The 144,179-nt window shown below is 38.2% G+C and overlaps 6 protein-coding genes, 1 long non-coding RNA gene and 3 gene segments (V, D, J or C); 5 read left to right on the forward strand and 5 right to left on the reverse strand.

Annotated features, from left to right (window-relative positions):
• Positions 1-3,162: 3,162 nt before the first annotated feature.
• Positions 3,163-8,567, reverse strand: LOC109201785 (BTB/POZ domain-containing adapter for CUL3-mediated RhoA degradation protein 1; the record flags this gene model as incomplete). The annotated part of the gene is made up of 4 exons (XM_019357439.1): positions 3,163-4,659; positions 4,997-5,192; positions 5,274-5,326; positions 8,532-8,567. Coding segments are annotated over 4 exons (534 nt in total), but the record flags the coding sequence as incomplete, so codon positions are not given.
• Positions 8,568-16,163: 7,596 nt separating this feature from the next.
• On the reverse strand, positions 16,164-22,079 carry LOC109201979 (BTB/POZ domain-containing adapter for CUL3-mediated RhoA degradation protein 1). The gene is made up of 6 exons (XM_025906647.1): positions 21,959-22,079; positions 21,008-21,085; positions 20,825-20,862; positions 18,277-18,329; positions 18,000-18,195; positions 16,164-17,662 (listed from the first exon to the last, which is right to left on the reverse strand). The coding sequence occupies exons 1-6, from the start codon at positions 22,077-22,079 to the stop codon at positions 17,414-17,416; spliced, it is 735 nt and encodes a 244-aa protein (XP_025762432.1). The 3' UTR covers positions 16,164-17,413.
• Positions 22,080-28,686: 6,607 nt separating this feature from the next.
• kctd13 (potassium channel tetramerization domain containing 13) lies at positions 28,687-36,117 on the reverse strand. Its single transcript, XM_019358099.1, is given in 8 exon segments — positions 28,687-30,180; positions 30,518-30,621; positions 30,624-30,712; positions 30,794-30,846; positions 31,988-32,077; positions 32,164-32,333; positions 34,145-34,405; positions 35,715-36,117. Coding segments are annotated over 7 exon segments (993 nt in total). The 5' UTR covers positions 34,383-34,405; positions 35,715-36,117; the 3' UTR covers positions 28,687-29,931.
• Positions 36,118-37,264: 1,147 nt separating this feature from the next.
• On the reverse strand, positions 37,265-54,683 carry sez6l2 (seizure related 6 homolog (mouse)-like 2). Of its 2 annotated transcripts, none has more exons than XM_005465611.4 (19): positions 54,540-54,683; positions 53,727-53,794; positions 53,406-53,534; positions 53,092-53,307; positions 49,168-49,301; positions 48,674-48,866; positions 47,562-47,747; positions 47,259-47,442; positions 45,968-46,131; positions 45,239-45,433; positions 43,730-43,868; positions 41,730-41,926; positions 41,199-41,393; positions 40,094-40,288; positions 39,784-39,975; positions 39,560-39,598; positions 39,216-39,333; positions 38,980-39,091; positions 37,265-38,562 (listed from the first exon to the last, which is right to left on the reverse strand). In XM_005465611.4, the coding sequence occupies exons 2-19, from the start codon at positions 53,779-53,781 to the stop codon at positions 38,533-38,535; spliced, it is 2,673 nt and encodes an 890-aa protein (XP_005465668.1). In that variant the 5' UTR covers positions 53,782-53,794; positions 54,540-54,683; the 3' UTR covers positions 37,265-38,532. The 2 variants fall into 2 exon arrangements, with proteins under 2 accessions (XP_005465668.1, XP_013122905.1); XM_013267451.3 differs by having other exon boundaries at positions 39,560-39,601.
• Positions 53,838-60,105, forward strand: asphd1 (aspartate beta-hydroxylase domain containing 1). 4 transcript variants are annotated; one of them, XM_003459827.5, is made up of 6 exons: positions 53,838-54,135; positions 55,943-56,414; positions 56,606-56,812; positions 57,774-57,981; positions 58,647-58,760; positions 59,007-60,105. In XM_003459827.5, the coding sequence occupies exons 2-6, from the start codon at positions 55,962-55,964 to the stop codon at positions 59,114-59,116; spliced, it is 1,092 nt and encodes a 363-aa protein (XP_003459875.2). In that variant the 5' UTR covers positions 53,838-54,135; positions 55,943-55,961; the 3' UTR covers positions 59,117-60,105. The 4 variants fall into 4 exon arrangements, with proteins under 4 accessions (XP_003459875.2, XP_005465665.1, XP_005465667.1 ...); XM_005465608.3 differs by lacking the exon at positions 53,838-54,135 and adding an exon at positions 54,708-54,846; XM_005465610.3 differs by lacking the exon at positions 53,838-54,135 and adding an exon at positions 54,772-54,877.
• Positions 60,106-61,639: 1,534 nt separating this feature from the next.
• Positions 61,640-65,806, reverse strand: cabp5b (calcium binding protein 5b). Its single transcript, XM_003459828.4, has 6 exons — positions 65,592-65,806; positions 64,591-64,621; positions 64,356-64,499; positions 63,747-63,856; positions 63,448-63,595; positions 61,640-62,990 (listed from the first exon to the last, which is right to left on the reverse strand). Exons 1-6 carry the CDS (start codon positions 65,640-65,642, stop codon positions 62,962-62,964), a joined length of 513 nt encoding a protein of 170 aa, XP_003459876.1. The 5' UTR covers positions 65,643-65,806; the 3' UTR covers positions 61,640-62,961.
• A 35,541-nt stretch (positions 65,807-101,347) lies between these two features.
• On the forward strand, positions 101,348-101,750 carry LOC109201980 (immunoglobulin heavy variable 4-34-like). The segment is given in 2 exon segments: positions 101,348-101,384; positions 101,466-101,750. Coding segments are annotated over 2 exon segments (282 nt in total).
• A 14,445-nt stretch (positions 101,751-116,195) lies between these two features.
• Positions 116,196-116,664, forward strand: LOC112846677 (immunoglobulin heavy variable 3-43-like). The segment is given in 2 exon segments: positions 116,196-116,263; positions 116,339-116,664. Coding segments are annotated over 2 exon segments (378 nt in total).
• A 22,478-nt stretch (positions 116,665-139,142) lies between these two features.
• On the forward strand, positions 139,143-139,562 carry LOC112846726 (immunoglobulin heavy variable 4-34-like). The segment is given in 2 exon segments: positions 139,143-139,179; positions 139,261-139,562. Coding segments are annotated over 2 exon segments (339 nt in total).
• Positions 139,563-140,521: 959 nt separating this feature from the next.
• On the forward strand, positions 140,522-140,811 carry LOC112846699 (uncharacterized). The gene is made up of 2 exons (XR_003219817.1): positions 140,522-140,602; positions 140,678-140,811. It is a non-coding gene; the product is annotated as an uncharacterized LOC112846699 (long non-coding RNA).
• The last annotated feature ends 3,368 nt before the right edge of the window (positions 140,812-144,179 follow it).

A 144,179-nucleotide genomic window follows, 5' to 3' on the forward strand; every position in this document is an offset into this window, starting at 1 on the left:
ACAACGCAACACAAACAACACAACACAGTATAATAACTTAGTAATACAAAAGAAGAATAAGTGTATTGTATTGCACACTGTTATTATTGCACATTAATTATTATTGCACTTTGTTATAAATATAAATATTATTATTGTTACTGTTTTTACCGTTGTTACCTCCCCTCCCAAAAAGTCCAGGCAGGTAGCCAGTCAGGTCAGCTATTTGCATTGATTAGGGCTATTGCCTTGTAGTAAAAGCTGTCCTTTAGTCTATTTGTTCGGGACCTCAGCAGCCTGAACCTCCTGCCAGACGGCAGCAGCTTAAACACCCGGTGTCCTGGGTGTGTACAGTCCCGTAGGATGCTGCGGCCCTCTTGAGACAGCGAGTGCTGTACAGGTCCTTCAGGGAGGGAAGAGGATGTCCAATGATTTTTTGGGCCATATTGATGACCCTCTGGAGTGCCTTTCTGTGTGCTGTGGTGCAGCTGGAGAACCAAACGCCGATGCAATATGTCAGCACACTTTCAATGGAGCAGTGGTAGAAGATGGTCAGCAGCTCCTTCTTCAGGTCCATTTTTCTGAGGATTCTCAGAAAGTGGAGACGCTGTTGGGCCTTCTTTAAAACCGCAGAGATGTTAGAGCTCCATTGGAGGTCTGTGTCTATGCTCACACCCAGAAACTTGAAACTGGAGACCCTTTCCACACACTATATGTGATGAATGAGCTACAGTGCTATCTTAATGTAATATAAAAAACAAAACAGCTGTAATAAGGTATACAATCCTTACTTTGTTGACTGAATATATTATATAAATAATACCCTGGCAATATGAAATGTATATGTAACCAATTTTGTTGAATCATGTCTTTCAGTTTTTATTCAGTTAGATTTTTCTGTTTTTTTTGTGTTAGTTATCGTCTCTCTTTTCTTGTCTATGCGTGGAGCTGTTTGCACATTGTTGGGAAGGATAATACTAAATACTGGGGGCTGCTAATACAGGGAGTGCAGAATTATTAGGCAAGTTGTATTTTTGAGGAATAATTTTATTATTGAACACCAACCATGTTCTCAATGAACCCAAAAAACTCATTAATAGCAAAGCTGAATGTTTTGGAAGTAGTTTTTAGTTTGTGTTTAGTTTTAGCTATTTTAGGGGGATATCTGTGTGTGCAGGTGACTATTACTGTGCATAATTATTAGGCAACTTAACAAAAACAAATATATACCCATTTCAATTATTTATTTTTACCAGTGAAACCAATATAACATCTCCACATTCACAAATATACATTTCTGACATTCAAAAACAAAAACAAATCAGCGACCAATATAGCCACCTTTCTTTGCAAGGACACTCAAAAGCCTGCCATCCATGGATTCTGTCAGTGTTTTGATCTGTTCACCATCAACATTGCGTGCAGCAGCAACCACAGCCTCCCAGACACTGTTCAGAGAGGTGTACTGTTTTCCCTCCTTGTAAATCTCACATTTGATGATGGACCACAGGTTCTCAATGGGGTTCAGATCAGGTGAACAAGGAGGCCATGTCATTAGTTTTTCTTCTTTTATACCCTTTCTTGCCAGCCACGCTGTGGAGTACTTGGACGCGTGTGATGGAGCATTGTCCTGCATGAAAATCATGTTTTTCTTGAAGGATGCAGACTTCTTCCTGTACCACTGCTTGAAGAAGGTGTCTTCCAGAAACTGGCAGTAGGACTGGGAGTTGAGCTTGACTCCATCCTCAACCCGAAAAGGCCCACAAGCTCATCTTTGATGATACCAGCCCAAACCAGTACTCCACCTCCACCTTGCTGGCGTCTGAGTCGGACTGGAGCTCTCTGCCCTTTACCAATCCAGCCACGGGCCCATCCATCCGGCCCATCAAGACTCACTCTCATTTCATCAGTCCATAAAACCTTAGAAAAATCAGTCTTGAGATATTTCTTGGCCCAGTCTTGACCTTTCAGCTTGTGTGTCTTGTTCAGTGGTGGTCGTCTTTCAGCCTTTCTTACCTTGGCCATGTCTCTGAGTATTGCACACCTTGTGCTTTTGGGCACTCCAGTGATGTTGCAGCTCTGAAATATGGCCAAACTGGTGGCAAGTGGCATCTTGGCAGCTGCACGCTTGACTTTTCTCAGTTCATGGGCAGTTATTTTGCGCCTTGGTTTTTCCACACGCTTCTTGCGACCCTGTTGACTATTTTGAATGAAACGCTTGATTGTTCGATGATCACGCTTCAGAAGCTTTGCAATTTTAAGACTGCTGCATCCCTCTGCAAGATATCTCACTATTTTTGACTTTTCTGAGCCTGTCAAGTCCTTCTTTTGACCCATTTTGCCAAAGGAAAGGAAGTTGCCTAATAATTATGCACACCTGATATAGGGTGTTGATGTCATTAGACCACACCCCTTCTCATTACAGAGATGCACATCACCTAATATGCTTAATTGGTAGTAGGCTTTCGAGCCTATACAGCTTGGAGTAAGACAACATGCATGAAGAGGATGATGTGGACAAAATACTCATTTGCCTAATAATTCTGCACTCCCTGTAGTTAATAAAACTTGAACTTTCCATTATAATTTCACTTTATTCTAATATATATATATTAGAATAATATATCCCAAATACTTAGCAATAGAAGGTACTAGATAATAAGATAATTCATTATTATTTGCTTTTATAAATTAAAATTATCTAAAAGATTTTTTCCCCCTTTTTAATTTTATGTCTTTATATGAGAGTTGACTGGAGCTGTTTTTGCAGTGTTTTCAATACAGTAATGACCAGTCAGACTGTACTGGTGTTTTTTAAACTAGAAATAGAAAACCTTAGAGATGTTCCAGAGATGTAGTAAAGGAGGACATAAAGAGGGGACATGAGTATGTGACACTGGAAGTGAGCAGCCCAAAGAAGATGATGACCACCCACCCAAGGCTAGAAGGGTAGTGGTCATTGCTGAGGCCATTGCCCAAGTGAGAGAAAGCAATTCACTCCGAATCTAATGGGTTCTGCTTTTGCACATACTTCCCCTATGTTTAATTAATTTCAGCATGGTAGGTTTTATGTAATATTGCAGAAAGAAAAAGCACATCACCAAAAATTGTAAGGCCGTCTGTTTTGTAAAGTATAATAGAAATAAAGGGGAAAAAACCAAAAAACCCCAAAACAGTCCAAGCTAGATTTCAGTCATTTATTCAAAATATTTCCATGACAACTATTGGACAGAAATTACATTAGTGCATATTCAAGGTTATTTTATAAAGGATCTCAGATACATATTGCTCTCATTCAGATTTTTCCAGTATTCAGAGTGATTAGGGTTACACACTAGTGAAGATTAGAAAGAAAATCCTCTCCCTGAGAGAACTAAAAATACAACCCAGTACACACACCACTTTTGTCATCATCATATGGCCAAAGAAAAACAACATAAAACAAAACAACCCCCCCCCCCCAAAAAAAAAAAAATTCTGTAGTTTAGTTTAAGACAGAGAAGAAGTGAAAGTCTATGGCTCAGAACAAAATGCAAAATCCAAGAAATGGTTTCGGTTCCTCTTGAAAAATTAAACTGAAATGTAAGCTTACAATTTATTCATTTACAGGGGTAAATTCAAATTTTGAGTGCAGAGAGAGTGCAACGTACCTTTTCTGAAATTAAAACTCCTTTAAGCACGAGTGAACACAAAGACTCAATACAAAAGTTAAATACCAAACAATAAATTAGGTTCATAAATTAATAAAAACATCTTGAAGCAACAGCTGTAATAACATAAATAAAGAAAACTGAGCTGCTCATCATTCACAAAGACCCCCCGGGCCCCCCGGGAAAAAAAAATGGCTACTGTGTTTTATTCCAGTGTTGCAATATCTAGGCTCAACTTCACCGTCCTCTGTCCATCAATGTTCGGCAGCATCTCACTCCAGAAGAGAAAGGGGAATAAAGTTTCACAGCCTGCATAACCTGACACAGTGTTTCCTACAAGTCACACACAGAAAAGGCTGCCTGTGCGTGTCATTAAAACCCACATGGACATTAGGTTGTCTGCTCTAAGATAAAGATGTGTGGACGTTGGGTTTTGAGGACCATTCAGTAGCTTGCAGGAGGTTCATTAACCTCTGAAAAGTAATGTCAATGCCAGTATCACTACCAGTATTTCCCATCTAAAGACTGTACACACATTGTTTTCATGTAAACAGATGCATTTTCCTTTCCACACACACTCAGACCTAATTTACAAATCAGTCATCAACCAACATTTCTGAAAAGTCTGAGGACATTTAATGAAATTACGTACCAAACTATTGCTGTCATCGAAGACGTGTTTTTCATTCCCTTAGCATTCAAAAAACAAAAAACAACAAACAAAAAAAACTATGTTGGGATTTTTTTTTAAGTCCCTTTCCCCTGCCTTGTTTTCACATTATTAGTCCTTATACACAGTTTGCTGACCGTGGCCTCTTTCATCATGCATTATGTGTCTCCTTACGTGGATCCGTCGTACTCGTCTATCCCCTCCCACGGCACCCTCTTCCTCTGACTGACCAGTTCCCAGCGATGAACCGGAGCCTCTTGAATCTAAAAGGTGCAAGCCTCCTGGTCCAGATCCTCTGTTGTTCTCATAGATGAGGATATTGAGGGTTTCTTTGAATATTCGGGCTTCGGGAAACTCAACCTAGAAGCACAGGTGTTTGGGAAAGGGAAAGGTCGCTGAATATTTATTTGCTGTGTACAGCAACCTGAAAATGTGCTTATTTGTAATAAGTATATGTTCAGGGCATAAGCCCAATACTGGTACAGGAATAAGTTTAAAAATCATAATTGCACATCACTTTCAATTAGCCACATGCTTCCTGCCTCTTAATGTAGAAAGCTCAATAAATGACTCCAGTGGGAGGGTTTTCTCTTTGGATTTACTGTAGGTTAATTAAAAGGCTGCCATCATTACCAGTGTAAGTGTATTTCTCAAAAATGTTGAACAAATGCTTTAATATTTATTAAACAATGCTTACTTTGGTCTGCTTCTTCTCTGTAGCATAGACAATGGAAGTGCAGCACACTTCAGCAATCTTGCGGCCTTCGCCATAAAAAGACCAGCAGCAGATCTCATCCCCCAGCACGTCTTTGACAAACAGGACGCGGCCATTAAATCGCAGGACGAGTTTGTCAAACAGTTCAATGTTCTTCAGCAGGTTATCGTCAGAGTTGCTGGTCACAGTAGAGCAAGAAAAAGTAAGCATCTATGAACTTTGTGGATTCATTATCATTTTACAAATCCAAAGATCTTACCTGGTGTATGAGTATTTGTTGTTTCCTCTGTTGTTCTGCAACTTTACTACTGGCTGTAAGAGCAAGAAAGAGCAACATTAATAAGAGGGTACGTTTAATATAACCTAAAACGAGACAAACACTTAAACTGTTTCTTTCCAGTTAACAGTAAGTGAGGAGCCTTAAACCAAATGGGTCAGTTAAGTAGAAAACACACTGCTGGTGAACAACACAATAAAAACAAAAATAAAATTGCAAGCATCTAGTGCTACACTATTAATTTCCTACAAACGTGTTGAGAAAGTTTCTGGACACAGAAAAGCTTTAGGGCTTTTATTTTGAAATGCACAAGGGAAATGCTGAGTTTCTGTTGACAGGGTAATGCTGTAATTTGTGAAATGGGAACCACACTCTTTACACAGATGTTTTAAGAAAAAACAGGTCTGTCTGTAATATACAGGGAGTGCAGAATTATTAGGCAAGTTGTATTTTTGAGGAATAATTTTATTATTGAACAACAACCATTTTCTCAATGAACCCAAAAAACTCATTAATAGCAAAGCTGAATGTTTTTGGAAGTAGTTTTTAGTTTGTTTTTAGTTTTAGCTATTTTAGGGGGGGATATCTGTGTGTGCAGGTGACTATTACTGTGCATAATTATTAGGCAACTTAACAAAAACAAATATATACCCATTTCAATTATTTATTTTTACCAGTGAAACCAATATAACATCTCCACATTCACAAATATACATTTCTGACATTCAAAAACAAAACAAAAACAAATCAGCGACCAATATAGCCACCTTTCATTGCAAGGACACTCAAAAGCCTGCCATCCATGGATCCTGTCAGTGTTTTGATCTGTTCACCATCAACATTGCGTGCAGCAGCAACCACAGCCTCCCAGACACTGTTCAGAGAGGTGTACTGTTTTCCCTCCTTGTAAATCTCACATTTGATGATGGACCACAGGTTCTCAATGGGGTTCAGATCAGGTGAACAAGGAGGCCATGTCATTAGTTTTTCACCACCATGGTTAATTATTGGCGTTGATCGACTTGGTAGGAATGATGGGACTGACCTACAAACAGGTCAGTGTTTTGGAAGGTTACTAGAACATAACAAATTAAATTCATGTTCAGTTTTGGGTCCATTGTACTCACTGAATTTTGTCCGATTTCTTCCATATTTAGATAAATTCAATTCAATTCAATTCAATTTTATTTATATAGCGCCAAATCACAACAAAAGTCGCCTCAAGGCGCTTTATATTGTACAATAGATCGCACAATAATAAATACAGAGAAAACCCCAACAATCATATCATATGACCCCCTATGAGCAAGCACTTTGGCGACAGTGGGAAGGAAAAACTCCCTTTTAACAGGAAGAAACCTCCGGCAGAACCAGGCTCAGGGAGGGGCGGCCATCTGCTGCGACCGGTTGGGGTGAAGAAGGAAAACAGGATGAAAGACATGCTGTGGAAGAGAGACAGAAATTAATAACAGATATGATTCGATGCAGAGAGGTCTATTAACACATAGTGAGTGGCTGGAAAGGAAAAACTCAATGCATCATGGGAATCCCCGGCAGCCTACGTCTATTGCAGCATAACTAAGGGAGGATTCAGGGTCACCTGGTCCAGCCCTAACTATATGCTTTAGCAAAAAGGAAAGTTTTAAGCCTAATCTTGAAAGTAGAGATAGTGTCTGTCTCCCGAATCCAAACTGGAAGCTGGTTCCACAGAAGAGGGGCCTGAAAACTGAAGGCTCTCCCTCCCATTCTACTTTTAAATACTCTAGGAACAACAAGTAGGCCTGCAGAGCGAGAGCGAAGTGCTCTAATAGGGTGATATGGTACCACAAGGTCATTAAGATAAGATGGGGCCTGATTATTTAAGACCTTGGATTGTTTTAAAAAGAGACGGCAGGTTTTGGAGGAGTTCACATCCATGGCACCTGATTAGGGGCGTCCCACGTCTAAGTATCTCCTATTATTAAACAGAATTGATCTGATCTGGGAAGTTGATTGTATTTGATGAAATGTAGTGCCTATAATTTAAAACTCTGTATTGTGGTTTTACTTACAGTCCACCTTTTTGTGATGAAGTTTCAGGCAGAGGGACAGCCCCAGCTCACTACAACTAGCATGTGGAGACAAACTTTATGAAAATGTACAATCAGACCCTCTATTTGCATAAATCACATTTGACATTCCCCAACTCCCCCCAGATGTTTGGCTGGTCCATGCCACCAAACAGCAGCCATCATGAATTCAACTCTAGTCTTCAGCGCTGCTTTCAATGTAAACAACCCCAGATTTCACAGTGCAACTTTTGACAGAAAGTGGAGAGCCTTGCTAACTCCTAATGCTCCTTTAATCACAGATATTGTCAATGCTACCATCTATTGACCAATAATGGATCTGACAGCAATATTGTGTTTTAGCCAAGACACCATAAAAATGGCTGTATCTACTGTTACATCCCCCATTTCTGAAGTATCATTCTGAAGCCTGAAAATGAGGATTTCTGCCATTTTGGTTTCAAAAACAAAGATGTCAGTAATATGAGCACGGGTGGGTCTGACTGTCAAACCACATGTTCGTGGCTTTCAGGTAGATTTAAATCATCTGCGTTTTTACAGCATGAAAGCTGCATGCATGTTTAATACCATCCCATTTTTTTCTGGAAATGTTAGAATGAAAAAGTCCCCTTTTTTAAATATATATGTGTATTGTAAATGTTTCACAGTCTGTGCAATCAATGATTTTTCTGCCTCCATGTTTTCTTCTGCTTTCATTGAGTCTCTAACATAATAATCTGCAATATTTGATAGTATGTTAAAAAGTACATGCATTTTTCAGAAGTCGTGAAATCTTCTTTAGCACATCACAGGTGGGTGTGTGCTTACTCCTGCAGACATCAGCCAGAGATTGTAAATTCTAGCTAGTATCAATAATTGGCTGAAGGCATATCAGGATTCTGTGCATTTTTAATACTAAATTCTAATTTTCTTCTCCTCTGTAAGAATAGGTGAACTAATATTCTAATCTACAATATTTGATCATGTTGATGAAAATCAGATTTGCTCTCTCTTAGTAAAGGAAAAACATGGGGTGAATTTTAGGCCTAATCTTAAAACCTGTGGATTTTAGAAATATTAGAATTTATTCAGATCTGGAGATACTGTAAATTAGATTCTATTAAGAACTCATGCTTGGAAATGAGAACATATCACACATTTTGTGTCACAGATTATTAGGCAGAGGACTCACTCGCAGGACTCTGAAGTTTAGAGAGAAGGTGAAGGTTCATTTACGATGTGGCACCAAGTGAGAATATATACATATATACAGTGAGACCGATAACACAGAGTTCCAGGGAGTGGAGGGGGGTCCGAAGGGAAGGTCCAAGGCGGGGGGTACACACGCTCCTCTTCAACTTAATCCACAACTCACTCTGAATGTCCACTCCAAAATACTCACGCTCACTCACACACATCCACAGAACTCCAGATGGCAGGGAATCTAGAAGGCCTGTACACAGAGAAAAACAATGTTAGGAGGAAACTCTAGGGGATCACAAGGAATACTTTGAAAGGCTAGGCTACACTGACGCTAGGCAGTGTGACAATCAGCGAGGAAGCAGCCTCTCTTGCCATCTTAAGTAGTCTGCCAGGATCAGTGTGAATGAGCCACAGGTGTGTGTTCAGGGCGGGTTCAGAGGCGGGGAATCAAGGTCCAGTTCCGCCCTGGTGGGAGAGGCGAAGACGAAAAACACACACCACGACCTCTCCAGATCTTGAGAACCATGACATTTTCTATATAATATTAAGAGAAACTTTAAGAAAATAAAATAACTTTGTAATTGGTACGTATCACACTGAAGTGATGTAAATGTGTTTTGGTTTTTTTTGGTTTTTTCTAGTGCTGTCAGCGTTAATCTCGTTAAAATGACGTTAACACCATAACTGCATCAGCAAATCTCCGTTAGCGAGTTAATGCGGATCGCCCCCGTGCGAGGGCTGCACGGCGTCAACGTGTTAGCGCCGTGCAGCCCCATGCACGGGGCGATCCGCGTCGTCGTCATAGTATGAAATGGTTCATCTAAAGGACCTGACCTTTTCAAATAGCCCTCAACGGTAATCCTAGAAAAACCTCAAAGAATAACCTTACCTTCATCCTTTGAAGCCTTTCGTGAGAAAATAGTTCTGCAGCCCAAAACATTCAGTCCTGACTCATCATGATACAAGCAGATTTCTTCGGAGTTAGACAGCACAGTAGTTGAACATACCATTTTGCTGTAACATTTAGATGATAAACTCAAAGTATTTAAGCAGGCATGAATGACTTCCTGCCTGTCGTAGTTTCAGATATAGTGTTAGATTGGGTGGGCCACCTCTGGTGTATTATCATCACCTAATAGCTGAATGTACAATATCAATCCACGTTCACTCAGTTAATAATTTATTCATTAATCTCCACCTAAACGAGGTGCTACGTTTGTAGCATGGGCATGGTTTCGTTTTGAAAAGTCTGACATGGACCTTTTGTTTAATTTGAATTATGAAATATCTAAATGTTATTTTTACTTGATTCTAATCTGCTGCTGAGTCTCTTACACTGATGGGAATGCAAATAACAGAAAACATTTATGTTCCTCACATTGTTCAGTTGGGAAGCAGACATTGAATGCTTTCCACATATTGGCAGAAGTGTTGCTAATAATATAATCTAGTTTATCTTTGATGTTGTATTCGTCACATATAGCTTCAAATTTCTCACAGATTCTGTAACCAGTGTGTAATCTTTTGAAGTGGTCAAAGGCCAGCAGTTTGAATTTCAGCTGTATCCTCTCTGTCTCTTTAATTTTAAAACTAGCCAATTTAAAGTCTACAATTTGTTTTCTAGAAGCTTTTTCATACGATTTATCTTGGGGGTGCCTTATATGCATCCACAGGTGTGCCACCAATTTACTCAAATGGACTCTACTAACCTAGCAGAAGCTTCTTAAGCTCAGAATGGAATCGTCTGGAGTTTTCTTATTAATTAAAGACAGAATAAACTTAGTGTATATGTACTATATGATGAAAGTGATCAAAAATAGACAGTGCTTTCTCTCTTTATTGTGACATTTAACTAATTCAAAAGATACCAACAGCCTTCCATTTCGGTTTCTGGACACTTGTGCCGGGCAGTACAGCATGAATTGTCCACAGCAGAAAGCCATCACAAATGCATTATTAAGTGACTTGATTATTGGTTGCAACCTGCTCCTGTCTGTTGTGGAAAACAAGAGCAAATACAGCCCAGTATGTCTCAGAACAGTTACATCAAAAACAGAGAACCTGTTAAAAACTCAGTTGAGTGAGGCTGATCGTGTTTCAGTCACTGTGGACATTTGGTTGGACCAAAAGATGAAGGGTTTCCTTGGTATCACTGTGCACTGGATACAGAAAGAGACAGAGAGAATACAATAATTTTAATAATAATAATTTTATAGCCTATACGTTATCTTTAAAGTTCCAACCTTTCTAATGCCATTACAGTATAACTTTATGTTGTGGTCACATGACGGTACAGCATTGTCTCTGCATTTTCTACCCACAGTTTGAACTAAATAACAAATAACACGTGTATTTATTCAACTTACAGACAATGAAAACAAACAGAAATCAGAGTGTAAAATTTGAAGGCTTTTATTGATGTTAACTTTTTTTTAAAGTTATTAAAAAGGAAACCCAAACAGACAAACCCCTCTGAGCAAGCACTAGGCGACAGTGGGGAAGAAAAACTCCCTTTTAAGAGGGAGAAACTTCCGGCAGAACCAGGCTCAGTGAGGGGACAGCCATCTGCCGCGACTGGTGAATGGGTTCCCAAAAGTCCATCAATTAAAAAGAGCCATTATAATTTTAAAACTAGCCAATTTAAAGTCTACAATTTGTTTTCTGGAAACATTTTCAGTCGATATCATGATGTTTCTTCTACATTACATCAACCTTGTTTTGTCTCCTGGTGCAACAAAACAGTCGGCCTATAAATGAGAAAAAACGACGTATGCAACCTGGTTTCTTCGATAGTTTGGCTGCCTCCTCTATGAAAATGTCAACAATTTTATCGTCGAATCTTGGGATATCTGATTCCATGATTTCCAGAATTAATTCTGGATCTTTCCACCTTTTACACAGGGCTTTGAAAATGACCTTGTGGAAGTTTTTTAACTTCTTTAAGGGGATTTTATCAATGTCACCCCTTATTTCAGCCCAAATTTTGTTGGTAAGCCTGTTGTAGATGGCAAAAATCCTTTCCGGACTGATGACTATGCCTGATTTTTTTACAAACTTTTCAACCAGCTGTTCCAAACAGATTTCCAGTGAAAATCTGTATTTTTCCTCATCCTCGGAGTGTTCAGAGGCGCTTTGCGTGGAGTCACAGTTTTTTTCGTGTTCTTCCTCCACAGAAAGCACCTCTGAGTTTTCAGAGGTGCTTTGCGTGGAGTCACAGTCTTTTTCGTGTTCTTCCTGATCCTCTAAATTTTCACAGTCTTTTTCGTGTTCTTCCTGATTCTCTAAATTTTCACAGTCTTTTTCGTGTTCTTCCTGATCCTCTAAATTTTCACAGTCTTTTTTGTTTTTTTTAATTTTCGTTTCTTCCTGATCCTCTAAATTTTCACAGTCTTTTTCGTGTTCTTCCTGATCCTTTAAATTTTCACAGTCTTTTTCGTGTTCTTCCTGATCCTCTAAATTTTCACAGTCTTTTTCGTGTTCTTCCTGATCCTCTAAATTTTCAGTGCTGCTTTGCGTGGAGTCACAGTCTTTATTGTCTATTGCAGTTCTGGGCTTGTCAGTTATTGTTTCGTGATTTCGTATGAAAGGGAATTGCCGGTTATTAATCAAGTCAAACTGATTATTCCTGACATCAATCATACCATTAGTGATATTGAGTGTTAAATTACCCACGTTGTGCATTGTTATGTGACTTCGAGAGTTATTGCAAAACGTTTTTTTCTGTGAAAAGAAATAAGGCGCATAGTTTAGTTCTTCCATGACAACTGTGTTGGAAGTCTGCGACCAACATTCAAATTCATGAGCTGCCTCTGTTTTCTCTGGGGCCTCTGTTTTTGTGCTAGTGTACTTTTTCTTGGAGCTTTTTCTTTCTGGATTGTCCTTAATTTTTTTACTGCCCATTGTAAAAAGATTAATGTGTATTTATGTGCTGACAATTTGTTGTCCCTTTGTTAAAGCTGGCTTTCGAAAATCCATTGGTACAGGGGGTATTTATACCCTCGGTTTTAAACTGAAATCCTTTTAAGTCAGTGACGTACTTGATGTCTTTGAACTTAGCTCCGCCCACTTCGGGTAAAAACGGAAGCGTTGCTTAGCAACCGGTGCACGCGCCTCTGGCTGAATCCGTTCGGAGCAATGACTGTAAAAAACATGGACGACGCGACAGCTCCCCAAAAAGGAAGCCAAAACGTCTCTATCGCCCCCTGGTGTCTGGCTGCAGTATAGGTCATAAACCCCGCCTCCTCCATGTTATCGGATGGGACTGGTGTCAGACTAAAATAAATTTATTCTCCTCAGGTAATTTTTTTCCAAAGATTCTTTCTTTTGTTTTCAATAGTTCTCATCATGCTGATTGATGTCCAAGGGGTCTCCTCTCCCATATGATGTTAAATTGGGGTGAAACGTCATCATAACAGCTTTGACTGGCAGCTGCAGTCACGGAGAAACTTGCGTATCTCTGTTCGGGAATAGCAGATAGAGCATAGGCTCTGAGAACGTTTACGTTACGAAAACACGACGGACTGTAACCTGACAGCCTGAGGTGCTCTTCAGTAAACTGGACTACCCGACAGAAGGACCCGAGGCCCCGCTGCACTTTTTCGGTAAATTAAACGTGTTTGTAAGCTAATCCGTAACTACCGTCCTTAGCTAGGTCCTGAGACCTAGCTAGCTAAAATGAGCACTCGGCTGTCGGGGTTCGTTTAGCTAATCTGTGCAGGTGAATGAATTTACCCTGACTAAAGAAATCAAGAGAAACGCCCCGGGCTACTCAGTCACTAATTACTGTTACTGTACTTTTATGACAAGTATTATACTGTAAAAGCAACAGGCTGCACCCTGCTTCAGCTCCTGTGCAGAGCTGAATATTAAATATGTGCAAACAGCACATGTTTTCAGTCTCTTGCCACATCTGTAAAGACAGTAACATTTTTTTTTTTTTTTAAAAAAGCTTGTACTTCAGTAACTCCTCATTAATCAGTAACTATGGATTAAAGTACTGTAGTGTACTGTAATACTGAAAAAAATGTGAGAACAGAGAAAGATCAGCTTTATTTCAGTTTTGAGGAATACAATTTATATTTGAGTTTGATGGTTCTGTTCTCTTTGTGATTACAGGAGCTGCCCTCAGATTCAGACCTCAGCACCACCCAGTGACAGCAGACAGATCATCCAACATGTTAACTGCAAAATGAACTGATGAAAACAGTACAAAGGTTAAAGTACCACATGTGCTGTAGTGAAAGCTGCAGCTGTTTTATTGATAAAGACAAAAAAGGAGTAATCACCCATGTAACTGTGTCACTATATATCAGCATTAACAGGACCACAGTTTGGTGTTTCACAAAGCTGCTGATCTCAGACCTGCACAGCTTCTGTTTTAAACACTTGATGTACTCAGCTGCATGAAGAGCATATGAGATTTTCTCTAACACAATTAAATAAAACCTGATGAAGGTCAAAGGTCGTCACTTGTATGTTGAACTACAAACTTATGATCTGGAATTCTTTCACAGTTTTTTGCAGATAGTGTGTTATTTACCATAAAATGATTCAGAGTTATTCATACCAAGTAAACAGAGAGGATCATATTTTTTAAATATATAACTTTCTACAGACTGAATATAATATCTTATATAAAAGTCCGGAGCCTCTGGGGAGTATCCGAGTATTTATAACATTACACAAACCTAAGGTCTCCATCACAGTGTTCATGAACTGCTGGGTTTATCCATCTCCTGGATCGGGCCTTCGGAGGAGTGCTGAAGATTTCCCTGTGAGGGAGCTGCTGGTGAAGATCATGAGTCCTGCTTGATCAATGCGATGAGCTTCAGTCTTCCTGGTGTTTCTTAAATGATGCCTCTTTCAGTGGGTCAACAGAACTTATCCTTATCCTTGTTTCCTATATAAGATAACTCTTTATTGTCATTGCACAGTCATACATAGTACAATAGTACAATGAAATTGGAAAACTGTCCTACGTGGCACTACATATAACACAACACGACATGATACGACACATCACAACGCAACACAAACAACACAACACAGTATAATAACTTAGTAATACAAAAAGAATAAGTGTATTGTATTGCACACTGTTATTATTGCACATTAATTATTATTGCACTTTGTTATAAATATAAATATTATTATTGTTACTGTTTTTACCGTTGTTACCTCCCCTCCCAAAAAGTCCAGGCAGGTAGCCAGTCAGGTCAGCTATTTGCATTGATTAGGGCTATTGCCTTGTTGTAAAAGCTGTCCTTTAGTCTATTTGTTCGGGACCTCAGCAGCCTGAACCTCCTGCCAGACGGCAGCAGCTTAAACACCCGGTGTCCTGGGTGTGTACAGTCCCGTAGGATGCTGCGGCCCTCTTGAGACAGCGAGTGCTGTACAGGTCCTTCAGGGAGGGAAGAGGATGTCCAATGATTTTTTGGGCCATATTGATGACCCTCTGGAGTGCCTTTCTGTGTGCTGTGGTGCAGCTGGAGAACCAAACGCCGATGCAATATGTCAGCACACTTTCAATGGAGCAGTGGTAGAAGATGGTCAGCAGCTCCTTCTTCAGGTCCATTTTTCTGAGGATTCTCAGAAAGTGGAGACGCTGTTGGGCCTTCTTTAAAACCGCAGAGATGTTAGAGCTCCATTGGAGGTCTGTGTCTATGCTCACACCCAGAAACTTGAAACTGGAGACCCTTTCCACACACTATATGTGATGAATGAGCTACAGTGCTATCTTAATGTAATATAAAAACAAAACAGCTGTAATAAGGTATACAATCCTTACTTTGTTGACTGAATATATTATATAAATAATACCCTGGCAATATGAAATGTATATGTAACCAATTTTGTTGAATCATGTCTTTCAGTTTTTATTCAGTTAGATTTTTCTGGGTTTTTTGTGTTAGTTATCGTCTCTCTTTTCTTGTCTATGCGTGGAGCTGTTTGCACATTGTTGGGAAGGATAATACTAAATACTGGGGGCTGCTAATAGTTAATAAAACTTGAACTTTCCATTATAATTTCACTTTATTCTAATATATATATTAGAATAATATATCCCAAATACTTAGCAATAGAAGATACTAGATAATAAGATAATTCATTATTATTTGCTTTTATAATTAAAATTATCTAAAAGATTTTTTCCCCCTTTTTAATTTTATCTCTTTATATGAGAGTTGACTGGAGCTGTTTTTGCAGTGTTTTCAATACAGTAATGACCAGTCAGACTGTACTGGTGTTTTTTAAACTAGAAATAGAAAACCTTAGAGATGTTCCAGAGATGTAGTAAAGGAGGACATAAAGAGGGGACATGAGTATGTGACACTGGAAGTGAGCAGCCCAAAGAAGATGATGACCACCCACCCAAGGCTAGAAGGGTAGTGGTCATTGCTGAGGCCATTGCCCAAGTGAGAGAAAGCAATTCACTCCGAATCTAATGGGTTCTGCTTTTGCACATACTTCCCCTATGTTTAATTAATTTCAGCATGGTAGGTTTTATGTAATATTGCAGAAAGAAAAAGCACATCACCAAAAATTGTAAGGCCGTCTGTTTTGTAAAGTATAATAGAAATAAAGGGGAAAAACACCAAAAAACCCCCAAAACAGTCCAAGCTAGATTTCAGTCATTTATTCAAAATATTTCCATGACAACTATTGGACAGAAATTACATTAGTGCATATTCAAGGTTATTTTATAAAGGATCTCAGATACATATTGCTCTCATTCAGATTTTTCCAGTATTCAGAGTGATTAGGGTTACACACTAGTGAAGATTAGAAAGAAAATCCTCTCCCTGAGAGAACTAAAAATACAACCCAGTACACACACCACTTTTGTCATCATCATATGGCCAAAGAAAAACAACATAAAACAAAACAACCCCCCCCCCCAAAAAAAAAAAAAAAATTCTGTAGTTTAGTTTAAGACAGAGAAGAAGTGAAAGTCTATGGCTCAGAACAAAATGCAAAATCCAAGAAATGGTTTCGGTTCCTCTTGAAAAATTAAACTGAAATGTAAGCTTACAATTTATTCATTTACAGGGGTAAATTCAAATTTTGAGTGCAGAGAGAGTGCAACGTACCTTTTCTGAAATTAAAACTCCTTTAAGCACGAGTGAACACAAAGACTCAATACAAAAGTTAAATACCAAACAATAAATTAGGTTCATAAATTAATAAAAACATCTTGAAGCAACAGCTGTAATAACATAAATAAAGAAAACTGAGCTGCTCATCATTCACAAAGACCCCCCGGGCCCCCCGGGAAAAAAAAATGGCTACTGTGTTTTATTCCAGTGTTGCAATATCTAGGCTCAACTTCACCGTCCTCTGTCCATCAATGTTCGGCAGCATCTCACTCCAGAAGAGAAAGGGGAATAAAGTTTCACAGCCTGCATAACCTGACACAGTGTTTCCTACAAGTCACACACAGAAAAGGCTGCCTGTGCGTGTCATTAAAACCCACATGGACATTAGGTTGTCTGCTCTAAGATAAAGATGTGTGGACGTTGGGTTTTGAGGACCATTCAGTAGCTTGCAGGAGGTTCATTAACCTCTGAAAAGTAATGTCAATGCCAGTATCACTACCAGTATTTCCCATCTAAAGACTGTACACACATTGTTTTCATGTAAACAGATGCATTTTCCTTTCCACACACACTCAGACCTAATTTACAAATCAGTCATCAACCAACATTTCTGAAAAGTCTGAGGACATTTAATGAAATTACGTACCAAACTATTGCTGTCATCGAAGACGTGTTTTTCATTCCCTTAGCATTCAAAAAACAATAAAACAACAAACAAAAAAAACTATGTTGGGATTTTTTTTAAGTCCCTTTCCCCTGCCTTGTTTTCACATTATTAGTCCTTATACACAGTTTGCTGACCGTGGCCTCTTTCATCATGCATTATGTGTCTCCTTACGTGGATCCGTCGTACTCGTCTATCCCCTCCCACGGCACCCTCTTCCTCTGACTGACCAGTTCCCAGCGATGAACCGGAGCCTCTTGAATCTAAAAGGTGCAAGCCTCCTGGTCCAGATCCTCTGTTGTTCTCATAGATGAGGATATTGAGGGTTTCTTTGAATATTCGGGCTTCGGGAAACTCAACCTAGAAGCACAGGTGTTTGGGAAAGGGAAAGGTCGCTGAATATTTATTTGCTGTGTACAGCAACCTGAAAATGTGCTTATTTGTAATAAGTATATGTTCAGGGCATAAGCCCAATACTGGTACAGGAATAAGTTTAAAAATCATAATTGCACATCACTTTCAATTAGCCACATGCTTCCTGCCTCTTAATGTAGAAAGCTCAATAAATGACTCCAGTGGGAGGGTTTTCTCTTTGGATTTACTGTAGGTTAATTAAAAGGCTGCCATCATTACCAGTGTAAGTGCATTTCTCAAAAATGTTGAACAAATGCTTTAATATTTATTAAACAATGCTTACTTTGGTCTGCTTCTTCTCTGTAGCATAGACAATGGAAGTGCAGCACACTTCAGCAATCTTGCGGCCTTCGCCATAAAAAGACCAGCAGCAGATCTCATCCCCCAGCACGTCTTTGACAAACAGGACGCGGCCATTAAATCGCAGGACGAGTTTGTCAAACAGTTCAATGTTCTTCAGCAGGTTATCGTCAGAGTTGCTGGTCACAGTAGAGCAAGAAAAAGTAAGCATCTATGAACTTTGTGGATTCATTATCATTTTACAAATCCAAAGCTCTTACCTGGTGTATGAGTATTTGTTGTTTCCTCTGTTGTTCTGCAACTTTACTACTGGCTGTAAGAGCAAGAAAGAGCAACATTAATAAGAGGGTACGTTTAATATAACCTAAAACGAGACAAACACTTAAACTGTTTCTTTCCAGTTAACAGTAAGTGAGGAGCCTTAAACCAAATGGGTCAGTTAAGTAGAAAACACACTGCTGGTGAACAACACAATAAAAACAAAAATAAAATTGCAAGCATCTAGTGCTACACTATTAATTTCCTACAAACGTGTTGAGAAAGTTTCTGGACACAGAAAAGCTTTAGGGCTTTTATTTTGAAATGCACAAGGGAAATGCTGAGTTTCTGTTGACAGGGTAATGCTGTAATTTGTGAAATGGGAACCACACTCTTTACACAGATGTTTTAAGAAAAAACAGGTCTGTCTGTAATATACAGGGAGTGCAGAATTATTAGGCAAGTTGTATTTTTGAGGAATAATTTTCTTATTGAACAACAACCATTTTCTCAATGAACCCAAAAAACTCATTAATATCAAAGCTGAATGTTTTTGGAAGTAGTTTTTAGTTTGTTTTTAGTTTTAGCTATTTTAGGGGGGGATATCTGTGTGTGCAGGTGACTATTACTGTGCATAATTATTAGGCAACTTAACAAAAAACAAATATATACCCATTTCAATTATTTACTTTTACCAGTGAAACCAATATAACATCTCCACATTCACAAATATACATTTCTGACATTCAAAAACAAAACAAAAACAAATCAGCGACCAATATAGCCACCTTTCATTGCAAGGACACTCAAAAGCCTGCCATCCATGGATCCTGTCAGTGTTTTGATCTGTTCACCATCAACATTGCGTGCAGCAGCAACCACAGCCTCCCAGACACTGTTCAGAGAGGTGTACTGTTTTCCCTCCTTGTAAATCTCACATTTGATGATGGACCACAGGTTCTCAATGGGGTTCAGATCAGGTGAACAAGGAGGCCATGTCATTAGTTTTTCACCACCATGGTTAATTATTGGCGTTGATCGACTTGGTAGGAATGATGGGACTGACCTACAAACAGGTCAGTGTTTTGGAAGGTTACTAGAACATAACAAATTAAATTCATGTTCAGTTTTGGGTCCATTGTACTCACTGAATTTTGTCCGATTTCTTCCATATTTAGATAAAGGATTGTTTTAAAAAGAGACGGCAGGTTTTGGAGGAGTTCACATCCATGGCACGTGATTAGGGGCGTCCCACGTCTAAGTATCTCCTATTATTAAACAGAATTGATCTGATCTGGGAAGTTGATTGTATTTGATGAAATGTAGTGCCTATAATTTAAAACTCTGTATTGTGGTTTTACTTACAGTCCACCTTTTTGTGATGAAGTTTCAGGCAGAGGGACAGCCCCAGCTCACTACAACTAGCATGTGGAGACAAACTTTATGAAAATGTACAATCAGACCCTCTATTTGCATAAATCACATTTGACATTCCCCAACTCCCCCCAGATGTTTGGCTGGTCCATGCCACCAAACAGCAGCCATCATGAATTCAACTCTAGTCTTCAGCGCTGCTTTCAATGTAAACAACCCCAGATTTCACAGTGCAACTTTTGACAGAAAGTGGAGAGCCTTGCTAACTCCTAATGCTCCTTTAATCACAGATATTGTCAATGCTGCCATCTATTGACCAATAATGGATCTGACAGCAATATTGTGTTTTAGCCAAGACACCATAAAAATGGCTGTATCTACTGTTACATCCCCCATTTCTGAAGTATCATTCTGAAGCCTGAAAATGAGGATTTCTGCCATTTTGGTTTCAAAAACAAAGATGTCAGTAATATGAGCACGGGTGGGTCTGACTGTCAAACCACATGTTCGTGGCTTTCAGGTAGATTTAAATCATCTGCGTTTTTACAGCATGAAAGCTGCATGCATGTTTAATACCGTCCCATTTTTTTCTGTAAATGTTAGAATGAAAAAGTCCCCTTTTTTAAATATATATATGTATTGTAAATGTTTCACAGTCTGTGCAATCAATGATTTTTCTGCCTCCATGTTTTCTTCTGCTTTCATTGAGTCTCTAACATAATAATCTGCAATATTTGATAGTATGTTAAAAAGTACATGCATTTTTCAGAAGTCGTGAAATCTTCTTTAGCACATCACAGGTGGGTGTGTGCTTACTCCTGCAGACATCAGCCAGAGATTGTAAATTCTAGCTAGTATCAATAATTGGCTGAAGGCATATCAGGATTCTGTGCATTTTTAATACTAAATTCTAATTTTCTTCTCCTCTGTAAGAATAGGTGAACTAATATTCTAATCTACAATATTTGATCATGTTGATGAAAATCAGATTTGCTCTCTCTTAGTAAAGGAAAAACATGGGGTGAATTTTAGGCCTAATCTTAAAACCTGTGGATTTTAGAAATATTAGAATTTATTCAGATCTGGAGATACTGTAAATTAGATTCTATTAAGAACTCATGGAAATGAGAACATATCACACATTTTGTGTCACAGATTATTAGGCAGAGGACTCACTCGCAGGACTCTGAAGTTTAGAGAGAAGGTGAAGGTTCATTTACGATGTGGCACCAAGTGAGAATATATACATATATACAGTGAGACCGATAACACAGAGTTCCAGGGAGTGGAGGGGGGTCCGAAGGGAAGGTCCAAAGCGGGGGGTACACACGCTCCTCTTCAACTTAATCCACAACTCACTCTGAATGTCCACTCCAAAATACTCACGCTCACTCACACACATCCACAGAACTCCAGATGGCAGGGAATCTAGAAGGCCTGTACACAGAGAAAAACAATGTTAGGAGGAAACTCTAGGGCAGGGGTCCCCAATCCCAGTCCACGAGGGCCGGTGTCCCTGCAGGTTTTAGATGTGTCCTTGATCCATCACAACTGATTTAAATGGATAAATTACCTTCTCAACATGTCTTGAAGTTCTCCAGTGGCCTGGTAATGAACTAATCGTGATTCAGGTGTGTTGACCCAGGGTGAGATCTAAAACCTGAAGGGACACCGGCCCTTGTGGACTGGGATTGGGGACCCCTGCTCTAGGGGATCACAAGGAATACTTTGAAAGGCTAGGCTACACTGACGCTAGGCAGTGTGACAATCAGCGAGGAAGCAGCCTCTCTTGCCATCTTAAGTAGTCTGCCAGGATCAGTGTGAATGAGCCACAGGTGTGTGTTCAGGGCGGGTTCAGAGGCGGGGAATCAAGGTCCAGTTCCGCCCTGGTGGGAGAGGCGAAGACGAAAAACACACACCACGACCTCTCCAGATCTTGAGAACCATGACATTTTCTATATAATATTAAGAGAAACTTTAAGAAAATAAAATAACTTTGTAATTGGTACGTATCACACTGAAGTGATGTAAATGTGTTTTGGTTTTTTTTGGTTTTTTCTAGTGCTGTCAGCGTTAATCTCGTTAAAATGACGTTAACACCATAACTGCATCAGCAAATCTCCGTTAGCGAGTTAATGCGGATCGCCCCCGTGCGAGGGCTGCACGGCGTCAACGTGTTAGCGCTGTGCAGCCCCATGCACGGGGCGATCCGCGTCGTCGTCATAGTATGAAATGGTTCATCTAAAGGACCTGACCTTTTCAAATAGCCCTCAACGGTAATCCTAGAAAAACCTCAAAGAATAACCTTACCTTCATCCTTTGAAGCCTTTCGTGAGAAAATAGTTCTGCAGCCCAAAACATTCAGTCCTGACTCATCATGATACAAGCAGATTTCTTCGGAGTTAGACAGCACAGTAGTTGAACATACCATTTTGCTGTAACATTTAGATGATAAACTCAAAGTATTTAAGCAGGCATGAATGACTTCCTGCCTGTCGTAGTTTCAGATATAGTGTTAGATTGGGTGGGCCACCTCTGGTGTATTATCATCACCTAATAGCTGAATGTACAATATCAATCCACGTTCACTCAGTTAATAATTTATTCATTAATCTCCACCTAAACGAGGTGCTACGTTTGTAGCATGGGCATGGTTTCGTTTTGAAAAGTCTGACATGGACCTTTTGTTTAATTTGAATTATGAAATATCTAAATGTTATTTTTACTTGATTCTAATCTGCTGCTGAGTCTCTTACACTGATGGGAATGCAAATAACAGAAAACATTTATGTTCCTCACATTGTTCAGTTGGGAAGCAGACATTGAATGCTTTCCACATATTGGCAGAAGTGTTGCTAATAATATAATCTAGTTTATCTTTGATGTTGTATTCGTCACATATAGCTTCAAATTTCTCACAGATTCTGTAAACAGTGTGTAATCTTTTGAAGTGGTCAAAGGCCAGCAGTTTGAATTTCAGCTGTATCCTCTCTGTCTCTTTAATTTTAAAACTAGCCAATTTAAAGTCTACAATTTGTTTTCTAGAAGCTTTTTCATACGATTTATCTTGGGGGTGCCTTATATGCATCCACAGGTGTGCCACCAATTTACTCAAATGGACTCTACTAACCTAGCAGAAGCTTCTTAAGCTCAGAATGGAATCGTCTGGAGTTTTCTTATTAATTAAAGACAGAATAAACTTAGTGTATATGTACTATATGATGAAAGTGATCAAAAATAGACAGTGCTTTCTCTCTTTATTGTGACATTTAACTAATTCAAAAGATACCAACAGCCTTCCATTTCGGTTTCTGGACACTTGTGCCGGGCAGTACAGCATGAATTGTCCACAGCAGAAAGCCATCACAAATGCATTATTAAGTGACTTGATTATTGGTTGCAACCTGCTCCTGTCTGTTGTGGAAAACAAGAGCAAATACAGCCCAGTATGTCTCAGAACAGTTACATCAAAAACAGAGAACCTGTTAAAAACTCAGTTGAGTGAGGCTGATCGTGTTTCAGTCACTGTGGACATTTGGTTGGACCAAAAGATGAGGGGTTTCCTTGGTATCACTGTGCACTGGATACAGAAAGAGACAGAGAGAATACAATAATTTTAATAATAATAATTTTATAGCCTATACGTTATCTTTAAAGTTCCAACCTTTCTAATGCCATTACAGTATAACTTTATGTTGTGGTCACATGACGGTACAGCATTGTCTCTGCATTTTCTACCCACAGTTTGAACTAAATAACAAATAACACGTGTATTTATTCAACTTACAGACAATGAAAACAAACAGAAATCAGAGTGTAAAATTTGAAGGCTTTTATTGATGTTAACTTTTTTTTAAAGTTATTAAAAAGGAAACCCAAACAGACAAACCCCTCTGAGCAAGCACTAGGCGACAGTGGGGAAGAAAAACTCCCTTTTAAGAGGGAGAAACTTCCGGCAGAACCAGGCTCAGTGAGGGGACAGCCATCTGCCGCGACTGGTGAATGGGTTCCCAAAAGTCCATCAATTAAAAAGAGCCATTATAATTTTAAAACTAGCCAATTTAAAGTCTACAATTTGTTTTCTGGAAACATTTTCAGTCGATATCATGATGTTTCTTCTACATTACATCAACCTTGTTTTGTCTCCTGGTGCAACAAAACAGTCGGCCTATAAATGAGAAAAAACGACGTATGCAACCTGGTTTCTTCGATAGTTTGGCTGCCTCCTCTATGAAAATGTCAACAATTTTATCGTCGAATCTTGGGATATCTGATTCCATGATTTCCAGAATTAATTCTGGATCTTTCCACCTTTTACACAGGGCTTTGAAAATGACCTTGTGGAAGTTTTTTAACTTCTTTAAGGGGATTTTATCAATGTCACCCCTTATTTCAGCCCAAATTTTGTTGGTAAGCCTGTTGTAGATGGCAAAAATCCTTTCCGGACTGATGACTATGCCTGATTTTTTTACAAACTTTTCAACCAGCTGTTCCAAACAGATTTCCAGTGAAAATCTGTATTTTTCCTCATCCTCGGAGTGTTCAGAGGCGCTTTGCGTGGAGTCACAGTTTTTTTCGTGTTCTTCCTCCACAGAAAGCACCTCTGAGTTTTCAGAGGTGCTTTGCGTGGAGTCACAGTCTTTTTCGTGTTCTTCCTGATCCTCTAAATTTTCACAGTCTTTTTCGTGTTCTTCCTGATTCTCTAAATTTTCACAGTCTTTTTCGTGTTCTTCCTGATCCTCTAAATTTTCACAGTCTTTTTTGTGTTCTTCCTGATCCTCTAAATTTTCACAGTCTTTTTCGTGTTCTTCCTGATCCTTTAAATTTTCACAGTCTTTTTCGTGTTCTTCCTGATCCTCTAAATTTTCACAGTCTTTTTCGTGTTCTTCCTGATCCTCTAAATTTTCAGTGCTGCTTTGCGTGGAGTCACAGTCTTTATTGTCTATTGCAGTTCTGGGCTTGTCAGTTATTGTTTCGTGATTTCGTATGAAAGGGAATTGCCGGTTATTAATCAAGTCAAACTGATTATTCCTGACATCAATCATACCATTAGTGATATTGAGTGTTAAATTACCCACGTTGTGCATTGTTATGTGACTTCGAGAGTTATTGCAAAACGTTTTTTTCTGTGAAAAGAAATAAGGCGCATAGTTTAGTTCTTCCATGACAACTGTGTTGGAAGTCTGCGACCAACATTCAAATTCATGAGCTGCCTCTGTTTTCTCTGGGCCTCTGTTTTTGTGCTAGTGTACTTTTTCTTGGAGCTTTTTCTTTCTGGATTGTCCTTAATTTTTTACTGCCCATTGTAAAAAGATTAATGTGTATTTATGTGCTGACAATTTGTTGTCCCTTTGTTAAAGCTGGCTTTCGAAAATCCATTGGTACAGGGGGGTATTTATACCCTCGGTTTTAAACTGAAATCCTTTTAAGTCAGTGACGTACTTGATGTCTTTGAACTTAGCTCCGCCCACTTCGGGTAAAAACGGAAGCGTTGCTTAGCAACCGGTGCACGCGCCTCTGGCTGAATCCGTTCGGAGCAATGACTGTAAAAAACATGGACGACGCGACAGCTCCCCAAAAAGGAAGCCAAAACGTCTCTATCGCCCCCTGGTGTCTGGCTGCAGTATAGGTCATAAACCCCGCCTCCTCCATGTTATCGGATGGGACTGGTGTCAGACTAAAATAAATTTATTCTCCTCAGGTAATTTTTTTCCAAAGATTCTTTCTTTTGTTTTCAATAGTTCTCATCATGCTGATTGATGTCCAAGGGGTCTCCTCTCCCATATGATGTTAAATTGGGGTGAAACGTCATCATAACAGCTTTGACTGGCAGCTGCAGTCACGGAGAAACTTGCGTATCTCTGTTCGGGAATAGCAGATAGAGCATAGGCTCTGAGAACGTTTACGTTACGAAAACACGACGGACTGTAACCTGACAGCCTGAGGTGCTCTTCAGTAAACTGGACTACCCGACAGAAGGACCCGAGGCCCCGCTGCACTTTTTCGGTAAATTAAACGTGTTTGTAAGCTAATCCGTAACTACCGTCCTTAGCTAGGTCCTGAGACCTAGCTAGCTAAAATGAGCACTCGGCTGTCGGGGTTCGTTTAGCTAATCTGTGCAGGTGAATGAATTTACCCTGACTAAAGAAATCAAGAGAAACGCCCCGGGCTACTCAGTCACTAATTACTGTTACTGTACTTTTATGACAAGTATTATACTGTAAAAGCAACAGGCTGCACCCTGCTTCAGCTCCTGTGCAGAGCTGAATATTAAATATGTGCAAACAGCAACATGTTTTCAGTCTCTTGCCACATCTGTAAAGACAGTAACATTTTTTTTTTTTTTTTTTAAAAAAAGCTTGTACTTCAGTAACTCCTCATTAATCAGTAACTATGGATTAAAGTACTGTAGTGTACTGTAATACTGAAAAAAATGTGAGAACAGAGAAAGATCAGCTTTATTTCAGTTTTGAGGGATACAATTTATATTTGAGTTTGATGGTTCTGTTCTCTTTGTGATTACAGGAGCTGCCCTCAGATTCAGACCTCAGCACCACCCAGTGACAGCAGACAGATCATCCAACATGTTAACTGCAAAATGAACTGATGAAAACAGTACAAAGGTTAAAGTACCACATGTGCTGTAGTGAAAGCTGCAGCTGTTTTATTGATAAAGACAAAAAAGGAGTAATCACCCATGTAACTGTGTCACTATATATCAGCATTAACAGGACCACAGTTTGGTGTTTCACAAAGCTGCTGATCTCAGACCTGCACAGCTTCTGTTTTAAACACTTGATGTACTCAGCTGCATGAAGAGCATATGAGATTTTCTCTAACACAATTAAATAAAACCTGATGAAGGTCAAAGGTCGTCACTTGTATGTTGAACTACAAACTTATGATCTGGAATTCTTTCACAGTTTTTTGCAGATAGTGTGTTATTTACCATAAAATGATTCAGAGTTATTCATACCAGAGTAAACAGAGAGGATCATATATTTTTAAATATATAACTTTCTACAGGACTGAATATAATATCGTTATATAAAAGTCCGGAGCCTCTGGGGAGTATCCGAGTATTTATAACATTACACAAACCTAAGGTCTCCATCACAGTGTTCATGAACTGCTGGGTTTATCCATCTCCTGGATCGGGCCTTCGGAGGAGTGCTGAAGATTTCCCTGTGAGGGAGCTGCTGGTGAAGATCATGAGTCCTGCTTGATCAATGCGATGAGCTTCAGTCTTCCTGGTGTTTCTTAAATGATGCCTCTTTCAGTGGGTCAACAGAACTTATCCTTATCCTTGTTTCCTATATAAGATAACTCTTTATTGTCATTGCACAGTCATACATAGTACAATAGTACAATGAAATTGGAAAACTGTCCTACGTCGGCACTACATATAACACAACACGACATGATACGACACATCACAACGCAACACAAACAACACAACACAGTATAATAACTTAGTAATACAAAAGAAGAATAAGTGTATTGTATTGCACACTGTTATTATTGCACATTAATTATTATTGCACTTTGTTATAAATATAAATATTATTATTGTTACTGTTTTACCGTTGTTACCTCCCCTCCCAAAAAGTCCAGGCAGGTAGCCAGTCAGGTCAGCTATTTGCATTGATTAGGGCTATTGCCTTGTTGTAAAAGCTGTCCTTTAGTCTATTTGTTCGGGACCTCAGCAGCCTGAACCTCCTGCCAGACGGCAGCAGCTTAAACACCCGGTGTCCTGGGTGTGTACAGTCCCGTAGGATGCTGCGGCCCTCTTGAGACAGCGAGTGCTGTACAGGTCCTTCAGGGAGGGAAGAGGATGTCCAATGATTTTTGGGCCATATTGATGACCCTCTGGAGTGCCTTTCTGTGTGCTGTGGTGCAGCTGGAGAACCAAACGCCGATGCAATATGTCAGCACACTTTCAATGGAGCAGTGGTAGAAGATGGTCAGCAGCTCCTTCTTCAGGTCCATTTTTCTGAGGATTCTCAGAAAGTGGAGACGCTGTTGGGCCTTCTTTAAAACCGCAGAGATGTTAGAGCTCCATTGGAGGTCTGTGTCTATGCTCACACCCAGAAACTTGAAACTGGAGACCCTTTCCACACACTATATGTGATGAATGAGCTACAGTGCTATCTTAATGTAATATAAAAAACAAAACAGCTGTAATAAGGTATACAATCCTTACTTTGTTGACTGAATATATTATATAAATAATACCCTGGCAATATGAAATGTATATGTAACCAATTTTGTTGAATCATGTCTTTCAGTTTTTATTCAGTTAGATTTTTCTGGGTTTTTTGTGTTAGTTATCGTCTCTCTTTTCTTGTCTATGCGTGGAGCTGTTTGCACATTGTTGGGAAGGATAATACTAAATACTGGGGGCTGCTAATAGTTAATAAAACTTGAACTTTCCATTATAATTTCACTTTATTCTAATATATATATTAGAATAATATATCCCAAATACTTAGCAATAGAAGATACTAGATAATAAGATAATTCATTATTATTTGCTTTTATAATTTAAAATTATCTAAAAGATTTTTTCCCCCTTTTTAATTTTATGTCTTTATATGAGAGTTGACTGGAGCTGTTTTTGCAGTGTTTTCAATACAGTAATGACCAGTCAGACTGTACTGGTGTTTTTTAAACTAGAAATAGAAAACCTTAGAGATGTTCCAGAGATGTAGTAAAGGAGGACATAAAGAGGGGACATGAGTATGTGACACTGGAAGTGAGCAGCCCAAAGAAGATGATGACCACCCACCCAAGGCTAGAAGGGTAGTGGTCATTGCTGAGGCCATTGCCCAAGTGAGAGAAAGCAATTCACTCCGAATCTAATGGGTTCTGCTTTTGCACATACTTCCCCTATGTTTAATTAATTTCAGCATGGTAGGTTTTATGTAATATTGCAGAAAGAAAAAGCACATCACCAAAAATTGTAAGGCCGTCTGTTTTGTAAAGTATAATAGAAATAAAGGGGAAAAAAACCAAAAAACCCCCAAAACAGTCCAAGCTAGATTTCAGTCATTTATTCAAAATATTTCCATGACAACTATTGGACAGAAATTACATTAGTGCATATTCAAGGTTATTTTATAAAGGATCTCAGATACATATTGCTCTCATTCAGATTTTTCCAGTATTCAGAGTGATTAGGGTTACACACTAGTGAAGATTAGAAAGAAAATCCTCTCCCTGAGAGAACTAAAAATACAACCCAGTACACACACCACTTTTGTCATCACCATATGGCCAAAGAAAAACAACATAAAACAAAACAACCCCCCCCCCAAAAAAAAAAATTCTGTAGTTTAGTTTAAGACAGAGAAGAAGTGAAAGTCTATGGCTCAGAACAAAATGCAAAATCCAAGAAATGGTTTCGGTTCCTCTTGAAAAATTAAACTGAAATGTAAGCTTACAATTTATTCATTTACAGGGGTAAATTCAAATTTTGAGTGCAGAGAGAGTGCAACGTACCTTTTCTGAAATTAAAACTCCTTTAAGCACGAGTGAACACAAAGACTCAATACAAAAGTTAAATACCAAACAATAAATTAGGTTCATAAATTAATAAAAACATCTTGAAGCAACAGCTGTAATAACATAAATAAAGAAAACTGAGCTGCTCATCATTCACAAAGACCCCCCGGGCCCCCCGGGAAAAAAAAATGGCTACTGTGTTTTATTCCAGTGTTGCAATATCTAGGCTCAACTTCACCGTCCTCTGTCCATCAATGTTCGGCAGCATCTCACTCCAGAAGAGAAAGGGGAATAAAGTTTCACAGCCTGCATAACCTGACACAGTGTTTCCTACAAGTCACACACAGAAAAGGCTGCCTGTGCGTGTCATTAAAACCCACATGGACATTAGGTTGTCTGCTCTAAGATAAAGATGTGTGGACGTTGGGTTTTGAGGACCATTCAGTAGCTTGCAGGAGGTTCATTAACCTCTGAAAAGTAATGTCAATGCCAGTATCACTACCAGTATTTCCCATCTAAAGACTGTACACACATTGTTTTCATGTAAACAGATGCATTTTCCTTTCCACACACACTCAGACCTAATTTACAAATCAGTCATCAACCAACATTTCTGAAAAGTCTGAGGACATTTAATGAAATTACGTACCAAACTATTGCTGTCATCGAAGACGTGTTTTTCATTCCCTTAGCATTCAAAAAACAATAAAACAACAAACAAAAAAAACTATGTTGGGATTTTTTTTTAAGTCCCTTTCCCCTGCCTTGTTTTCACATTATTAGTCCTTATACACAGTTTGCTGACCGTGGCCTCTTTCATCATGCATTATGTGTCTCCTTACGTGGATCCGTCGTACTCGTCTATCCCCTCCCACGGCACCCTCTTCCTCTGACTGACCAGTTCCCAGCGATGAACCGGAGCCTCTTGAATCTAAAAGGTGCAAGCCTCCTGGTCCAGATCCTCTGTTGTTCTCATAGATGAGGATATTGAGGGTTTCTTCGAATATTCGGGCTTCGGGAAACTCAACCTAGAAGCACAGGTGTTTGGGAAAGGGAAAGGTCGCTGAATATTTATTTGCTGTGTACAGCAACCTGAAAATGTGCTTATTTGTAATAAGTATATGTTCAGGGCATAAGCCCAATACTGGTACAGGAATAAGTTTAAAAATCATAATTGCACATCACTTTCAATTAGCCACATGCTTCCTGCCTCTTAATGTAGAAAGCTCAATAAATGACTCCAGTGGGAGGGTTTTCTCTTTGGATTTACTGTAGGTTAATTAAAAGGCTGCCATCATTACCAGTGTAAGTGTACTTCTCAAAAATGTTGAACAAATGCTTTAATATTTATTAAACAATGCTTACTTTGGTCTGCTTCTTCTCTGTAGCATAGACAATGGAAGTGCAGCACACTTCAGCAATCTTGCGGCCTTCGCCATAAAAAGACCAGCAGCAGATCTCATCCCCAGCACGTCTTTGACAAACAGGACGCGGCCATTAAATCGCAGGACGAGTTTGTCAAACAGTTCAATGTTCTTTAGCAGGTTATCGTCAGAGTTGCTGGTCACAGTAGAGCAAGAAAAAGTAAGCATCTATGAACTTTGTGGATTCATTATCATTTTACAAATCCAAAGATCTTACCTGGTGTATGAGTATTTGTTGTTTCCTCTGTTGTTCTGCAACTTTACTACTGGCTGTAAGAGCAAGAAAGAGCAACATTAATAAGAGGGTACGTTTAATATAACCTAAAACGAGACAAACACTTAAACTGTTTCTTTCCAGTTAACAGTAAGTGAGGAGCCTTAAACCAAATGGGTCAGTTAAGTAGAAAACACACTGCTGGTGAACAACACAATAAAAACAAAAATAAAATTGCAAGCATCTAGTGCTACACTATTAATTTCCTACAAACGTGTTGAGAAAGTTTCTGGACACAGAAAAGCTTTAGGGCTTTTATTTTGAAATGCACAAGGGAAATGCTGAGTTTCTGTTGACAGGGTAATGCTGTAATTTGTGAAATGGGAACCACACTCTTTACACAGATGTTTTAAGAAAAAACAGGTCTGTCTGTAATATAAGAGTGCTTCAGATAAAGCCCCGCTACCTTCTTTAGTTGAGAAAAATAAAAGCTCTTTTTTCATCAAGTACAATAAACACAATTACCAGCAGTGTCTGCTGGAGCCTGTAACAACCTCAGCTTTTTTTCTTATTTATCAAAGTAATACGATACTATACTGGGCCACACCTCTTAATTTTCTTCTGAAATATTCTCCCTCCTAGATAACCCACAATCAACAGTTTGTTGTATTGCTGAAAAGTGGAAACCACAGCAGCTCAGCCATGAAGTGTTAGACCACGTAAAGTTTCAGAGCGGAGGTTGCCGAATGCTGAGGTTTATAGTGCGTAAAAACTGCAGAGCTCCAAACCTCCTCTGGGATTAACATCAGCACAAAAACTGTGCCAACCTGTGTCTGGAGCTTCATAGCATGGGTTTCCGGGGTATGCAGCTCCTGTAGGTTTCATGTAGCACAGTGCTTACAAATTATAACTACAAGCATTTTAGGCTTGCATATAATTACTGTTGTGTTTTGTTTTTTTTGTTCAATACTTTCCCTCGTGCATCTTTTTCCATCTCCTGGGTAACAGTAACAGCATGAGTCACTACTATTAAACATTTAAGAAATGTTTAAGAAAATGACTGATTCCTAAAAATTAATACTACATAACTATCTGTCAGAACTCAACATCTCCAAATTGCATTCACAAACAGCTAGACAGCCATTACATATGGATCCAGCTTAGGGGCCAATTGGATAAAGCTTGAATTAAATTTACCTTTCTACATGTAGCAATCATCCTCTGTTCTTCTTTGGCTGAGGTGATCATGGGTATGCGGCATACACTTTCAAAGACATCCTTTTGTTTCTGAAAGTGAAGAAAACATGTCAAAATTCATACATGTTTCATTTTAATAAACCCACAAAAAAGAAATCTTAGTACCACGTGTTTACCTGCATGGCACTGAGGCAGTGTTGGACGAGCCCCTGGACCCGGTAGTACTGAGCCTCTTTTAGAACTTCATCTAGTTCTCTGTGGTCCTCTGGAAGTGGTACCGAGCCATCTCGAAGGAAGTTCAGAACCAACTCAAAATGCCGACCAGATCTATCCAAAACTACCCAACCTAAAGCAAAAGGGAGAGTAATTTCAGGAATTCTTCTGAGGTCATTATGGTTATATTATATTTACTGTGGTAGTCAAGAGGTCCCTCTAATGTGTTAGCATAACAGCTAACAGCTAACAAAGAGGATACAATGTGAATTGTGGACAACCTCGTTGATGGAAAGATAGGTGGATAGATATGGAAAGAGATTATAGACATATACAAAAAAAGGACTGTCTCAGTAATAAATGGCCTTTTTTGGAATTTTGCAAGTTTGCACATGATCCTTTATTTATTAATTATTTTTGTTTTGGTTGTTATAAATGCTTACAAGATGAAAAGAACGACAACATGTGAACGTTGCAGAAATGTAAACAACTTCAAGAAAATGAAACCTGACAGCTGTATTTACCAATAAGTGGTGGATATGAGGTTAACACATCAGTATTGTAAGGATTTTGGCTGAATTGGTGGAAAACTGAATGACTTCCAAAGTGTAAGACTTTCTGTTCAAGCTCATTTTTAAAAAAAAATGTCTCCTCACATAAAATAAAGCCTACACCTTCTATACAGTGTAAGTCTTGGTGACCTGATACTGCAACAGCCGTTTGACACAACTTGGGTTTTAGATTCTGCTTAGTGAATACACAATAACCAAGAGTTATCATTAATTCCGGAAATAAGTATAACTGCATAAAACCCTGCCTCAAAATCTCAACTAGGGCTGCCACGATTAGTCGACTAGTCACGATTACGTTGACTATCAAAATCGTCGACGACTAATTTAATAGTCGACGCATTGTTTGAAGCTTTGTAAGATCCCAAAAGACGCAGGAATAAGTAGTAGGATTTAAGAGTGTAATAATGGACTGAAACAGAAGATGACAGCACCGCATGTACAAGGATGCCAGCTGCCGTTAAACCCCGAAGAAGAAGAAGCTGTGTCCCAGAATTCATAGCGCAGCCCTGCTCAGTTTCCAACAATGGCGGCAGCTAGTTAGTTTTAATATTACTCTTATTATTCTTTCTGGGTCACAAAATAAACGTTTAACATATTTTCAGGCGAGAATGTAGCTGTGTAAACCTCAAATATCTGCTCAGTTTATGAAGACACCACATATTTTCAAAAGTGCTCTGACGTTTTCGGAGACGTCTGTTACCCACCAGCTCGATAGCTAGCCGGGGTTCAAAGCTCGCTAGAGCCGGTGAGAACACCGGACTCCCGGCAAATCGTTTTCAAACCCACTGCCGTCTTTCGCTACTCAGGTTAAACATGATACATAAGTCACTTAGATAACTTAAAAATGTTATTGTTTGGCTTTTTTCAGTATTTTATTTGTTCATGCGTAAATCGGTTTGGCTGAGATTAAAGTTATAGCTTTTACACAGCTGAATAAACGTCAAGCAGACAACTGATTAGAAGTGTGAAATGCTTGAGAATATACTCCAGTGTCCTGTTATATTTTAGATAGCAAGGAGCAGACGGCTGAGTTTATTAAACTTCACCGAAACAATCTGCAAATTTCATTAAAATTTAATAAACTATCATCTTGATTTTATTTTTTAGTTAGCACATACCTTAAACACTTAAAGCTGTAAGCTAATGATAGTTATATAAGAGCAGATGCATGCTGGTGCAATAAGCTGTACGTTGTATGTCCAGTGGATGCATGATCTGATTAGCTGACTAATCGCAAAAATAATCGGTGACTAGTCGACTATCAAAATAATCGTTTGTGGCAGCCCTACTCTCAACATCATGTTAAAACTCCTGATATCAACAACACAGTCTTCAAAATCTTAGTGCTCACCAAAGAGATACATCCACCCACCTTCTGAGTCTATGGTAACTTCAGTTTCTCCATTGCACATGCTCCGCAGCAGACTGTCTTCCTTGCTTAACGTCTGGATGGTTGTATAATGCAATGAGCCACCAACATTTAACTTGATGTACTTGCTCCCCAGCAGACCCTGGTTCCTGTGCTCATCTGTGTGGAGGCAGGCAGGCTGGGAAACAGTGGACTGGGCAGAGTTGGCAGCATGACTGCCGACTGAAGCCTCAGCAGACATGGGGTTGAAGAGTCACTTCCTGACTGAAATACACAAGAGTCTTATATTATTTACGCCACTGCGGATAATTATCCTATTTCAGCTGCTTTTTAACTGAGAGTAATATAATAGCTTTAGAACTTTAGGAGAATAGCTTTGTATCTGAGGTACTTTCTGCTTTCTTTCCTCTTTCTGCTCTGTAGCTGATGTTATGATTATCTGTATCTACTGAAGCCACATATAATGACGAATATAAAAAAAATTCAAGTCAGAACAAAGCGCACTGGGAAATGGAGTAAGTGCTCATGAGGGTGTGAGCATAAGCATAATATGCTTATTATAGTTTTATATTTTCAAATTAGTTTTCATTTAGTTTCAATCTTCGAAAAAGTTGTATTATAGTCTCTGTTTTAGTCTCTTTTTAAGTAATATTGTATTTAGAGTACATGCCAGAGGCAACATTTAAGAAAATAAAAATATTACAATAAAAACACATTGTTTTTTAAAAGCAGTCCTGTAGACACCCAAAGTCTTAGCAAACATGTCAATCAAAGCCTTAGGAAAGCTGTGACTAATACTAAAACTACAGTTTCTTGTATATTTTTATTTGATTGTAGTTAGGTTCAGGTTTTCAAGTTCACAATCTCATTTGTTATTTTTATTTATTTTTTTAGGAGTCTAGGTTTTTTTTTTTTTTTTTTTTTTAAATCTACTTAACTAAAATATTTCTTTCCTCACATCTAGTTTTAGTTAACTATAATAACCTTAATCATTAATCACTGTGGGGAATTTAAAAAGAGTTTCAGCTGATCTTTGTGTTACTATGACATTAATACACCATGTGGGTGTGTAGATTTAAAAAAAAAAAGGGCAAAATTACTAACTGTCACCAAACCTCTAAATCTGTACTAAATTCACATCATTTTCCACACAGAAACAGTAAAATAAATTAGAATAAAACTTAAAATTTCGGCCCTTAAAGTTGTAATCTTTGCAGATATTTTAGACTCACCCAACGTAAATGAGCAACTTAAAACAATTAATAAAACGAATTCTTCAGTCACATCCATTTTGTTTATTGTAATGATTGATTTTTAACATCTACCAGGACAAAACATTAGGATCAAATGACCATTTTTTCTCAAACAGAAAACTGATTCAGACTAGCCTTTTTTACATAAAGCCCCGAGGCGTTACTGGCAGTCACTGATTAGACAACATAAACACTTTCAGTCACATGAGGCACCTCAAATGACAGCCCTGACTGACGTCTACTGTAATATGACAGCTGCTGACATATCGGACTATTAAACTCAAATTACCCTGAGCTAGCACATAATAAACTGTACTTACCACACTGAACATCCAAGGGTGTTAAGAGAGTGAACCTATCTAAGCTAACAAAACTAAATGTATAGCTTTAATTAGCCAGCAATCGTTAATCAACTAGCTAGCTTCTGTGAAGAGCCCAGATGAATTTACGGCGCAGCTAACATCTGACGCCTCATTTTAATCGCACAGCTAAAGGAAAGAAACTAACAGCAGCTAGTCTACTCCGTCACGCTTTAGGCTACTAAGGCTCATTTGCTCTGTACCGCTTCTTTTTAGATGAAAAGTCATAAAGTAGTGACCAGGTACGCGAATTCCACATCCACTCCAATTTCACTGTTGGGCACAAAACTGCAGCTAATATGATAAGCTAAATAGGTCAGTCGGAAGCGAAACTAGACATCTTCTTCCGCTGTTTTCTTCTTCTACTTTTAACCGACCTTTGAATGGAACGACTGCCACCTATTGGAGCAAGTGGTTAGTGCTTACACTAACTTGTTGTAATAGATTACCACGCATTCATATTATTCTCTTTTTAACAGAACAACAGAAGTTCTCTAAAAATATATTGAAATGACATTGATATGACATGACATGATATTTTTTTCGCGACCGGTGAGGGTCTCTGTTATAGCTGAACCTTAGGCCGTGTATTCACTGCCATCTACTGGTCACAGTGAGGAACTGCAACAACACAATATCTGTTCTGCTGTTTGCTCCTCGATGAGTTTGAACAAAGACATGCAGGTAGTGGGTTCAGGTTAATAAAAGTGATTCTAAACTGCCTGTAAGTGTTTGGTGAGTGGATGGAAGGATTTTTTTTAAGGATGTCTGTATTAATCTCTTTAACCTGGGCCAGTGACCAGCATTTGTTACACTGCAAATAATGGGTCTAAAATAGAGGTATGCTCATAAACATAATTATGGTACTTGGAGCACAGATATAAACCAAAAGGGAAGTGCAATGCGTGTTCACTGGACACTGACAAGTGGGTCTGACTCAGAGTTTCAGATCTTCCTACAATGTAAAACATTCACATTAACAAATTCAGATTTATAGTTTTATTTTTCAAAGACTATAATGTCACATTCTCCTCTCTCCAGGAGTCGCAATGCAACTCAGAGACAGTGACAGGCCACATCAGTTGCACACTATGTACAAACATACCACAACCTGAGGGACGAAGAATTACAATGACAGACTTACAAAGCTTACATGCTGTATATGTATATTTAATGTGGATAACTCCAGTGTCGGAATAATCACACATTGTTTTTGTTTATTGACATACTTTTCAATAGAAATGGTTTTTCTTATAAGTCAAGAGCATGAGCAATTTTAAATGACTAACCCATAAAATTAGTATCACTAGTTCAAGACAATTTCTATATTAAAATAATGAAATTTAATGAAACTGGTGAAAGCTAAAGTATTGGAAAGCTTTGTATTGTGTGTTTCTCAGTTAAAAACTCAAGTTGTATTTCTTACTAATATGATTAATAGACTTCAACATTTGAGTATGTGCAAATGTTTTGTGATCACAAGCAAATAACTGCACATTTCTACAAGCTTACACCATTCAACAGAGACTTTATTTCCAGTTCAGCAAATAATTTACTGCCTTCCAAAGAGTGTATTCATATATGAAGCAAAGAAATGCTACTGATGATAAGAGAATAATTAAATCTACAAAGATCAGAAACAGTCTCCAAGATCCTTCATTTGGCACAGTGAATGAGACTACATTCACTTTTCAAACAATCATTTGTAAATCAACACATAATGCATCACAGCAAGCAGCCAGATTTGTAATTTTTTTATCAACATAGTGCATACAACATCAAATTTGATAACAATGATAGCTGTCAGTAACTATAATGGTAATGGAAAGATTGAGCATAAGCAATATAATTTACAATCAGTGCATGCTCTAAGCATAATGACATTCATGTCCTCACCTTTTTCTTACACGTCATGTCGCGTGGCGTCGGGTGATGATGCACTCGAGAAACAGCGAAGAATAAAATAAACACTGCCTTTGTAAACACTATTTCAACAACAGATGAAACACTTAGAGACATTAAATAATTTAACATTATATTTTGGCACTGAATTTTCATTATATGTATATAATGAAAATATATAACCCCCCGCCACCATGTATAAGTGTGTGTATATATATCTGTATACGAGGCTTATATATTTATAAACCTCAGTCACTATTAAGTCAGATATTTACATTCATTTTGTGTGTGTGTGTGTGTGTGTGCGCGTGTGTGTATGAGACAGAGTGTTTTACACACACGAAGAAAAAGTAAAGAAGAGAAAATCACTTTTTTTCCTGGATAAAATCAAACAATTCTTTCCCTGTAGTGTAATGATGTATTACGAGCCGCTTTAAAAATAAAAGAGAAACACAGGATGTATTATGACCTCAACTTTTGATTGTTACAAATAAAGTATTGCCAAGTTCTTTAATGTTTGGCCTCATTCTATTTTTACTAACTAGATAAATCCATTTCCCTTTACCCTTCCCCGCTCTCCGGCTCTGCTCTCGCTTTTTTTGTTTTTCTTTGTTGACAATTTCTTACCCTTTATAAGGCACCGGTCCTAAAGATACAGGATGAAGTAGGACTCACATTTGGCAGACCACCACATCAGTGCAGAAAATCAGAAGAAATCATATCCATGGTGAATAAACCAGATATTACAGTGATGGTAAAACAGAAACATAATCCAGAATTTAAAAGGGGGAGTGAGGCCTTATAATACAGAGGAATTTGTCTTCCCAAAGAATTGAATCGTTCGGTGGTTTCACGCCCCATCAAGACCTTTCCTCCACTAAATGGACACTTCGTACTCCCGCGTATCCTGTCGTCAAAGTAAAAAAACAGAGGACCAACTTTAATGTTGGATATGGTGTTGACATATCCTCACTGGACACTTTATTAGGTACAACTTACATTCAGCATACTTTGCTTTTAATAAGTGGTTATTTCAGTTACCGTCACCTCTCTATTAGACCAGAGCTATTTTGGTGATGCTGGGTTTTAACTTCAGCAGGTACTCTAGATCATGTCTACATGCCTAAATGTACTGGGTTGTGCTGCAATATGATTACCTGATTCAATACTTGTGTTATCTAGCAGCTAAACATCTGTACCTAATAAAGTGGTCGGTGAGCATGCGCCTATATCTTGAATCCACAAATAAAATAGTCATTCAGTCAGATCTCAATTAAAACCAAGTGGAATTAATAATGTTAAGCAGCACCTTCCGTGTACTTACCCCTGCTTCATAAAGAGGGTTGTTGAAGTCTGACTCGACCGTGATGGGACTGTAGGAGTGCGTGTGAGAAAGAGACTTCCAGAAGTGTGGCTTCCATTCTAGTCTGCAGATGCTGTGAAAGACAAAATGTAACCACATCCATGAATTATTCAGCGCACAGGTCATTAGGAGCTGAGGTGGAGAACATTTGGAAAGCAGTGTTGTAGTGTCTACACTGCAGACGTGGAAATACTTACTTTGTGTAGTACATGTAAATTCCTCCAATGAGGAGGATGACCAGGATGATTGGCAGAATTATTGCCAAAGCAATGTTCTCACTCAGGATCTGATGGGATGGCTGGAATGACTGGGACACTGCACACCAATCAAAAGTGTTACATTAGCTTTTGGTTTGGTTATGAGCCTAAACTGTCAAACACAACAAAAACAAGGTGCTAGATCACCACATTTATATGGTATATTTAGCAAATCGAAAAAATACCAGGTGCAAGTGCATTTAAAATTAAAATCCCATATGTATTTGTTCTAAAGAGCATGTTTAAATGACGTATTTAAGAGAGAAAAAACCAAAACAAATTACCTTCTAACTTGTGATCATCCAAAAGCTCCTCATATGCCACTTCAAAATAAGAAAGAGATAAAATATCATATTTTCAAACGTTCAGGAGCTCAATGCTATATTTTTACACTTCTATATAGTTGACAAAATAAATGCAGGTAACTAATAATTTATCAAGTTTGAATCTAGTCAGTTTAATCTTAATACAAAGTTTAAAAAAAAAGCTCCATAGTGGTGAGCTTCACCTTTGCAAAAGGGCGGCGGGCTGTTCCACTGAGATGGATGACCGGGAACACAGCTGATGATGACCTCGCCGATAAGTTCGTAGCCCTCGTAACAGAAGAATCGCAGGGTTTCTCCAGCTTGGTAGGTGTGCTTGTAAAGAGTTTGGTAACCATTGTCGGGGACTCCAGGGTTTGGACATGGGTCGTATTTTACTGCTCGTGGCACACAAAAACACACAGAGGACAGTCACGTACGTGCAGCTGATTCAAAACGTGCAGAAATAAGCTTCATAAACAGACGAGGTCAGCTGAGTGCAGGAAGGGCACTTACAGACACACTTTGGGCTGCGGTCGCTCCATTTGGGGGTACCAGTGTCTCGTCCGTAGCAGGAGATTTGGCTGGGACCTTCCAGCTGATAACCCTGGTTACAGGAGAAACGAACCACTGTCCCAACGGCAAAGCCTGTTTCGGGGCGCACGGAGCGTGCTCCGTTTACCACCTCTCCTGGGTCAGGGCACTGCTGTACTGTAGGGGGGAAAAGTAGATTTATAAACACCTGGACACGAACAATGTGAGGTTATTATATAATATTATACTACAGTATATTTCTAACTAACTAGGCAGCTCATTCTCTTTCTCTTGACAGTACTTTCTTTGAATATATGACATGTTTTGGGCTCAACTCGAAAGAAAAGCAGATGTGAAATGTAAAGGTGAGGTCAGAGGTCAAATGTGACATATATTTATACAGTACTTTCTATATGTTGACAATACATGCCATATTGTAAAAATAATAGTTTCTAAGTTTTGTTAAGTTTTGCCAGTTTTTGACTAATAAATGACGGAGTTCACCTTGAAAATCTTTGCTGATATAACCTAAATTTAAATAGATTTTTAACATGATTCTACATCTTTTTAAAAAATCAGAATTCATTCAAAACCTTTCAAGCTACTGTGTTTACAGATAGAACAACACCCACACAAATGCTACCAAAAGCATAAACTCTTTGTTGGGGGTAAAAAGAGAAGCAGCAGGAACAAAGTAAATTTTTTTATTTATTTACTTTTTTAATTAACCCCCCTCCATAAAACTTCATCTAAAATTGTCAAATCTCTTTGTATTTTCACGTTAGAAAGGACCATATCTGATCAGGGACTGTAAGCTTCCTGGGGACAGGAGTAGCTCCCAGTGCTGAATCTCTAAGAAACTTCTAAGAATTACAACATTTAGAATTTTTCCATAAAATTAGGACTACACCCTGGTAAAGATGAACTTACTTCTAACAATCTACACTATTAGAAGAGCTCCAATAGTGGAAAACTGTTAGGAGAAGGGAATCCTGGCAATGCTCTGCAAGTGATGAACTATAGACAGTTTGCATAATCTGGGTTCTCCCTCAGAGGGCCTGGCTCTTTTCCACACTGTTCGTCTTACCCTTAACGCAGGTAGGCGGACTGCTGCTCCAGGACAGGTCCCACTGGCAGGTGATGATGTCAGAGCCGCTGATGTCATACCCCGGCTGGCACTGATAGGTCAGCACGCTGCCTCTCACGGGGGAGGTGTGGGATGAGCTGATCCAGCCAAACTCAATATTAGGAAGGGTAGGGCAGGTGTCATTAGGTTCGACCTCTTCATAACACAGACAAAGGAGCAATTCAGTGAGAGAAACAAAAGCAGCTGTTTGAAATCTGTTTCCTGCTGGCCGCAGCCCTCATTCAATTCAACTCAATTCAGTTTTATTTATACAGAACCAAATCACAACACTCACCTCAAGGCGCTTTTAATTGTAAGGTAAAGACCCCACAATAATACAACTAGATGACTGCTTGTGAGCAAGCACTTGGCAACGGTGGGAATAAAAAACTCCCTTTTAACAGGAAGAAACCTCTGGCAGAACCAGCTCTTTATATTGACCTTCTCCATATTGTATTGTGTACTTTTACAGTCATTAGTTAGCGCACTTACCACGATAATGAATGAGGAATCCCTGACTCAGGATGAAACTGGAGTCGTCCAGATCGCTCTGAAACTGGATGGCAACCTCAGACCCCCCTGAAACAACCTGGAAACGCTCTTTGGACCCCAGGTACTGGCCGATCACGTGGGACGTGAGGTCACGCCCATCAAAAATAGTCAGCACATCGGTGTGACGGATATTTAAACTACGGAGTGAAGAGAAGAATAAAAGGAGAAATAAGCTTTTTTTATGCAGAGAGATCTGTATAGCTACCAGAGAACAGTTCTTTTTTCTAATATATCTTTTTTCTTGTTTGTTTGCTGCTTTATTTTTAATGCTTTAAACTATTTTCACATGTACCATGGATACGAAGTGTAACTTGAATTAAAATATAAACGTGCTCATGATTAAAGACAACAGCAGAAAACCAAGACCTGTGGGACATTCGTGACCTGAATTTGACACCAGGATGCTGATTAAATGATTTTTCTCTATTACTCATTTAATTTATTGTCAGTTCAGTGTGCTGTGTGCTGTGACTCTATTACTTTAAGGGAGAAATTAAATTAAGCACATTTATTAAACTATAATTACCGCTTTGTGCTTGTATGCCTGAGCCAACACACCAAGGTACAGTTCATATCAAGTTGTTCCTCATCTGAGCTAAGAGTCTTGGGAAAGAGGATGCTGTTTGCTGTATGGGCTGCGAAGCCTCCTAAAGCAATTCTTTGATTTGTGATATAAGGTTATATAAATAAATCTGATTTGACCAATAAAAAGGATTCTGTAGTGTTTAAGTATAAAATACTTAAAAACACAGATGTTCCACACAAATACAAATTTTACAACATGGATGGTTCAGATATATATTCAGCGTGACAGCAGGGAAGATTTATACCGTCACCACATTTTAAAGTTGGGCAACACCAGTTCACAAACTCAGCTTTACTGTTCCTGAGTCTATTTGCTGACTATTATGATGTCACAGTGAAGATGACCTTTTGGATATAAAATGTAAGCCAGGTCACCTGTTTATTCTGTTTATCCTGTTTGAAGATTGTGTGAAATTTTGTCATAATTGGCACGGCGAGAGAGTGAACGGCACTTCTTCCTCACATCAAGAGGCTTCAACTTCCTGGTTATTTGGAGTCTTTCTGTCCCTGTGCTCATGTAGGTTTCCTTCAGGTGCTTTGGTTTCCTCAAGCAGTTAGTTAACTGCTGATTCATAATGGGCCATATTTGTGGATATGAGTGTGTGTGGCTGCCTCTCTGTGTCAGCCCTGTGATGGATTAGGGACATGTTTAGGATGCACCCAAGCAGCAGCCTCTATGGCTAAAAAAATAAAGTCACTGCAGAAGCTGGTTTTATTTTCCACTTCTCACCTGAGGGTGACTCCAAAATGTGAGTCATTTCCCATTGATCCCCATGTTAAAATGTTCAACTAAACAGCATTTTGGCCTCTGTGGATAGACTACTAAAGCTTAAAGTTAGGGGCGCAGCTGCTTTGACTGACAGGTGTGCTGACACGAGCAGCTGTAGCCAATAGCTGGTGCCTTTTGGGGCATTTTTAATGAAATGCCTGTCAAACAACATATCCTGCTGCTGTACACATTGTTTAAGCGTGTTTGTGCTTTAGTTTCTGGTGAGTGAAATCCTAGTATTTTATTAATAACTGTGATAGTTAGCAGTATTTAAAAATTTCAAAGAAATCCCCCCCGATGTTCCTGAGATATAGTGTTTATAAGAAGCAGATGAATGGATGTCTATATTTTCTTTCACTGAAAAAAATATGGCTCAGAAACATATATAGTTCAACAGCATGTGGAGATTTTTATATATTGTAAATAATTAGAAGCTAATTTAGAAGTTACATACCTGCCTGAGTTTGGGTGGAAATTTTTAAAATATTGAATATTTAAACTCTATAGTACATAAAGCATCATGCTGTCTAATCTATTTTTAAAATGCATTCCAAATACTAAAAAGAGACACAAATTAATCACTCACATCTGGACATCCAGTTCAATGCGTTTCTCCTCGTTACCATGGATTTGCCACATACAGTCTAAGCCCTTGGAGTAGCTCTGGGGCCAATCAGGAGACAGGATGGTTCCAGAGGGCTCGGTCAACTCCCCTCCGCACAGAGCTTAGGGAGCAGAACAAAGGAGAGAAACTGAGGTGAGGATGCAGACTGGGAGACAGAGAATGATTAAATTGTAGCAAGGAAAAGCAGATATTAAAGAAATATAAAGGAAATTGAGAAGACACGAAATATTAATTTGGAGAAAAGAAAAGAAATAAAACTAAACTTTAAAAAAACATTTGCAGAAGCAGGCTAAGCACTTGCTTTTGTAATCATTTTGTTCACTACATATACTTAATATTATAAGAAGCCTTAATGCAAACTGTCATTAGCTTACTTTCAGTCTTTTAAGGAATGATCGCTTTGACACTCTTATCTCATTACTTCACAGCAACTACAAATATAATACAAACAGTTCAGAAAGTATGTCAGTAGGGAAGTGGCTACTCAGCAGCACTTCTATTTCACTGTAAAGCTGCTTTCAGCTGCTGCCTCACTCTGGGTATCTCCACATATTTAATTTGCCAGGCACCGGATACCACAATATTGTTTCTGACACAACCACAAAGGGATCTGTCTCCTCCCAAAATCAAAACATGCAGCTTACGCGTTTTAGGCAAGTGTGTAAACTACTCCATGATGGAGTGCAGTTCTACAATTTCCCCTGTAAGAAAATGCTCAGTTTGTGCTTGAGGCTAGTGCTGGCTTCACGTAAAATGCCAGCACTAGCCTCACCAAATCTGAGGCATTAAACTGTGTTGCTGCACAGATACACGTCCAACTATAGTTATGGAGGGAGTCCAAGCTTTCGTTCAGTAAATGTGATAAAAAAAGAAGATGCAGACTGAGACTTACCATCCTGCACACACACATACAGGATGGTAAATCTACATTTGCAAATCTAATTCAGTGAGAGAAAAACAAGGATATGAAGACCTGGACTAAACAACCATAACTTTATAACAGGCACATGGATGCCAATCTCCTGACATCTCATATTTCACTTTTCTGGATCAATATTTATACAACCTACTTCTTGGTTTCTGTAAGCAGAAATAAAACACAGCATTTGGCTTTCAGAATATGTCACTTTAACGCTTAGATAAAACTCTGGCACCTGTGTTTTCAGCCAGTCCCTGACCCGGTGCAAAATCTCTGCCAGTTTTAAATCTCACAGTTTTCACAGCATGCTGGCAGATCAGCAGATGACACAGTCAATGTGGCTACACACGGCATCTCAAAGCTTCAGACGCTTATCTCTGCACAATTCGCCCTAACTATCAATGAATCAAAATGTTTTTTCTCACGTCACACTAAATAAGAAATAAACAAGAATACGTAAAGTTTATATTTTTGTTTCAAAAGATGCAATAAACAGTGTTGACATTACCATCTTCTCTTGCAACATGAAACTGATGAATCCTTAAACGTACCTCTGCACACAGGTTCGCTGTCATTCCAGTGAGGGTTACTGGGATCGACGCACTCAATGGTCCCTGAACCTTGTTCCATGACGAAGCCTGGAGAACAGGTGAAGGTGACGGTGGTTCCCAGCTGATACGAGATGTCACTGCTGCTGAAGTTTCCATGAGGCATGTAGGGCTCCCAGCAGTGCTCATCATCGAAAGCTTAAAAAGGACGCCGGAAAAAGTAAACCATGTGTGCACATTTATACAGATCACAGAGTGTTTCCTCGTCGTGGCATTTGATATTCAGGGAGCTGTTCTCCTTCTAGATAAAATTAGGCAGCCATCCTCATTTGATTTATTGGGGAACTTTTCAGTTGGTATGTCCCAGAATCTTGGCTAGAAAAATCCCAGGTGTAAAAGGCTAAGAGTTTCAGCACTGAGCAGCTTCAAAGCCTTAAAGTAAATCCCACTGAAACGTGGGCAGACTGTAAGCATTCATGTGGCTCATTATGCATGTCTTTCCTGAATTATCAATAATTAACAAGGGAAAGGCTTTACTAAGATTTAACAAAATCTCCAAGAATCCATTTGCATGATTTCTGACTTTTTCTCAGGCACAATGCTGACCCGTGTACCATATATTTCACAGTAATGAGGTCAGAAGGACGCTCTGCTCTGCTACCGTCTTTTTGTTTTGCTGAACCTGGGAAAGACCTAATGTAAGCAAAAAGGGTGCAGGCTCTCTCTCCTCACCCTCATATCGCAGCGCCAGCAGCAAAGGGATGGAAGAAGAATCCGCTGTGAGCTCCAGGTACAGCGTGGAGCTCTCGCTCAGCAACCCACGTTCTGGGACGTCATCCATATCTGAGTCAAAAAGCGTTGGAGCCAGGGAACTGTTTCCACTGCGCACAATTAACCTGAAAGCAACGAACCACAAAGATGCCACAAAGGTTAGGAGAAAGGCTTTAAGGAAAGCAGGAATGTGCACAGGCAGCAGGTCGAAGGAGGCTGAACAAGTCTTTTGTGAAAGTGAAAGTGCGCTGTGAGAGACTTTGCCTAGTATTTTGAGAGATTATAAAAATAGTCTCTAAACATATAAATCTTCTCTCACAACGCAAGCACATGCACATTAGTCCGCCTGGTGACTGAACTGCTGTCTGTCTCTGTGTTAGCCCTGTGATCGACTGTCGACCTCTCCATGGCACCCTGCCACTCGCTCTATGACAGCTAACCCCCTGTGACCCTGAATTGGATAGAAAAATGGATGGATTGATGGATGGAGAGATGGATGGATGGATGACCTTCAGAGAACAAGCGTAGGGAAAATAAAAGGGAAAAGAGCAAATTTCTAAAAAGTTTTTTTTTATTATTGTATGAATCTGGGAGCTCTATCTATGTATGACTTAAAATAGCAACTGAATATTAAAGTGAACCTGCTGATCTTATTTTCTGCCACACACATACTGTTACAGTGCTGGATGCTCATATTAAACAGGGCCAAAGTTTCAAATAATGATACCAGTGAATGCAAAATTAATCCCCATGATTCCAAAGCTCAGGCTTTAGACTGCATAAAACATAACCAGTGTTTCTTTGATACTTGAGCTGACATAACCTTGATTTCCTTATATGGTGATCTCAAGCAAAGTTGGATTTTGTTTGCAGAAGCATGAAGAGAGACAAACAAATCAAGAGAAAGTGGGCTTTTAAAGAAACAGGAGCTAAAATGACTCGTTTCAAACACAGGACGAACTTAAAGGCTGCACAAATGGCCAGCGTAAGATAAACAATAAGGAGTGTTCGTAACTTTGAGAAAGCCAGTATAATGGAAAAAAATGAAGCTGGATACACAGCACAGTTGGTAGTTTACTCCTACAATTGATATTGGAGAAAAACAAATACTAAACACAAAAATGTAAAAAGAAAAAAGAAAAACTTGTCATCTGTGTTGTACTCTCTTCTTTTAAGATCTTTTTAAATCAGAGGGTGTTTATTCTCCATGTAATACTCTGTGATATGTGAAGTGGTTAAAACGCAGGCTTACTTATCATCATCTTCATCCAGTGCAATCCTCTCAAAGTGTAGGTGGAGTCTGTGTCCCTCTTTGGCTTCTATTAACCAGTGACAGCTCAGATTATTTCCATTGCTGTGGTTGCTTACTGATGGAGGCGGTGGGGACAGTATCCGTCCCACAGTCGCATTACGAATCCACCCTCCGCAAGACACGGCTGAGAGAAAATGAAATCTATTTAAATGAACTCAAAGCTGACCAGGTTTAAACCAACAGAGTTAGCAAAGAAGATGAGGCAGTGGGAAATTTAAAAGAAGTCTGAGTCAGTTCACTAACCAACACACTGAGGCTCAGGAGTGCTCCAGCGTGGCTGCGTCATGTTCACACAGGTCGCCACCTCATGTCCGCGGACTTGAAAACCTGGATCACAGTGGAAGTGCGCCTGACCTCCAGGATGGATGTCTGTCACTGTCACTCCACCGCCCTCAGGAGACATTGGGAATGGGCAGGACAGCAGAAAGGCTGTTGATGAAGGTTAAGCAACAGTTAAACTCTTTAGGGGTCGCCACAGCAGTTCCTCTTCCTCCATCTCACCCTATCCCCAGCATCCTACTCTATCACACCAACTGTCTGCATGTCCTCCTCCACTACATCAAATCTTCCACAAATCTTCCCCATGATCTTCCTTTTTTCCTCCTCCCTCGCAGCTCCATCTTAATCTCCATCATCTTTGTCCTATATATCCACTATCTGTCCTCTGCGTATGTCCAAACCAGTTAGCTAAACATGCAGTGCTGATGTTTTCCCTCTATACTCTCTACTTTATTCTTTTACTTCTACTGTGTACGCTCTGCACATCTCTTATTCATCATTTTCTTCTGCCATTTACTCCAAACACATTCTAATAAGTCGTCTATCAGGTGGTGATTTTTAAGTCCTCAGATATCTGTTATGCTATCATTATCACGTAGCAGAATAGAAACAGAAATAAACAGACAGAGATGTCCAAGGTGGCACGACTGAGCAGGTGGCTGTCTCGTCACCTGCACAATTATCATCTATCATCACTGGTGTTGCTTTTAACAAGATGCCACTGACACTTGTTATTCACCTTGAATCTTTTCATTCATTTTAATCAAAAGCGTAAAGCTCAGTGTTTCCTGGCTAAACAAGGCAGGCTTTAGAGAATAAACAATGCATATGAAAATGTGCAGGTGAGACATTCTCACTTTAAAACTCAAAGGACACTGACTAAATTAAAACCTGTAAATTAAAGTGAGAGAAACATATACCACACTTCCATGGTTTCACTGTGTAGCTTTTTATTACAGCCACATAACACTTTCTCACATTAATGTTACTAAATAAAGGTAGATAGAAAGAAAGCATGAAAAGTCATTAAAGAGACATAAAATGTTCTGTTTATCTTATGAAAGAGGTTGAGTTACCTTGATAGTGGAGGCTGAACATGCCATGGTTGGTCTGACGCAGACTGCGATAGTGGATGTAAACCTGATTGGTTGTACTGCGAATCACCTGACCCTGTTTCATCAGGGTCTCATTGGCTAACAGCTCTGGTCCTGATCCGCCGTATCCCATGATTGTTAGAGACTCATCCTTGGAAAGGTTAGCCTTTCTCACCTGGGGGAAAAAAAGAGGACACCTCTTTTGTCTGCTGTCGTTATATAAACTTTCCCGGTAGCTTAGCAGCTCATGAAGTGAATCTGCTGACATACTATACAACCTAAACTAACTCATGATTGTCTGTACAATGTTTGCAAATGCTGCACTTACAAAAAGAAAAGCTGAGTCATGGAGTCTAAATCAAACGTAACAAACACTTTCTGACAAATTCATCAACAGCAGCATGTTGGGCTTTTGTTACAATAAACTGCTTAAAAATAGCTGGTTAAGATGTTAATGAATTTCTAATGCCCATTACCTGAATTTCCACTCCATAACCTGCGTACACAGTAATGCTGTAGGTGCACTCCAAGGGGGAAAAAGATGAAGATGCTGCGGGATCTGGAGACTCAACAACATCCTCCATGGCTAACAAAGTAGCGTTGCATTGAACTGTAAAACAAGAGGGACAGAGCAGGTGAAGAAGTAGGAAAAGTGTATGATTCAGAAAAGCTGTAGCAAACTTACATACAGGTTTTATACTATCTGCTTTTTCTTTCTCAACTAGTATCGTCACAGCTAGTGAAAGCATTCTTTGATCATGACTTATTGTCAGTATCCCAGAGGATGCAGTGTGTGTCGACTGATCAGCCTGATACAGTCGAGATGCAACCTTGTTGCACTCTAGTAACCTGTGTTTTGGAGGAGAACTGCAGAGTGATTTCTGTAAGTGAAAATGAGAGAAATTCCAGCATCTTAAGATCTTTTATCGAACTGCAACTCCAATTCCTGAAATGAGCAGTCATGTGGTTATCAATAAAATTTTAAATGTGTGCAGAGACCAACGGGATTGCTTAGTTTATAAATGTGGTGCTGGGTGTTTATGATTGCAAGGGTCTGCTTTAATGAAAATTAAATTTCTAATTTGGTAAAAGGTGATTACAAAAACCCTTTAATCCCACACAAAGGGGAAATACTCCTCTTCTTAAGATGTAAAATGTGAGTCTGAAAGCAGGCGAAATGGATAATAAGGTGGTGCAACTTATCAGCAACAGTACATCAGCTGGTTTAGTAAATATTAACTGACATTAATAACAAATGCAGTGAAGCACTGGCTTGGGTGACACATAATATGCTGGTTTCCCTTGGCTTAAATTATTTTATTGACTGACAAAAACCGCTGCTATACATCAGTAAAATCAAATTACTGACGACCACTTATACAGAAATGGTCTCTGGGGAGGAAACAGGCTTCCCAATCTATTTGGCAAAGACTGAACAGAATCAAAGAAGGGGTTGCTCGCTGGGTAAAGGACTATAAAACCCCCACTAAAAAGACGACATGTGGTTTTTGGCACCTTGTTTAATGCAGCCATCCTTATGTAGCCTCATAGTTAATGTAATGTACTTCTCAACTCTTAGCAAGAAAGCGACGGTTTTGGGAAGGTCACTTCTGAAATACATGCGTTACAGATTACTAGTTTAAAGTGCAATAAGTAGTGAAACATTTAAAAATGAATCTAATTATTACAGAGACTTATTAAATTTAATTACTCTTTGATTACTCTTCTGACAAATGTTTTGAACTGAGCAGGAAAGTTGTAGGCGGCAGCTGAAGCCCACTAAAAGGCATTCCCGTCTGACTATACAGCAACCTGATTTGTCGACTGTTTGCAGGCATGGCATACTCAGGTTAATTACAGCTATGCACATTCGAATGGAGCCCCTTTTGAATGTAATCATATATTTTTCTTAGCAACATTTATTCTAAAACTGAAACATCTCCAATTACTCGCCAACAAAGCAAATAAGCCCATTACCCAGGAAGCTCAAATGTGCGATAATGTTGCAATAAGCAATGAACATGTTTGACACCTTTGCCTGCTCCTCGAGAGATGTTTGACAGAAGGCTGAAATCCCAATTAACACTAAAGACACAATAAAACCCCGAGAGGAAGCAGGTGACAAACACACTCTCTCTTTGTGTCTTTCACACACACACAAACACACACACGTCTCACAGATTGTTCATCTTCTGTGACATTTCTCTTCCCACATATGGTGTAAATCAGCTGACCTCCCTCCTTCAGCTCAATCAAATTTCCCAACTCTTGTTTGTGCTGTTGCTGTATGACTCTCATCCATCTCCAATAAGAGCCTCACAGGCACCGGAGCCCACAGAAGTGCATTTCTGACTACCATTTGCACAGGATGCTGGTGCACTCTTCACCACCCTGTATCAGCATGCTTGTCATGAGACAATGATTTCTTACAAGTGCTGTTACCAGTATTTCAAGGTTCACGGTTGCTTTTTTCAGTTATTTCTATGCTCACCAATTACTTTTATTGCATATATTTATTTTTTTGCAGAGACAATGAGAAGATAAACAACAGAATTAGATTTCATTATTAAGATTAGTCTGGTTACAGTGAACACAGTCAACAGAGAGGACACCAACAACCTTCTTCCAGATGCAAGTCCCCTTTGTATACTATAGAGCCAAATTCTCAAAGTACTTTGTACCGACTTAAACATTTAGAGGTTTTTTTTTCAGTGTAATTAAACTGACTCGCTAAGCATAAACTGTTTTGTGGAGTCATTAAACAAAACTTAAAATAAAAAATGTTAAACTACTTTCAGCTGCTTCCTTATTTACAAGGGTTCACCATAGAGAGCAGATATTTGGCAGAGTTTTACATCAGTTGCCTTTCCTGATACAGCCCAAAGGACTTGTGACTCCTCCTAAGCATCAAACTGTGGCTCTTTCACTTTTTAGGCAGCTGTGTAAACCACTATGGAGCCACTAAGTTTATTTTGCGTGTAAGTCTCAATGAGGCTTGTCTGGGAAGTTCCCTGCGAGCTGCAGAAAAAGAATGAAAATCAGCTAAAATATCATGTATGTTATTTGCCTTCGTGTCAGAATAGAGACCCTGTGGCACTGTGAGTGTGGAGGGTCACTGAGGTGAGCACTATCCCTGCGATGGCACAAACAGGAGTGTGTGTTAAGTGTTTATCATATCATCTAATGCATGCCAAAAGTGAGTAACTAAACAATTTAAATACCAAAAAATGACTTATTTAATTTGCAGTGTGCAGATTTCACATCTTATTTTTTTCAAAGAATCACAGATCCAGTCAACAAGGTCTCTATTATCCTTTGGGAATGACATAATTATAATAAATATTACATAAGCTTTAAAACTTTGTTTTTGAGAAGGGGCACTTCCTGGATTCAACCGATTTCTATTTTAGGTGCTTAAATATAAAAAAAAAAATGTCGAGGCACTCCCTGTGCAAAATAAAACTAAATTTAAGCCTAAATCTACCTTCCTTACTTCAAAATAAAGGCATTTTAACTTTATTTTTAAACCCGAGTGCCTTTTTACAATATTCAAGCTTATTTATTATTAGTTTGAATCATCAGTGTACATCAAAGAAGGAGCTAAGTGGAGGAAAATCCTTGTCCAGGATTCAATTAGGAACAGGCTAAGAGCATCTCTCCAGATTTAATGACAGAGGATGAACAGCCTTTTTATCCAGCCTTTCTTCACTGTCATTCATTCCTATACTAACCATCAGATACAAAGATACACAAGCCCATGGAAGGCATATTATTGATAGATCTGGCTAAAAAAAACATCTAAAAACAATCCGGGCTGGTAAACCAATCTGTTTTTGCTTTGCTTTGGGATTACTGAAGAGCGACAGAGACAACAGGTGGTCTCACTCTCTACATCAAACAGGTAAGTAGGAGTACACTTCATCAGCCTCTTCTTCATCAAGTATTCAGTGTATACACTCATTCCTTTGTGTCACGAATCCTGAAATGTAGAAACAAAGGAAGCACAGTATTGCTGCAGGAATTAGACCAGAAACATGCACAGGTGTCTGCATTGACTGCACTTCTATTGTTACTGAAAATGGAAAAATATTCACTCTTTAGCACTAAGCTAAAATTCTTTATATAAAAAAAAAATCTGTGGATCTGAATATGTGTCATAGCATTACTTCACATTATTATCAGTTAAATGCCAAAGTTTAAGCATGAACATTGAGTCACTAAAGACTGTTTAAAAAACAAAAAGTATATTTACATTTACCTTGTGTGGCAAAATCTTCTTGAAAGTGATGCAGGGAAGTTGAAGTTGTGATCGGATTCAGTAGAAATTTGCAGTTGCTGTGGATCATCACATCGCAAAATAAACAAGACTCAGGGGAGGGAAGGTGGGAACACACAATTACCTGGCATGTGCATTGTGGTTATGGTGGTCGTGGTAATCAGAGTAGTAGTTGTCTCCTCCTCTATGGGTAGCGGGGACATGGTATTTCTCGATCCTGTTTGGCTAGCAGCTGAAGACGAGCTTAAAGCTGTTGTCAGCAGCCCTGGTGACATGGCAATGGCTGTTGACTCAGTCTGCCCCATCCCGGGTGCAGCCTGAGTCGGATTGGTGGTAGTACCTGCAGAGTCCAAGAGTTTGAGCGAATGTGTGTCATTTCCAATGTACAATTACTATAGCTGCATTAATTAAACTATATAAAGAGCATTATTAGTGTACCTGTGCCTGCAGAAGCACGTCCCAAGTATTCCTTACTCTGCAGGGCGGCATGGATCATGTCGCCCAGTGGGTAGGAGTCCGGGGGGGATGTTGGTGGTGTATCAGGCTCAGGAGTCATAAAGCTCATCCCTGGAAGAGGCACACAGTTAGTTTTTGTTGTTGTTGGTGCTATTTACAGCAAAAGGGAGATAATACATTATTTTTCCTAGATGTGCAATAAATAAAATATCTCAATCCACCATGTTTCTGCTGTAACAACAAGCATGCATACATTAAAGACCAGACACACACACACACACACGCACACATATAGACAGTTACCTGAAACTAGGTGGATCACTGTGACAGACAGCGTCACAAGGCGCGTGAACCCCATGGTTATGGATGACCTGGGAAGGTTAAAATGAACGGATCGATTAGTAAACTGTCATGTGATCATGTAATTAGGCGGCTGCATTTTGTAGGTTACTGTAATGATTATTAATAGCTTATGATGGCTGCAGGAGGCTTAATCCGCAGGAGTGGTAATGAATAACAAATTGTTAATCACAGCAAATTCGGTCGCAATTCAGCACATGTTTACATCACAGGCCACTCGGATCGGAACATCACCGCGATACCGTAAAATCTAATCTCAAATGCCATTTCGTTTTATAAAGCGTAGAAGCGTAAATGTCTATTTATTAAAGGCTGTTGTTACAGGTGTTGATGTGGGGAAGAAAAGAACCAGGTAGGCCCACACGTCGCACAAGGTATAAGGTTAAATATTCAGGCTTCCCTCTGCATTTTCTCATTCAAATCTGCAACAACATGCCGAAAATGCGCTATTCCAAAAAATCCAGCGAGGGAGCCTGTGATCGCTGCTTGCCCAATTTGAAACACGTTACCTGTTCACTGCAATGTGTGAAAAAAAAGAAAAAAGGAAAAAATAAATAACCTCCTCTTGCTATTCGAGGCGTTTCCTTCGGTGAAAATGCCAGCTTGGTGTGTGACAAAATGATGGGGCTCTGCGAGGCAGCTTCTCTCGCACCTCCCTCGGCCCTCTTTTGTGCGGAGGACGATTTTTGACACCATTCATCGCTACCGTGAGACCAGCAACCATCTCAGCAGCGCTTAAACGCGCCTACCACTTACCTTTGTCTTCCAGGCGGCGTTTAAGTATTCTTTATCCTGGCGGGTATCCTGTTGCTTTAGGCCGAAATACGGCGGGCTTTGCGCTTGTGAGATGCCCCTGGCTGGTTACCGTGCGGTTGACGCATTCGGCTATGATGTGAGGGCATTTGTGTTGAAGCGCCAGGTGCACCCTAGCGACGAAAGGCTGTAACTGCAGAGCGCCGCGAAGCTCCTCACCACATTTTGTCTGTCAGCGGTGGAGGAGCTGTCCACCGACGCGGTGCTGAAGTGCGTCCCGACACAGCGCTGCGTTGTAGCCTTTATCAAGGTAATCTGACAGGGACGGGAAAAGCGGCACGGTAAATAGTGTATGTTTATTCATTTAAAGGCCTGCATGTGTGCTACCGTGTGCATGGCGAACATTTTCAGCCGCCGATTCTTGGAATGGGTGGATGTTTGCTCCAACATGGAACACGGGCAGTAAACAAGCCAGCTGAGCTGTGGGGGCTGGCGCAGAGCAAAAAAACAAAAAACAAAAATGTATGCTGAAGCATGCGCAAGATAATCACCCACAAATCATGAAACACATTTATGGTGTGTGTCTGTGCTGCAGCACGGGGTGCTTCCACTACATGTTGATGTGACGGCTAAACGATTGTGCAGAAATACGACCAAACCCCGACACTTTGTTTACTGTATCTTCTAAAGACACACACACACACACACACACACACACACACACACACGTATATACCTCAAATGCCAAGTGCAACAGTTGCACTTGCTCACTAGTCATGCAATACTAATATTTTAACTAATAGATAGTATACTATATAGTGTACAACAGTGGGTTTGTGCAACAGGGCAAAAACATTAAAAATACACAAAAAAATGTTTTAAAAGTTCTGTGAATTCAAAGTAAAAGCTAAACTTTGTAGTCACAAGACCTTAATGTGCCTACAGCCTGCAGTGAAATCCACAGCTAGTTTGGGTCACAAATCAGGTCTTATGTAACACCATGTGAGCCTCCAACTTAAAAAAAGGGGTGGGCAAGTGACCCAGTGATCCAAAGCTACATGTCCACTGTTTTCTCTCAAGTCCACTCTGACATCGACCTCAATCCCCATGGCGCTGAACTGGGATTACGATAAAGAAAATAGGTTGGGCGAGGACAGTCTTTTGTTTGCTTTGGACTGCGAGCAAACAGAACTGTGGGAAAAATCTTCTTGTTGTTTTGTTCCATAAATTAAAAAAAAAAAAACATAAATCCACTTTCATTAAAAACATAACCATGCAAAAAGTGCAAGTGTGATGGCATCTGTAAAACTCCTTAAATTCATAAAAGAAGTAAAATATTTTACAGACCTTTGCCATAATGCACATGCTGTATTATTTCTCAGTCTGTTTCTATTTTATTATTTCAGTGTCTCCCAAAATTAAAGGATGCACTGGTCAATGAACACGCTTCCCTTGACTCCGTATATGGAGCTGGGTGTACACTCACTGAGCGGCCTTCTGTGGACTCTACTGCTTTTGTTTCTGTGGCACTGTTATCGGATGGGCTCTGACCTGCCAATCCCAGGCCATGCGCATGCTGGAAAGCTCAAGTCAAGCTCAAGGAGGTCCATGATGTCCCGTAGCGGTAGCTGTATTGGAACAAAGTGCAGTGCACGATCCAAGCTGTCCAGGAGTGATCCAATTAGTCCCTTTATTTCCATGGAAACAGTGGAAGACGATGAGCAGGGACGGGGCTACCTCACCCCAGTCCTGAGTCATGCCTTGTTCCCTGCCCAGGCATCTGCAGAAGCCAAGAAGTTGTACACAGCCCTGCAGGAGTACGCCAAACGCTACAGTTGGGTGGGCATGGGCCGCATTCATAAGGGCCTCCGTGAGCAGGTATGCTTCCAAGTGGACTGTAAGAGTTGTTCCACAATGGTTTAAGATTTCCAGAGCATGCATAGCTGCAGAATTTTTTGTGAAAGTTGTCAGTCAAATGCCTCATTAACAGCTGTGTTCTTGAAGCAAAAGAAAACAAAAGAAAACTCTGCCAAGAAATAATCACAGCTTTTTCATTTGTCTCACTTTAGGTCAGACTGAATGATCACTCTGCTATACAGAAGCCTCATCTCTTCTTCCTGCCAGATGTTCCAAGTGTGCCTTTTTTCCCACGTGACGCTCATCGACATGACATTGAAGTCTTGGAAGCCAACTACCCCGCGATCCTGGCTGAATTCCAGGCTGTCTACCAGAAGGGCATTGACTCAAAATTAGGCTGGACCTGTGTAGGACCAAAGGTATGCAATAAAATCCTTCAGGCCAACTGGGAGAAAGTGATGTAATGCACCATCCAAAAATAATTATCTGTCATTCAAAATACCATGGAAAGAACTTGGCAAGTCCTGGAAATCTACTACACTTCCTGAGATATATTTTAGTAAGAACTGGGTGCACAAGTTTGAATTTATTTTGGATTTTCTCTAATCTACAGCATAAAAAGTATGCTGACAGCCTCAGAGTAAAAGTGAAATTTGTTTAAATCAAGTTGCACATCAGTGCTTTTGATAGCCATTAACAAACTTCTGACAAAATTCTGGCCAGATATTTGTCCATTCTTCTTGGTAGAATTGGTAGAGTAAATTTAAACAGTTTTTCTGGCTTGGACCCAACTTTGAAAACTAGTCCACAAATGGACTAAATTTCTGTCGAGTTCAAAGATGTAGATTCTGGAGCAGGGACTTCTTTCTAGGTTGGCACCCTCTCAGTTCATGGCAATGTAAAACTGGCTTCATCTCATCTGAGGGTGGCAGTTTGTGTCTGCTTGGCAAAGTGGTGACACATCTGCATAACATAACTGAGTATTGGTCAGTCAAGCTGTAGCTGGTTATTGTCACCAATGAGAAGTTAATAGACCTGGACCTTGTCAAGTTAAAGGGGATTACAGAACCACTTATTAAAATATTAAAGTGAGTACTTGTATATATTTGAGCCTGTATGCATACTTTTGTGTGGATTAGATAAAATCCAAAATAAATTGAAATGTGTAGACCCAGTTCTTGTTTTCTAAGGCAATTAAAGATGTGTGCTGTAAAATCATTCCACCCTGGAAAAAGAAGTGTTCCAAGAAATCATTAAAATCCCCAAATTACTATGACTTCATGCCCACGATGAGTGGATGTAAGCTTGTGATCAGAACTGTTAGAAAAAAAAGAAGAAGATCTGAATCAAATGTTAAATATGGACTTTTATCTTTTTCAGGGCCAAGCTGTGTTTCCTTTGTACAGCGCTGGTGTCTCTGTGGCAGGAAACTGCCGTGCCTGTCCCTGCACCTACCGGACACTTCTGTCTTTACGTACTTTTATAAACAGCAACTCATTGGGATCAGCAGGATTTTGGCTGCTGGGCCCTGGAGCAACTTTGGGAAGCACATATGGACCCACTAATACACGCCTGCGTTGTCATCTGGGTATGTAATGGACTTATAGTTATTGTGGATAATGGAATTTGTTTATTCTGTTGTAACTATCCACACTACACTAATACATGGATTTATCCTTCTCTACCTAATGACCTGTTTTCATGATATTTACATCAAAGTACACACACACACACACACACACACACACACACACACACACACACACACACCTCTCTCTCTCTCTCTCTCTGTATATATATATATATATATATATACTGGTTTATCACCTGTAGGACTTCAGGGTATGTATGTGTGTGTAGTTCAGGAATTACCTCAAGTTATGTAAATTATTAGTTATTAGTTATTATGCATAATGCACTGCGCGAGCAATAACAAAGCAGTATTATTGGATTTAAGATTTGATGGTGGAACTGTTTGGGTGCACATAATAAATTGTTGTCAGATCCTGCTGCACTAAAGAGAAATAGAAGAATAACCAGATTAAATACTAAACCATTGCATAATGTGATACTTCTCTGGTCAGGGTTGAGGTTCAGTTCCCTCTTGTCATTTTTGTAATGTGATCCATCTGGCTATAATCCTTGCTGCTTTAAATAAAAACAGGGTTGGAAGCCATGCCCTTTTAAGTAAAGGGGAAAGCATAATGCTGTGTTTTTAAAACCAAAGCTGAAAGACAGACGTCGCTGTTGTAGGTCTGCAGACTCCACCCCTGTGCGAGCTGGTGGTGGGAGGGGAGCCTCAGTGCTGGTCAGAAGGACACTGCCTCCTGGTTGATGACTCCTTCCTTCACACTGTCTCCCACAAGGGTCAGTGAGTCACAAATGACTTTGAAAAATGAATTAATTTGTGATCACAACAGGTATCTTGTGAAAACCTTTTAGCTTATTGCATTTATTAATTAACATGTGACCAAATGTTAAGATGTAAAATGTGGTGGGAAATTTAAAAAAAGATAAGATTTCTGCTCAGTTTTCATGAATTGTTTTAGATAAGTATAAATAGCTATTACATTTTTTAAAATGCTAAAACTATATCTCCGTCTCCTTTTAAAGGCCCTCCAGATTCTAGACCCAGCGTCATTTTGAGCGTGGACCTTTGGCATCCAAATGTGGCTGCAGCAGAGAGACAAGCCCTGGACTTCATGTTCAGCCCTGACCTCTAAAATGTTTTTGTTTATCTGTGTACTTGTATACAACATGAAGAGATGCCTTACATTAGACCTGGTTGTCCTGGGACATGCATCTCATTCCAGTAAATTAACTGCTGTGTGAATCTGCCTCAAGAATTACACAAGCCATTAGCCATGCTTTCAAGTGCTGTTGGATGTAGGGTCTACACCGATATTTACCACATGAATGCATTACACTGTTGTTATTCAAGGCTGGATGCTAGGCCACAAACTAAGCATCACTTGAAAGCACAAAGAGCAGATCCAGCGTTAGCAACTTGGCATCATAACTTTATGCATGTGAAAACTACTGGAGTTTATTTTCAACTGTTGATGCATGTGCTAATATGCTATGGGAATGATTCAACCAGAAAAACTGTGAAAACCAAAAAAAAGATAAATATTACAATTGTAATGTAAAATTATTTTTATTTTCTAAAACTATTGCCAAAAATATTTTGACTAATATATACTGTGGTTCCTTCTTTTCCTATGTACAGTCCTCTGTGTATGCTTGGATATTTCTATCTAGAAGTGCTTTCCTATAGTTTTGTTTATAACTGATTGCCATGCAGTGGTTTACATATTATACGACATATAGTACTGTGCAAAAGTCTTGATCCATCCGTCAGTTCTTTATATTTTGCTCGGAAAATGGGACGTAGGTGCAGTGATTTATTGGAACATATAAGAACACACATGATAATTCAGTAAATAAAGTAAAAATAGAATTGTAAAATTATAATAAGCTTGAAATTCAATATTTAATATTTAATATTAAATTGATATTTAATATCAATATTCAATATTTAATATAGACACAATAATAATAATAATAATAATGATAATAATAATGATGATGATGATGATGATGATGATGTTTTGTGGCTCAAAACTTTTGCACAGTGCTATATATGAGGCTTTTGTCAATGCTGTTTGGAAATCAAAAACCAAATAAATGATCAAACCATTATTGTCTTGCTATATATAATCAGTCAGTACCAAGGGGCCCAAATATCATCTGGATGGATGGATGTACAGATGGCAGTATGCATTCATGCTTTTATGTTGTTTACAAAATTCTAACCCGCTATCTTATTGTCACACTGGAAACTGAGACTCATCAGGGAACATTTTTCCTGCGCAATGTAGTCTCAGTTCCCTTTTTTCAGCTGACAGGAGCAGGACCTAGTGTGTCTTCTGCAGCTGTAGTTGCTTTATGATTCCATGTTATGCATTCAGAGAGGCTCTTTTGCATACCTTGGCTATAAGAAGTGGTTATTTGAGTCATCGTTGTCTTCTTTGAAGGAGTCTGACCATTCTCTTGTGACCTCTGCCATTTTCAGCTGGAGAACTGCTGCTCACTGGATATTTTCTCTTTTTTGGTCCATTGTCTGCAAACCTTAGACATGGTTAGGTGGGAAAATCTCAGTGGATCAGCAGTTTCTGAAATACTCAGACCACCCCATTTGACATTAACAACCAGGCCACCGTGTAAGTTCTTCATGACCATTTCTGCATGCCTTAATGCAATAAGTTGCTGCACTGAATATTTGAATATTCTTATTGTATATATTTCAAAACATAATTATTTAGGTGGCAATAATTATTTAGGGACATGGGTAAGTTTATAGTCTAAAAAAAGGTATGCAGTCTAAAACATATCACACAAACACTTGAATCTGTCTTTTAATTCAGAACATCATACTGAAACACATTCCCAATAGTTTAGGTCATTTAGCCCTTTTTTGCTTCCTTTTTTCAGTCGGTAGATAAGAATTAGTGCACCGATTTTGTCTTATCTGCCATCTGTTCCTGTGAGGGTCCCATGATGGGGATTACACTGACTGAACTAATCCATCCCAAAGAGACAGATTATTCCCGAGACTGTTTAAATGCAGTTGTATGGGAATGATTCATTCAGCAGGGGACATTTACTGAAAAAGAAATAATGAAGCTTTCACAGTCATTAGCAAATAGTATAACAATTTAAAAGTGAGTAAAAGAAGATTTCTTTTTCAAAATTAAGGGATATGAAGTAAAAAATATTTAAAAATAAAGTTAAACCTATATTGTAGAGATATTTGTATGCCACTAATAGCATATTGCAATATTATTAGTCATCCAATCATAATAAGAAAGAATAATTAAGTAGAGGTTTTTTTCTGCAAATGTAACGAAGTTCTATAACACACATAATTTGTCATTACCAGCCTTGATATTAGTCTTTAGAAACTTAACCATTACATGTAAGTCTGAAAGATGAAAATAGCTTTTGTCACATGCAAGAACTCACATGCTGTTCTTTTGTTATGCAACAGAATTAACAACTATAGAGGGATTTTCTAAAGTGAAAGATGTCTAATATGGAAAGTGGTAGAAAAATAAATCTCTGTTTACTATCACTGGCAGTCTGCTGTTTGGAAATTACATCAGTCATTAGTATTCAACTGGAAATAATCTGCTTGGTCTATTATTGAGAAAAATTTCCAGTCATAAATAAAATTACATGGAAACAGCCATCCTTCAGAGCTTTATTACAGATTTTGCAGTCTTGACTTTGAAGAAAAAAGATGCTGAATGTTTTTTACTCAAGTCATCACAGCAGAGAGAAAAATGGGATACAACAGCTTCAGCCTTTACACAACCTGCAGTCTGGAATAAAATAATTTTGAGAATACTGTCTATTTGCCATAACAGGCAAACTAGTTAGTCCTGATCATAGAGGAAATAACTTCAAGCTGTGACTGTCAGTAAAGAAAATATCACCCATCCCAGGGTAACATCTGTGTCCTGTTCTTCTTTTTCCCCAAACAGCTGAGCCTGACTGAGCTTATAAGCAGACAGCAGACAGTGGAGACACAACCAAAGAGCAAAACATTACAACAGCATGCATAAATAATACTCATTGTTCAATAAATATTACATTGTTTTTACACATATACAAAACATTGTATTAATTATGTTAATTTGGTCATGGAAAAAGATGATTATTAATTTTTGTAACTATTTTTTTTTTCAGATATTAATTTAAAGGTGCCAAAGCAAAAAAAAAAAAAAAAAAAAAAAAAAAAAAAAAATACAATGGTGCATCTCTACCACAATCATCACATATGTTTTAATCATCTCACATGTCACAGAGCCATAAAGAAACCTAATCTCTGATGTTTAATCCAAATAAGGGTCATTAAAATCCAAGAACACAGCACCACTTAGACTACACCTCCTGTCTGGTGATTAGCAGTAAAAGTGGGGAAATGAGTGTATCTGTTCAGGGAATACAGTAATTAGCGTGTCAGTAAACTCCACTGCTAAGTTAAACTGCAAATCAATGACCGTCTGTAGTTTTACATAAATTGCAATCTTCTTTCTGAGTCAAAAACAAGAATTTTCTTTATTTTAACAGCAAGGATCACCAGTTCAGCTAAACATGCAGTACTAATATAGGTGAAATATCAGTATGCACTGTAGCCCACCAAGTCTTTCCAGATCATAAATTAACTTAATATACTGTAGAGTAGCTATTTCTAATATTTTATATTTATTCATAAATTTTAAAAATCTAACAATGACACAGATACAACCTGTCATTTTTAAGTTGGACAAGTTCAGGGCATTAAGAAAGAAGGGGACAAGTGACAAATATACAAAATCTTGTCTGGCTTTCTAGAGCTAACAAATTTTAACAATAGCAAATCCATAAATTAATAAGTAAGTAAGTAAGTTTAAAAAAAATTAATGAGTGCCACATTATCTAGCAGCATTACCAGAAATTACAAAATAACAATAACAGAAAAAGTAATAAAAATGCATCCGCTCCTTTCTTCATTCCTTTGTTCTCATTTCTGTGACATCATTTTCACAAACTCTGCAAAGAAAATGAACACAGTTTCAATAAGCTGTTTTCTTCTAGCTCTGTGAAGCTACAAATAATTATTCATTCTTATGTAAATGTTGCAGCCTTGCAGCAGCATTATAGATGACATAGATTTGCCAGCAAGATTGAAATACCGGTAAATATGTGTGTAATATGTTTTTCTACCGACGACTGTCACAGTATTGGGAAGACAAATTTTGAATATGTACTTGTCAGAACAACAAAAGCACAAGTTAAACTAATTTCCTTTTCCTTGAGGTGACTGTAATTATAAATTTGCACTATATAAGTTAAACTAAGCTGAATTCACAACTTCTTTATGTTTCTTTACCTTTCCTGTTTCACAGTTATAGTAATAGTAAGATTATTATGTGAGGTAAAACAAAATAATATAAAAAGTTGCTGTGAAATGAAATCATTTTTTGTGGTCTATGTTTGTTTAACTTACCCTCAAAGTCAACTGTTCCATCACCGTTGTTGTCAGCATCCTTGACCACTGCATCAATTTCATTTTTGCTGGTGTGTTTGCCCAACAACTTCACCATAGCATGTTTCATCTCATCAGAAGTGATAGCACCATCGCCATCTAAATCAAACTGCAGAAAAGAGGAAGAAGCCATCAAAATACTGCAAACCTTGAGTTCTGCTGCATGAGTTTCATGCTCTAACAAAGGTTTTTAAAGTAAGTTCATGCACTGTCCACCATGGGGTGCCAAAGACCACAAAGTGAGTCAAAGATATGCTTACCTCTTTGAAAGCATCTTTGAGTTCCTTCAAGCCAATCATCCCTGCAGTTTCATCCAGAAGCTTGGGGGTCATTAGTTCGACAAAATCCTCAAAGTCCACCCGCCCCCCAACTGCAATAAGATTTCGATAACATACCTTAAGCAGGGCATTTGTCTTCCTGTGATAATGGACTAGAATTAAATACATTACAATGGTGTTTCTTTAGGTTTCATAAATGTCCATATGTACACACACTGACATACAATGAGCCAAATGATCATAAAAAGCATCATGATGACTAATGTTATTATACCCATATGAAATAGATAATGTCAGCTTTATTAAACCATTTTCAAGTCAAGTTTCCAGAAACTTTAAGAAGAAATGATGCCATGTTTCTGTTTGTGTTTGTAGAAAAATAATAACTGAAATAACAGCAAAAAACAAAAACATAATCAACAAATATGGGACTTTATTACCTATTTAAAAATGTCACAGAAAAAAAGGTGTTTTTTAACGTCACTGTTATATTTGTCTGTATTATTCTTCATAAAATGTGATGGTTAGACTTGATTTTCTTCAGTTAATAAACTGTAGGTTTTAGTTTTACTTTGTTGTCACACTACTCACGGTTCATGTTGATGTTTTGGCTCAGTTCTATCAGCTCCATTTCAGTTGGCATATAACCCATGGTCCTCATCAAGTTCCCCAAGTCTTTACAGCTTATTAAACCATCCTTGTCCTTATCAAACTCTACAAAAGCTTCACGCAACTCTGTGGAGCATACGATTTGAGGAAAAGTGAGAAATGTAAAGAATTATACAACCCTTTATAAAGTAAATATGAAAGCAGAACATATAATTACCTTCTATCTCATCATGTGTAAGTGCTCTTGACTGCAAAACAGTTTACATGAAAATGATATTAGTAATGCTTCAGTAGTGCCACAAATTTGACCTATTTGGTAAACATCGGCCTCAATGAAGCACTCTTCATCTGTTGTTCTTGGACAGATGTTACCAAATCACGCAACACATCCTCATCCCTGGGGACAAACGACTCTTTCTAAAAGTAACAGTCATGCACGCTGTGTATTTCTGCAAGGCTCCTTAAGCTCTGCATGCAAATATATAATCATGTTCCCCGTGTACTAAGTGACTAATGACTTTGAGATATGTAAGTGTGTATAATGTATTTAAACATTACTGCAATAAATTATTGTAAGCTAAGAGAGGGGGTCAATGTCACTCAGGCATGATAATTTTAACTGACTTTATTTTGAATTTGAAAATCTTTAATACAATTGTGTAAGTGAAATACATTCATAGGTGTTTATGTAATTATACTTTTGTCTGGGATATTCTTCTAACTGTTGCTGTCTTTATTCCCCAATGGTACATGTTTTAACATGTGTTATTATGTTCATATACACCCTTGCATGGCATGTTCTTTAGCTACAGCATCTACCTGATCATATTTCCCGTGCAGAATGTCCTGTGTAGATCATAGCCTTCATTTGGTTAAGCTATGTTTGTTAAAATTATGTATAAAGTGTCTTGTTACTATGAAATTAGAAAATGTATTCAAAGAAAATGAGAGAAAAAGCATCCTGATAAGATACCAAGCAAAAAGTCGGCCTTGGAATTAGTTCTTTAAGCCTGTTTCCTCATTAGCTGAAAATTCTACGATATAAGAATTAACATAAGAACCAAAAATTACAAAAAAATAATGAATTTCTGTTAACAGAGAGAAAAAAAAGAGATTTAAATAGACTTATGTCCAATCTGCCAATTAGAAATTTAAGATAAAGCCATAAAATCATAAAATCAAACTGAAATATCAAATCATAAAAGCATGTTTACTTACATGTCTCCTTTTGCCTCCTCTGAGAAAGATGCAGGGTTGTTTAAGACTCATGATGCCAGATTCAGTCAAGATCCCTGAGCTATGTGTATTTGTGAATGTCTTTTTTATAAAAAAATAAATTCCTTCTGTTTTTAGTGTGAGCGAGTGAGAGTACGTGTGTGTGTGTGTATGAACTGAGATCAGCTGCGGTCCACATACGCCAGACGAGACGAGGGATGTCTCATATGGATTATCTCTGCCGCTTTGGTCTGGAAAAGAAAGATAGGCTTAAATGCTGTGCATATAGACAATTTCACATACGTGTTCAAAAGTTACCCTGTACATAAAAAAATAAGCTTTTAAATTTGTTACATCAGTTTTATTATCTACAATCTGCTTTCATTACATATTGAAAAATACAAAAAATGGTTTATTATATGACCCCTTAGTGAATGCTTAGGATTTGTCATAGTCTCTACATGCAAACAGTCAGCGCAAACAAAGAATCGCTGTGACTCTTACGTGTTTTGGTTATGAGAATAGAGCAGTGGCCTGTTATATGACCACATAAACCAATGCTTCGTCAAAATTTTATGATGTGTGTAATGTCGTCAATCCGCATCATATTCTTAAGTCTTAACTCATAAACACACATTATTTGCTGCATCACATGATTTTAAATAAATAAGCATGTGACCAATGTAACGCCTCATTGTGGCAGTTAGCTCAGGCATCAGATATGTATTTAAAATGGTACGTGTTTATATAACAGATTAACTATATTCACCACATAAAATTGTCTTAGTGTAGTTATGTCATGTCCTGATGTCTTTTGTAAAAACTATTAATGAAATGAATATTAATCAGGGTTACATCATCCTCATGCTTGTAACATTTTTAACATAATAGGTTTTGTCCATAATGACGCCAGACAAGAAGGACTGCCAGTTAGTTGGATACCTATTAACAATCATTTTGTTAATAAAGACTTTTTTCTTGAGTTTCTCCTGACGTAATCAAAGTACCTTAAGTGGTAGTTTGTGTCTTTGGATTTGTTCTGTTCTCCATATTCATCATAAGTACAGGCTGGGGGTTAGGAGAAACTGGTCAAAATTCAGTTGTTCTTTAAATCATTTATTTTTGATGGAACAAAAATATACATCAGGCTTGTGGGAAGTGTGATAGGAAACTGAACACATTTGTTAGTGAAAGCAGAAAAACAGGAATAAATTCCATGCAGCATTTAGTTGCATTGTTATTTATATGACCCAGACAAATCTGCCCCTCCCACTTAAGATCTGAGAGCAGATATCCAGATGGTAAACTGGATATTTCTGCCCTGCTGTTGACTGGATGTTTTCCTTTATTAAAGCAACTGCGCTCTCTGGAAGTGTGTATGTGTGACAGAGCAAACGCTGTGTCTCAATTAAAAGCCTGCGTAAATGTGTGTGTGGTGTGGAAATGGGTGAATATGGCTCGTATTGTCACAATGGCCAGTGAGTCTTGAAGGTTTCTTGTTTTCTTGTTTTTTGAAACATGCAGTATCATCTTTAGAGACTTACTGCCCTGTCTCTACATACCTCTGGGACCACAGCTGTAGATGTGAAACTGATTTAAAAAACGATCAGCACTACAAATACAGATTCTTAAAACAGAAGGCACACGTTTCACTGCACACATTTGAATGTCAGCAGGTGTCCAGGCCCGAAGTGGTGAATACACTGTTTGCAAACATAATCATAAGAACAAACAAACACTGACAAATCTAAAGTATTAATGCTTTTTTCTTTCTGTAGGAGACAAATTCTAGAAATGCGGTGTTTAAATGTATCTTTTCTTTTCTTTTTTAATCTTATGGCTCATTTTGATGATTAAAGACGCTTGACTAATGATGAAAGACAGAAATGTTTTGCATATCAGAGTTAAAATATCAGCAAGGCATGAAACTGAAATGAAACAAGCACAACCAAAAACATGTGCAAATTTCATTTTTTTTTTAGCTTTAAACTTTTTTTTCCACTATGCAAACTCACATCTTCCTGTGCAGATTAGAAAGGAGTAATAAGAAGCAGTTTAAATCTGGTTCACAGAGGTCAGAACTGAAACATAATTAAACATCCGCAGTAGTCTGTCAGGATTTGAATCACAAATAATATGACTGTGTTTCCAAAGAAGCTGAGTCACTGTAGAAAATGTAAATTATTGTAAATTGTTCATAAAGAAAGTCTGCATTGGGGTGCTATAAATAATATACCAATTTTCAAATAATTTAAGCCCCTCTTTGAGTGTATGTTTCAAATTTCTCAGAATATAACAAACAGACAATAACGCAGAACTAATTACAAAGAAACAATGCTGCTCTATTACGTGGAGACAATGCTGGTACATGTGATGTCCATGAATTTCTGTGCTTTTCAGTACAGAATCATGTCCTAATTCAGTGCCACCTGCTAACTGTTTTTGTCCCTTTTGTACAATTTCTTGTGTTTATTGATCGTATATTACAGATAGTGGAAAATGCTTAATGTGAATTGAATTTGCCAAATTCACAGATTAGTGAGATCCTCCACATCTTTACTTCTGCCTTAGCCTCTCAGGGATGTTCTTTTTATACTAAGCAATTGTTACTGATGAACTTCATTAGTTAAATGTTCCAGTAGATGATTTTTTATTAGCATTACACACCTTCTCAATTGATTAGTTGCCCCTGTCTAAACTTTTTAAAAATGAAATAATCTTTGACCATGACTATATGAATGATCCAGTGTGGACTTCTTATCTTAAAAAAAAAAGTCAAAAGAGGTGCATAAGAAGGTGGTTTGTACTATCACCTGGGTTTGTATCCATCATCATCATCATCATCATTTATTTATATAGCACTTTAAAAACACACCTGGTAGACCAAAGTGCTGTACAATACTAATAATCCACGTTGGGCCTTTTCTATGTGGAACTTGCATGTTCTCCCTGTGCCTGTGTGGTTTCTCTCCCTGGACTTCTACTTTCTCTCACAGTCCAAAGAGATGCTTTTCATGTAAACTGATGATTCTAAATCCTCAGGATGACAAACACACTGACTTCTTTCTGCCATGTGAGTGCTTCTGCTTCTTCACTATGAAGAAACACTGTCTCAGTCAGTCAATGCCAGAACATCCTTTCTGTTTTCATTTCCTCAGGTGTTACAGGTCTGAGTGTGGAGTCTATTCCTTCCAGTCCTGTAATGAAAAGGCCTGGAGAGACTCTCAGTCTCTCCTGTCGAGGATCTGGTTTCACCTGCTGTACTATGCTTTACCTGTTGTACTTTACCTGTTGTACTTTGAATTTGATATGACAACAACCAGGAAAAGCACTGGAATGGATCGGGATTGGCTTCTCTTCTTCCAGCAGCAACAGCTATGCTAGCAGTTTGAGAGGATGCACAAAAGTCAGCAGAGATGACAGCAACAGCACGACAAATCTAAGACTTTCCAACTTAAAGCCAGAGGACTCTGCTGTGTATTACTGTTCCACAGACACATTAAATTAATTAAATCCGGATGCAAATGCAAATGTGTGAAGTGTACTTCTGTCCTGCTGACCCATCTTGTACTTTGTGTTGATCATCACAGCAGCAGCGGAGAATCTTTAGGCTCAGGATGACAAACACACTCACTCTGCTGCTGGTTGCTTTCTTTCCGCCATGTGAGTGCTTCTGCTTCTTACTGTTTCATCATTAACCAGTAAACACTGTGTCAGTCAGGTGTTACATGTCAGAATTTGGAGTCCATTCCGTCCAGTCCTGTAATGAAAAGGCCCGGGGAGACTCTCAGTCTGTCCTGCAGGGGATCTGGTTCTGAATTTACCTGCTGTGCTATGAGCTGGATAAGACAAAAACCAGGAAAAGGACTCGAATGGATAGGAAACCTTCCAGTAACAACAAATATGCGAGTAGTTTGAGTGGACGTATAGAAATCAGTAGAGATGACAGCAACTACATAGTGTATCTGAGGCTTTCTAACTTAAAGCCAGAGGACTCTGCTGTGTATTAGGGTGCCAGACACACACAGTGATTTATAGTTTTACAGGGATCTACAGTGGGCAGTAGATGATCAAGAATATAATATTCATCTCACTGACATGATAATGTTTGTGATTCTTCCATGCGTGAATTTAAAAAATGTAATAACTGCTAACAAACATATCAGAGAATAAATGTATAAATACATTTAAACACTAGCAATCAACCATTAATATTTTGAGTCTATCTTGAGTCTGTATCTTTCAAGAACATAGCTTTAAAAAACGTGTATTTTTTGTTTTTTATTTTGAGATAGAGAACTTAGTTCAAGTATCTTACTTGTCTCTTTCCTAGGTGTTCCAGAGAAAACGATGTTGATCACCAAACAGTGAATAAAAGCAAACACATCTGGAAGTATTTAAAACATGCTTTAGTCAGAGAGTTTATTAGTGCAAGAGACAACAGCAGGGTCAAACAGTCATTTCCCTTTTTCCTAAACATTTTCCTTGAAGCTTTCATGAGGAGGACCAAAGATGAGAAGGAGGAAAAACACTGAATCCCACTCCACATACACTAGGCTACTTTACTTTTGTATTAATGAACACTGCTGATGTGGGTCTGCTGTGGTGAATATACAAGTTTTGAAATGCAGCATACAACAAAGGTGTTTCACATAGATTTCTTCATCAGAGTCAATATAAGAGAACACGGCACTAGAAGAAACCCAAACTGAACTCTACTGAAACAGCAAAGGTGATGTTTGTAGTATAACTTTTAAAGAACTGGGGCCAAGCATACCTGGATCAACAACTTAAAGACCCCTCCCTAACTTGATTTGATGGTCACCTTTTTCCTTCCCTTTGACAGGATGAAACCTTCAGCAGAACCAAAGTCAGAGACGACAGCTCTCTGTTCTGACTGAGTGGCGTGAGTAAAAAGCAAAATCATCAGAGACAACAGAAACAGCATGGTGTATCTGAGACTATCCAGTGTAAAGCAAAACCAACCACAGTAACACAAATCATCAGATCTGAACATGAACCTGAACACTCTTAATATGAAACCACCAGAAGAGGAACCCTCAGAACGCTAATGATTTCAGATCAGTATCATAAGAAACATCTTACATGTACGTTAGATAATGTTGAAAATACATGAATAATATACATAAATATCAAACTCCACACAGAAAAACCAGAACCAGATAGTGGATTCAAACCCAGGACCTTCTTGCTTTGAAGCAAAAGTGCTAACTGCTGTCTGGCTGAGGCCTTTCTGTGTGGAGTTTGCATGTTCTCCCCATGTCTGTGCGGGTTCTTGCCACGTACTCCCACAGTCCAAAGATGTGCAGTTAGTGGGGTTAGGTTGACTGGTGATTCTTTCAGAGTGAAACCAAAAAACTTGTAGGGAGACTGAGAGCCACCACAGGACTGTCAGGATTAGACTCCTTACTCTGACCTGTGACATCTGATGAACACAGTTTTCTGACTATAAGTTGGAAAACATCAGATATGTCATACTGTTGATGTCATCCTGACTGACTTCTATATGTCCTCTCAAACTGCTCCCATATCTCTTATCACTGGAAGGTCTGTGGCCAACTCCTGTCCATTCCAGTCCTCTTCCTGGTTTTTGTCTTATCCAGTGCATTGTACAGCAGGTAGATGAGGAACAATGAGGACAGAGTGAGAGTCTGGCCAGGCCTTTTCACTACAGGACTAGAAGGAATAGAGGCCATAGTCTGACATGTAACATGAAAACAGATGAAAACCAGAAAGAGAGATCAAAATCAAAATGTTCTGGCATCAGTGACTGACCAACAGTAAGGGTGTCCTGGTAAATGATGAAACAATAAGAAGCAGAACAAATGCAGTGGTCTGTCAGGATTAGAATCACAAATAGACCTTTGTTTCAAAAGAATTGAAACATTGTATAAATAGAACAATATTTTTAATAATCATAATCATAATCAACAATAATCATTTAAACTCCTTTTTTTTATTTTTTATTTTTAGTAAAAACAACCTTACTACTGTATAGTTCAAGTTTTATAAAATTTAAGAGTCAGGCAATTAAACTGACTCTATCACAAAGGGAGAATGCTTGTGCTGAGAGATACCTGCGGCTCTCCTGGATACTACGTTCTTATTTTCTTTAGGAAGAGTTCCTGAACTCATGCAGTAGTTTCCAATTCAATTCAATTCAATTCAATTCAATTCAATTCAATTCAATTCAATTCAATTCAAACACTTATCCAGTACTGTATCATGTCCTAATTCAGTGCTGCCTGTCTGAATGGATGTTTACTCATACTTTTCTTTTACAAGTAAAATGTGAAAGAGAGTGTGATAATTACTATGTGTTTATCTTTTTATGGTTGAGTAAATCTTATAAAATATAACTACTGACTGTGAGGGAGTCGTATTATTTCTTCTGATATATATTCTAGTTAGAAAAATATAATAATTAAAAAAGAAAATTTGATATCTGTGTTTAAAATGTCCTAAATAAAGGAAACATTAGATTCAGTGATAAGGAATAACAGCACCAGAGCCACACCTTCTTCATTAAATCCTGATGCAAATGCAAATGTGTGCAGTGTACTTCTGTCCTGCTGACCCATCTTGTACTTTGTGTTGATCATCAGAGCAGCAGTGGAGAATCTTCAGGCTCAGGATGACAAACACACTCATTGTGCTGCTGGTTGCTTTCTTTCTGCCATGTGAGTGCTTCTGCTTCTTCACTATGAAGAAACACTATGTCAGTCAGTCATTCCAGAACATCCTTTCTGTTTTCATCTCCTCAGGTGTTACAGGTCAGAGTTTGGAGTCTGTTCCTTCCAGTCCTGTAATGAAACGGCCTGGGGAGACTCTCAGTCTGTCCTGCAGGGGATCTGGTTCTGAATTTACCTGCTGTGGTATGCATTGGATAAGACAACAACCAGGAAAAACACTGGAATGGATCGGAGTTGGCCACAGACCTTCCAGTAACAACAGATATGCGAATAGTTTGAGTGGACGTATAGAAGTCAGTAGAGATGACAGCAACTACATAGTGTATCTGAGGCTTTCCAGCCTAAAGCCAGAGGACTCTGCTGTGTATTACTGTGCCAGAAACACACAGTGGTTTAAGTAATGAGAGAGGCTTTACAAAAACCTTCAGCCATACAGTTTTACAGGAACCTACAGGGGGCAGCAGATGATCAAGAATATGATGTTCAACTCACCGACACAATAACACCTGTGATTCTACCATCTGTAAATACATATTTTTAGAAGCTAGAGTATTTCTATGTAAATGAACATGATAAATATTGATAAAAATGTTTAATTTAAGCATTTAAACATTTAATATAGTCATATTTCATTTTTAATTTTAAATTAATTTTAAATTTAAACTATGGAATTTATTGCCTCTATTTGTTTTTGAGTTAAAGCAACTTTTCTTTCTGTCTTTCTTTTTTCTTGTTCTTTTTTAAAGCATTGTCTGGCAAACACAACAACATCAAAGACATTACAGTATCAGATGAAGTATTCACAACGTGTTTTGGTCTGTCATCCAAAGACTGGATTACCTGCTCCAGAGACAACAGCAGGGTGGAGGTCGAATAGTCAAAAAAAATAACATTTAGACTTTTCCTAAACATTTTTTCTTGAAAATGCCATGAGTTCAAGTAAAAATCTGATGCAGAAACAACAAATGTGTTGCTTAGATAATCTGACTGCACTTATACTACAGTACATTGATAAAACTACTAGACCACCTACCCAGCACACCTATGGGAGTTGGTTGACAATTAAAAGTCATGTGATAAAGCTCCTGGCAAACAGTTTTTGAGCTGATGCTAATACCAAGTAGGTTTGGAGCTTTGGAGTTACTGAGTCATCAGAACTTTTATGCACAATGCACCTCAGCATTCGACCTAACTCTAACTTTATGTGGTCTGAGACTTCATGGCTGAGTTGCTCTGGTCCTTGAATGCTTCCACTTCCACGCAACACCAGTTACAGTCTATTGTGGAATATCTAGGAGGGAAGAAATTTTGCAAACTGCAGCGATTGCATCATAATCATAATCATGCTCACATTAATTGAACTGTATAGAACGACTCATTTTTTCACGAGTGTTTGTAAAGATGGCATGGACAGGTGTTTGATTTCATACAGCATGTTACCTGCATGTTCTCTGTTGGTCTTTTGCTGTGAGCCTCACTGAAAAAGAGACATGGACAGTTTAATCAAAGCACAGCTAATGTTACACTGTTGCAATACATCAGTGTTCACCATGTTATATTCCACAGGTGTGAAGTGTGAGTAGCTTACCCAGCCAGCCTCTGCAACTGTGCAGCCAGGGTAACGTCTGACCATCACTTGTCAATTTTCACATCGTCAGTGCTCGGACATTCTGGATAAGATGAGCTGCATACGGAAAAAGTAACCAAGTCCACTGGTAATGTACATGTCAGACACAGCACACAGTACAAGCAGCAAATAACACGTTTAGCATGAACACAGACTCTTTCAGAAGGACGTTGACTCTGACGATCAGTGTATCACTGTGCCAGAGAAACACCCACAGTAACCAACAGAATATAGATCTAATACACAATCTTTATTCTAATGATAATAGCACGATATTTGTAGGAGCCAAAAATAATTATGTATAATATATGATGACTTCAGTGTCTAATGTGACTTTATTTGAATCTTTCCCATCTGATGGCTGAAACATGGGCAGAGGAGATAAAGGCCTGTGATGCTACCTGGAGTGTGTGGCTGGAGCAGGACGACACAGTATTTGACTTCTATAATGGTTATTTACCACCCATTTCCTCAGCCAAATACCAGAAAACTGGTTGTCAGAGGGGCAATTTAATAATAATTACACCATCATAACAGCAAAGTATCCTTAAACAATCATAATCAGAATACAATAAAATGTTATCCTATTGTTGTAACTCTGTTTTAATTATATATATCACTATTTTACAGTAAAAGTAATCTCAGTGTCTTTTATATTGTAAATTAAAGTTTTTGAGAAACATTTGATTATTTAATATTGATATTTTAGCCTCTCCCTAGTACAACCCAGACGCCAAACTTTTGTCCACTTACTGACTCTCCCCTCAAAGCACTTCATTCATCCCTTCACTTATAAAGTCATGCTCAGACTTTTGTGATGACAGTGCTCCGGCCTGAAAGTTGCTTCATGTCATGATAATGATACAAAAAAAAAATCAGTTTTTTAAAAATTGTTTGAATTACTAAACACTTCTCTCTGATTTTCATTGATCTCTTTTTTTTGTGCTTTAGCAGGTTTGAATGGTCAGGCTTCCATTCCCTCCACTACAGTGTAGGAAAAACCCTCAGGAAGCCCTCAGGCGTTTCTGCAGAGGATCTGGTTTTCATTTTGGCCAGTGTGGAATAAACTGGATCAGACAACCAGCAGGAAAAACACTAGAATGGATGGGAGCTATCTGGTATGATGCAAGTAGGACTGCTTATGCCAGCAGCATGCAAGGATCTATAGAAATCACCAGAAATAACAGCAATAGGATGGTGTATCTGAGACTGTCCGACCTAAAGTCAGAGGACTCTGCTGTGTATTATTGTGCCAGATAGAGTCACACAAGCCATTAGGAAACCTGAACAACTACCGCTCAGCAGCTGATCAGTATAGCATGAAGGTATCAGGGCAGCTGTCAGACCAAAATAATAACAGATCAGAGCAGGATGGCACTTGAATACGAGCAAAGTATAGTTAAATGAGTCATACTTAGCTGTCGTTAGGATTATATTACCAAAACAAAATCATCATCTAATTTCTGTAACATTAATTTTAATGTAACAAAAGTCATCTCAGTGTGAATCATGTTATAAGGCAAAAAGGAAAAAAGAGAAAAATCCAGGTTTCCCAAAGCAATGAGAGGAAAATCCTGATGAATCCTCTGCTCATGATCCAAAGATACCTGCTATAGTGTGGCTGGAAACACTAAAATAGACTAAAAGTTAGAGAGAGAGAAGTGGGACTAATGGAGGAAAGTAAAAGTGGAGGAGATCTTTAGGCACATATACATAGAGGAGAAAAAAAACAGGTATTTGTGTGTGTGTGTGTGAATCTGCTATTGTCCACATGAAAGCCATATCATGTGTTTCTTGGAACAAGGAAAATCTGCTACATTACAAAATGAATGAAAAATGTGATAAAATAAGAAGAGATGCCAGCACAAGAGCCACTCCCTCTCCATAATATCCTGATGCAAATCTTCACTGTGTGCAGTGTACTTCTGTGCTGCTGACTTGTCTTAAACTTTGTGTTGATTTTCAGAGCAGCAGTGGAGAATCTCTACAGTCACAATGACACAGACACTCACTCTGCTGCTGGTTGCATTTTTATTTCCTTGTGAGTTATTTTGCTTCCTACTGTTTCATCATTTTCCAGGACACTCTGATTGATGGTCAGTCAGTGAACTAATGTGTTGTTCTTCTGTCCTTTCATTTCATCAGGTGTTACAGGTCAGAGTATGGAGTCCATTCCTTCCACTCCTGTAGTGAAAAGGCCTGGGGAGACTCTCAGTCTCTCCTGCAGAGGATCTGGTTTCACATTTACCTGCTGTACTATGAACTGGGTTAGACAACAACCAGGAAAAGCACTGGAATGGATCGGAGAAAGCTGGTCTGATTCCAGCAAAAACAGTTATGCGAGCAGTTTGAGAGGACGCATAGAAGTCAGTAGAGATGACAGCAACAGTCTGACATATCTGAGACTTTCCAACCTAAAGCCAGAGGACTCTGCTGTGTATTACTGTGCCAAACACACACAGTGGTTTAAGTAATGAGAGAGGCTTTACAAAAACCTTCAACCATACAGTTTCACAGGAACCTACAGGGGGCAGCAGATGATCAAGAATATAATGTTCAACTAACTGACACAATAACACCTGTGGTTGTACCATCTGTGAATACATATTAGCAAAATGCACAGAATCTAAAAACATGTTATGGTAACAATGAAAAACAATGTGAAAAATAAAATTCATAAACTTTTAACCACAATTTTAAGAAAACAAAAATAGTAATCAAAATATAGGCTATGTAGAAAAAGAAATATTTTCATTTTTTTCACATGAACATATCATGTTTTATTTCCCTTTAAATTATGAGTTAATACCTTTAAATTCATTCTGTTTAAATTGGTGAAACCATTTTTGAAAGATAAAATGTTGACAAAGAAAGGTCACTGAAGCAGAATCAACAACTCACTGTCACAATAACACCCATGATTGTACCATCCGTGAAAGCATATTTATAAAATGTGCTGTATCTAAAAACATGTTTTGATGACCTTAAAAAATGTGAAAAAATAATATTCATAAGCATTTAAGCACCATGTCAAGAAGGAAACAAATAGAAATTTAAGTAAAATTTACACAGAAAAATAAATATTTTCAGTACTTTTCAAGTGAGTACATTTGAATAATATATTTATAATATTATAATATATTACAATTTTTTTATTCTGAGTTGAAAAGTTTTAAAAAAACATAAATACTTGAAAAGACATCTTAAAGGTCACTGAATCAGAGACACTGTAAGACAGAATGATGGCATTTAAAGAGCCGTGAATCTAAATTTATGGGTCAATTTTTCAAAATCATGCATTCACAAAATATGCTGGTGCATGTCTACTCTGAATCAGAGCTTCTATCTGGGTTAAATAAACTAGAGGCACAATTGTTATGCAATTGTGACTCTCAGAGTCCTTCTCTATATGCAAAGTGACCTTCCTGACAGTCTGCTGTAAAAACCTACAGCAGAAGAAGAGACGTTCTCATCAGATCACCTTCAGTACCAACATGTTCTCTGTAGCTCGGCTGGTGTTGCTGGATCCTGTGAGTCCCGCTGAGGCAGAGAAACTGACAATATGATAAAAACATAATAACTGTTACACTTAATTCTTTCTTGTTGTTTTCCTCCTCTGGTGTGACGCGCCACCTAGCCAGTCTCTGTGACTCTGCAGCCAGGGGATTGTCTGACCATCACCTGTCAGGTATCCTATTCTCTTAGCTGTGCTCGAACATTTTGGATCAGACAAAATGTTACGGTCAAAGATTGAACCAAGCATGGCAGATCATACACAGAGGCACAAGTGAACGTGAATTCACAAGACTTTATTGAGAACTTCGGATGTTTTCTACCCTGTTTTGTTAAGCGTGGAAGATGCATTGTGTTTCCTTGAACAACGAGTCGACACCACAACAGAATTCAAATTGGCATTCTCCAGTGGCAGAGAAAAAAAAGCTGCATCTGTTACCAGTGTTCTTCAGGTGGCTTTCATTGGAAAGGCAGGCGTGGAATGTGGATATTTTTTGAATGAAAGACATGATTTCAAGTGTTGAAAGCAGATTCTTTGAAGGACCTGAGAACAAGAGCAAAAAAGTATTCTCTGACCGATCTTGATAATGAAAACTTCAGGTTGGTTACATACAAGCTTTGTGTATTACATTTATTACCTATCTGATATTTTAGTAATGGTAACTGAAAATGATTATAATCATTTGTCTACACAGAACTGTTGGTGAAATAATTGCAGTCAGCCTCGCCCAAGGTGGCTGTGATGGCCAAACCCATGGCCACACTCTAAAGTCGGTAACTCTTGTATTTTCATTCCTTTGTTTGAACACAATAACACACTTTAGTTTCCAATAAGTTTATTGATTGGTTTGGACACATTTGTTCCATTTGTAAGTGTGCACATTTAGTTTACTTATGTATTCATACCGTCTCATTACTTTGATTTTTGACTAACCTTTGTTTCTTTTACTTCTTACCTGCCATGATCTGGGGAGCTGGTTTGAAACCATTAAATACAAAGAGGGATAATTGGACCGCACCACCACTTCCCGCTGAAGGGGGAGAATGTGTGTTTTCTTTAATTAAGAACAAAGTAGTTGTACTTAATTGTTGAAGTTTAGGGTTTAGTAGTTTTGATTTCCTCCTTTGGTGTTTAGTTTATTAACAAACCAGACTATCCTGCATTGTTTATTGTTTATGATTGTATTTGTTTAGTTACCCCTCGTGTCTCATAATGGTCTGATCAGCCATTATACATACCCTTGTGTGTCATTTTATGTTTAGGTCAGTTATGTTTGTTTGGGCAGTCATTTGGTTTGTTAAGTTTGCAGTCTTTGCCTGAGTTTAGTTTCTTTGACCTCTTTTATGAGCTCAAATTTATTACTTTTGTAAATATAATTTTTGGGTTGAATAAATGAAACCCTATTTTTCTAATAATTCCTGTGACTCCTGCTTTTTCAACTCGGTCCATCACATGTGGTGTCAAGAGTGGGATCTTTCAGTTGAGGAGACAGGATTTTTATTTTTATCTTTTTGCATTTTCCTATCTTTTTTTCTCCCCTGACAAAACTTTTCGAGCCATGCAGAATGCTGTGTAGGACAGGAAATAGAATGGAGACCAAAGAGGGCGTGCAGCAGCTGGAGAGGGAGAAGGAGATGGAAGAAGGAATTTCAGCTGTGGCTGGAGACACTAAAGGAGAAGATACCAGGGAGCCAACTCTGCTTGATATTGCTGGAATTCTTCAGGCCTTCATGGGACAACAGGAAGTTTGGGATAAAAAGCAGAGAGAGGATGCAATACTACAAGAGCAGTGTTTCATGAGTTTGCAACACCAGTTTTGGTTTTTGCAGATGGAGATGCAGGCCAGAACCCCCTCACTTCCAGAGCCCACATCAACTGATCCAGAGCCTGTTGAAACTCCAAATGACTACCAGGCTCAAGCAACATCTCTGCCTGAGGGTTCTGGCTCAGCCTCCATATTAACAGGTCTGTGCATATTCATCACCCCAAACTGGAGAAACTAGCTGTTGAAGATGATGTTGAACATTTTCTGACCACCTTTGAGAGAATTGCAGCTGCTTGTCGTTGGCCAGAGTCAGACTGGATTTTGCACCTCATTCCTCTTCTGACTGGTAAGGCTCGACGTGCGTATGTCAATATGGATGTGGATGATTCACTGCAATATGATAAGGTAAAAGCTGCCATTTTTCAAAAAATATGATATAAAAAATATGGCAGCACACAGACTTTGGTACACAGGAAATACATGTCAAATGACTACACATGTCTCTCTGAAACCATATCAGTTTGCTGTATACATGGTGATGAAAGGAGTCTCTTGCTGTCCAGCATGTGCTCCAGTGGATGACCGGCCAATCCCATGTTCTCATCCTTCCTGATGAAAAGAGAAATTTCAAAATAACATGCAAGTTTGACCACGAATTTAAGGAGCGGCTAGGAGATCACTCCATTTGTTACCCAGTTGTGAGTGCATGCACTTGTACTTTGACTTTTGCAGTGCACAGAGTTTAAAACCATAATGAGCTAAGCAGTTAGACATGGTGGTGGACTCCACAGAGTTTAACACATGGTTCTCTTGTAATTTGGAAACTAAATGAGTAAAGATGTTTCTGTTAAGATGTTTGTAGCCGTTTCATGAAAATGACAAGACTTGAGAACTGTTCAGTAGCACAGGGATAATCGTTTAACTCTATTCAGAAATATATGCGAGATATCCTTCATACAGGATTCCCGGCATGCGTTCTTTCTGAAAAGCTGAGTTTAGTTTTTTCCACTTTGCTGATATGCTGTAATGTGAACGCTGTGCCTCCAGGCTGCTTGAGACTTAAAGCTTAAACTAAAGTGATCCAATCCAGCAGTGCCCCATAAATCCTACCTTCCTCAAGGCTACAATAGTTATTTTTCTTTTTTTTTCTTTCTTTTTTTTTTTTTTAGGTCATCTGTTTTACAGTTGATTCAAATTAAATTTGTAATTTTTAGCAGTGTTACTGGATTCAATTACACTAGTTTTAGCTACAGGAACCTAAAAAATGGCACCTGATTGCTATGTAAAACTAATATGCAAATCATATCAACACTCCATTGTTTAGGTACTTTCTGCGTACTCATCTTGTCATTAGTTCCACTTTTTTTCGGTAAAACTTTGGGTAAGGTCCTACGTTGAGACATACTAAGCAAGTGCTTTGTTTGCTTGTCTAAACAAAGCTTAGACAACTTAGACACACTGCTTTGTGTGGCAAAGAAGCAGCAAAGAAATCCAGTGTTTTAGAACTTTTTAAGAGTGTTGACTTTCAAGTCCATGTTAGGTGTCACTGTTGGTTTGACACCTGTTGCAAGAATTGTATGTACAGGTCACGACTGTGACCTGTACATACAATTCGACTCAAAATGTTCCAAAGGATTAATTGTTCTCTGAAGTCCCTCCAGGGCATTCAATCTCAGGAACCACAACTGTGCTGCTGGATTCCTCTTGCAGTAGAGCACTCTCCCAGTCAATGCCTGGATCTTGAAGCTCCTTCAAATCAACAAACACATAATATTCATTATTCCAGTATAGGTACTTTTTGGAGTAATGTTCTTTTGTGTAAGCGTTCTTTACATTAAAGTTCTTTACAACCATTAAAAAGGTGGCCTTTGTTTTCATTTTATTCTTCCAGTAATTTAGATTAGTGATAATTGAAAAGCAAGAAAAATAAAATCACGAGCAATATCTCCCAGATGTGCAGCAAGTGTTCAGTTTGTCAGAAGACAAGAGTTACCTGCTTACTAATATTTTGAAATTCAAGATTTAAATTAAAAAAAAAAAAAAAAAAAATCTTTTTATGATCTGGTACCTCAAGTCTCTCACCCTCATCCAGCTCTTGTAGATGTCCCAGACACCAGAGCAGTTCAGGAGTGAGACCTCCTTCTGTCCTGAGTTTAAGGACCTATCAGATAAAGTTGATTAAAGCAGTTTTAAAGTATACTGTGCATCTTTCTGCTCAACTTGTGTTAGAGCTATATAACTGGGTATTTTACCTTATTAGCTTATGATTTGTGTCTATGTTGACCAGGAAGAGAAGGCCTCGCACTGAGTAGCTTCTTCGCACAACATAGCCTAGTTCTATGATCCGAGAGAAGATCCCTACAGCATCAACTCGATGCATGAATGCCATCATTCTCCACCACTGAAACCAAATGTCCTTGAACCATTTGATAGCCAGTATTTGGCTCTTTGGTCATTCATTGTGCTGTATCTTCCTCTCACAGACAAGTCAAATTCTTGCATCCTCCTGTCAATTGTCCTTCTTGAAACACCAAGACATCTAGCAATGTAGCTGACTGGCAGCTGAGTGTCCAACAAGTTCTTTAGTTTTTCTTTTTCTAATACAATTTTGGGGTGGCCAGATCCTGGACCAACGTCTGTTTCCAGTTCCACAATGGCCACAGAGTTGGTGTTAATTTCACACTGGACCAGATGATGGTTTTTAGAGCCTCTATAATGTCTGAAACACCGCCTATTTGCTCGGAGAAAGATTCAAAAAGAACAAGCTCATGACGAGTCAAGAACAAACAATCTAGATTTAGTGGTTGTTGGTTTAAAGCAGCTTCCAGTTTAGTGAGAAGTCTATGCATCATTTGGTATCTCAGTATATCCTGGTAAAAGCAGTAAAGAAAACTGACAAGTAGTTAGAAAAATACAATGAAATAATGCACCTCAGACAAAAATAAACAACCCATAAAACGGACTACATGAGGTACATAATTTTTCAAGTTTGCAAGTTAGCTAGGGTCAGTTATCGAGGGAATATTAATGTACAAATTTATTTTATGTTACTTACAAGTGCCAGGGACATGCTATTTTCGTGCAGCTGTTTAGTATTAGAAGGCATAAGACAGAGCTAGCCAAATATACCGTATTTTTCACACCGGATTATAAGGTGCATTGAGCGAAACAAAACAGATAAGTCAAACTTTACTAAACTCATTCTTCCTACTTCCTCCAATTCCGTACCATTGATTCATTAATGCTGAATTCTCTTGCAGCTGCTCTATTGCCATGTTATTGCAGTATATTAATGACTGACCTCATATTGCGGATGGATTATCTCAGTTGTTCTCCTAACTGAAGTTTGGTCCGTTTACCGCATCCTGCCATGCGATTGCATTTGTCGCTAACCATCGGCAACACTCATGTTAACTTTTATTGAGTGGAAAAAAGTTTGCGTTCATCCTCCAGCTTCACTGTGTTTATGTTATGATAGCATAGCTGTGTCACTAGCGATCACGTAGCACCAGCTAGCTGAACTTCACTAACCCTACAAAAGTCACTGCTGTTTAGTTTTCTGTCTTCATTTATGTTGGAAGTGTTAGCAGAGCTGTACGTTTTAATTTTTTTCAGAAATCTCTCAGTCAGAACATGGTATATCATGTTTAGGTGGAAACTAGTGAGCTAACTTCCTGCTAACGTCTAACTCCGTTAAATTTAATAAATTCTGTTTACATGGATGCCTGGATGTTAAACTTAATTGTTACACCTGTTAAAGCAGCAACACTGATCATTTTATTAAAGATGAAGGAATTTAGACAGTTTTTAACTCTGGGACCTGGGAATCACTGTTTTCTCCTCAGGTGTGAAGTGTGAACAGCTGACACAGCCACCCTCTGTGATTGTGCAGCCAGGTCAGCATCTGAACATCGCCTGTCAGGTCTCTTATTCTCTGAGCTACTACACAGCTTGGATCAGACATCCTGCAGGGAAAAGACTGGAGTGGATTGGAATGCGATCCACTTCGGGCACTTACTATAAAGAATCACTAAAGAGCAAGTTCAGTATTGACTTGGACACTTCAAGCAACACAGTGACTCTAAATGGACAGAATATGCAACCTGAAGACTCTGCTGTGTATTACTGTGTCCGATACTACAGTAACAAAAACCTCCCAGTGGCTGAGAAATTGTAGCATAAACCACCAGAAGAGGAGCTCTAAGACCTCCTGTTTTTCTGTGGAAAGGAAACAGTTCTTAAACTCTTCAGTTTGGGAGGAAATTCTACAAAACTGATTTTGAAAGATTTGATAAAAATGTTACAGCTTGAATAATCTTTACTGTGTTCTTTAATAAAATTGATTTCTAATTGTCACTTAAAATGTTGTCATTGACGGACCGATTTTGTTTAGAATTATATTTTGATTGCATCATCTGCAACCAAAACCAAAGACCTGCGCAGATACTTGTGAATGAATTGTTGATTAAAGGAAGATATAGAAAACCACATTTATGGACAGTATATGGTACAGAAATTGTAAAAAAAAGGAAAAAAAGAATGAAAACAATCTTGTCTTTCAGAAAAAATGTCCCCTTCCTCTTAGAAAACAGTGCAGATAGTGGACTAGAATAATGATAGACAATCAGAAAGAACGGTTTTGTTCGTCTGTGTGGTGGACAGATGTTAAAAATGTCTTAAAAATGTTGAAAATGTTTTTAAAAAGTTGTTGTTTGTCAGTTTGACGAAATCCAGACCAGAGCTTAAAAGTTCGTTTAGAATCTCACACAACCTCTGGATTCACTTTCAGAGACACACGAACTCCAGACCTTCGTTCACCTCTTCCCCACAGCACAGCCTATTTTAGAGATCTTGTACCCATTGATGCCAGAAAGCTTTCCTGGATAGTACGTTCCTATTTTCTTTAGGAAGAGTTCCTTAACCCATGCAGTGAGTTCACCTGAAATAGTTTTCGAATAATCTTGAAGGAGCTCCCAGAGATGCTGAGCACTTGTTGGCCCTTTTACCTTCACTCTGCAGTCCATCTCATCCCAAACCATCTCGATTGGGTTTAGGTCAGGTGACTGTGAAGGCCAGGCCATCTGGCGCAGCACTCCTTTACACTCCTTCTTGGTCAAATAGCCCTTACACATTCTGGAGGTGTGTTTGGGGTCATTGTCCTGTTGAAAAATAAATGCATGCAGGAAAAGAGTCCATAGTGTACATGTCAGACACAGCACATAGTGCAAGCAGTAAAGAACAAGTTCAGCAAAAACAAAGACTCTTCCAGAAGGACATTGACTCTAATGATCAGTGTATTACTGCCAGATAACCACCCACAGTAACAAACATAATATAGATCTAATACAGGATCTTGACTCTAATGACATAACATGCCATTTGTAGGAGCCAAAGATACAGTAATTAAAACCTCATGACAGCAAAGTATCCTCAGCTTCCTAATAGATAATAATAATATATATATATATCACTATTTTACAATAAAATCATTTATACCTTCACTCTCAAAATGATTTTTCTGATGACAGTGCTCTGTCTGCCCTGTGAATTGCTTCACGTGATTATAATCTAATTGCATTTTTTTTAGTCTTGTGATTTAATAAACATTTCTGTCTGATTTTTACTGATTATCGGCTTTATATGATATGTGATATTATATAATATCATAATCCTTTATTTTTTTAAATGCAAGTCTTTCACCTTTGACAAGTGTGGTGGTCAACAAATCCAACTGCACTTAGACTATTTTGATAATATTGACAAATACTTTATTGTCACTGGATGCAAAGAATACACATATAATGAAATTTTCAAAGGTGTCGTTGTAGCAGAGTGTACCAAACATCCTTAAAATAACCACAATAAATACAGCCCAATAAATAAATACATACATAAATAAAAAAATGTGTACAGTCCTACAATAAAATACAGCAACTGTAAAAGGAGTGAATTCAATTCATTTGAATTTTATGTGACCCAGACATTTTAGCCCCTCCCTATTTAAATCCAGATGGCTTACTTAGGTTCTGTTATGACTGGCTGTCCTCTCAAAGCACTTCCTTCACACCTTCTCTTTCAAGATGATGCTCAGACTGTCTGTTCTGCTGACAGCGCTCTGTCTGCCCTGTAAGCTGCTTCATTTTCTAACACATGTGGAAATGATTTCATTTAATGTTCCTGAATGTATTTCTCACTTTACTTTATTTCTTTTCATTTCTGTTTTATTTTTGGCAGGTTTGAATGGTCAGGCTATGGAGTCCATTCCCTCCACTCCAGTGCTGAAAAAGCCTCAGGAAGCTGTCAGTCTTTCCTGTAGAGGAAGTGGTTTCAGTTTTGGCAGCTTTGGAATGAACTGGATCAGACAACCTGCTGGAAAAGCATTAGAATGGCTTGGGCTTATTTGGTCTCATGGAAGTAGAACTGCTTATGCGAGCAGTGTGGAAGGACGTATAGAAATCACCAAAGACAACAGCAACAGCATGGTGTACCTGAGACTGTCCAGCCTAAAGCCAGAGGACTCTGCTGTGTATTATTGTGCTAGACACTCTCACAGTGGTGTAAATACTCAGGGAGGCTTTACAAAAACCTCTTAACTCAGTCTTGCAGTCAACAAATGAAGGAAACAGTGGAAGATAAATTTAAGATATTATGTCTGGCACAATGCTTTTACATACAGAATGAAAGCTGTGGACTTCTTGTTTTTATTATGTGTGCTGTTTAATAACATATTCATCTGTTGCTGTCTCTCTCAAGTACATACCTGTGCTTGAGCGAGAACAGTTTTATTCTGCATTGGCTCTCGGAGGAGGCGGGTGCATCTTTCACCCTCTCCCGCCCTTATCTTCCCTGCTGCTGCTTCTATGTCTTTTGTCTAGTTTTGTCTAACTCTAACCCTCAAAGAGTTTCTCAGTCCTGTTCTCTAAACCAAAAAATTGTGGATTTGATCAACTGGTCCCATAAAAAAACTGACACCCTCCTGGGATTGGGAGAACCCGATTGTCCTGCTGAGACGTTTGCTGCCGGATACTCGATGGTCGGTTGCGTCGTGTGTCTGGCAACACTCTCGATGGAGGACACTGAACGACATCTACCAATTCGGAACCACGAACAAGAAGCGGCTACAGCTGTTCAAAATCCCACAAGGCTGGCCACCATGAAACTCGATGGGCAGGGCCGTGAGTACTCAGACTGTGTTTATTGAACGCAATATGGATAAGATCTTGGAGAAGAAGAATGGGAATTGAGAAACCTGGTGACCAGTGACGGACATTAGACCAACTGTAAAACTGGATGCAGTTTGTTTGCACTAACCAAAACAACTACCATCTTCACTCATGCGACTATCCCATTGGCGCCAGCAGAAGGCCTGTCAAGGTCGAAGCTGACTGGAACAACAAAAATTCTCCATGATAAACAGGACTGTTGTCAGAACTCTTTGTCCCTCCTTCAAGGCCACCTGGGTCCACTGGAGACTGTTGACCTTCTCTTAACCGGGCCTGGTGACACTTTCTCTCAGCTGAACACGGGATACACACACACACGCACGCATGTACGCACACATGTACACTGATACTGATACGCCCTCACCATCACCCTCCCCTCCCCGAATCCAACGCCTCCTCCCATGCTTACCTCACATCCGATGTGGACAGTGGATCAGCTGGAGGCGCCATCGAAGATTGCAGCGGTCCCAGATCCAGCTGTACACTCCCATGTTTTTTCTCATTTTCTCCTGAATCACCCTTTTGTGTTACACATTTCACTGTTTTTTTCCTTGCTACCTAGCCTGACCTGTCTCCCCAATGTGATGTTTGTGTATTGTATGTACGGTCGGCAAGGTCTGTCATCTCAGTTGTGGGCAACTGCAACGGACAAATAAAGGCTATGCCATCTCATCTCATCATCTCATCTTTTTAGTGCACTCTTGAATTCATTATTTGCTAATTCATAAATAAACTGTTTGAAAATATTACAGTGACAAAGTTAAAAACACGATATTTGGCAGAAACATTTTGAAGCCCTCAAAAATGTAGTTAACTGATTTTCAGGCACAGCAACAACTGCAGGTCACATCAGGAGGTACAAAACATCTGCTGTGTGTTTCAAGATACTCATCATTAAGCACTACTGTGTTTAATTTTCAGTGGGCTTGTACAGATGTGTAATATGGGCATTAATTCAAAATCTTTAACAGCCAGGTCTAAAAATAATACATAAGCAATAAGGCCTACAAGAGCTGACATGTACTTGAAGAAGAAAAGTAACTCTATCTGACACTTGCAGTGAATTTGAGCAAACCAATAATTTAGTGAAGGAGCCTTAAGTACTTGTGCAACAACAAGCCTGCTTTTATATCCATGAAATAAATTTCTCAACAGTCTTCTATAAAGACTTGACCTCATCATGTCAGTTTCAGCATTAAAAGTGAAGCTCCCATCAGGTCACTTTTATTTTCTCTACAGCTCTGCAGCTGTTGGATACTGGATCCTGTGAGCCTCACAGCTTCAGTCAGCCAGCCAGCAGGAAAAAGGACCGGGGTGGATTTGTATCTAATGTGTTGGATATACTTGTGCCACAGAGTCACAATAACACAAACCACCACACTGATATTTTAATTTTCTGTACTTCTGATTTTAGATGTTGCACAGGTTAAAATTCAACATTTTCCTCACAGAACACATTCAGCCTCTGAGCTTTTTTAAACATATATTAAACTATAGAGACAATCAATAATTACTGAAACACTGTTGGATTTATACCAACAGTAAGGATTGGGGGGACAAAAACTACTGAGCATGTAAGACTTCATCTAATTAAGGAAGCACAGCTGATTGTGTAATTTAAATGAATGAAGAACTGATTTTACCAAAATAAAGAATGAAGAACAAATGAAATCATTCAGATTCATGTTTTTAAACATTTACATAATAGTTATATAGTGCTTATGTTTATCCTTAAGACTTCGGATAAATGGCTTATTTAGCAATTATTTAATTATTTTTGATTATCATACTGCATGATGAAGAAGCTGTTTCAAATAATAAATGCTACAATGAAAATATGACTTATTAATCATAAGAGATGCCAGCACAAGAGCCCCTCCCTCTCCATAATATCCGGATGCAAATCTTCACTGTGTGCTGTGTACTTCTGTGCTGCTCACTTGTCTTGTGCTGTGTGTTGATTGTTGGAGCAGCAGTGAAGAATCTCTAGACTCACAATGACACAAACACTCACTCTGCTGCTGGTTGCTTCTTTGCTTCACTGTGAGTTCTTCTGCTTCTTATTGTTTAATATTTTTCCAGGAAACAACGAGTGGTATAAGAAGATTTTGCAGATGTCTGTCTCACTGGTTCCTTTTTAACTCCTCAGGTGTTACAGGTCAGAGTATGGAGTCCATTCCTTCCAGTCCTGTAGTGAAACGGCCTGGAGAGACTCTCAGTCTCTCCTGCAGAGGATCTGGTTTCACATTTACCTGCTGTACTATGCACTGGGTTAGACAACAACCAGGAAAAGCACTGGAATGGATGGGAATTGGCTTTTCATCTTCCAACAGCAACACATATGTGAGCAGTTTGAGTGGACGAATACAAATTAGTAGAGATGACAGCAACAGTATGGTGCATCTGAGACTTTCCAACCTAAAGCCAGAGGACTCTGCTGTGTATTACTGTGCCAAAGACACACAGTGGTTTAAGTAATGAGAGAGGCTTTACAAAAACTTTCAGCCATAAAGTTTCACAGGAACCTACAGGGGGCAGCAGATGATCAAGAATATGATGTTCAACTCACTGTCACAATAACACCTGTGATTCTACCATCTGTGAATACATATTAGTAAAATGCAGAGAATCTAAAAACATGTTATGGTAACAATGAAAAACATAACTCCAGGTTAGAAAAGCAGTTAAAACAATGAATGCAAGTACAAAGCATTAAATAAAGAAATGAAAGAAACTGTTCTTTTCTTTTTTTCAACCTTGTATCGCTAATTACATTATAAAAATTAACTTTTGTGTTCCAGATATTCTTTTTCCTAAGTCAGCAGAAGACGATATGAACAACACTGTTGTCATAAATGTGTGTTTGTCTGTGTGCTGTGTTTGACCCTCCAATTGATCCACATTGCTGTCAGCTTCTCTGATCACTGTATCAGTTTTTGCATCCATGTTCATCAAACGTTGCCCCAGCATATCTAATTAAGGGAATAGTACTGCTAATATCTATATGCAATTATTGGAAAATGGATATTAAAATGTTTGAAAGTTTAAATGTACAAAACCAAATTTGCTGCAGCAAGCAGACACACAGTAGATTTATAACTAAAACTAATACTGAAAAAATATCTATTCAATGCAAAATTGTCTTTTTAGATACATTTGAATAATATTTAAGCAACATATTTTAGTCCCTCCCTAGTAAAATCACGGTGGCAGACTTCTGTCCTCTTAGGAGCCATCTGCTTCATTTCAAGCACTTCATTCACACCTTCACTTTCAAGATGATGTTCAGACTGTCTGTCCTGCTGACAGTTATCTGTCTGCCCTGTATGATGCTTCATATTGTGATACACAAGTTATTATTTTTATTTAGATCGTTTGTTTAAATCATTATTTTCTTCCTGATTTTCACTGATCTGCTTTTTCTTCTGGTTGTTCAGCAGGTTTGAATGGTCAGGCTTTGGAGTCCATTCCTTCCAGTCCAGTGTTAAAAAAGCCCCAAGAAGCCCTCAGTCTTTCCTGTAGAGGAACCGGTTTTAATTTCGGTCAAGCAGGAATGCACTGGATCAGACACCCTGCAGGAAAAACACTAGAGTGGATGGGGGTCATTTGGTTTGATGCAAGTAAAACCATTTATGCCAGCAGTGTGCAAGGACGTATAGAAATCACCAGAAACAACAGCAACAGCATGGTGTATCTGAGACTGTCCAACTTAAAGCCAGAGGACTCTGCTGTGTATTACTGTGCAGCAGTAACATCGAGTGACACAGTGACAGAAACCATGAAGAGACCTGTACAAAAACCCTTCATTGGTTTAACACTTATAGTATGAAGCTGCCAGAGGAGGAGCTCTAAGACTACTGATATAGGTCTGCACAATTAAAAAAGTCATGTACTTTAGAATAATGAAAATAGGTACATACAATATAGATATAAAATATATAGATAATATATAATATATATAATATAGATGGAAAGAAGGAGTATTTCTTCAATTACATCTTCATTTGTTCAAATGTGAAAGCAGTGTTCTGTTTAGATGATTGTACCTTATAAGCCCTGTGTATGCTGCTCAGTTTTAGATCTTTTACAGCTGCATATGACATCTTTTGTCTTTTCATTTTGTACTTTCATACTTAGATGAGAATGTGTTTTTATCTACTTTATTAAACACTAAATAACTCATCTAACACCAATAATGTTTCTGTAATGTAATCTTTACTCATTTGGTAAAAAAAACCAAACAAACAACAAAAAATTAAAAAATGTAATATTCCTAAAAAATTCATAAATCCTGTTCCTAGAATATTGCGCTGACCTTCAGTTTTGAATCTTAAATATATCAGAGTTTGAATTATGTTTGAATTTATTTAGGTTTTGTTTAATTTTAATCTTTAATGTTTGGATTTTTGTTAAGTTGTCATAGGCCTGGGTGTGGGGACCCAGGGCTCATGTGTTTTTGGGGGGTTTAATGAATATTATAAGTTCTATTTGACTATTGGAGTGTTTGTGGTTGCTTGTTGGTGTGATCTGCTCCTCATTTCCCTGTGTACAAGTTTGAGTGTGTGTGTGTGTGTCTGTGTATGTGTGTGTTTTGCTGCCATACCAGGCCTGGAGACTCTTCCTACCTTTGAGCTTTAACAGTAACAAGTCATAATGTTCCCACAGTTTTATTATCTTCATAGAACATGTGTTTAATAATTATTACATATGGAGATTTTTACTAATGTATCAGAAATTCATCTCGAGAGCAAATTATTATCTATTATGTAATAAATAAAGACCATAATTTGTACATTTATAAGATTTACCTGACTAATATAAGTGGTGTGCAGAGGTTTATGTGACATGACATGTGTTCCTCTTTGAGGAGAAGAAACTGATGCAAATTCAGATCTTTACACAAGTGTTGCCAAATATAACACAAGGACTACATGGTTGATTTACACGACTGTAGACTGAGCAGAGGGACATGACTTTTACAATGAACTGTCCTGAGATTACCTTTGTTTTTCTTATAGTGTCAGTTTCAGGACAGGACATTTCTTTTGCAAACATTATGATAGACGAGTTGTATACTTGAAATATAGAAACTAAACAACTAAACAGTCACTAATTATTCCTGTTTGTCTGTAACTACTGAGGGTCAAACACTGACTGAGTCTGAATCAGTGATTAAAAGGCCTGGAGACTCCCACAGACTGACCTGTACATACTCAGGGTTCAGTGGTGATTTTCATGCTGCTTGGATCAGACAGGCTGCTGGAAAAGGACTGGAGTGGATTGCTTGGATCTGGAGTGATAGTAGTGGCAGCTTCTACTCTGAGTCAGTCAGAGGCCGGTTTACCATCTCGAGAGACAACAGCAGAAAGCAGGTGTATCTGCAGATGAACAGCTTGACGACTGAGGATTCAGCTGTTTATTATTGTGCTCGAGAGCCACAGTGACACAAGAGGAAGAAACTATTTACAAAAACTCAGCCAAGGCAAAATTTGCTTTCTACCATTCAAAGCATGTCCAGCACATTTAAGCAACAACAAGAACAATAAAAAATCAGCTTCATCAAGAACTTTGAATGTTAAATATTCAGTTTTCCTATTTTCAAGTGTAAATATCAAAGTTCATGATTGTGTTAAAAGCTTTTAATGAATAATAATAAAAAAACTCTGAAAAATTTAAGTCTTTCAAAACTTTTATCTGCTTTATACACACATCGGTACACAAAATAAACTATCCAGACTAACATAAAGACTTTATATAATACACTTGGTTGCAACAGAAGGAGAGAAGCTCCCTGCAGAAAACTGTAGCTCTGCTGCTGCTGGATGCTGTGAGTCTCATTGAACACAAACACTGACAGCATGGACACTACACACTGTTTCTTGTATTTGAACTGTGTTCAGCATGACCTGAAGAAAACACACACAAAAAGTGCCTGAACAGTTATAGAATGAAACACACAGAGGGGGAGCTCTAAGACCATGAATGAATTGTAGATTATTTTTATTCAGTCATATTATGTGACTTTAGTGTCTTTACTGTTCATGATATTGTCAGTTTAAATTATGCCCCATGAATTAAAATGTGTTGAAAAGAGGAGGAGACAATGCAAAACTATTATCTTCACTCTCTTGATATAGATCGCAGCACAAATCACAAAGACTCAATATACACTCTGCAGACTGGACAACAACTGTTACAATGATCAGACCTTTTTATTTAGCATTTTTTCTTTTTCTGTTGAATTTCTCAGCTGATAAGGACAAACTAATTAATTGGACAAAACTATGGAAAGAAAATTTGATTACACTAATGAACTCTCAACACTTTTAGGTACTGAAGGTCAAACACTGACTGAGTCTGAACCAGTGGTTAAAAGGCCTGGAGACTCCCACAGACTGACCTGTACATACTCAGGGTTCAGCAGTGATATTAATGTTGGTTGGATCAGATAGGCTGCTGGAAAAAGACTGGAGTGGATTGCTTTTATTGAGTATGATAGCAGCTATATCCACTACTCTCAGTCAGTCAGAGGCAGATTTACCATCTCGAGAGACAACAGCAGAAAGCAGGTGTATCTGCAGATGAACAGCTTGACGACTGAGGATTCAGCTGTTTATTATTGTGCTCGAGAGTCACAGTGACTCAAGAGGAAGAAACTGTACAAAAACTCCACCAAGTCAGAATTTGCTTTCTACCATTCAAGGCATGTCCAGCACATTTAAGCAACAAAAACAACAAAAAATAATAAAATAGCTTCATAAAGAACTTTGAACATTAAACATTTTTTTTCTATTTTTATGTGTAAATATTTAAATTCACCTTGTATGACTTTGTTAAAAGTTTTTAATGAATAATTAAAAATTATCCGAAAACTATGAGTTAGTCTTTTAGAACTTTCCTTTTTCTACTTTATACACCCGTTGGTATGCAAAATAAACTTCCTTCCAGACTAACATAAAGACTTTATATAAGACACTTGGTTGCAACAGAAGGAGAGAAGCTCCCTGCAGAAAACTGTAGCTCTGCTGCTGCTGGATGTTGTGAGTCTCATTGAACACAAACACTGACAGCAGTATCACAGCACACTGACTGTAACTGTTACACAGTCATATTGTAAAGTCTGAACAGCTGCACAACCAACACATCAAAAGCAACACACACTTATTCAACTGTCTCATGTCAGTGTATTCTGTTTCGCTCTCCTCCACACAACACAGACATCATACCTAGTAAAATCCAGGTGCAGACTTCTGTCCTCTTGATTTGAAACCCTTTGCTCAAACCTTCACTTTCAAGATGATGTTCAGACTGTCTGTCCTGCTTACAGTTGTCTGTCTGCCCTGTATGTTGGTTCATGTTGTGATATATAAATTATTATTTTTATTGAGATCATTTGTTTAAATCATTATTTTCTTCCTTGATTTTCACTGATCTGTTTTTTCTTCTGGTTGTTCAGCAGGTTTGAATGGTCAGGCTTTGGAGTCCATTCCTTCCAGTCCAGTGTTAAAAAAGCCCCAAGAAGCCCTCAGTCTTTCCTGTAGAGGAACCGGTTTTAATTTCGGCCAAGCAGGAATGCACTGGATCAGACACCCTGCAGGAAAAACACTAGAGTGGATGGTTATTTGGTTTGAGCCATTTATGCCAGCAGCATGCAAGGACGTGTAGAAACCTCCAGAAACAATAGCAACAGCATGGTGTATCTGAGACTGTCCAACTTAAAGCCAGAGGACTCTGCTTTAGAATAGAATAGAATAGAATAATCCTTTAATTGTCCCACAAGGGGAAATATTATATTACTGTGCAGCAGTAACAAAAACCATGAAGAGACCTGTACAAAAACCCTTCAAGCATTCTTGCATTTAAAAACTCAGTGAATCACAAAGAAGCTTAAAGACAGTTTACTTTTGTAATTCAGAAACTGTGCCATTTTTTGTAAAGATCAAATTTACAGAGGAAACATACCAAAAAGTCTGCTCCATAAAAGGAGTGTAATTATCAACAATAGGCATTCAGAGGTAGCATTAGTATATTAACTCAAATCAAATTAAATTTTTGCCTAGCTTATTTATGTAAACAATTTATGTAACTTATATATATTTATATATTACAACTATGTGTAATTGCCACTGTTACCAGAATGATAAAACTAATATCACTCATACATTTTCATAGCAGATTGGAGTACTCTGGTTTTGTCTCCTGTGAGGACGACTTATTTATAAAACTATTTAACTATGTGATTTGATGATCTTGACAAGTGTTTATGGTCAGACTCTGACAGGATCTGAACCAATCAGTAAAAGGCCTGGAGAATCCCACAGACTGACCTGTACAGGCTCTGGATTCACATTCAGAGACTACCCTATGAACTGGGTCAGACCGGCTCACGGAAAAGGACTGGAGTGGATCGCCTTTATAAACACAGGCAGTTCTTATATCTATTACTACCAGTCAGTCCAGGGTAGATTCACCGTCTCCTGAGATGATTACAGCAGTAAAGTCTATTTACAGAAGAACAATCTGAAGACTGAGGACACAGCAGTTTATCACTGTGCCCAAAGATGTTACTGTGAGAAACAGTAACATGAGAGTCATAGACAAACTACTTTATCTATTTGCCATGGGATGGAAAGATTAATACAACAAAAAGGGATGTTGACAAAACTCAGTGTTCCCAGTGCATATAATGAATATGTTTGAAAAGAAAACAAAAGAGGTAAATAAAGTTTGTAGCTTTAAAACAAACTGTTTTTGTTAGGATCAGTAAAACAGCACAAGGAACAACTATCAATAAAATTAGTTGTATAACATTCATTAAAAAAAACACTAAATATAATTTTGTTCTTTTCTACTCTCTCATCCTGTTGTACAAACTGATAGAAGCCTCCTTTGTTTATTTTTTCTTTTATTGACACATATCAAGTGGAGAGGCCAAAATAATAGGAATAACATTGTTTAATTCAATTCAGTTCAACTTAATTTAATTTGCCTAAAGGTGCTTTATCATTGTAGGTAAAAACCCAACAACAAACTCCAACAAGAGAAAATCCTGAAAGGTTAATTCTGTTCATCTGGACCCAGCTTTTCAGTAGTAGAAATGTTTTGTCACTCATCCAAGTGACTTCTTCCGTCCCAGCTGACTGCAGGTTTCCAGTACATTGCGCAATAACTGAAACCAGCCCACTGAATGAACAATGGGCTGTGAGGTCAGTTCTTTGATCATTAATATGCAAATTCTTATGACCATTGATCAACAAGAGAATTTGCATCATGGCTGGATCAACCTCCTCAGGGACCCTGGGCCAGAAAGTTGTTCTTGGGCCCTACTGAGCCCACAGTACATGTCAGGGTCCTTATTCCCTTAGTAACTACATTAAAAGCTGAAAAACCCCCCATAATCCTCATCTTTTTTCTATTTTGAGGTAGTTTAATGTTGAGTACATTTATTGTTTCTGAAATAGGAAACAGCTGTCAAATAAATTGCACATTTCCTCAGGTTTCTGATAGTTAAACACTTCAAATACTTACTGGGTCTTAAGAAATGAAACTTTACAATAAATATGATCAGCTAAAGTAGCAAAAGTACATTTTTACTCAAATTACAGAGTACATGAAGTGTGCTTTGGTTCATCTCTGGGGCTGGGCCTACACAGATGTAGCTCAATACTTTCAATGAAAAGAGTAAATACATGCCCCGGGGCAGTGGTACTTTATAACCATCTTCTAATATCTTGTTATTTTTGTTGTGATGAAAATTTAGACAGGAAGTAAATAACTCACTGCCTGCTTAGCCCCTTAAAAGCTAGCTCTGCTATCATGATGGAAAGAAGTTGTCTCTCACATGAATTAAGCCTGTTAACAGTTGTTTTTGGCCGTTATTCAAACAAGTCGAGCTGATTATAATGTTACTGATTTTATTAAACATGTATATTTTTGTTGGATCCTTACAGCACTTGGTTTTATTTTTGTTTATGTGAGAGAAGGCTTTTAGGTTTATATAAGGACCTACATTTCGACAAGCTTTTCTTGCTTTTATCTTCATCTAACCTTTAGTTTCCTGGGTGCTAAAGTTTGCAACTACAGTACGTTCTTAAAGAAGTACCATATTAGGACTTATTAATTTGTTAGGAAACATGTTATTTTATTATCTATTTAAAACATAAAGCAGTTAGTTGGTCAGTGATTTAGTTGAAGTTTTGTTTCTGGTTGTGTCCCTTTGGCTTTACCAGCTTTATAACAGGAATCTTAAGGGCTCTTACTGAATACATACCAATATTTCCAATGGCTTCTGATGCACATAAACAGTTTGCTGCTGAGTTGAGCAGGGTGCTCTCTGGATGATGCCCATTATATTGTCCCAGTAGAAAAAACACGATGACAAGAACCGGGACAATACAGTGTCTGTAAAGATTATCAGCAGGCACAACAAATGAAGTACAAGTACAACATTTTGGGTCATTCACTCAACTGAGGGGTTTGCACAGCACATGCTGCTTTCAAAGGGGCCACTGCTCATCAGCTACAATGATCACCATTAAATCAGGATCATTTTCTCCTCTTTCAGGTATTCTTTGCTGAGGAGGAGTCGATGCAAAACTAATTTCAATATAAATATATATGGTCAAGAGTAAAAGTTGGGATTCAATCTAACAGACACACTGTTGACTGTTCAAAGACATTCTGACTTTAACAATGACCAGATCAGTTAATTTAGTTGTTTTACAGTTTCTGCTTTGTTTCTCAGCTGACAGACATTCTGTTGGATGAGTTAACTGATGTAAAGAAATGCGATTACACTAATAATTTGCTAACATTTCAGTAGGTAGTGAGGGTCAAACACTGACCTGTACATACTCAGGGTTTAGCAGAAAGTATGTGTATCAGCACATGAACAGCTTGATGAATGATGATTCTGCTGTTTATTTTTATGCTCAAAAGCCACAGTGCACAAAAACTCAGCACATCAAATCAACAAGTTAAATTAAGTTTTCATATTTATATAAATGAACTGCTGCTATCAACTGACCAATCGAATCAGAAAATAATAATAAACGAGTTTAAAAGTTCAGTTTTAATTGCTGTTGATTCACTCATCATGACCAAAGAGTAAATAAATACAAAGAAAGTGTGGATTTACAAGATTTGTCTGATCAGAATGCAATTAATGTAACAATAGTTAAGTCAATAAATTCTAGTATACCGAAATTGGCTTTAGTGTGATTCTCTTTGAGAAGGAGGAGCTGATGCAAAACTATGTTTTTGTTCATTTTTACATAAATGCTAAAGAGTTTTCAGACAGAGAGTAAAACATTGTATCAACTGTAGACTGAACAGAGATACAGCAAATAGTTTTCATCATGTTCAGACTTCATATTTGGTTCACTTTTCTCATTCTTTTAATGAACTGGTCAGATAAGGATGATACATTTACTTTCACTGGTGAAAGGACAAATGAAATATCTGCATCATTGTATCTAATGGGCTGCTTATTTGAAGGTACTGAGGATTGTACTTTTTGGTGGAGGTTTAGATGTCTGATAAAATGGTTTACTCGTTTAGTGCTGGTTTTTAAGCAACAGCTGTTGTTTGTAAAACTTTTTCAGAGATGCCATCAACATGATCTGCAACAGTAACAAGTCAGATTGTTCCCACAGTAATATTAATTTCATAGAACATGTGTTTAATAATTATTACATATGGAGATTTTTACTAATGTATCAGAAATTCATATGGTTTGAGAAAACAATATTATATATGTAATAAACAATAAGCATAATTTGTGCATTTACCTGATAAGATTTACCTGATAAGTGGTGTGCAGAAGTTTGTGTGACATGACACTTGTTCCTGTTTGAGGAGAAGAAACTGATGCAAATTCATAAGTGTTGCCAAATATAACACAAGGACTACATGGTTGATTTTCATGACTGTAGACTGAGCAGAGAGGCATGACTTTTACAATGAACTGTCCTGGCTTTATGTTTGTTTGTCTTATAGTGTCAGTTTACTGGGCTGGTAAGGACAGCACATTTCTTCTGCAAACATTATGAAATGTTTGAAATAAAGAAGCTAATTATGTTTTTGTCTGTAGGTACTGAGGGTCAAACACTGACTGAGTCTGAACACGTAATTAAAAGGCCTGGAGAATCACACAGACTGACCTGTACATACTCAGGGTTCAGTGATGATATTCATGCTGCTTGGATCAGACAGGCTGCTGGAAAAGGACTGGAGTGGATTGCCTTCATCTGGGGTGACAGTAGTGGCATCTACTACTCTCAGTCATTCAGAGACAGATTTACCATCTCCAGAGACAACAGCAGAAAGCAGGTGTATCTGCAGATGAACAGCCTGACAACTGAGGATTCTGCTGTTTATTATTGTGCTCGAGAGTCACAGTGACAGAAGAGGAAGAAACTCTGTACAAAAACTTAACATATAAAAAAAAAAATTAAAATTTGCAAAATTTGCTTTCTGCAATTCACCTTTACACATTAATACACATCAACACACTGACAGAAACATTATCCTCATCTGTACTTTATCTAAATGTTTTAAATTTCATCAGTGATATTAAAAAGGTCAAACAATCTCTGAGCTAGTGTTGTGAATTACATTGTTTTGTGTATGCACCAAAGAATTTTTGCACCACGACTGCAATCTCTAACTATTAGTGACAGGAGAACTCATATCACTATAATAATTTGTCATTGCCAGTCTGTATCCAAAGGAAACTTCCTCACAGACTCTTATAAAGAGTGATGTTAGTGCTGTGAACAGAAGAAGCTCCCATCAGTTCACCTGTAGCTGTGCTGATGCTGTTGGTTGCTGAATCCTGGGAGTCTGACTGAGGTAGTGACACTGCTATTACATTTCTCCAAAACACGTGCTGTAAATACTAAATGATTTCCCCTTGCTCCTTGAAACATTTATTTTATTACTCATCAATTTATCAGTGACATATTTCAGGGTATTTAAATAGTCATCTGCAGTTCAAAACGCAGTATAGACACTTATTATGCTGGGCACATAAAAACATTTATAAACTCTAACATTACACAGCATTTATTTGTGTTTCCAAACTATTTAACTTGACAGGTATTGATGGTCAGACTCTGACAGAATCTGAACCAGTCATTCAAATCTCACAGACTGATCTGTACAGGCTCTGGATTCTTATTCAGAGACTACCCTATGAACAGGCTGCCTTTATAAACACAGGAAGTTCTTATATCTATTACTTCCAGTTAATCAAACGTATATTCAAATCAACAAAGATGACCCACTTTAATAATGATAATAATAATAATAATAATAAAAATGAAATCTAAACTCTTTTTCTTTTTATTATTGTGCTCCAGAGCCACAGTGACACATGAGGAATAAATGTTGTCCAAGTACATGGAAAACTTGCTTTCTGCAGTTTACATCAACATAAATTAATTCATTGCTGTTCAACATCAACAACATTGTGAAGAAACACGATCTGTAATGCATTAATCAGCATTAGTTGAGTTCAGACTAAATAGAATTAATTTTGTTATTTTTATTATATATATTTTGTTCCACCATAGTATGTACAATAAATCACACAGATACAGTCAGGTGGTGAATTACAAAATTTTTGTAGTACACAGAGATGATTAAAAAACAAATCATATGATATTAATATATAAGTATAATGTTTATGAATACCTGAATTTATAAAAATAATAATATATAAGAACTGCCTTTCAGCAGTGTCAGTGCTGCATATATCAGCCCTTTAGTATCAAAACACTAAATTACAGTTATTTGCTTGCATTAATAAAGAGAAAAAATTCAAGCATTTTTGATATGCTGTTTAGAGATGGTGGTGACTCTCAAAGTAGAGCCAATAACAACCAAATGAGAATCGATAAGTAATATCAATGATGGAATCAGCGTTGATAAATTCTTATCATTTCCCATTCCTGGTCTGACCAATCGATATTTCTCTAATAATCTATCAGTGTTTCTATATGGAAAGGAAGCCTCACCCAGACTGAGATAAAAACTTGATTTATTGCTGCTGGTTGCAACAAAAAACAAGAAGCTGATCACTTTCAGTATCAACATGTTCTCTTTAGCTCTACGGCTGCTGGCTGCTGGATCCTGTGAGTCTCACTGAACAGAAACACTGACAGCATGGACACTACACACTGTTACTTTTGTAAGAATTGTATTCATCATGTTTTCTCCACAGGTGTGACTGATCAGTTAGTACAATATTCCTATAAAGAGGCACCAGTGCGATCTACAGTCCACCAAAAACCTGTGCAGATACTCTCAGATCAATAGACCAACAATTTCTCATTAAAAACAAAGTAGCATTTATATATGAGATATTTACATATGATAAAGAAAAAAAATCCAAAGGTGCTTAGAATAAGTATGTACTTCATAATTAAGAAGTCTGGTAAATATGCTTTGCATTTTAATCAATGGGATTGATACAAGGTGATGCACTTGCAGACGGATATGTCTGCAGTGTGCACAGACGAATACCAGAGCACTGTGCTGTGTGTTACTGTGCCAGATACACACACAACGGCCGGGATAAATATGCACATACAAATGCACGCTAAAAGGTGAGTAGCTGACTTTGCAGTGTTTGATTTTCTGATTAAACTTTTTGTCAAACATGTTAGAAAATATTTTTACATTTCTACAAGAAATCTAAAAGTTTAAAATACTGAAATGGAACATGAATGAATCATATCATCATATCTTTTTCTTACTACTCAATGCCACAGTGCAATCTGTTTTCTCTTATAATGTACCAGAATCCATCTGTATGCAAATCAAACTTCCTCACAGGCTGATATAAAGTCTGATATCATGCTGTCAGTCACAGAATAAGATGAGAAGCTCCCATCAGATCATATTTAGTACCAACATGTTCTCTTTAGCTCTGCTGCTGGCTGCTGGATCCTGTGAGTCTCACTGAACAGCAATAATATGATCACAGCACACTGATTCTTACTGTTACTACATTCAACATGTTTTCTCCACAGGTGTGAAGTGTGAACAGCTGACACAGCCAGCCTCTGTGATTGTGGAGCCAGGTCAGCATCTGACCATCACCTGTCAGGTCTCTTACTTTCTTGACTGGTACACAGTTTGGATCCGACAGCCTGCAGGGAAAGGACTGGAGTGGATTGGGATGAAACATACTGGGGACTCTCACTATAAAGATTCACTGAAGAACAAATTCAGCATTGACTTAGACACTTCAAGCAACACAGTAACTTTAAATTGACAGAATATGCAGCCTGAAGACACTGCTGTGTATTACTGTGCCAGAGAGTCACAGTGACACAAAACATCAGCAGACCTGAATAAAAACCTCTCAGTGCATGAACACATTTGTATTATGAAGCCACCAGAGGACGAGCTCTAAGACCAATAATAATTTTAAGGTGTGTTAAGGAAAAAAGGGGAATTGTTTTAAGGGGTCGCTATTCTTGATAGAGGGAGTGTTAGACAGAAATATTAATCGCAGCAGTTCAGCACCAGTTTACCATCTCCAGAGAAAACAGCAGAAAGCAGCTGAATCTGCAGATGACATCAGAGGATTCTGCTGTTTATTGCTTTCTTCAAGAGTCATCGTGACACCGTGAAATCTAAATCATAAACATCATAATGCCAAGATCAAATAATCTAATTATGTATTCTTGTTTTTGCTTGTCTGTGGGCAGACACCCTGTTGTTCCTTATTCTGTCAGTGGTGTTTGGTTACTTTTTTATATAATTGTTTTTTGTATGGAAAACCCTTTTTGATATGTTCATCATTCACCATGCTGAGGATTAGTTTTATTGGACTTTAGTTTTGTTTTATGGAGTTTTGGATGCCTCATAAAATGTTTACTGCTCTATTTCCTGTTTTTAAGCAACAGCTGATGTTGTAGTGAATCCACTTCCATCAACATGAGCTTTAACAGTAAAGAGTCATAATGTTCCTATTGTTAATTACTGTATTACTTTATGGTGCACACATTTAATAATGAATATATATGTAGTTTTTTGCTGATGTATCAGAAATAAATTGGTATATAAAATTTGAGAGAAAAATGTTCTTTATTAAGTAACAAATAATGATAATCATTTGTAAATAAATATAATATTTGCTTAAATATTTAATTATAAGTGGTGTGCAGATGTTTGTATGAGATGAAGTGTATTTCTCTTTAAGGAGGAGTTTATGCAAATTCAGATCTTTACACATGTGTTGCCAAATATAACAAAGGGACTGCAAGATTGGTTTTCATGACTGTAGACTGAGCAGAGAGACATGACTTTTACAATGAACTGTCCTGGCTTTATGTTAGTTTTTTTTATAGTGTCAGTTTACTGGGCTGGTAAGGACAGCACATTTCTCTGCAAACAATAAGATATGTTTGAAATAAAGAAGCTAATCATGTTTTTGTCTGTAGGTACTGACAGTCAAACACTGACTGAGTCTGAATCAGTGATTAAAAGGCCCGGAGACTCCCACAGACTGACCTGTACATACTCAGGGTTCAGCAGTGATATTCATGCTGCTTGGCTCAGACAGGCTGCTGGAAAAGGACTGGAGTGGATTGCTGGGCTCCACAGTGATAGCAACCATATCCGGTACTCTCAGTCAGTCAGAGGCCGCTTCACCATCTCCAGAGACAACAGCAGAAAGCAGGTGTATCTGCAGATGAACAGCTTGACGACTGAAGATTCAGCTGTTTATTATTGTGCTCGAGAGCCACAGTGACACAAACCATCAGCAGAGCTGAACAAAAACCTCTCAGTGCCTGAACAGTTATAACATGAAACACCCAGAGGAGGAGCTCTAAGACCATGAATGAATTGTAGATTATTTTTATTCAGTTATATTATACGACTTTTAGTGTCTTTACTGTTCATGATATCGTCAGTTTAAATTATGCCCCATGAATTAAAAGGTGTTGAAAAGAGGAGGAGACAATGCAAGACTGTTATCTTTACTGTCTTCATATATGTCGCAGCACAAAACACAAAGACTCAACATACACTCTGCAGACTGGACAACAACTGTTACAATGATCAGACCTTTTTATTTAGCATTTTTTCTTTTTCTGTTTAATTTCTCAGCTGGTAAGAGCAAACGAATTAATTGGACAAATAAAACTATGTGAAGAAAATTTGATTACACTAATGAACTTTTAACACTTTTTAGGTACTGAAGGTCAAACACTGACTGAGTCTGAACCAGTGATTAAAAGGCCTGGAGACTCCCACAGACTGACCTGTACATACTCAGGATTTGGTGGCGATATTTTTGCTGCTTGGATCAGACAGGCTGCTGGAAAAGGACTGGAGTGGATCTCTTTGATCTACAGTAGTAGTAGCAGCATCTACTACTCTCAGTCATTCAGAGGAAACAGCAGAAAGCAGCTGTATCTGCAGATGAGCAGCTTCACCAGTGAGGATTCAGCTGTTTATTATTGTGCTCGAGAGTCACAGTGACACAAGAGGAAGAAACTCTGTACAAAAACTCAGCCAAGTCGGAATTTGCTTTCCACCATTCAAAGCATGTCCAGCACATTTAAGCAACAACAAGAACAACAAAAAATCAAACAGCTTTATCAAGAACTTTGAATATTAAATATTCTGTTTTCCTATTTTCACGTGTAAATATTAAAATTTATGATTGTGTTAAAAGCTTTCAGTGAATAATAAAAAAAAAACTCTGAAAAATGTAAGTCTTTCAAAACTTCATCTGCTTTATACACACATCGGTACACAAAAAAACTTCTATCCAGACTAACATAAAGACTTTATATAAGACACTTGGTTGCAACAGAAGGAGAGAAGCTCCCTGCAGAAAACTGTAGCTCTGCTGCTGCTGGATGTTGTGAGTCTCATTGAACACAAACACTGACAGCAGTATCACAGCACACTGACTGTAACTGTTACACAATCATATTGTAAAGTCTGAACAGCTGCACAACCAACACATCAAAAGCAACACACACTTATTCAACTGTCTCATGTCCAGTGTTGGGACTAACGCGTTATTAAGTAACGCGTTACAGTAACTACGTTATTATTGTGGTAACGAGCACGGTAACTAGTTATTATGCCAAAACCAGGAACGCGTTACTCGTTACTGGGATTTAGATAGGCTCGTTACTCGTTACTTCGTGTGGTGGATATCACGGAGCTTCCACAGATTCAATAACATTAGCAAGTGGTGGAAGCCAGCAGGTGGATGAAGGAAAAGGGAGACAAGAGGAGAGACCCGAAGCGGCCGCCGGTCCGCGTGTCAGGTGAACTGAACTTCAGGTAAGAAGTTATGACCTGCAGTCTATCTGAGTCAGATATAAACCAAGTTTAGGTGGAGTTTATTTTCGGTATGCTGACATTTTCGTACTGCGTGCTAGCTAGCATGACGGAGTTTCTATACAGCTGGGTGGGTGCTATGTTACTGATGTTGAACTTTATTTTATTCATACGGTTAATTATTAGAGTTGCCAACCGTCCCCTAAAAAACAGAATCGTCTCGTATTCAGAGAAAATATTACGCGTTTCGTACTGAGGTGAAAAGGAACACAGTTTGTCCCGGACTTCAGCTACAATGAAAAAGACACAAAGCTGAAGCTGCACAGCTGCCTCTTCTTCTCTCATTCTCTCCAGTTTCTACTTCAATCACGAAACTGATCAATGATCAGCTGATTGGCTTTTCTCTCTTGTTTATTTATCCCCCATTTTGCGCCAGAACGAGGAAACCAGCGGATGTCGCGTTAAACAACAGCAGCACGTTTAAGCTTGATCAGCTGTTGTTAGAATTTATTTAATATTAATTTCTAGTATCAGCTGATGTTTGCTGGAGCCACAGCTGTAAAGCTGCTGGTCATGATATCGGTTTGGTTATCTGGTGAGAGGGAAACATGCAGATGAAACCAGGAGATGTCCTTACTGAATCATCAGAGCTGAACAGGTGATGTAGAAACAGGTTTACCTTTTAGGTGACATGAATGAGTTGAAGGGAAGTTATGAACTGTTTCTGAGAGACAAATAACACCAGGATCCTTTTCTAAGTAGCTGACAGCTGGTAACTGTGCAGGGGCGGGTCTAGCAAAGTGTTGCCAGGGGGCCAGGTAGGGCATTAACAGGGAAAGGGGGGCACAAGGAAATACTTTTCTTTATTATTCTCATTTAAAATGTCTCGCTTTAAAAAAAATAATTATCTGAGTCTTACAACAAACGATTGATAGATTGATACATATATACCATCAGAACAGTGTACATCACTGTCACAACAGTGTTTGTTTTCATTCAAAGGCTTTATGATTTTTCCTATAATGGCGGGCCGGTCTCTAGTCAAAATGCCCGGGACGATTGTTTTGTCCCAGTCCAGCTCTGTATGCAGCTCATCTGCAGTCTGGTGTTACCTACATCTTCCTATTCAGAAGGCAGAATTTCCAAGTTCTGAGTACAATCAAAAGCACCATGACTGCAGTTTTTGTGTTGGATGTAAAAAGCAGGCTAGAATCATGGCGGCGGTCAACGACGGTCCAGGCGTGGGATTTCTCTCGTGGAAATGTGCACATTATTTTTTCCTTTCTATTGGTAGGTGGCACAGTGCACTTGTGGCATGTAAGCAAGATAGAAGACTGGCAATCTTGCTGGGTATCCAGTTAGGGAAGCAACACATTAACAAGAGAATTCTGAGTAAAACCAAAGTTACTTTCCCTAGTAACTAGTTACTTTGAAAGTAACGAGTAACTTGAAGTAACTGAGTTACTTTTTTAGAGAAGTAACTAGTAATGTAACTAAGTTACTAATTTAAAGTAACTTACCCAACACTGCTCATGTCAGTGTATTCTGTTTCGCTCTCCTCCACACAACACAGACATCATACCTAGTAAAATCCAGGTGCAGACTTCTGTCCTCTTGATTTGAAACCCTTTGCTCAAACCTTCACTTTCAAGATGATGTTCAGACTGTCTGTCCTGCTTACAGTTGTCTGTCTGCCCTGTATGTTGGTTCATGTTGTGATATATAAATTATTATTTTTATTGAGATCATTTGTTTAAATCATTATTTTCTTCCTTGATTTTCACTGATCTGTTTTTTCTTCTGGTTGTTCAGCAGGTTTGAATGGTCAGGCTTTGGAGTCCATTCCTTCCAGTCCAGTGTTAAAAAAGCCCCAAGAAGCCCTCAGTCTTTCCTGTAGAGGAGCTGGTTTCAGTTTTGGCCAAGCAGGAATGGACTGGATCAGACAACCTGCAGGAAAAACACTAGAGTGGATGGTTATTTGGTTTGAGCCATTTATGCCAGCAGCATGCAAGGATGTGTAGAAATCTCCAGAAACAACGGGAACAGCATGGTGTATCTGAGACTGTCCAACTTAAAGCCAAAGGACTCTGCTTTATATTACTGTGCAGCAGTAACAAAAACTATGAAGAGACCTGTACAAAAACCCTTAAAGCATTCTTGCATTTAAAAACTCAGTGAGTCACAAAGAAGCTTAAAGACGGTTTACTTTTGTAATTCAGAAACTGTGCCATTTTTTGTAAAGATCAAATATACAGAGGAAACATACAAAAAAGTCTTCTCCATAAAAGGAGTGTAATTATCAACAATAGGCATTCAGAGGTAGCATTAGTATATTAACTCAAATCAAATTAATTTTTGCTTAGCTTATTTATGTAAACAATTTATGTAACTTATGGGCCATTTATATGGATACACCATAATAAAATGGGAATGGTTGGTATTAAAGTCCTGTTTGTGGCACATTAATATATGTGAGGGGGCAAACTCCTCAAGATGGGTGGTGACCATGGTGGTCATTTAGAAGTCGGCCATCTTGGATACAATTTTTGTTTTTTCAATAGGAAGAGGGCCATGTGACACATCAAACTTATTGGTAATGTCACAAGAAAAACAATGGTGTGCTTGGTTTCAACGTAACTTTATTCTTTCATGAGTTATTTACAAGTTTCTCTTTGTTCACAGCCATTGACACGTCGAAGAGGTTAACACGTGAGGAGCGGATCGAAATTGTGTTGATATCTCGTGAACGCAGTAACCCGGTCATTGCAGCAGATTTCAATGCAAGACACCCTACGAGACCACCCATCTCCCATGCTACAGTTAACAAACTGCTTGCTAAGTTTTGTGAAACTGGTTCAGTGTTGGATTTGCCAAAATGTAGACACAAGAAAACTGTCACTAATGAAGAAACATCAGTGGCTGTCCTAGCTTCATTCAGCAAGAGCCCATAGCGTAGCACTCGCTGCATGTCACTGGAGAGTGGCATTAGTTGAACATCTCTTCGGCGGATATTAGCTACTCACAAATGGCACCCTTACAAACTCCAGCTACTGCAGCATCTCAACGAGGATGACCCAGATCGGTGCACAGAATTTGCAGAATGGGCAAAACAAAAATTGGAACAGGACCCTCAGTTCACGCAGAAGATTTTGTTCAGTGATGAGGCAAACTTTTATGTGAATGGTGAAGTTAACAAACAAAACCACCGCTATTGGTCTGACACTAACCCACACTGGATGGAGCCCTCCAAGACTGTTGGAACAACAAAAGTGATGGTTTGGTGTGGTATATGGGGTACAACGATAGTGGGTCCATTCTTCATCAATGGAGACCTCAAGGCCACTGGATATTTGAAATTGCTACATGATGATGTGTTTCCCTCTTTATGCACTGAAGCTGGCACGTTCCCTGAGTTTTTCCAGCAAGATGGTGCACCACCACATTATGGGTGCCAGGTCCGAGCATTGCTAGATGAACAGTTTCCTGGAAAGTGGATTGGTCGTCGTGGGCCAGTTGAATGGCCCCCAAGGTCTCCCGATCTGACCCCCTTAGACTTTTATCTTTGGGGTCATCTGAAGGCAATTGTCTATGGTGTGAAGATACGAGATGTGCAGCACCTGAAACTACGGATACTGGATGCCTGTGCTGGCATTTCTCCTGCAGTGTTGCTATCAGTGTGTGAAGAGTGGGAGAAGAGGGTTGCATTGACAATCCAACACAATGGGCAGCACATTGAACACATTTTATAAGTGGTCAGAAACTTGTAAATAACTCATGAAAGAATAAAGTTACGTTGAAACCAAGCACACCATTGTTTTTCTTGTGACATTACCAATAAGTTTGATGTGTCACATGGCCCTCTTCCTATTGAAAAAACAAAAGTTGTATCCAAGATGGCCGACTTCTAAATGGCCACCATGGTCACCACCCATCTTGAGGAGTTTGGCCCCTCACATATACTAATGTGCCACAAACAGGACTTTAATATCACCAATCATTCCCATTTTATTATGGTGTATCCATATAAATGGCCCACCGTGTATATTACAACTATGTGTAATTGCCACTGTTACCGGAATGATAAAACTAATATCACTCATACATTTTCATAGCAGATTGGAGTACTCTGGTTTTGTCTCCTGTGAGGACGACTTATTTAAAAACTATTTAACTGTGTGATTTGATGATCTTGACAAGTGTTTATGGTCAGACTCTGACAGGATCTGAACCAATCAGTAAAAGGCCTGGAGAATCCCACAGACTGACCTGTACAGGCTCTAGATTCACATTCAGAGACTACCCTCGTATATAGAAAAGATATATATAAATCTTGTAAAGTTTGTATCTGTCTTGTGTGAAACTTGTATGAAAAGCATACAAGAGTGAAAACAGATATAAGATCCCTTGAAAAATTATATAAATGAAACTTGTATGTTTTGGATACTTACTAAAACAATATATGAAAGTGGCCACTTTCATGAGTCAATCATATAAGCCTTATATGATTCACTATATGAAGTAGGCCACATCTTATGCACGTCTTTTATAAGTTTTTTCTATTTCTTTTCCATATGGGCTATGAACTGGGTCAGACTGGCTCATGGAAAAGGACTGGAGTGGATTGCCTTTATAAACACAGGCAGTTGTTATATCTATTACTACCAGTCACTCCAGGGTAGATTCACCGTCTCCTGAGATGATTACAGCAGTAAAGGCTAAAGTAAAGACAAGAACCGGGAGCATACAGTGTCTGTAAAGATTATCAGCAGGCACAACAAATAGAGTACAAGTACAACATTTTGGGTCATTCACTCAACTGAGGGGTTTGCACAGCACATGCTGCTTTCAAAGGGGCCACTGCTTAATACATCACACTGCTCATCAGCTACAGCGATCACCATTAAATCAGGATAATTTTCTCTTCTTTCAGGTATTCTTTGCTGAGGAGGAGTCGATGCAAAACTAATTTGAATATAAATATATATGGTCAAGAGTAAACGTTGGGATTCAATCTAACAGACACACTGTTGACTGTTCAAAGACATTCTGACTTTAACATTGACCAGATCAGTTTATTTAGCTGTTTTACAGTTTCTGCTTTGTTTCTCAGCTGATAGACATTCTGTTGGATGAGTTAACTGATGTAAAGAAATGCGATTACACTAATAATTTGCTCACATTTCAGTAGGTAGTGAGGGTCAAACACTGACCTGTACATACTCAGGGTTTAGCAGAAAGTATGTGTATCAGCACATGAACAGCTTGATGAATGATGATTCTGCTGTTTATTTTTATGCTCAAAAGCCACAGTGCACAAAAACTCAGCACATCAAATCAACAAGTTAAATTAAGTTTTCATATTTATATAAATGAACTGCTGCTATCAACTGACCAATCGAATCAGTAAATAATAATAGAAGAGTTTTAAAGTTCAGTTTTAATTCCTGTTGATTCACTCATCATAACCCTTAATAAATTATCAAGTATGATTTGGTGACCAAAGAGTAAATGAATACAAAGAAAGTGTGGATTTACAAGATTTGTCTGATCAGAATGCAATTAATGTAACAATAGTTAAGTCAATAAATTCTAGTATACTGAAATTGGCTTTAGTGTGATTCTCTTTGAGAAGGAGGAGCTGATGCAAAACTATGTTTTTGTTCATTTTTAGATAAATGCTAAAGAGTTTAGGACAGAGAGTAAAACATTGTACCAACTGTAGACTGAACAGAGATACAGCAAATAGTTTTCATCAGACTTCATATTTGGTTCACTTTTCTCATTCTTTTAATGAACTGGTCAGATAAGGATGATACATTTACTTTCACTGGTGAAAGGAGAAATAAAATATCTGCATCATTGTATCTAACAGTGTTGGTCAAGTTACTTGAAAAAAGTAATCAGTAACTAATTACTGATTACTTCCCCAAAAAAGTAATCACGTTGCTTTACTGATTACTTATTTTCAAAAGTAATTAATTACTTAGTTACTTAGTTACTTTTTAAAAACACGATTTACAACCTGAATAGGTAATAAAGTGATAGATCTTTCAGCCCAATTCTACTTTTTCTGCATAATCCATCATACAAAATGTGATCAAATGGAAAAGTCTCTTTTTAAAACTTGTTTTATTAGTTTTAATCTTTTAACTTTATGCATCAAGCAAAAATTAAATTATATGCAACATTCTCTGACTGGAAGAAATTCGTTTAACATTTAAACCTATTTTCTGCACATTCCAGCACATAAAATAAAATATGTTTTTGTGTTTACACTCACTCTTTCAAATAGATGCAAGTGAAACACAGCAGAAAATAAATAAAATCAAAGACTCAGCGGTCCTGTTGCTCTATTTTCACCTATAAAGCAGGAATGGGGTAGGCGGATGTTTGCCCTGGTGCAGGTGTGCTGCAGCAGTCAGTTGAAGACTCCGCGAGTTTCTCTGTGAATTTCACATTATGTCGTAGCGTACTCGGTGCTTGCTTGGAAGTTTAGGGGGGGTTTTCGCTGTAAAAAGAAATTTTCTTCCCATGCAGTGAACAGTGGACACTAATGTTTTTGTCACTTTTTATGGAATCAAACTCAAAGTAAGGTCAGTACTTCCACGCTTTAAACGCTGCATGCTCATGCTCTCTCCCGCACTCGATATATTATCCATTGTTGATGTGCACACAGCTGTTGCCACGAACGTCGCACTCGCTTACGTCACTGTCATGAGACATTCTCGCAAAAAATCACGGTTTTAGTAACGCAGTAACGCAGCGTTCCTACGTGAAAGTAACGGTAATCTAATTACCGTTTTTGCAATGGTAATCCCTTACATTACTCGTTACTTGAAAAAAGTAATCAGATTACAGATTACAAGTAACGCGTTACTGCCCATCTCTGGTATCTAATGGGCTGTTTATTTGAAGGTACTGAGGATTGTACTTTTTGGTGGAGGTTTAGATGTCTGATAAAATGGTTTACTCGTTTAGTGCTGGTTTTTAAGCAACAGCTGTTGTTTGTGAAACTTTTTCAGAGATGCCATCACCATGATCTGTAACAGTAACAAGTCATATTGTTCCCACAGTAATATTAATTTCATAGAACATGTGTTTAATGATTATTACATATGGAGATTTTTACAAATTTATCAGAAATTCATACATTTTGAGAGAAAATTATTGTCTATTATGTAATAAATAATAAGCATAATTTGTGCATTTACCTGATAAGATTTACCTGATAAGAGGTGTGCAGAAGTTTGTGTGACATGACATGTGTTCCTCTTTGTGGAGAAGAAACTGATGCAAATTCAGATTTTTACACAAGTGTTGCCAAATATAACACAAGGACTACATGGTTGATGACTGTAGACTGAGCAGAGGGACATGACTTTTACAATGAACTGTCCTGGCTTTATGTTTGTTTGTCTTATAGTGTCAGTTTACTGGGCTGGTAAGGACAGCACATTTCTTCTGCAAACATTATGAAATGTTTGAAATAAAGCAATTAATTATGTTTTTGTCTGTAGGTACTGACAGTCAAACACTGACTGAGTCTGAATCAGTGATTAAAAGGCCTGGAGACTCCCACAGACTGATCTGTACATACTCAGGGTTCAGTGATGATATTAATGCTGGTTGGATCAGACAGGCTGCTGGAAAAGGACTGGAGTGGATTGCTTTTATTGAGGATGATAGAAGCTATATCCACTACTCTCAGTCAGTCAGAGGCAGATTTACCATCTCCAGAGACAACAGCAGAAAGCAGGTATATCTGCAGATGAGCAGCTTGACGACTGAGGATTCAGCTGTTTATTATTGTGCTTGAGAGTCACAATGACACAAGAGGAAGAAACTCTGTACAAAAACTCAATATATCAAAAGAAAAAAAAAGAAAATGCTAAATTTGCATAAATAATTAATTAATACACATCAACACACTGACAAAAACATTGTGCTCATCTCTGTGTAATTGTAATTGTTTTCTTTTGCTTTATCTGAATGTTTTAAATTTCATCAGTGATATAAAAAAGGTCAAACATCTCTGAGCTAGTGTTGTGAATTACATTGTTTTGTGTATGCACCAAAGAATTTTTGCACCACGACTGCAGTCTCTAACTATTAGTGACAGGAGAACTCTTATCACTTTTATAATTTGTCATTGCCAGTCTGTATCCATAGGAAACTTCCTCTCAGACTCTTATAAAGAGTGATGTTAGTGCTGTGAACAGAAGAAGCTCCCATCAGTTCACCTGTAGCTCTGCTGATGCTGTTGGTTGCTGAATCCTGGGCTCTCTGAAACATTTATTTTATTACTCATAAATTTATCAGTGACATATTTCAGGGTATTTAAACAGTCATCTGTAGTTCCAAAGGCAGTATAGACACTTATTATGCTGGGCACATAAAAACATTTATAGACTCTAACATTACACAGCATTTATTTGTGTTTCCAAACTATTTAACTTGACATGTATTGATGGTCAGACTCTGACAGAATCTGAACCAGTCATTCAAATCTCACAGACTGATCTGTACAGGCTCTGGATTCTTATTCAGAGACTACCCTATGAACAGGCTGCCTTTATAAACACAGGAAGTTCTTATATGTATTACTTCCAGTTAATCAAAGGTAGATTCAAATCAACAAAGATGACCCACTTTAACAATACTACTACTACTACTACTAATAATAATAATATTAATGATAATAATAATAATGATGATGAAATCTGCACTCGTTTTCTTTTTATTATTGTGCTCCAGAGCCACAGTGACACATGAGGAATAAATGTTGTCCAAGTACATGGAAAACTTGCTTTCTGCACTTTACATCAACATAAATTAATTCATTGCTATTCAACATCAACAACATTGTGAAGAAACACCATCTGTAATGCATTAATCAGCATTAATTCAGTTCAGACTAAATAGAATCAATTTTGGTATTTTTATTATATATATTTTGTTCCACCATAGTATGTACAATAAATCACACAGATACAGTCAGGTGGTGAATTACAAAATTTTTGAAGTACACAGAGATGATTTAAAAACAAATAATATGATATTAATATATAAGTATAATGTTTATGAATATCTGAATATATAAAAATAATAATATATGAGAACTGCCTTTCAGCAGTGTCAGTGCTGCATATATCAGCCCTGGAGATTTTATTTTTGTAAAACTTTCATGTTTCTGTAATGGTTAATCCACCAGTATGCAAGAATTTTCTTTTGTATAAAAAAAGAAGAAAAAACAGTAAAGCACATTATTGTATTTGTATTAAAACACTAAATAACAGTTATTGTATCAATGGGATTGATACAAAGTGATGCACTTGCAGATGGATATGTCTGCAGCGTGCACAGACTAATACCAGACCACTGTGCTGTGTGTTACTGTGCCAGATACACACATGGCAGAAGAATATGGTTTGCATATTTAAGGGGCGGTATAAAGATGCACATACAAATGCACGCTAAAAGGTGAGTAGCTGATTTTGCAGTGTTTGATTTTCTGATTAAACTTTTTATCAAAAATGTTAGAAAATATTTTTACATTTCTATAAGAAATCTAAAAGTTTAAAATACTGAAATGGAACATGAATGAATCATATTTAATATCTAACTGGAATCTGCTGCTGAGCAGGACAAATACCAGCATGAACTCATTATTAAATCTTTTATCATTTGTTTAAACAACAAGTACTTCTGAAGTATTCTGTCTCACCAGTTCATAAAGGGGACTAAAAGGAGCTGTTAAATGCATCACACTCACCATCTGAACACTTTGTGCTAATCACTGTTAGGTTTTAGATTTTTCCCACTGAAAACAACTGACTGCAAAATATGAACATTGCTGCATAAAAGCAGTGCAGCAAATGGGCGTCAGTAATTTTTTATTAATTGTGCTGAAACTCTTTTTCTTACTACTCAATGCCACAGTATGATCTGTTTTCTTGTATAATCTAACAGAATCCCTCTGTACGCAAATCAAACTTCCTCACAGGCTGATATAAAGTCAGAAGAAGATGAGAAGCTCCCATCAGATCATTTTGAACACCAACATGTTCTCTGTAGCTCTGCTGCTGCTGCTGGATCCTGTGAGTCTCACTGAACAGAATCACTATGATCACAGCACACTGATTCTTACTGTTACTATATTCAACATGTTTTCTCCACAGGTGTGAAATGTGAACAGCTGACGCAGCCACTCTCTGTGATTGTGCAGCCAGGTCAGCGTCTGACCATCACCTGTCAGGTCTCTTATTCTCTTGGCTACTGGACAGCTTGGATCAGACAGCCTGCAGGGAAAGGACTGGAGTGGATTGGGATGAAACATACTTCAGCTTCATACTATAAAGATTCACTAAAGAACAAATTCAGCATTGACTTAGACACTTCAAGCAACACAGTAACTTTAAATGGACAGAATATGCAGCCTGAAGACACTGCTGTGTATTACTGTGCCAGAGAGTCACAGTGACACAAAACATCAACAGACCTGAACAAAAACCCCTCAGTGCATGAACACATTTGTAACATGAAGCCACCAGAGGAGGAGCTCTAAGACTAATAATGATTTTAAGGTATATTTAAGAAAAAAGAGATATTGTTTTAAGGGGTCGCTATTCTTGATAGAGGGAGTGTTAGACAGAAATATTAATCGCAGCAGTTCAGCACCAGTTTACCATCTCCAGAGAAAACAGCAGAAAGCAGCTGAATCTGCAGACGACATCAGAGGATTCTGCTGTTTATTGCTTTCTTCAAGAGTCATAGTGACACCGTGAAATCTAAATCATAAACATCATAATGCCGAGATCAAATAATCTAATTATGTATTCTTGTTTTTGCTTGTCTGTGGGCAGACACCCTGTTGTTCCTTATTCTGTCAGTGGTGTTTGGTTACTTTCTTATATAATTGTTTTTTGTATGGAAAACCCTTTTTGATATCTCCATCATTCACCATGCTGAAGATTAGTTTTATTGGACTTTAGTTTTGTTTTATGGAGTTTTGGATGCCTCATAAAATGTTTACTGCTCCAGTTCCAGTTTTTAATCAACAGCTGATGTTGTAGTGAATCCACTTCCATCAACATGAGCTTTAACAGTAAAGAGTCATACTGTTCCTATTGTTAATGACTGTATTACTTTATGGAGCACACATTTAATAATGAATATATATGGAGTTTTTTACTGATGTATCAGAAATAAATTGGTATATAAAATTTGAGAGAAAAATTTTCTGTATTAAGTAACAAAATAATAATCATTTGTAAATAAATATAATATTTGCTTAAATATTTAATTATAAGTGCTGTGCAGATGTTTGTATGAGATGAAGTGTTTCTCTTTAAGGAGGAGTTTATGCAAATTCAGATCTTTACACATGTGTAGCCAAATATAACAAAGGGACTGCAAGACTGGTTTTCATGATTGTAGACTGAGTAGAGAGACATGACTTTTACAATGAAGTGTCCTGGGTTTACCTTTGTTTTTCTTATAGTGTCAGTTTACTGGGCTGGTAAGGACAGCACATTTCTCTGCAAACATTATGAAATGTTTGAAATAAAGAAGCTAATCATGTTTTTGTCTGTAGGTACTGAAGGTCAAACACTGACTGAGACTGAATCAGTGATTAAAAGGCCTGGAGACTCCCACAGACTGACCTGTACATACTCAGGATTCAGCAGTGATATTCATGCTGTTTGGAACAGACAGGCTGCTGGAAAAGGACTGGAGTGGATTGCTTTTATTGAGAGTGATAGCAGCAAAATCTACTACTCTCAGTCATTCAGAGGCCGCTTCACCATCTCCAGAGACAACAGCAGAAAGCAGGTGTATCTGCAGATGAACAGCTTGACGACTGAGGATTCAGCTGTTTATTATTGTGCCAAAGAGCCACAGTGACACAAACCATCAGCAGAGCTGAACAAAAGCCTCTCAGTGCCTGAACAGTTATAACATGAAACACCCAGAGGAGGAGCTCTAAGACCATGAATGAATTGTAGATTATTTTTATTCAGTCATATTTTACGACTTTTAGTGTCTTTACTGTTCATGATATCGTCAGTTTAAATTATGCCCCATGAATTAAAATGTATTGAAAAGAGGAGGAGACAATACAAGACTGTTATCTTTGCTGTCTTCATATATGTCGCAGCACAAAACACAAAGACTCAACATACACTCTGCAGACTGGACAACAACTGTTACAATGATCAGACCTTTTTATTTAGCATTTTTTCTTTTTCTGTTTAATTTCTCAGCTGGTAAGAGCAAACTAATTAATTGGACAAATAAAATTATGGAAAGAAAATTTGATTACACTAATGAACTCTTAACACTTTTTAGGTACTGAAGGTCAAACACTGACTGAGTCTGAACCAGTGGTTAAAAGGCCTGGAGACTCCCACAGACTGACCTGTACATACTCCGGATTCAGTGATGATATTAATGCAGCTTGGGTCAGACAGGCTGCTGGAAAAGACTGGAGTGGATTGCTTTTATTGAGGATGATAGAAGCTATATCCACTACTCTTAGTCAGTCAGAGGCAGATTTACCATCTCCAGAGACAACAGCAGATAGCAGGTATATCTGCAGATGAGCAGCTTGACGACTGAGGATTCAGCTGTTTATTATTGTGCTTGAGAGTCACAGTGACACAAGAGGAAGAAACTCTGTACAATAACTCAATATATCAAAAGAAAAAAAAAGAAAATGCTAAATTTGCATAAATAATTAATTAATACACATCAACACACTGACAAAAACATTGTGCTCATCTCTGTGTAATTGTAATTGTTTTCTTTTGCTTTATCTAAATGTTTTAAATTTCATCAGTGATATAAAAAAGGTCAAACATCTCTGAGCTAGTGTTGTGAATTACATTGTTTTGTGTATGCACCAAAGAATTTTTGCACCACGATTGCAATCTCTAACTATTAGTGACAGGAGAACTCTTATCACTTTTATAATTTGTCATTGCCAGTCTGTATCCAAAGGAAACTTCCTCTCAGACTCTTATAAAGAGTGATGTTAGTGCTGTGAACAGAAGAAGCTCCCATCAGTTCACCTGTAGCTCTGCTGATGCTGTTGGTTGCTGAATCCTGGGCTCTCTGAAACATTTATTTTATTACTCATAAATTTATCAGTGACATATTTCAGGGTATTTAAACAGTCATCTGTAGTTCAAAAGGCAGTATAGACACTTATTATGCTGGGCACATAAAAACATTTATAGACTCTAACATTACACAGCATTTATTTGTGTTTCCAAACTATTTAACTTGACATGTATTGATGGTCAGACTCTGACAGAATCTGAACCAGTCATTCAAATCTCACAGACTGATCTGTACAGGCTCTGGATTCTTATTCAGAGACTACCCTATGAACAGGCTGCCTTTATAAACACAGGAAGTTCTTATATGTATTACTTCCAGTTAATCAAAGGTAGATTCAAATCAACAAAGATGACCCACTTTAACAATACTACTACTATTACTACTACTAATAATAATATTAATGATAATAATAATAATGATGATGAAATCTGCACTCGTTTTCTTTTTATTATTGTGCTCCAGAGCCACAGTGACACATGAGGAATAAATGTTGTCCAAGTACATGGAAAACTTGCTTTCTGCACTTTACATCAACATAAATTAATTCATTGCTATTCAACATCAACAACATTGTGAAGAAACACCATCTGTAATGCATTAATCAGCATTAATTCAGTTCAGACTAAATAGAATCAATTTTGGTATTTTTATTATATATATTTTGTTCCACCATAGTATGTACAATAAATCACACAGATACAGTCAGGTGGTGAATTACAAAATTTTTGAAGTACACAGAGATGATTTAAAAACAAATAATATGATATTAATATATAAGTATAATGTTTATCAATATTTGAATATATAAAAATAATAATATATGAGAACTGCCTTTCAACAGTGTCAGTGCTGCATATATCAACCCTGGAGATTTTATTTTTGTAAAACTTTCATGTTTCTGTAATGGTTAATCCACCAGTATGCAAGAATTTTCTTTTGTATAAAAAAAGAAGAAAAAACAGTAAAGCACATTATTGTATTTGTATTAAAACACTAAATAACAGTTATTGTATCAATGAGATTGATACAAAGTGATGCACTTGCAGATGGATATGTCTGCAGCGTGCACAGACTAATACCAGACCACTGTGCTGTGTGTTACTGTGCCAGATACACACATGGCAGAAGAATATGGTTTGCATATTTAAGGGGCGGTATAAAGATGCACATACAAATGCACGCTAAAAGGTGAGTAGCTGATTTTGCAGTGTTTGATTTTCTGATTAAACTTTTTATCAAAAATGTTAGAAAATATTTTTACATTTCTATAAGAAATCTAAAAGTTTAAAATACTGAAATGGAACATGAATGAATCATATTTAATATCTAACTGGAATCTGCTGCTGAGCAGGACAAATACCAGCATGAACTCATTATTAAATCTTTTATAATTTGTTTAAACAACAAGTACTTCTGAAGTATTCTGTCTCACCAGTTCATAAAGGGGACTAAAAGGAGCTGTTAAATACATCACACTCACCATCTGAATACTTTGTGCTAATCACTGTTAGGTTTCAGATCTTTCCCACTGAAAACAACTGACTGCAAAATATGAACATTGCTGCATAAAAGCAGTGCAGCAAATGGGCGTCAGTAATTTTTTATTAATTGTGCTGAAACTCTTTTTCTTACTACTCAATGCCACAGTATGATCTGTTTTCTCTTATAATCTACCAGAATCCATCTGTACGCAAATCAAACTTCCTCACAGGCTGATATAAAGTCAGAAGAAGATGAGAAGCTCCCATCAGATCATTTTGAGCACCAACATGTTCTCTTTAGCTCTGCTGCTGCTGCTGGATCCTGTGAGTCTCACTGAACAGAAACACTATGATCACAGCGCACTGATTCTTACTGTTACTATATTCAACATGTTTTCTCCACAGGTGTGAAATGTGAACAGCTGACACAGCCACCCTCTGTGATTGTGCAGCCAGGTCAGCGTCTGACCATCACCTGTCAGGTCTCTTATTCTCTTGGCTACTGGACAGCTTGGATCCGACAGCCTGCAGGGAAAGGACTGGAGTGGATTGGGATGAAATACACTGGGGACTCTCACTATAAAGATTCACTAAAGAACAAATTCAGCATTGACTTGGACACTTCAAGCAACACAGTAACTTTAAATGGACAGAATATGCAGCCTGAAGACACTGCTGTGTATTACTGTGCCAGAGAGTCACAGTGACACAAAACATCAACAGACCTGAACAAAAACCCCTCAGTGCATGAACACATTTGTAACATGAAGCCACAAAGGAGGAGCTCTAAGACTAATAATGATTTTAAGGTATATTTAAGAAAAAAGAGATATTGTTTTAAGGGGTTGCTATTCTTGATAGAGGGAATGTTAGACAGAAATATTAATCGCAGCAGTTCAGCACCAGTTTACCATCTCCAGAGAAAACAGCAGAAAGCAGCTGAATCTGCAGACGACATCAGAGGATTCTGCTGTTTATCGCTTTCTTCAAGAGTCATAGTGACACCGTGAAATCTAAATCATAAACATCATAATGCCAAGATCAAATAATCTAATTATGTATTCTTGTTTTTGCTTGTCTGTGGGCAGACACCCTGTTGTTCCTTATTCTGTCAGTGGTGTTTGGTTACTTTCTTATATAATTGTTTTTTGTATGGAAAACCCTTTTTGATATCTCCATCATTCACCATGCTGAGGATTAGTTTTATTGGAGTTTAGTTTTGTTTTATGGAGTTTTGGATGCCTCATGAAATGTTTACTGCTCCAGTTCCAGTTTTTAAGCATGAGCTGATGTTTTAGTGAATCCACTTCCATCAACATGAGCTTTAACAGTAAAGAGTCATAATGTTCCTTTTGTTAATTCCTGTATTACTTTATGGAGCACACATTTAATAATGAATATATATGGAGTTTTTCACTGATGTATCAGAAATAAACTGGTATATAAAATTTGAGAGAAAAATTTTCTGTATTAAGTAACAAAATAATAATCATTTGTAAATAAATATAATATTTGCTTAAATATTTAATTATAAGTGGTGTGCAGATGTTTGTATGAGATGAAGTGTTTCTCTTTAAGGCGGAGTTTATGCAAATTCAGATTTTTACACATGTGTAGCCAAATATAACAAAGTGACTGCAAGACTGGTTTTCATGACTGTAGACTGAGTAGAGAGACATGACTTTTACAATGAAGTGTCCTGGGTTTACCTGTTTTTTTCTTATAGTGTCAGTTTACTGGGCTGGTAAGGACAGCACATTTCTCTGCAAACATTAAGATATCTTTGATATAAAGAAGCTAATTTTGTTTTTGTCTGTAGGTACTGAGGGTCAAACACTGACTGAGACTGAATCAGTGATTAAAAGGCCTGGAGACTCCCACAGACTGGACTGTACATACTCAGGATTCAGCAGTGATATTCATGCTGCTTGGAACAGACAGGCTGCTGGAAAAGGACTGGAGTGGATTGCTTTTATTGAGAGTGATAGCAGCAAAATCTACTACTCTCAGTCAGTCAGAGGCAGGTTTACCATCTCCAGAGACAACAGCAGAAAGCAGGTGTATCTGCAGATGAACAGCTTGACGACTGAGGATTCTGCTGTTTATTATTGTGCTCGAGAGCCACAGTGACACAAACCATCAGCAGAGCTGAACAAAAACCTCTCAGTGCCTGAACAGTTATAACATGAAACACCCAGAGGAGGAGCTCTAAGACCATGAATGAATTGTAGATTATTTTTATTCAGTCATATTTTACGACTTTTAGTGTCTTTACTGTTCATGATATCATCAGTTTAAATTATGCCCCATGAATTAAAAGGTATTGAAAAGAGGAGGAGACAATGCAAAACTGTTATCTTTGCTGTCCTCATATATGTTGCAGCACAAAACACAAAGACTCAACATACACTCTGCAGACTGGACAACAACTGTTACAATGATCAGACCTTTTTATTTAGCATTTTTTCTTTTTCTGTTGAATTTCTCAGCTGGTGAGAGCAAACTAATTGATTGGACAAATAAAACTATGTGAAGAAAATTTGATTACACTAATGAACTCTTAACACTTTTTAGGTACTGAAGGTCAAACACTGAGTCTGAACCAGTGGTTAAAAGGCCTGGAGACTCCCACAGACTGACCTGTACATACTCAGGATTTGGTGGCGATATTTTTGCTGCTTGGATCAGACAGGCTGCTGGAAAAGGACTGGAGTGGATCGCATTGATCTACAGTGGTAGCAGCACCTACTACTCTCAGTCATTCAGAGGTAACAGCAGAAAGCAGGTGTATCTGCAGATGAGCAGCTTGACCAGTGAGGATTCAGCTGTTTATTATTGTGCTCGAGAGTCACAGTGACACAAGAGGAAGAAACTATTTACAAAAACTCCACCAAGTCAGAATTTGCTTTCTACCATTCAAAGCATGTCCAGCACATTTAAGCAACAACAAGAACAACAAAAAATAAAAAAGCTTCATCAAGAACTTTGAATATTAAATATTCTGTTTTCCTATTTTCACGTGTAAATATTAAAATTTATGATTGTGTTAAAAGCTTTCAGTGAATAATAAAAAAGAAACTCTGAAAAATGTAAGTCTTTCAAAACTTTTATCTGCTTTATACACACATCGGAAAACAAAAAAACTTCTATCCATACTAACATAAAGACTTTATATAAGACACTTGGTTGCAACAGAAGGAGAGAAGCTCCCTCCCAGTGGTACATTTTATTAACATCTTCCAATATCGTGTTATTTTGTTGTGATGTCAGGAACGATTTTGCATGTGTAATGATTCAAGTGTCAGTGTGGCAGAAACTTTAGACAGGAAGTAAATAACTCCCTGCCTGCTTAGCCCCTTAACAGCTAGCTCTGCTATCATGATGGAAAGAAGTTGTCTCTCACATGAATTAAGCCTGTTAACAGTTGTTTTTGGCCTTTATTTAAACAAGTCGAGCTGATTATAATGTCACTGGTTTTATTAATCATGTATATTTTTGTTGGATCCTTACAGCACTTGGTTTTATTTTTGTTTATGTGAGAGAAGGCTTTTAGGTCTACATAAGGACCTACATTTCGACAAGCTTTTCTTGCTTTTATCTTCATCTAACCTTTAGTTTCCTAAAGGTTAGATGATCGATCAACTGTAGACCAGACAACAAACGAGGGAGGCCCAGAAAAGTGCAATCAAACGATGAGTTTATTGACAACGGAGAACAACCGTTAGCATATGGCTTATTTGCTCTGACAAAAATACACTGAGTTCTGGTTTTATAGCATAGAGGATCACACCCCCACATACACGTCAATACAGGTCAAAAATACATTATGTCCAGTCATTGTTTACAGACAAGGGTACATCTTGTACATCTCTAATAACTATAAACAGACATATAACTTCTCTTTTTGATAACACCTTCCTTTTAAGGTAATAACTTCAAGCTTCAGGGCCTCTAAGGGCTAATAATGGACCCTCGTCCTCAATCACTAAGTAGACTGAATTGGCGCAGGTCTCAAATAAGAAGCAGAAGACACTTGGGCCTTCGCTCAGGCCTGCTACTAGATTTTCATATTCAATGCAATATGAACCCTGTAAACAATATTACTGATAAAATAATACTGTAGAACATGTTATTAATGCATTTATCATAAGGCAGAGTATATGGCAGCAATAAAAGAATCTCTACATCCCAACATTCCCTCTTTTGACATTCCAACAAGGAATGTCACCACACTTCGTGTTGTATCACTCCCTGGCCCACTCTATGGGTTCTAAGTTCATCTGGTAGATGCCCTCAACCCAGCCAGGGTTAGGAACCCTCGCCATTACTTTTACCAACAATCCTCTGACACAAGGAATGATACAACAACTAGCGATGACCAGTATTCCCAAAAGTACAGTCAAAGAAAACATCACTGACATAGCCACACCTTTCCATTGTCCAAACACAGATGTCATCCAGTACGCCAGCAGATTTTCGATACCTGAGTGTTCATGCATAGTTTTAGACAATTCGATTTTGCTCTCCCGTCAGTGAACTCGGACCCAATTGTTCTGCGAACCCCATCATGGCGTCCCTGGTTTGGTTAGAGAGTCTCAGCAGATTCCAATGAACATAGTTACTTTCAAATTCTACCACTATCAGATTTACCAGCTTGTACTCATCTGGAACTCTCCTGGGCACTCCAATAGAGTCTAGGTTGGAGAGTTTAACCTAGGGTCATATGCATGTGTACCCTGGGTCCCTCTTTCGGCCAAAATATGTCTCTTACCTCTGGCGGCTAAGGTACGTGTGTTGTGTTGTGGAATAGCCTTTACCTGCCTAACTGAAGCACAGGCAACACAGTCAGATACATGTTGTTCTCTAGCATTTTGAGCCACCCAATCAAGCCAGAGGTTACTGTCCTTGAAACCGGTGGCACGCTTTATCAAATCCTTAGGCTTCAGTCTGGAGTAATCTGTCGTCAGAAGTAATCTCTCTTTTGGTTCCTGTTCCTTTTGAGCTACTGTTCTCGAAGTTACCATCTGATCAGTCAGAATGGTGATTAAGCTTTCTGCGAGCGGCTTAGACTTTGCATCAACTAAATTTGCCCTAAGCATATCATGGGGTGATTGCAGACCCATACATCATACGCTCTCCAGCTACTACTAGCTCCTGTACACTTAATAACGTCACACAAATCAAATGTGAATGAGCGGGTAGACCCTTTACCATAATTCAACTCTATGCCATTATTCATGCTGAGACACTCATCACCTTTACCTGACACCTCGCGCTTTTGTCTTTTTACCGATCCTGTTTTAGCAACTACAGTCTCAGGAAGTGCTGGGCTGGACTGGCCTCCGTGTTCAGACAAGTGGTCCAGAGTGCCCTGCAAAATATAGACAATAAACAACACAGCCATAGTTAATATCATTGCATACAATAAACATGTAGTTGTAAGGAACATTCTAATCAGTTTTCTCATTATGTGTCTCTGATTCGTGTGTTTGCATCATGTTATATAAACTTTATATCCTGGAATGAAACTCCCCTGCTTTTGTGGAGTCCTCAACTTGTCACCGCTCCTTTCTGCTGGCATGGCGACCTTCTGCGCTGCTCCTCTTCTTTCTTCGGCCTCCCAGGTAGACTACTGGTTGGCCCGTTGCACAGGTGAGAGGATTTATTTTGCCTCTGCTCGTTATCGTTGACACCTGTGTTTGGTGTAGAGGAGTTTTCCTCTACCAACCTCTCATGTGCTGGCGCACACTGCGACCAATGATACCAGGTATCGCCTTTCCCTTTTAGTTGACCTGCTATAGTTGTTCTGGCAACGACCTCGTAAGGACCCTCCAGCGTGGCTCCTTCCACTTCTGGAGTTCCTCGTGGGCTCAAATTCAGTTCCTTGTTTGCAGACTATAGCATAGCCTGCTTTCGATCCTTCTTCATCACGATGACAGTAGCCATCTATGAACCAATCCTCAGCTCCAGGGATAGGTTCTGCTTTTAAATCTTCCCTGACTTTCCCTTCAACTTCTGCTTTCTTAGTACAATCATGAGGTTCCCCTGATCCCATTAAATCTGCCATATTGATTCCTTCATGTCAGATTTGGAGCATCTAAAACTTTACTCAGTCTCTGTTGTGCTAATGATGTCATAGTTGAACGCCTGCGAGTTCACATATGCCACCACACTATGTGTAGTCAGAACTTTTAGTGGGTGTTCTCTCACTGCATGTGCTGTTTTCTATATTATTTTGGCAACCCCTGCTGCATGCTGTGCGCATGTAGGGTGCCTTGCTTCTGTTGGACTCCACCTTATGCTGACATACATAAGTACCTGTCTTTCTTTATTCAATCATCTTCCGGGGGTGAGAGACCTCTGCAGAGCTCAAACGCCAGTTGCAAGAGCTCTCTAACATTAGAATCATCAGCTGTGACTTATATGGTATTATTTCGGTACTTTACACGTCACACAGGCTTGAACGTTGTTTATATGGGGAGTTCCTCTTTTTTGTGTCTATATCTATTAATATGCCTTGTGCACTAAAACTTCCTGTTTTTCAGTCTGGCTGAGCTCTTGTTTGTAAGTCAAAGGTGGCCTTGCTCTACAAGCCTTCATTATTAAAGTACATAAAACAGGATAATGAGCAGATACACATTAAAAATATTTCTTTTATTCCTAACACCAGTCCCCCTTTTTCATTTTTCACTTGAGAAATGAACTAATTCCTAATTTATCACATTAAGTTTACTTCAGTACAATTCAATTGAATTTTATTTATATAGCGCTAAATCACAACAAAAATTGCCTCCAGGCGCTTCATAGATACAGAGAAAAACCCAACAATCTTGTGACGCCCTATGAGCAAGCACTTTGGCAACAGTGGGAAGGAAAAACTCCCTTTTAACAGGAAGAAACCTCCAGCAGAACCAGGCTCAGGTACGGGCAGCCATCTGCTGCGACCGCTCGGCGTGAGCCAACAGAGGCTTTGAAGAGAGAGACCTAATATTTAATAATCCACATTTCACTGTTTTATTCTTCGGTTCAGATGTGGATTCTGTATTGTTCTTGCTTTGTTACTATTGATGTTTAAGTTGTTTTATTGCTAGATTTGGTTTGTTGCTGTCTGTTTGGGAGCTGACATAGTCTCTATGGATAAGGGTGTTTGGCGGGGTAGCATCAGGAGAGAAGCTCCAGAGAGGCATGTTCCCTGTTAAAGCTAAAATATAACAAAAGAAATTATGCTAAACAAACAAAACCTTTCAATTCCCCAACCCTATCTGTCTCCTCAACGGGTTGTATGTTTTCAATGTTTAAAATAAATCAAACAAATAACTTAAGCTGTGTGACGGCACCTTGCGTTTACGCCAGGCTGTGAGCTGCCCTAAATCTACTTGCTACACCCCCTTTTCACCTAGTTTAATTTTTTTCAATCCTAATTTAAACTATTCCTGACTTCCCTCAGTGCACACTGTAAAGTGTAAAAGATACAATTAGCTTTCTCCTGGTAAAAGGTCCTACATTATTTTCTCGACCTTTGGAAACATCCTCTATCGAGTTAACCCATTTCATTTTTCAAACTTAGGCCTGATTTCTTCGCCCCCTTTAACGGGTAGCGCATATCCGGTCTGAACACTGTGTTTGGGCAATTTACGAATTGTTGCAGGATTTCTATGTTATGTAAAGTTCCTCTCATCCCTTTTATGCTTCCATTATAACCTGTGTCTAACAAGCTTTTGATCTTCTTTGTAATATAAACAACTAGGTGTATTTGTGCTCTGTTTTTCTCCTTTCTCTGGTTGGTTCCGTTCGATCTCAGGCTTCCAGGATTCTTGCCACCCCTGTGGTTGCTGTGGTCCTGAAATCTTCTCCTGTAAAGGATAGAAAACAAAAAGCCTCTCTCTGCTACACCTCACTAATCTACTATATTCATCTAAGGTTCCTTTAATCATTCAAAGTTGTTTCACCATATCATGTTCTGGGCTCTGTCCTTTATATTAACTTTACTTAATCTCCATGCCCTTCGTGTGTGAGCAACACTTTTAGTTTTATTAAACACGCCCAGGGTAAGATATAAACCATCACCATCTGAGCATAGAAACAGATCAAAAAGAACCACAAAACAATTTCTATATCTAAATTATCAAAAACCCCAAACGTCATAAAACGATCCTAAAACCCATTTCAAATTAAACCTTAAATCCTGTAACTCCCCCCTTTTGTGACACATCTTATGTGTTACAAACTCAAAATCCTTCACTCGAGCTTAGGAGATTAAAAGAAAAAGGTTAGTCATATCATATTAAATATTCATGCTCCGGCCCTTCAAACCTGTGTTTAAGGAATGAAATCAAATTAATCATTATGTCCAATCTTTTCTTGGCTCCATCCACAGCCTGCATCCTTGGAACTTCCTAGAAACAAAAACCTGTATGTTAACCAGAACTTCACATTTCATACTCAGTTTTTCCTCACTTATGATCCAACCTGTATTATAAGAAAGGAAACTTAAACCAGAACAGTTATCAGTCATGTGTCTAACCTTAGTCCAGTCTTTATCTCAGTGTCCAGTCGGTCCAACCTATGGTCTGCCTCGTCCGTCCAGTCACCATCCATTTACACACATTCACTCACATGCATTAACATCAGGTTTTGCTGACAGTGGAGACTATCTCGCAAATATTCAGTCTTCACTCTCAGCAACATCAACTCATTTATTTGTTTTACTTTGTTTTTAAGAAAATAGTTCTTTCTGCTTTTAGACTGGATTGGCTCGCGGCAATCCTTTTAGACAGAGACTTAGCCTTCTCCTCTGGCCATTGTAATCTGGAGAAGGTCACCGAGAATTTTCAGCGCTGTTATCCACTCTTTTGCAGGCCTGCTTAGAACAAAAATGAGAAAAAGAGAGCTGATTATTGGCTCATCCAAACACAAAACAAAATCACCTGACAGGTTTTTTCTAAGTGCACTGTTACAAAAATGATGAACCCCCTTAGACATGTGCATGTTTGATAAAACTCCCTCTATTAAAATAAGAAAACAACACAAATCTAACCGATAGAAGTAACCCATCACTACAACAACAACCTCAACAATCTTAAACACAGAACATTTTGCCACAGGTTCTTCAGGGTCCTGACACTCTCAGGTCAACTAACATCACCTCACCTGCTCAATACACAGAAAATCTCGTTAAACACCACACAACTTGCACACCATCATCACTAAATTCTAAATTTTCTCTTCTGAAAACTTACTACACACTAAGCGAGTTGGACAACATGATAAACAGACTCCTATGCTAAACCTGCTATCTGATGTTCATGAGCTCTTTTGTATTCTAAGGTTAACGCATTTTCTATTTGTGTGTGTGATTATGTATATGTTTCTTTTCGTGGTTTTTCAGACTCCCTCACAAGGTTCCACTTAAACAGTCAGTTTTTCTCTTTCGCAAATTTGATCTCCCTCCTTAAATAACAACATTCCTTGTCCTCAGCCAGAAGTTAGAGCTTGATTTTCAGGTTCAGGGAACAATTCACCCTGAAAGACAGTGAGTGTCTCCCCTCTTTGGCTCATCACTCGTCATTGTTAATGACGTTTCCCCCTCTGCCCCAGCGGCTTTACCCTTGTAGTCCCGTCTCCTCCAGTGAGTCCAGCTCACTTAGGGACCTAGGTTCAAGCAATCGTGACTGCGCCTTGCCTTAGGTTGTCCCAGGGTTTCGAGGTGGGATCTTACCCGTCATGGGCTGTCCAGCCTTCCATGCTTCGCCTGATACGGGGCCAAGTGGGCACGGGTGCTATGAGGGGAGGAGACACACTGACTCTGGAAATCAAAGGAGTGTAAGCTGCTTTCTTCATTTCATCAGTATATTGAGCTATCTCACTTCTTGATTATTCCCAACATTTCACCTGTAACAATTTGTGTACGTGTGTTTTCTATTCATTAATGTAATTGTTAGTTCATGTATTTATTTTCTCAGTCTTTCTTTTTCTAAAACATGTAATTAATATATTTTATTACTTTTTCTTAAGACATTCAGTCTCTAATTGCTCTGTTGTCATGCTGCAACGTCTCTCCCCAGCTATAATCAGACTTCCTGTTTGACGCACACACACTCTCTCAGGCCTCCTCTATTCACGCACTCCCCTATGAGTTATTATTACTTATTTATTATTTTGTACAAATCACACAGAATCATTCAAATCAAGTACTCACAACATTCACACACTTAGAAGCACTCAAAATACGCTTTCCTAAGAGTATTTTATCAAACATGCTTGCTTAGAATCAAAAAGAGCAAGTAGACAACACTCAGTGCGTCTGTCCTCTTAAAAAGAAGAAAAATAAACACATATGGGACAATTCTCCCCATCTTAGACAAAATGTGACCTTAAATGTCCGTTTCTAAGTCATGTTCTTCTCTACACACGACTCTTGGCCTCCAGGGCATAAAACTTTAAACCTAAGTTTTTACTTTTACCAGAACTAGTACTTTACCAGAACCCTCATACGTCCAATAAGACTGCTATATGTGCAATTCTTTCTTTGACAAAGTTGTATCTTGTATTTTCTTACTCAGCTGTATATAGTATTGGTATTCTATTTTATTCTATTCTACTTTATTTTATTGCATTCCAGTGTTTTCTAATTTCTGCTGCATAACTTTGCACTTTTGCTTTAACAAAACAAATTTCCCAGCTGTGGGACTAATAAAGGTCATCTTTATCTTTGACTAGCCCTAACCTAAATCCTGTCTCATCCACTGCTGAAATTCTAGTTAAATGAACACGTGTTACAGTTTAAAATTAAAAGAGGAAGTAACTCACACCCAAGTACTGTGTGTGTGTGTGTTAATGTCCGTGTCCCTTTAAATGAAAAAAGGTGAACACGTGGTGAGTTTTCCTCAATTTACACAAAATATGACATTAAATATCCTTTTCTAATTCCTGTTCTTCTGTAAACACCATGAATGACCTCCTGGTCATAACCTTTGGACTTATAACTCTGATATAAGTCCACACAGCGCACCAAGCACAGAGAAAATTCAACCTCAGTGCTTCAGAATTCTCCTCAAAATTCAGAAACTGTTTCTGTCATTTATCTCCCCAAGAACTTCATCATATGGACCTCGCCGAGTCCAGTAATCTTCAGCACATGTATCTCACTGCAGCCAGTGAAGATTTAAAAACAGTTTATTGTCTCAGTTTACCCAGTATTCATTTATCAGGTGGACCGCAGCCGATCCATACATCTCAACACAATCGTGTGTCCACATTTACACAACTTATTCTTTACTTGTATCACAACACATCTAGTAATATCATCAGAATTACTTCAACATGGTAAACATTGATTTTCCTTTAAAATCAACTTACCATTAAAACTCGAGATCACAGCTGACTCGATTCTCTGAAATCCTGAGCCAGTTAAAACACCTTGCTCAACTCACGGTGTTCTTTTCTCGGACCCCTTCGTCCGAGCTCACTCTTTTTACCCCGGCATCTCCCCCAGATGGTTACGAGATCTTCATAAACCCAAAAGTAAGCATATTATTTCCCTAATCAAAAGTGAAGCCGTTCCTTACACAGTAATTCTTCATCCAACAGCCTTTGTGTTTTGAAACCAAAAAGAGGAAGGAACAGCGCCCAATTTTAAACTGTGCATGTTGTCACTGAACAACACACACACTCACACAGACCCAGGGCAATTCTTCCTGGATCATTTATTAACGTTCGAACAAACACAGTCCGCATTGATTATTTTCTGGACCTCAGCAGATCCACCAAAATTCATACAAATATATCAGCCATTAACCAATTTATTTCTTTCCTCAGACCACGCCGGATCTGTTACTTCAGCACAATAAACACTGATTTTCCTTCAAAATCAGTTTACCAAGAGCCACAAAACCATTTCTGACTCGATTTTCTGAACTTCTGTGTCACTTAAACATCCTGACAGCACCAGGTGTTTCTGTCGGACTTCCTCGTCCGAACTTAATCCTTTTACTTACAAATAAGCATCTCCCAAAATGATCCTCTTGATCATTAGCTATTCACCGAGCCCACAACTCTCGGCAACACCACCTGACATATGCCCACGCCGGAGCTCCTCTCTGAAGTCTCAAAGAAGTACAGGATTCTCCAATCCCGTGAGTTTGACACTTATTAAACCATAAGCTGACCAATAACTCTTATATTCTTCTCTATTCTTAAACATGCATTGGTCTCTTTTTCTTTTTTACCATGAAATACCATATAACCTTTTAACTCAGTACTGTCTGTTTCTCAAAGTTTCATTATCCTTGCTTCAAAGCTTCTCATTACTTCCAAGTTACTCATTCATTACTTCAACGTTTTACTTTATTCTCGAGAATTCAGTTTTACCCCTACTGCGCCAATTTAGTAGTTAAGATCATCTACTCAGCGAACAGATAATTTAGAATTCAGCCAATTTGCACAAATTTGCTTATTGAACAGGTTTGTGCGTACCTCTTAATCTTTTTTAGACCGGTCTTCTGTTCGCCTCATGTCAGATCCAACCTTCGGCCACATTAGTTCTCTCTGATTTAATCTAGAAACTTCACGGTCTGCCGTACACAGAATCTCTTTTCCCTTTTCTTTAACAAGAGATACTCAAAAATTCTGCAAATTCTCTCCACTCAGGAGGAGGCTCACAGCTTTATTCTTACTCTGTTTCTGGTTGGATTAAAATAACTCTTATATTAGAATCACCCTGTCCAGTGATACTGTATTTCAAAATCACCAAAGGCACGCTCACAAAACAGGAAAATGCTTCAGCAGCCTTAATGGGATCCCCGTGGGCCTCTCACTGTCTATTTCCAAGCACCTATAATGAAACAACGGCACAATGAGCATGCCTTTTTATCTACCCCTCATTTAATCAATGTATCTATTCTTTGTTAAAATTAAAAGGGGAAGTGACCGCACCCAAATTTTGACTGCGCACTTTTCCCCAGCAAAAAGAACGGAAAAAGAGACTTTTACAGCCCCTCTCACACACAGCCTGCAACCGGCTGGCACTTAAATCATTGCAGACAGTTTCTTACGTCACGGTTTCCAGCTGTATGAGTGGGTCCCTACAACCCGGATATACACACCGCTGCTCGTCTTTAAGAGACGTCAACAGGTCTGCAAATTCTCCAGGAATATCAACAAAAACACAGCTTTTCTCGGCCCACGGCGGGTCCACAAATTTTCACTGACCACGGCGGGTCCACAAATTTTTCACTGACCACGGCGGGTCCACAAATTTTCACTGACCACGGCGGGTCCACAAATGCATAGGTAATACTTTTTAATCGTCTCTCATAGCTCACAGTATTTATTCTCAGAGTTACTTCAACACAACAGACCTTAGTTCAGGGGTCCCCAATCCCAGTCCACGAGGGCCGGTGTCCCTGCAGGTTTTCGATGTGTCCTTGATCCATCACAGCTGATTTAAATGAATAAATTACCTTCTCAACATTTCTTGAAGTTCTCCAGAGGCCTGGTAATGAACTAATCATGTGATTCAGGTGTGTTGACCCAGGGTGAGATCTAAAACCTGCAGGGACACCGGCCCTTGTGGACTGGGATTGGGGACCCCTGCCTTAGTTTCACTTTACTGCTCGGCTGGCTTTACTGCAAAACCTCAAGCTTACAGCTGACCTGAGTTTCTCTTAAATCATATATCAACTTCCTCGGACTCTTGCGTCCGGTATTTTACTCTTTTTCTCACAATTAAGTGTCTCCCTAACAATGATCCTCTGCGATCACCAGGGCTATATCTGAGGCCACAACTCTCAGCGGGGCCCTCCCCCTAGTATAATCCTAGGAAACGTCTTTCCCAGGGAGGGAGTTCTTCAACTCCTTGACTTTAGACACTTTTAATCTCTTTTAATCTCTCTTATTTCCTTAAAAACAACGTCTCTAGTTACTTTTAGCTCAGTACTGCTTTTTCCGAGCGACCGTGAACACAATACTACTCTTAAGTTTCACTTTCGTTGCAACAAAGGTTTTCGTTTCAAACAAAACTCAAAACAGAGATCAACGGATGACCACTTGACTACATGTTCTAGAATTATAATCCACTACAGCACAATTTCAGTTTAAGAGGTTTGTGCCTTACCTTTTTGTGGGCCCAATAGTCAAGCGATCACCGTGACGTCTGCCGTTCAATCACCTGATCTGGCCTCGACCTCCGCCGACAACAAACACCTGTACCTCTTACTGCTGATCTTTAGTTGCCCTGCATCCTCCACCAAATGAAGCGAGATCGATCAACTGTAGACCAGACAACAAACGAGGGAGGCCCAGAAAAGTGCAATCAAACGATGAGTTTATTGACAACGGAGAACAACCGTTAGCATATGGCTTATTTGCTCTGACAAAAATACACTGAGTTCTGGTTTTATAGCATAGAGGATCACACCCCCACATACACGTCAATACAGGTCAAAAATACATTATGTCCAGTCATTGTTTACAGACAAGGGTACATCTTGTACATCTCTAATAACTATAAACAGACATATAACTTCTCTTTTTGATAACACCTTCCTTTTAAGGTAATAACTTCAAGCTTCAGGGCCTCTAAGGGCTAATAATGGACCCTCGTCCTCAATCACTAAGTAGACTGAATTGGCGCAGGTCTCAAATAAGAAGCAGAAGACACTTGGGCCTTCGCTCAGGCCTGCTACTAGATTTTCATATTCAATGCAATATGAACCCTGTAAACAATATTACTGATAAAATAATACTGTAGAACATGTTATTAATGCATTTATCATAAGGCAGAGTATATGGCAGCAATAAAAGAATCTCTACATCCCAACAGTGCTAAAGTTTGCAACTACAATACGTTCTTAAAGAAGTACCATATTAGGACTTATTAATTTGTTCGGAAACATGTCATTTTTTATATAAAACATAGAGCAGTTAGTTGGTCAGTGATTTAGTTGAAGTTTTGTTTCTGGCTGTGTCCCTTTGGCTTTACCAGCTTCATAACAGGAGTCTTAAGGGCTCTTACAAAATACATACCAATATTTCCAATGGCTTCTGATGCACATGAACAGTTTGCTGCTGAGTTGATCAAAGTGCTCTCGGATGATGCCCATGACATTGTCCCAGTAGAAATAACACGATGACAAGAACCAGGAGCATACAGTGTCTGTAAAGATTATCAGCAGGCACAACAAATGGAGTACAAGTACAACATTTTGGGTCATTCACTCAACTGAGGGGTTTGCACAGCACATGCTGCTTTCAAAGGGGCCACTGCTCATCAGCTACAGTGATCACCATTAAATCAGGATAATTTTCTCCTCTTTCAGGTATTCTTTGCTGAGGAGGAGTCGATGCAAAACTAATTTGAATATAAATATATATGGTCAAGAGTAAACGTTGGGATTCAGTCTAACAGACACACTGTTGACTGTTCAAAGACATTCTGACTTTAACAATGACCAGATCAGTTTATTTAGTTGTTTTACAGTTTCTGCTTTGTTTCTCAGCTGACAGACATTCTGTTGGATGAGTTAACTGATGTAAAGAAATGCGATTACACTAATAATTTGCTAACATTTCAGTAGGTAGTGAGGGTCAAACACTGACCTGTACATACTCAGGGTTTAGCAGAAAGTATGTGTATCAGCACATGAACAGCTTGATGAATGATGATTCTGCTGTTTATTTTTATGCTCAAAAGCCACAGTGCACAAAAACTCAGCACATCAAATCAACAAGTTAAATTAAGTTTTCATATTTATATAAATGAACTGCTGCTATCAACTGACCAATCGAATCAGTAAATAATAATAAACGAGTTTAAAAGTTCAGTTTTAATTCCTGTTGATTCACTCATCATAACCCTTAATAAATTATCAAGTATGATTTGGTGACCAGAGAGTAAATAAATACAAAGAAAGTGTGGATTTACAAGATTTGTCTGATCAGAATGCAATTAATGTAACAATAGTTAAGTCAATAAATTCTAGTATACTGAAGTTGGCTTTAGTGTGATTCTCTTTGAGAAGGAGGAGCTGATGCAAAACTATGTTTTTGTTCATTTTTACATAAATGCTAAAGAATTTAAGACAGAGAGTAAAACACTGTACCAACTGTAGACTGAACAGAGATACAGCAAATAGTTTTCATCATGTTCAGACTTCATATTTGGTTCACTTCTCATTCTTTTAATGAACTGGTCAGATAAGGATGATACATTTACTTTCACTGGTGAAAGGACAAATAAAATATCTGCATCATTGTATCTAATGGGCTGTTTATTTGAAGGTACTGAGGATTGTACTTTTTGGTGGAGGTTTAGATGTCTGATAAAATGGTTTACTCGTTTAGTGCTGGTTTTTAAGCAACAGCTGTTGTTTGTGAAACTTTTTCAGAGATGCCATCAACATGATCTGCAACAGTAACAAGTCATATTGTTCCCACAGTAATATTAATTTCATAGAACATGTGTTTAATGATTATTACATATGGAGATTTTTACAAATTTATCAGAAATTCATACATTTTGAAAGAAAATTATTGTCTATTATGTAATAGATAATAAGCATAGTTTGTGCATTTACCTGATAAGATTTACCTGATAAGAGGTGTGCAGAAGTTTGTGTGACATGACATGTGTTCCTCTTTGTGGAGAAGAAACTGATGCAAATTCAGATTTTTACACAAGTGTTGCCAAATATAACACAAGGACTACATGGTTGATTTTCATTACTGTAGACTGAGCAGAGAGACATGACTTTTACAATGAGCTGTCCTGGCTTTATGTTTGTTTGTCTTACAGTGTCAGTTTACTGGACAGCACATTTCTTCTGCAAACATTATGAAATGTTTGAAATAAAGAAATTAATCATGTTTTTGTCTGTAGGTACTGAAGGTCAAACACTGACTGAGTCTGAACCAGTGATTAAAAGACCTGGAGAATCCCACAGACTGACCTGTACATACTCAGGATTCAGTGATGATATTCATGGTGCTTGGATCAGACAGGCTGCTGGAAAAGGACTGGAGTGGATTGCCTTCATCTGGGATGACAGTAGTGACATCTACTACTCTCAGTCATTCAGAGGCAGATTTACCATCTCCAGAGACAACAGCAGAAAGCAGGTGTATCTGCAGATGAACAGCTTGACGACTGAGGATTCAGCTGTTTATTATTGTGCTTGAGAGCCACAGTGACACAAGAGGAAGAAACTCTGTACAATAACTCAATTCATCAAAAAAAAAAAAAGAAAAAAAAAAAAAGAAAATGCAAAATTTGCTTTCTGCAATTCAAGGCTACTTTATTTATTCCTGTAGTTAAATTTGCTTTCCAGAATGAGAGCATTTACCTTTACAAATTAATACACATCAACACAGTGAAAAAAACATTGTGCTCATCTCTGTGTAATTGTAATTGTTTTCTTTTGCTTTATCTAAATGTTTTAAATTTCATCAGTGATATTAAAAAGGTCAAACATCTCTGAGCTAGTGTTGTGAATTACATTGTTTTGTGTATGCACCAAAGAATTTTTGCACCACGACTGCAATCTCTAACTATTAGTGACAGGAGAACTCTTATCACTTTTATAATTTGTCATTGCCAGTCTGTATCCAAAGGAAACTTCCTCACAGACTCTTATAAAGAGTGATGTTAGTGCTGTGAACAGAAGAAGCTCCCATCAGTTCACCTGTAGCTCTGCTGATGCTGTTGGTTGCTGAATCCTGGGAGTCTGACTGAGGTAGTGACACTACTATTACATTTCTCCAAAACAAGTGCTGTAAATACGAAATGATTTCCCCTTGCTCCTCGAAACATTTATTTTATTACTCATCAATCTATCAGTGATATATTTCAAGGTATTTATACAGTCATCTGTAGTTCCAAAGGCAGTATAGACACTTATTATGCTGGGCACATAAAAACATTTATAGACTCTAACATTACACAGCATTTATTTGTGTTTCCAAACTATTTAACTTGACATGTATTGATGGTCAGACTCTGACAGAATCTGAACCAGTCATTCAAATCTCATAGACTGATCTGTACAGGCTCTGGATTCATATTCAGAGACCTATGAACTGGGTCCAACAGGCTGCATTTATAAACACAGGAAGTTCTTATATCTATTACTTCCAGTTAATCAAAGGTAGATTCAAATCAACAAAGATGACCCACTTTAATAATAATGATAATAATAATAATAATGACATCTACACTTTTTTCTTTTTATTATTGTGCTCCAGAGCCACAGTGACACATGTGGAATAAATGTTGTCCAAGTACATGGAAAACTTGCTTTCTGCAGTTTACATCAAGATAAATTAATTCATTGCTGTTCAACACCAACAACATTGTGAAGAAACACCATCTGAAATGCATTAATCAGCATTAATTCAGTTCAGACTAAATAGAATTAATTTTGGTATTTTTATTATATATATTTTGTTCCACCATAGTATGTACAATAAATCACACAGATACAGTCAGGTGGTGAATTACAAAATTTTTGTAGTACACAGAGATGATTAAAAAACAAATAATATGATATTAATATATAAGTATAATGTTTATGAATACCTGAATATATATAAAATAACAATATATAAGAACTGCCTTTCAGCAGTGTCAGTGCTGCATATATCAACCCTCTAGTATCAAAACAATAAATTACAGTTATTTGCTTGCATTAATAAAGAGAGAAAATTCAAGCATTTTTGATATGCTGTTTAGAGATGGTGGTGACTCTCAAAGTAGAGCCAATAACAACCAAATGAGAATCGATAAGTGATATCAATAATGGAATCAGCGTTGATTAATTCTTATCATTTCCCATTCCTGGTCTGACCAATCGATATTTCTCTAATAATCTATCAGTGTCTCTATATGCAAAGTAAGCCTCACCCAGACTGAGATAAAAATTGATTTATTGCTGCTGGTTGCAACAAAAAACAAGAAGCTGATCTCTTTCAGTATCAACATGTTCTCTTTAGCTCTACGGCTACTGGCTGCTGGATCCTGTGAGTCTCACTGAACAGAAACACTGACAGCATGGACACTACACACTGTTACTTTTGTAAGAATTATATTCAAAATGTTTTCTCCACAGGTGTGACTGATCAGTTAGTACAATATTCCTATAAAGAGGCACCAGTGCGATCTACAGTCCACCAAAAACCTGTGCAGATACTCTTGGATCAATAGACCAACACTTTCTCATTAAAAACAAAGTAGCATTTATATATGAAATATTTACATATGATAAAGAAAAAAATCCAAAGGTGCTTAGAATAAGTATGTACTTCATAATTAAGAAATCTGGTAAATATGCTTTGCATTTTAATCAATGGGATTGATACAAGTTGATGCACTTGCAGACGGATATGTCTGCAGTGTGCACAGACTAATACCAGAGCACTGTCCTGTGTGTTACTGTGCCAGATACACACAGATACAACGGCCGGCATAAATATGCACATACAAATGCACGCTAAGGTGAGTAGCTGACTTTGCAGTGTTTGATTTTCTGATTAAACTTTTTGTCAAACATGTTAGAAAATATTTTTACATTTCTACAAGAAATCTAAAAGTTTAAAATACTGAAATGGAACATGAATGAATCATATCATCATATCTTTTTCTTACTACTCAATGCCACAGTGCAATCTGTTTTCTCTTATAATGTACCAGAATCCATCTGTATGCAAATCAAACTTCCTCACAGGCTGATATAAAGTCTGATATCATGCTGTCAGTCACAGAATAAGATGAGAAGCTCCCATCAGATCATATTTAGTACCAACATGTTCTCTTTAGCTCTGCTGCTGGCTGCTGGATCCTGTGAGTCTCACTGAACAGCAATAATATGATCACAGCACACTGATTCTTACTGTTACTACATTAAACATGTTTTCTCCACAGGTGTGAAGTGTGAACAGCTGACACAGCCAGCCTCTGTGATTGTGCAGCCAGGTCAGCATCTGACCATCACCTGTCAGGTCTCTTACTTTCTTGACTGGTACACAGCTTGGATCCGACAGCCTGCAGGGAAAGGACTGGAGTGGATTGGGATGAAACATACTGGGGACTCTCACTATAAAGATTCACTGAAGAACAAAATCAGCATTGACTTGGACACTTCAAGCAACACAGTAACTTTAAATGGACAGAATATGCAGCCTGAAGACACTGCTGTGTATTACTGTGCCAGAGAGTCACAGTGACACAAAACATCAGCAGACCTGAATAAAAACCTCTCAGTGCATGAACACATTTGTATTATGAAGCCACCAGAGGAGGAGCTCTAAGACCAATAATAATTTTAAGGTGTGTTAAGGAAAAAAGGGGAATTGTTTTAAGGGGTCGCTATTCTTGATAGAGGGAGTGTTAGACAGAAATATTAATCGCAGCAGTTCAGCACCAGTTTACCATCTCCAGAGAAAACAGCAGAAAGCAGCTGAATCTGCAGATGACATCAGAGGATTCTGCTGTTTATTCTTTTCCTCAAGAGTCATAGTGACACCGTGAAATCTGAATCATAAACATCATAATGCCAAGATCAAATAATCTAATTATGTATTCTTGTTTTTGCTTGTCTGTGGGCAGACACCCTGTTGTTCCTTATTCTGTCAGTGGTGTTTGGTTACTTTTTTATATAATTGTTTTTTGTATGGAAAACCCTTTTTGATATGTTCATCATTCACCATGCTGAGGATTAGTTTTATTGGACTTTAGTTTTGTTTTATGGAGTTTTGGATGCCTCATAAAATGTTTACTGCTCTATTTCCTGTTTTTAAGCAACAGCTGATGTTGTAGTGAATCCACTTCCATCAACATGAGCTTTAACAGTAAAGAGTCATAATGTTCCTATTGTTAATTACTGTATTACTTTATGGTGCACACATTTAATAATGGATATATATGGAGTTTTTCACTGATGTATCAGAAATAAATTGGTGTATAAATTTTGAGAGAAAAATGTTCTTTATTAAGTAACAAATAATGATAATCATTTGTAAATAAATATAATATTTGCTTAAATATTTAATTATAAGTGCTGTGCTGATGTTAGTATGAGATGAAGTGTTTCTCTTTAAGGAGGAGTTTATGCAAAATCAGATGTTTACACATGTGTTGCCAAATATAACAAAGGGACTGCAAGACTGGTTTTCATGACTATAGACTGAGCAGAGAGACATGACTTTTACAATGAAGTGTCCTGGCTTTATGTTAGTTTTTTTTATAGTGTCAGTTTACTGGGCTGGTAAGGACAGCACATTTCTCTGCAAACAATAAGATATGTTTGAAATAAAGAAGCTAATCATGTTTTTGTCTGTAGGTACTGAGAGTCAAACACTGACTGAGTCTGAATCAGTGATTAAAAGGCCTGGAGACTCCCACAGACTGACCTGTACATACTCAGGGTTCAGCAGTGATATTCATGCTGCTTGGCTCAGACAGGCTGCTGGAAAAGGACTGGAGTGGATTGCTGGGCTCCACAGTGATAGCAGCCATATCTGGTACTCTCAGTCATTCAGAGGCCGCTTCACCATCTCCAGAGACAACAGCAGAAAGCAGGTGTATCTGCAGATGAACAGCTTGACGACTGAAGATTCAGCTGTTTATTATTGTGCTCGAGAGTCACAGTGACACAAACCATCAGCAGAGCTGAACAAAAACCTCTCAGTGCCTGAACAGTTATAACATGAAACACCCAGAGGAGGAGCTCTAAGACCATGAATGAATTGTAGATGATTTTTATTCAGTCATATTTTACGACTTTTAGTGTCTTTACTGTTCATGATATCGTCAGTTTAAATTATGCCCCATGAATTAAAAGGTGTTGAAAAGAGGAGGAGACAATACAAGACTGTTATCTTTGCTGTCTTCATATATGTCGCAGCACAAAACACAAAGACTCAACATACACTCTGCAGACTGGACAACAACTGTTACAATGATCAGACCTTTTTATTTAGCATTTTTTCTTTTTCTGTTTAATTTCTCAGCTGGTAAGAGCAAACTAATTAATTGGACAAATAAAACTATGTGAAGAAAATTTGATTACACTAATGAACTCTTAACACTTTTTAGGTACTGAAGGTCAAACACTGACTGAGTCTGAACCAGTGGTTAAAAGGCCTGGAGACTCCCACAGACTGACCTGCACATAGTCAGGGTTCAGCAGTGATATTAATGTTGGTTGGATCAGACAGGCTGCTGGAAAAGGACTGGAGTGGATCGCTTTGATCTACAGTAGTAGTAGCAGCACCTACTACTCTCAGTCATTCAGAGGAAACAGCAGAAAGCAGCTGTATCTGCAGATGAGCAGCTTCACCAGTGAGGATTCAGCTGTTTATTATTGTGCTCGAGAGTCACAGTGACACAAGAGGAAGAAACTCTGTACAAAAACTCAGCCAAGTCGGAATTTGCTTTCCACCATTCAAAGCATGTCCAGCACATTTAAGCAACAACAAGAACAACAAAAAATCAAACAGCTTCATCAAGGAACTTTGAATATTAAATATTCTTTTTTCCTATTTTCACGTGTAAATATTAAAATTTATGATTGTGTTAAAAGCTTTCAGTGAATAATAAAAAAGAAACTCTGGTAAATGTAAGTCCTTCAAAACTTCATCTGCTTTATACACACATCGGTACACAAAAAAACTTCTATCCAGACTAACATAAAGAATTTATATAATACACTTGGTTGCAACAGAAGGAGAGAAGCTCCCTGCAGAAAACTGTAGCTCTGCTGCTGCTGGATGTTGTGAGTCTCATTGAACACAAACACTGACAGCAGTATCACAGCACACTGACTGTAACTGTTACACAATCATATTGTAAAGTCTGAACAGCTGCACAACCAACACATCAAAAGCAACACACACTTATTCAACTGTCTCATGTCAGTGTATTCTGTTTCGCTCTCCTCCACACAACACAGACATCATACCTCGTAAAATCCAGGTGCAGACTTCTGTCCTCTTGATTTGAAACCCTTTGCTCAAACCTTCACTTTCAAGATGATGTTCAGACTGTCTGTCCTGCTTACAGTTGTCTGTCTGCCCTGTATGTTGGTTCATGTTGTGATATATAAATTATTATTTTTATTTAGATCATTTGTTTAAATCATTATTTTCTTCCTTGATTTTCACTGATCTGCTTTTTCTTCTGGTTGTTCAGCAGGTTTGAATGGTCAGGCTTTGGAGTCCATTCCTTCCAGTCCAGTGTTAAAAAAGCCCCAAGAAGCCCTCAGTCTTTCCTGTAGAGGAGCTGGTTTCAGTTTTGGCCAAGCAGGAATGGACTGGATCAGACAACCTGCAGGAAAAACACTAGAGTGGATGGTTATTTGGTTTGAGCCATTTATGCCAGCAGCATGCAAGGATGTGTAGAAATCTCCAGAAACAACGGGAACAGCATGGTGTATCTGAGACTGTCCAACTTAAAGCCAGAGGAATCTGCTTTATATTACTGTGCAGCAGTAACAAAAACTATGAAGAGACCTGTACAAAAACCCTTAAAGCATTCTTGCATTTAAAAACTCAGTGAGTCACAAAGAAGCTTAAAGACGGTTTACTTTTGTAATTCAGAAACTGTGCCAGTTTTTGTAAAGATCAAATATACAGAGGAAACATACAAAAAAGTCTTCTCCATAAAAGGAGTGTAATTATCAACAATAGGCATTCAGAGGTAGCATTAGTATATTAACTCAAATCAAATTAATTTTTGCTTAGCTTATTTATGTAAACAATTTATGTAACTTATGGGCCATTTATATGGATAGCACACCATTGTTTTTCTTGTGACATTACCAATAAGTTTGATGTGTCACATGGCCCTTTTCCTATTGAAAAAACAAAAGTTGTATCCAAGATGGCCGACTTCTAAATGGCCACCATGGTCACCACCCATCTTGAGGAGTTTGCCCCCTCACATATACTAATGTGCCACAAACAGGACTTTAATATCACCAATCATTCCCATTTTATTATGGTGTATCCATATAAATGGCCCACCGTGTATATTACAACTATGTGTAATTGCCACTGTTACCGGAATGATAAAACTAATATCACTCATTTCATAGCAGATTGGAGTAATCTGGTTTTGTCTCCTGTGAGGACGACTTATTTGAAAACTATTTAACTGTGTGATTTGATGATCTTGACAGGTGTTTATGGTCAGACTCTGACAGGATCTGAACCAATCAGTAAAAGGCCTGGAGAATCCCACAGACTGACCTGTACAGGCTCTAGATTCACATTCAGAGACTACCCTCGTATATAGAAAAGATATATATAAATCTTGTAAAGTTTGTATCTGTCTTGTGTGAAACTTGTATGAAAAGCATACAAGAGTGAAAACAGATATAAGATCCCTTGAAAAATTATATAAATGAAACTTGTATGTTTTGGATACTTACTAAAACAATATATGAAAGTGGCCACTTTCATGAGTCTTATATGACAGGCTGCTGGAAAAAGACTGGAGTGGATTGCTTTTATTGAGGATGATAGAAGCTATATCCACTACTCTCAGTCAGTCAGAGGCAGATTTACCATCTCCAGAGACAACAGCAGAAAGCAGGTATATCTGCAGATGAGCAGCTTGACGACTGAGGATTCAGCTGTTTATTATTGTGCTTGAGAGTCACAGTGACACAAGAGGAAGAAACACTGTACAAAAACTCAATATATCAAAAGAAAAAAAAGAAAATGCTAAATTTGCATAAATAATTAATTAATACACATCAACACACTGACAAAAACATTGTGCTCATCTCTGTGTAATTGTAATTGTTTTCTTTTGCTTTATCTAAATGTTTTAAATTTCAT

This window comes from Oreochromis niloticus, linkage group LG4, assembly GCF_001858045.2.
Source record: "Oreochromis niloticus isolate F11D_XX linkage group LG4, O_niloticus_UMD_NMBU, whole genome shotgun sequence".
In the NCBI taxonomy this organism is placed as follows: domain Eukaryota; kingdom Metazoa; phylum Chordata; class Actinopteri; order Cichliformes; family Cichlidae; genus Oreochromis; species Oreochromis niloticus.

Bases quoted from the DNA above. Each gene is read 5' to 3' on its own strand.
- asphd1 (XM_003459827.5), top strand. From the start codon at position 55,962: ATGCACTGGTCAATGAACACGCTTCCCTTGACTCCGTATATGGAGCTG. The intron at 56,415-56,605 runs GTATGCTTCCAA...GTCTCACTTTAG, and splicing joins ATAAGGGCCTCCGTGAGCAG to GTCAGACTGAATGATCACTC. The intron at 58,761-59,006 runs GTCAGTGAGTCA...CTCCTTTTAAAG, and splicing joins TCACACTGTCTCCCACAAGG to GCCCTCCAGATTCTAGACCC.
- cabp5b (XM_003459828.4), bottom strand. From the start codon at position 65,642: ATGAGTCTTAAACAACCCTGCATCTTTCTCAGAGGAGGCAAAAGGAGA. The intron at 64,500-64,590 runs GTAATTATATGT...TATGCTCCACAG, and splicing joins TACACATGATGAGATAGAAG to AGTTGCGTGAAGCTTTTGTA. The intron at 63,596-63,746 runs GTAAGCATATCT...TCTTTTCTGCAG, and splicing joins TCAAAGATGCTTTCAAAGAG to TTTGATTTAGATGGCGATGG.
- sez6l2 (XM_013267451.3), bottom strand. From the start codon at position 53,781: ATGGGGTTCACGCGCCTTGTGACGCTGTCTGTCACAGTGATCCACCTA. The intron at 53,308-53,405 runs GTACACTAATAA...TGGACTCTGCAG, and splicing joins ACGTGCTTCTGCAGGCACAG to GTACTACCACCAATCCGACT. The intron at 48,867-49,167 runs GTAATGGGCATT...TTTTTCCCCCAG, and splicing joins GTTATGGAGTGGAAATTCAG to GTGAGAAAGGCTAACCTTTC.
- LOC109201979 (XM_025906647.1), bottom strand. From the start codon at position 22,079: ATGGTATGTTCAACTACTGTGCTGTCTAACTCCGAAGAAATCTGCTTG. The intron at 20,863-21,007 runs GTGAGTTGTGGA...CACATCGTAAAT, and splicing joins TTTTGGAGTGGACATTCAGA to GAACCTTCACCTTCTCTCTA. The intron at 18,330-20,824 runs GTGAGTCCTCTG...TTGCTCTTACAG, and splicing joins TAAACTTCAGAGTCCTGCGA to CCAGTAGTAAAGTTGCAGAA.